This window comes from Amblyomma americanum, chromosome 3 (genome assembly GCF_052857255.1).
Source record: "Amblyomma americanum isolate KBUSLIRL-KWMA chromosome 3, ASM5285725v1, whole genome shotgun sequence".
Classification (NCBI taxonomy): domain Eukaryota; kingdom Metazoa; phylum Arthropoda; class Arachnida; order Ixodida; family Ixodidae; genus Amblyomma; species Amblyomma americanum.
In genome coordinates this window covers 18,901,329-19,045,507 of record NC_135499.1, presented here as the reverse complement: position 1 = coordinate 19,045,507, position 144,179 = coordinate 18,901,329, and the positions used below count along the sequence as shown (strand labels likewise).

The window sequence follows — 144,179 nt, the reverse complement described above, 5'->3', positions numbered from 1 at the left end:
GTTTTCAGCCGGAATCCAAGTCTTCGCGCAGTTCTGAGAGAAAAAGTTTACACTTTCCTCTTGTCTACTCTTCGACGACTTGTAAAATCGATGTTCGTGAATCTCGCTAGTTTCGATCTAAAACGATGTATCCCGTTGTTTTGAGCCGGAATACAAGTTTTAGCGCAGTTATGAGAGAAAAAGTTTACACCTTTCTCTCGTCTACTCTTCGACGACTTGTAAAATCGATGTTCGTGAATCTCGCTAGTTTCGATCAAAAACGATGTATCCCGTTGTTTTGAGCCGGAATACAAGTTTTCGCGCAGTTTTGAGAGAAAAAGGTTACAGCTCTCTCTCGTCTACTCTTCGACGACTTGTAAAATCAAATTGCGTAAATCTCGCTAGTTTCGATCTAAAACGATGTACCCCGTTGTTTTTAGCCGGAATCCAAGTTTTCGCGCAGTTCTGAAAGAAAAAGTTTACACCTTTCTCTTGTCTACTCTTCGACGACTTGTAAAATCGATGTTCGTGAATCTCGATAGTTTCGATCTAAAACGATGTATCCCGTTGGTTTGAGCCAGAATACAATTTTCCGCGCAGTTCTGAGTGAAAAAATTTACAGCTCTCTCTCGTCTACTCTTCGACGAGTGCGTAAATCTCGCTAGTTTCGAGCTAAAACAATGTATCCCGTTGTTTGGAGCCAGAATCCAAGTTTTCGCGCAGTTCTGAGAGAAAAAGTACACCTTTCGCTCGTCTACTCTTCGACGAATTGTAAAATCGGTGTTCGTAACTTTTGCTAGTTTCGATCTAAAACGATGTATCCCGTTGTTTTGAGCCGGAATACAAGTTTTCGCGCTGTTCTGAGAGAAAACGTTTACACCTTTCGCTCGTCTACTCTTAGAAGACTTGTAAAATCGGTGTTCGTGAATTTTTCTAGTTTCGATCTAAAACGATGTATCCCGTTGTTTTGACCCGGAATACAAGTTTATGCGCAGTTCTTAGAGAAAAAGTGTACACCTTTCTCGTCCACTCTTCGACGACTTGTAAAATCGATGTTCGTGAATCTCCCTAGTTTCGATCTAAAACGATGTATCCCGTTGTTTCGAGCCGGAATACAATCTTTCGCGCAGTTCTGAGAGGAAAATTTTAGAGCTCTCTCTCGTCTACTCTTCGACGACTTGTAAAATCAAAGTGCGTAAATCTCGCTAGTTTCGAGCTAAAACAATGTATCCCGTTGTTTTCAGCCGGAATCCAAGTTTTCGCGCAGTTCTGAGAGAAAAAGTACACCTTTCTCTCGTCTTCTCTACGACGACTTGTAAAATCGGTGTTCGTGACTTTTGCTAGTTTCGATCTAAAACGATGTATCCCGTTGTTTTGAGCCGGAATACAAGTTTTCACGCAGTTCTGAGAGAAAAAGTTTAGACTTTTCTCTCGACTACTCTTCGACGACTTGAAAAATCAAAGTGCGTAAATCTCGCTAGTTTCGAGCTAAAACAATGTATCCCGTTGTTTTGAGCCGGAATCCAAGTTTTCGCGCAGTTCTGAGAGAAAAAGTACACCTTTCTCTCGTCTACTCTACGACGACTTGTAAAACCAAGGTGCGTAAATCTCGCTAGTTTCGATCTAAAACGATGTACCCCGTTGTTTTTAGCCGGAATACAAGTTTTCGCGCAGTTCTGAGGGAAAAAGTTTACACCTTTCTCCCGTCTACTCTTCGACGACTTGTAAAATCGATGTTCTTGAATCTCGCTAGTTTCGATCAAAAACGATGTATAACGTTGTTTTGAGCCGGTATACAAAATTTCGCGCACTTTTGAGAGAAAACGTTTACGGCTCTCTCTCGTCTACTCTTCGACTTATAAAATCTAAGTGCGTAAATCTCGCTAGTTTCGATCTAAAACGATGTATCCCGTTGTTTTGAGCCGGATTGCAAGTTTTCGCGCAGTTCTGAGAAAACGTTTACACCTTTCTCTCGTCTACTCTTCGACGACTTGTAAAATCAATGTTCGTGAATCTCGCTAGTTTCGATCTAAAACGATGTATCCCGTTGTTTTGAGACGGAATACAATTTTGCGCGCAGTTCTGAGAGAAAAAATTTACAGCTCTCTCTCGTCTACTCTTCGACGAGTGCGTAAATCTCGCTAGTTTCGAGCTAAAACAATGTATCCCGTTGTTTTGAGCCGGAATCTAAGTTTTCGCACAGTTCTGAGAGAAAAAGTACACCTTTCTCTCGTCTACTCTTCGACGACTTGTAAAATCGGTGTTCGTGACTTTTGCTAGTTTCGATCTAAAACGATGTATCCCGTTGTTTTGAGCCGGAATAAAAGTTTTCTCGCAGTTCTGAGAGAAAAAGTTTACACATTTCTCTCGTCTACTCTTCAACGACTTGTAAAATCAAAGTGCGTAAATCTCGCTAGTTTCGATCTAAAACGATGTATCCCGTTGTTTTGAGCCAGAATACAAGTTTTAGCGCAGTTATGGGAGAAAAAGTTTACACCTTTCTCTCGTCTACTCTTCGACGACTTGTAAAATCAAAGTGCGTAAATCTCACTAGTTTCGATCTAAAACGATGTACCCCGTTGTTTTTAGCCGGAATACAAGTTTTCGCGCAGTTCTGAGGGAAAAAGTTTACACCTTTCTCCCGTCTACTCTTCGACGACTTGTAAAATCGATGTTCTTGAATCTCGCTAGTTTCAATCTAAAACGATGTATCTCGTTGTTTTGAGCCGGAATACAAGTTTTCGCGCAGTTTTGGGAGAAAAAGGTTACAGCTCTCTCTCGTCTACTCTTCGACGACTGGTGAAATCAAATTGCGTAAATCTCGCTAATTCAATCTAAAACGATGTACCCCGTTGTTTTTAGCCGGAATACATGTTTTCGCGCAGTTCTGAGGGTAAACGTTTACACCTTTCTCTCGTCTACTCTTCGAAGACTTGTAAAATCGGTGTTCGTGAATCTCGCTAGTTTCGATCTAAAACGATGTATCCCGTTGTTTTGAGCCGGGATACAATTTTTCGCGCAGTTCTGAGAGAAAAAGTTTAGAGCTCTCGCTCGTCTACTCTTGACGACTTGTAATGAAAATGCGTAAATCTCGCTAGTTTCGAGCTAAAACAATGTATCCCGTTTTTTTGAGCGGGAATCCAAGTTTTCGCGCAGTTCTGAGAGATAAAGTTTACACCTTTCTCTTGTCTACTCTTCGACGACTTGTAAAATCGATGTTCGTGAATCTCGCTAGTTTCTATCTAAAACGATGTATCCCGTTGGTTTGAGCCGGAATACAATTTTCCGCGCAGTTCTGAGAGAAAACATTTACAGCTCTCTCTCGTCTACTCTTCTACGAGTGCGTAAATCTCGCTAGTTTCGATCTAAACCGATGTATCCCGTTGTTTTGAGCCGGAATACAAGTTTTCGCGTAGTTCTGAGAGAAAACGTTTACATTTCGCTCGTCTACTCTTAGAAGACTTGTAAAATCGGTGTTCGTGAATCTCCCTAGTTTCGATCTAAAACGATGTATCCCGTTGTTTCGAGCCGGAATACAATTTTTCGCGCATTTCTGAGTGGAAAATTTTAGAGCTCTCTCTCGTCTACTCTTCGACGACTTGTAAAATCAAAGTGCGTAAATCTCGCTAGTTTCGAGCTAAAACAATGTATCCCCTTGTTTTGAGCCGGAATCCAAGTCTTCGCGTAGTTCTGAGAGAAAAAGTTTACACCTTCCTCTTGTCTACTCTTCGACGACTTGTAAAATCGATGTTCGTGAATCTCGCTAGTTTCGATCTAAAACGATGTATCCCGTTGTTTTGAGCCGGAATACAAGTTTTCGCGCAGTTTTGAGAGAAAAAGGTTACAGCTCTCTCTCGTCTACTCTCCGACGACTTGTAAAATCAAAGTGCGTAAATCTCGCTAGTTTCGATCTAAAACGATGTACCCCGTTGTTTTTAGCCGGAATACAAGTTTTCGCGCAGTTCTGAGGGAAAACGTTTACACCTTTCGTTCGTCTACTCTTAGAAGACTTGTAAAAGCGGTGTTCGTGAATTTTGCTAGTTTCGATCTAAAACGATGTATCCGGTTGTTTTGACCCGGAATACAAGTTTTCGCGCAGTTCTTAGAGAAAAAGTTTACACCTTTCTCGTCCACTCTTCGACGACTTGTAAAATCGATGTTCGTGAATCTCCCTAGTTTCGATCTAAAACGATTTATCCCGTTGTTTCGAGCCGGAATACAATTTTTCGCGTAGTTCTGAGAGGAAAATTTTAGAGCTCTCTCTCGTCTACTCTTCGACGACTTGTAAAATCAAAGTGCGTAAATCTCGCTAGTTTCGAGCTAAAACAATGTATCCCGTTGTTTTGAGCCGGAATCCAAGTCTTCGCGCAGTTCTGAGAGAAAAAGTTTACACCTATCTCTTGTTCACTCTTCGACGACTTGTAAAATCGATGTTCGTGAATCTCGCTAGTTTCGATCTAAAACGGTGTATCCCGTTGTTTAGAGCCGGAATACAATTTTGCGCGCACTTCTGAGAGAAAAAGTTTACAGCTCTCTCTCGTCTACTCTTCGACGACTTGTACAATCAAAGCGCGTAAATCTCGCTAGTTTCGAGCTAAAACAATGTATCCCGTTGTTTTGAGCCGGAATCCAAGTTTTCGCGCGGTTCTGAGAGAAAAAGTACACCTTTCTTTCGTCTACTCTACGACGACTTGTAAAATCGGTGTTCGTGACTTTTGCTAGTTTCGATTTAAAACGATGTATCCCGTTCTTTTGAGCCGGAATACAAGTTTTCGCGCAGTTCTGAGAGAAAAAGTTTACGCTTTTCTCTCGTCTACTCTTCAACGACTTGAAAAATCAAAGTGCGTAAATCTCGCTAGTTTCGAGCTAAAACAATGTATCCCGTTGTTTTGAGCCGGAATCCAAAGTTTTCGCGCAGTTCTGAGAGAAAAAGCACACCTTTATCTCGTCTACTCTACGACGACTTGTAAAATCGGTGTTCGTGACTTTTGCTAGTTTCGATCTAAAACGATGTATCCCGTTGTTTTGAGCCGGAATACAAGTTTTCGCGCAGTTCTGAGAGAAAACGTTTACACCTTTCTCTCGTCTTCTCTTCGACGACTAGTGAAATTGATGTTCGTGAATCTCTCTAGTTTCGATCTAAAACGATGTATCCCGTTGTTTTGACCCGGAATACAAGTTTTCGCGCAGTTCTGAGAGAAAAGCTTTACAGCTTTCTCTCGTTTACTCTCTACGACTTGTAAAACCAAGGTGTGTAAATCTCGCTAGTTTCGATCAAAAACGATGTATAACGTTGTTTTGAGCCGGAATACAAGTTTTCGCGCAGTTCTGAGAGAAAACCTTTACAGCTTTCTCTCGTCTACTCTCGACGACTTGTAAAACCGAAGTGCGAAAATCTCGCTAGTTTTTATCTTAAACGATGTATCCCGTTGTTTTGAGCCGGTATACAAGTTTTCGCGCACTTTTGAGAGAAAAAGTTTACGGCTCTCTCTCGTCTACTCTTCGACTTATAAAATCGAAGTGCGTAAATCTCGCTAGTTTCGATCTAAAACGATGTATCCCGTTGTTTTGAGCCGGATTGCAAGTTTTCGCGCAGTTCTGAGAAAACGTTTACGGCTCTCTCTCGTCTACTCTTCGACTTATAAAATCGAAGTGCGTAAATCTCGCTAGTTTCGATCTAAAACGATGTATCCCGTTGTTTTGAGCCGGATTGCAAGTTTTCGCGCAGTTCTGAGAAAACGTTTCCACCTTTCTCTCGTGTACTCTTCGACGACTTGTAAAATCAATGTTCGTGAATCTCGCTAGTTTCGATCTAAAACGATGTATCCCGTTGTTTTGAGCCGGAATACAATTTTGCGCGCAGTTCTGAGAGAAAACGTTTACAGCTCTCTCTCGTCTACTCTTCGACGACTTGTAAAATCAAAGTCGTAAATCTCGCTAGTTTCGAGCTAAAACAATGTATCCCGTTGTTTTGAGCCGGAATCCAAGTTTTCGCGCAGTTCTGAGAGAAAAAGTACACCTTTCTCTCGTCTACTCTACGAGGACTTGTAAAATCGGTGTTCGTGACATTTGCTAGTTTCGATCTAAAACGATGTATCCCGTTGTTTTGAGCCGGAATACAAGTTTTCGCGCAGTTCTGAGAGAAAAAGTTTACTTTTCTGGCGTCTACTCTTCGACGACATGTAAAATCAAAGTGCGTAAATCTCGCTAGTTTCGATCTAAAACGATGTATCCCGTTGTTTTTAGCCGGAATACAAGTTTTCGCGCAGTACTGAGAGAAAAAGTACACGTTTCTCTCGTCTACTCTACGACGACTTGTAAAATCGGTGTTCGTGACTTTTGCTAGTTTCGATCTAAAACGATGTATCCCGTTGTTTTGAGCCGGAATACAAGTTTTCGCGCAGTTCTGAGAGAAAAAGTTTACACTTTTCTCTCGACTACTCTTCGACGACTTGTAAAATCAAAGTGCGTAAATCTCGCTAATTCGATCTAAAACGATGTACCCCGTTGTTTTTAGCCGGAATACATGTTTTCGCGCAGTTCTGAGGGTAAACGTTTACACCTTTCTCTCGTCTACTCTTCGAAGACTTGTAAAATCGGTGTTCGTGAATCTCTCTAGTTTCGATCTAAAACGATGTGTCCCGTTGTTTTGAGCCGGAATACAATTTTTCGCGCAGTTCTGAGAGAAAAAGTTTAGAGCTCTCGCTCGTCTACTCTTGACGACTTGTAATCAAAATGCGTAAATCTCGCTAGTTTCGAGCTAAAACAATGTATCCCGTTTTTTTGAGCCGGAATCCAAGTTCTCGCGCAGTTCTGAGAGAAAAAGTTTACACCTTTCTCTTGTCTACTCTTCGACGACTTGTAAAATCGAAGTTCGTGAATCTCGCTAGTTTCGATCTAAAACGATGTATCCCGTTGGTTTGAGCCGGAATACAATTTTCCGCGCAGTTCTGAGAGAAAACATTGACAGCTCTCTCTCGTCTACTCTTCTACGAGTGCGTAAATCTCGCTAGTTTCGAGCTAAAACAATGTATCCCGTTGTTTGGAGCCGGAATCCAAGTTTTCGCGAAGTTCTGAGAGAAAAAGTACACCTTTCTCTCGTCTACTCTTCGACGACTTGTAAAATCGGTGTTCATGACTTTTGCTAGTTTCGATCTAAACCGATGTATCCCGTTCTTTTGAGCCGGAATACAAGTTTTCGCGCAGTTCTGAGAGAAAACGTTTACATTTCGCTCGTCTACTCTTAGAAGACTTGTAAAATCGGTGTTCGTGAATTTTGCTAGTTTCGATCTAAAACGATGTATCCCGTTGTTTTGACCCGGAATACAAGTTTTCGTGCAGTTCTGAGAGAAAAAGTTTACACCTTTCTCGTCCACTCTTCGACGACTTGTAAAATCGATGTTCGTGAATCTCCCTAGTTTCAATCTAAAACGATGTATCCCGTTGTTTCGAGCCGGAATACAATTTTTCGCGCAGTTCTGAGAGGAAAATTTTAGAGCTCTCTCTCGTCTACTCTTCGACGACTTGTAAAATCAAAGTGCGTAAATCTCGCTAGTTTCGAGCTAAAACAATGTATCCCGTTGTTTTGAGCCGGAATCCCAGTCTTCGCGCAGTTCTGAGAGAAAAAGTTTACACCTTCCTCTTGTCTACTCTTCGACGACTTGTAAAATCGATGTTCGTGAATCTCGCTAGTTTCGATCTAAAACGATGTATCCCGTTGTTTTGAGCCGGAATACAAGTTTTCGCGCAGTTTTGAGAGAAAAAGGTTACAGCTCTCTCTCGTCTACTCTCCGACGACTTGTAAAATCAAAGTGCGTAAATCTCGCTAGTTTCGAGCTAAAACAATGTATCCCGTTGTTTTGAGCCGGAATCCAAGTCTTCGCGCAGTTCTGAGAGAAAAAGTTTACACCTATCTCTTGTTCACTCTTCGACGACTTGTAAAATCGATGTTCGTGAATCTCGCTAGTTTTGATCTAAAACGATGTATCCCGTTGTTTTGAGCCGGAATACAATTTTGCGCGCAGTTCTGAGAGAAAAAGTTTACAGCTCTCTCTCGTCTACTCTTCGACGACTTGTAAAATCAAAGTGCGTAAATCTCGCTAGTTTCGAGCTAAAACAATGTATACCGTTGTTTTGAGCCGGAATCCAAGTTTTCGCGCATTTCTGAGAGAAAAAGTACACCTTTCTCTCGTCTACTCTACGACGACTTGTAAAATCGGTGTTCGTGACTTTTGCTAGTTTCGATCTAAAACGATGTATCGCGTTGTTTTGAGCCGGAATACAAGTTTTCGCGCAGTTCTGAGAGAAAACTTTTACACCTTTCTCTCGTCTTCTCTTCGACGACTATTGAAATTGATGTTCGTGAATCTCTCTAGTTTCGATCTAAAACGATGTATCCCGTTGTTTTGACCCGGAATACAAGTTTTCGCGCAGTTCTGAGAGAAAAGCTTTACAGCTTTTTCTCGTTTACTCTCTACGGCTTGTAAACCCAAGGTGCGTAAATCTCTCTAGTTTCGATCAAAAACGATGTATAACGTTGTTTTGAGCCGGATTGCAAGTTTTCGCGCAGTTCTGAGAAAACGTTTACACCTTTCTCTCGTCTACTCTTCGACGACTTGTAAAATCAATGTTCGTGAATCTCGCTAGTTTCGATCTAAAACGATGTATCCTGTTGTTTTGAGACGGAATACAATTTTGCGCGCAGTTCTGAGAGAAAACATTTACAGCTCTCTCTCGTCTACTCTTCGACGAGTGCGTAAATCTCGCTAGTTTCGAGCTAAAACAATGTATCCCGTTGTTTTGAGCCAGAATCTAAGTTTTCGCACAGTTCTGAGAGAAAAAGTACACCTTTCTCTCGTCTACTCTTCGACGACTTGTAAAATCGGTGTTCGTGACTTTTGCTAGTTTCGATCTAAAACAATGTATCCCGTTGTTTTGAGCCGTAATAAAAGTTTTCTCGCAGTTCTGAGAGAAAAAGTTTACACATTTCTCTCGTCTACTCTTCGACGACTTGAAAAATCAAAGTGCGTAAATCTCACTAGTTTCGATCTAAAACGATGTACCCCGTTGTTTTTAGCCGGAATACAAGTTTTCGCGCAGTTCTGAGGGAAAAAGTTTACACCTTTCTCCCGTCTACTCTTCGACGACTTGTAAAATCGATGTTCGTGAATCTCGCTAGTTTCGATCTAAAACGATGTATCTCGTTGTTTTGAGCCGGAATACAAGTTTTCGCGCAGTTTTGAGAGAAAAAGGTTACAGCTCTCTCTCGTCTACTCTTCGACGACTTGTAAAATCAAATTGCGTAAATCTCGCTAATTCGATCTAAAACGATGTACCCCGTTGTTTTTAGCCGGAATACATGTTTTCGCGCAGTTCTGAGGGTAAACGTTTACACCTTTCTCTCGTCTACTCTTCGAAGACTTGTAAAATCGGTGTTCGTGAATCTCTCTAGTTTCGATCTAAAACGATGTGTCCCGTTGTTTTGAGCCGGAATACAATTTTTCGCGCAGTTCTGAGAGAAAAAGTTTAGAGCTCTCGCTCGTCTACTCTTGACGACTTGTAATCAAAATGCGTAAATCTCGCTAGTTTCGAGCTAAAACAATGTATCCCGTTTTTTTGAGCCGGAATCCAAGTTTTCGCGCAGTTCTGAGAGAAAAAGTTTACACCTTTCTCTTGTCTACTCTTCGACGACTTGTAAAATCGAAGTTCGTGAATCTCGCTAGTTTCGATCTAAAACGATGTATCCCGTTGGTTTGAGCCGGAATACAATTTTCCGCGCAGTTCTGAGAGAAAACATTTACAGCTCTCTCTCGTCTACTCTTCTACGAGTGCGTAAATCTCGCTAGTTTCGAGCTAAAACAATGTATCCCGTTGTTTGGAGCCGGAATCCAAGTTTTCGCGCAGTTCTGAGAGAAAAAGTACACCTTTCTCTCGTCTACTCTTCGACGACTTGTAAAATCGGTGCTCATGACTTTTGCTAGTTTCGATCTAAACCGATGTATCCCGTTGTTTTGAGCCGGAATACAAGTTTTCGCGCAGTTCTGAGAGAAAACGTTTACATTTCGCTCGTCTACTCTTAGAAGACTTGTAAAATCGGTGTTCGTGAATTATGCTAGTTTCGATCTAAAACGATGTATCCCGTTGTTTTGACCCGGAATACAAGTTTTCGTGCAGTTCTGAGAGAAAAAGTTTACACCTTTCTCGTCCACTCTTCGACGACTTGTAAAATCGATGTTCGTGAATCTCCCTAGTTTCAATCTAAAACGATGTATCCCGTTGTTTCGAGCCGGAATACAATTTTTCGCGCAGTTCTGAGAGGAAAATTTTAGAGCTCTCTCTCGTCTACTCTTCGACGACTTGTAAAATCAAAGTGCGTAAATCTCGCTAGTTTCGAGCTAAAACAATGTATCCCGTTGTTTTGAGCCGGAATCCAAGTCTTCGCGCAGTTCTGAGAGAAAAAGTTTACACCTTCCTCTTGTCTACTCTTCGACGACTTGTAAAATCGATGTTCGTGAATCTCGCTAGTTTTGATCTAAAACGATGTATCCCGTTGTTTTGAGCCGGAATACAATTTTGCGCGCAGTTCTGAGAGAAAAAGTTTACAGCTCTCTCTCGTCTACTCTTCGACGACTTGTAAAATCAAAGCGCGTAAATCTCGCTAGTTTCGAGCTAAAACAATTTATCCCGTTGTTTTGAGCCGGAATCCAAGTTTTCGCGCAGTTCTGAGAGAAAAAGTACACCTTTCTTTCGTCTACTCTACGACGACTTGTAAAATCGGTGTTCGTGACTTTTGCTAGTTTCAATCTAAAACGATGTATCCCGTTGTTTTGAGCCGGAATACAAGTTTTCGCGCAGTTCTGAGAGAAAAAGTTTACGCTTTTCTCTCGTCTACTCTTCGACGACTTGAAAAATCAAAGTGCGTAAATCTCGCTAGTTTCGAGCTAAAACAATGTATCCCGTTGTTTTGAGCCGGAATCCAAAGTTTTCGCGCATTTCTGAGAGAAAAAGCACACCTTTATCTCGTCTACTCTACGACGACTTGTAAAATCGGTGTTCGCGACTTTTGCTAGTTTTGATCTAAAACGATGTATCCCGTTGTTTTGAGCCGGAATACAAGTTTTCGCGCAGTTCTGAGAGAAAACGTTTACACCTTTCTCTCGTCTTCTCTTCGACGACTAGTGAAATTGATGTTCGTGAATCTCTCTAGTTTCGATCTAAAACGATGTATCCCGTTGTTTTGACCCGGAATACAAGTTTTCGCGCAGTTCTGAGAGAAAAGCTTTACCGCTTTCTCTCGTTTACTCTCTACGACTTGTAAAACCAAGGTGCGTAAATCTCGCTAGATTCGATCAAAAACGATGTATAACGTTGTTTTGAGCCGGAATACAAGTTTTCGCGCAGTTCTGAGAGAAAAACTTTACAGCTTTCTCTCGTCTACTCTCGACGACTTGTAAAACCGAAGTGCAAAAATCTCGCTAGTTTTTATCTAAAACGATGTATCCCGTTGTTTTGAGCCGGTATACAAGTTTTCGCGCACTTCTGAGAGAAAACGTTTACACCTTTCTCTTGTCTACTCTTCGACGACTTGTAAAATCGAAGTTCGTGAATCTCGCTAGTTTCGATCTAAAACGATGTATCCCGTTGGTTTGAGCCGGAATACAATTTTCCGCGCAGTTCTGAGAGAAAATATTTACAGCTCTCTCTCGTCTACTCTTCTACGAGTGCGTAAATCTCGCTAGTTTCGAGCTAAAACAATGTATCCCGTTGTTTGGAGCCGGAATCCAAGTTTTCGCGCAGTTCTGAGAGAAAAAGTACACCTTTCTCTCGTCTACTCTTCGACGATTTGTAAAATCGGTGTTCATGACTTTTGCTAGTTTCGATCTAAAACGATGTATCCCGTTGTTTTGACCCGGAATACAAGTTTTCGTGCAGTTCTGAGAGAAAAAGTTTACACCTTTCTCGTCCACTCTTCGACGACTTGTAAAATCGATGTTCGTGAATCTCCCTAGTTTCAATCTAAAACGATGTATCCCGTTGTTTCGAGCCGGAATACAATTTTTCGCGCAGTTCTCAGAGGAAAATTTTAGAGCTCTCTCTCGTCTACTCTTCGACGACTTGTAAAATCAAAGTGCGTAAATCTCGCTAGTTTCGAGCTAAAACAATGTATCCCGTTGTTTTGAGCCGGAATCCAACTCTTCGCGCAGTTCTGAGAGAAAAAGTTTACACCTTCCTCTTGTCTACTCTTCGACGACTTGTAAAATTGATGTTCGTGAATCTCGCTAGTTTCGATCTAAAACGATGTACCCCGTTGTTTTTAGCCGGAATACAAGTTTTCGCGCAGTTCTGAGGGAAAACGTTTACACCTTTCGCTCGTCTACTCTTAGAAGACTTGTAAAAGCGGTGTTCGTGAATTTTGCTAGTTTCGATCTAAAACGATGTATCCCGTTGTTTTGACCCGGAATACAAGTTTTCGCGCAGTTCTTAGAGAAAAAGTTTACACCTTTCTCGTCCACTCTTCGACGACTTGTAAAATCGATGTTCGTGAATCTCCCTAGTTTCGATCTAAAACGATTTATCCCGTTGTTTCGAGCCGGAATACAATTTTTCGCGCAGTTCTGAGAGGAAAATTTTAGAGCTCTCTCTCGTCTACTCTTCGACGACTTGTAAAATCAAAGTGCGTAAATCTCGCTAGTTTCGAGCTAAAACAATGTATCCCGTTGTTTTGAGCCGGAATCCAAGTCTTCGCGCAGTTCTGAGAGAAAAAGTTTACACCTATCTCTTGTTCACTCTTCGACGACTTGTAAAATCGACGTTCGTGAATCTCGGTAGTTTTGATCTAAAACGATGTATCCCGTTGTTTTGAGCCGGAATACAATTTTGCGCGCAGTTCTGAGAGAAAAAGTTTACAGCTCTCTCTCGTCTACTCTTCGACGACTTGTAAAATCAAAGCGCGTAAATCTCGCTAGTTTCGAGCTAAAACAATTTATCCCGTTGTTTTGAGCCGGAATCCAAGTTTTCGCGCAGTTCTGAGAGAAAAAGTACACCTTTCTTTCGTCTACTCTACGACGACTTGTAAAATAGGTGTTCGTGACTTTTGCTAGTTTCGATCTAAAACGATGTATCCCGTTGTTTTGAGCCGGAATACAAGTTTTCGCGCAGTTCTGAGAGAAAAAGTTTACGCTTTTCTCTCGTCTACTCTTCGACGACTTGAAAAATCAAAGTGCGTAAATCTCGCTAGTTTCGAGCTAAAACAATGTATCCCGTTGTTTTGAGCCAGAATCTAAGTTTTCGCACAGTTCTGAGAGAAAAAGTACACCTTTCTCTCGTCTACTCTTCGACGACTTGTAAAATCGGTGTTCGTGACTTTTGCTAGTTTCGATCTAAAACAATGTATCCCGTTGTTTTGAGCCGGAATAAAAGTTTTCTCGCAGTTCTGAGAGAAAAAGTTTACACATTTCTCTCGTCTACTCTTCGACGACTTGAAAAATCAAAGTGCGTAAATCTCACTAGTTTCGATCTAAAACGATGTACCCCGTTGTTTTTAGCCGGAATACAAGTTTTCGCGCAGTTCTGAGGGAAAAAGTTTACACCTTTCTCCCGTCTACTCTTCGACGACTTGTAAAATCGATGTTCGTGAATCTCGCTAGTTTCGATCTAAAACGATGTATCTCGTTGTTTTGAGCCGGAATACAAGTTTTCGCGCAGTTTTGAGAGAAAAAGGTTACAGCTCTCTCTCGTCTACTCTTCGACGACTTGTAAAATCAAATTGCGTAAATCTCGCTAATTCGATCTAAAACGATGTACCCCGTTGTTTTTAGCCGGAATACATGTTTTCGCGCAGTTCTGAGGGTAAACGTTTACACCTTTCTCTCGTCTACTCTTCGAAGACTTGTAAAATCGGTGTTCGTGAATCTCTCTAGTTTCGATCTAAAACGATGTGTCCCGTTGTTTTGAGCCGGAATACAATTTTTCGCGCAGTTCTGAGAGAAAAAGTTTAGAGCTCTCGCTCGTCTACTCTTGACGACTTGTAATCAAAATGCGTAAATCTCGCTAGTTTCGAGCTAAAACAATGTATCCCGTTTTTTTGAGCCGGAATCCAAGTTTTCGCGCAGTTCTGAGAGAAAAAGTTTACACCTTTCTCTTGTCTACTCTTCGACGACTTGTAAAATCGAAGTTCGTGAATCTCGCTAGTTTCGATCTAAAACGATGTATCCCGTTGGTTTGAGCCGGAATACAATTTTCCGCGCAGTTCTGAGAGAAAACATTTACAGCTCTCTCTCGTCTACTCTTCTACGAGTGCGTAAATCTCGCTAGTTTCGAGCTAAAACAATGTATCCCGTTGTTTGGAGCCGGAATCCAAGTTTTCGCGCAGTTCTGAGAGAAAAAGTACACCTTTCTCTCGTCTACTCTTCGACGACTTGTAAAATCGGTGTTCATGACTTTTGCTAGTTTCGATCTAAACCGATGTATCCCGTTGTTTTGAGCCGGAATACAAGTTTTCGCGCAGTTCTGAGAGAAAACGTTTACATTTCGCTCGTCTACTCTTAGAAGACTTGTAAAATCGGTGTTCGTGAATTATGCTAGTTTCGATCTAAAACGATGTATCCCGTTGTTTTGACCCGGAATACAAGTTTTCGTGCAGTTCTGAGAGAAAAAGTTTACACCTTTCTCGTCCACTCTTCGACGACTTGTAAAATCGATGTTCGTGAATCTCCCTAGTTTCAATCTAAAACGATGTATCCCGTTGTTTCGAGCCGGAATACAATTTTTCGCGCAGTTCTGAGAGGAAAATTTTAGAGCTCTCTCTCGTCTACTCTTCGACGACTTGTAAAATCAAAGTGCGTAAATCTCGCTAGTTTCGAGCTAAAACAATGTATCCCGTTGTTTTGAGCCGGAATCCAAAGTTTTCGCGCAGTTCTGAGAAAAAAAGCACACCTTTATCTCGTCTACTCTACGACGACTTGTAAAATCGGTGTTCGTGACTTTTGCTAGTTTTGATCTAAAACGATGTATCCCGTTGTTTTGAGCCGGAATACAATTTTGCGCGCAGTTCTGAGAGAAAACGTTTACAGCTCTCTCTCGTCTACTCTTCGACGACTTGTAAAATCAAAGCGCGTAAATCTCGCTAGTTTCGAGCTAAAACAATTTATCCCGTTGTTTTGAGCCGGAATCCAAGTTTTCGCGCAGTTCTGAGAGAAAAAGTACACCTTTCTTTCGTCTACTCTACGACGACTTGTAAAATCGGTGTTCGTGACTTTTGCTAGTTTCAATCTAAAACGATGTATCCCGTTGTTTTGAGCCGGAATACAAGTTTTCGCGCAGTTCTGAGAGAAAAAGTTTACGCTTTTCTCTCGTCTACTCTTCGACGACTTGAAAAATCAAAGTGCGTAAATCTCGCTAGTTTTGAGCTAAAACAATGTATCCCGTTGTTTTGAGCCGGAATCCAAAGTTTTCGCGCAGTTCTGAGAAAAAAAGCACACCTTTATCTCGTCTACTCTACGACGACTTGTAAAATCGGTGTTCGTGACTTTTGCTAGTTTTGATCTAAAACGATGTATCCCGTTGTTTTGAGCCGGAATACAAGTTTTCGCGCAGTTCTGAGAGAAAACGTTTACACCTTTCTCTCGTCTTCTCTTCGACGACTAGTGAAATTGATGTTCGTGAATCTCTCTAGTTTCGATCTAAAACGATGTATCCCGTTGTTTTGACCCGGAATACAAGTTTTCGCGCAGTTCTGAGAGAAAAGCTTTACCGCTTTCTCTCGTTTACTCTCTACGACTTGTAAAACCAAGGTGCGTAAATCTCGCTAGATTCGATCAAAAACGATGTATAACGTTGTTTTGAGCCGGAATACAAGTTTTCGCGCAGTTCTGAGAGAAAAACTTTACAGCTTTCTCTCGTCTACTCTCGACGACTTGTAAAACCGAAGTGCAAAAATCTCGCTAGTTTTTATCTAAAACGATGTATCCCGTTGTTTTGAGCCGGTATACAAGTTTTCGCGCACTTCTGAGAGAAAACGTTTACACCTTTCTCTTGTCTACTCTTCGACGACTTGTAAAATCGAAGTTCGTGAATCTCGCTAGTTTCGATCTAAAACGATGTATCCCGTTGGTTTGAGCCGGAATACAATTTTCCGCGCAGTTCTGAGAGAAAATATTTACAGCTCTCTCTCGTCTACTCTTCTACGAGTGCGTAAATCTCGCTAGTTTCGAGCTAAAACAATGTATCCCGTTGTTTGGAGCCGGAATCCAAGTTTTCGCGCAGTTCTGAGAGAAAAAGTACACCTTTCTCTCGTCTACTCTTCGACGATTTGTAAAATCGGTGTTCATGACTTTTGCTAGTTTCGATCTAAACCAATGTATCCCGTTGTTTTGAGCCGGAATACAAGTTTTCGCGCAGTTCTGAGAGAAAACGTTTACATTTCGCTCGTCTACTCTTAGAAGACTTGTAAAATCGGTGTTCGTGAATTTTGCTAGTTTCGATCTAAAACGATGTATCCCGTTGTTTTGACCCGGAATACAAGTTTTCGTGCAGTTCTGAGAGAAAAAGTTTACACCTTTCTCGTCCACTCTTCGACGACTTGTAAAATCGATGTTCGTGAATCTCCCTAGTTTCAATCTAAAACGATGTATCCCGTTGTTTCGAGCCGGAATACAATTTTTCGCGCAGTTCTGAGAGGAAAATTTTAGAGCTCTCTCTCGTCTACTCTTCGACGACTTGTAAAATCAAAGTGCGTAAATCTCGCTAGTTTCGAGCTAAAACAATGTATCCCGTTGTTTTGAGCCGGAATCCAAGTCCTCGCGCAGTTCTGAGAGAAAAAGTTTACACCTTCCTCTTGTCTACTCTTCGACGACTTGTAAAATTGATGTTCGTGAATCTCGCTAGTTTCGATCTAAAACGATGTACCCCGTTGTTTTTAGCCGGAATACAAGTTTTCGCGCAGTTCTGAGGGAAAACGTTTACACCTTTCGCTCGTCTACTCTTAGAAGACTTGTAAAAGCGGTGTTCGTGAATTTTGCTAGTTTCGATCTAAAACGATGTATCCCGTTGTTTTGACCCGGAATACAAGTTTTCGCGCAGTTCTTAGAGAAAAAGTTTACACCTTTCTCGTCCACTCTTCGACGACTTGTAAAATCGATGTTCGTGAATCTCCCTAGTTTCGATCTAAAACGATTTATCCCGTTGTTTCGAGCCGGAATACAATTTTTCGCGCAGTTCTGAGAGGAAAATTTTAGAGCTCTCTCTCGTCTACTCTTCGACGACTTGTAAAATCAAAGTGCGTAAATCTCGCTAGTTTCGAGCTAAAACAATGTATCCCGTTGTTTTGAGCCGGAATCCAAGTCTTCGCGCAGTTCTGAGAGAAAAAGTTTACACCTATCTCTTGTTCACTCTTCGACGACTTGTAAAATCGATGTTCGTGAATCTCGGTAGTTTTGATCTAAAACGATGTATCCCGTTGTTTTGAGCCGGAATACAATTTTGCGCGCAGTTCTGAGAGAAAAAGTTTACAGCTCTCTCTCGTCTACTCTTCGACGACTTGTAAAATCAAAGCGCGTAAATCTCGCTAGTTTCGAGCTAAAACAATTTATCCCGTTGTTTTGAGCCGGAATCCAAGTTTTCGCGCAGTTCTGAGAGAAAAAGTACACCTTTCTTTCGTCTACTCTACGACGACTTGTAAAATAGGTGTTCGTGACTTTTGCTAGTTTCGATCTAAAACGATGTATCCCGTTGTTTTGAGCCGGAATACAAGTTTTCGCGCAGTTCTGAGAGAAAAAGTTTACGCTTTTCTCTCGTCTACTCTTCGACGACTTGAAAAATCAAAGTGCGTAAATCTCGCTAGTTTCGAGCTAAAACAATGTATCCCGTTGTTTTGAGCCGGAATCCAAAGTTTTCGCGCAGTTCTGAGAGAAAAAGCACACCTTTATCTCGTCTACTCTACGACGACTTGTAAAATCGGTGTTCGTGACTTTTGCTAGTTTCGATCTAAAACGATGTATCCCGTTGTTTTGACCCGGAATACAAGTTTTCGCGCAGTTCTGAGAGAAAAGCTTTACCGCTTTCTCTCGTTTACTCTCTACGACTTGTAAAACCAAGGTGCGTAAATCTCGCTAGTTTCGATCAAAAACGATGTATAAAGGGGCGCTCACATTAGCGGGAAAACGCGCAACGCCGGGCGTTTCCCGCGTGCCGCTTCCCGCCCAAGCCGGTTTTTCTCCCGCGGACAGCCTGCTCTCCCGTCCCGCGGAGCGATGGGTTCGGTACCTATTTTTCCCGTGCCGGTGATTAAGGACAGCCAATGGGCGCCGACCGTGAACCGTGACGTCGGTCCCAGCTCAGTGACCCCTTCGGCGGCGGCGGAGGCTGCGCGCGTCCGGCCGGCCGGCCCCGGCCGGCCGGGGCACTCGGCGGCTGCTTTGCCAGGGCGACGGGAGGGGAGCTAGCAGGGTGCGCTTTCCAGTCTTCTCTAGTGTCACGTGACTATCCCCTTCTCTTTCTGCTCGTTCGGGTCCTCCCTCAGCGCCTCCTCTCTCCACATTCCAAGACAACCGCAGCGAGAAAACGCGCGTAGTGTGAGCGTCATTCCGAGGAGCTGCGAGGCAGCGTCGACGTTGACGCTGTGCCGGCGCGGGAAGCTTCCCGCCAGTGTGAGCGCGCCTTAACGTTGTTTTGAGCCGGAATACAAGTTTTCGCGCAGTTCTGAGAGAAAAACTTTACAGCTTTCTCTCGTCTACTCTCGACGACTTGTAAAACCGAAGTGCAAAAATCTCGCTAGTTTTTATCTAAAACGATGTATCCCGTTGTTTTGAGCCGGTATACAAGTTTTCGCGCACTTCTGAGAGAAAACGTTTACACCTTTCTCTTGTCTATTCTTCGACTTATAAAATCGAAGTGCGTAAATCTCGCTAGTTTTGATCTAAAGCGATGTATCCCGTTGTTTTGAGCCGGATTGCAAGTTTTCGCGCAGTTCTGAGAAAAAGTTTACACCTTTCTCTCGTCTACTCTTCGACGACTTGTAAAATCAATGTTCGTGAATCTCGCTAGTTTCGATCTAAAACGATGTATCCCGTTGTTTTCAGACGGAATACAATTTTGCGCGCAGTTCTGAGAGCAAAAATTTACAGCTCTCTCTCGTCTACTCTTCGACGAGTGCGTAAATCTCGCTAGTTTCGAGCTAAAACAATGTATCCCGTTGTTTTAAGCCGGAATCTAAGTTTTCGCGCAGTTCTGAGAGAAAAGTACACCTTTCTCTCGTCTACTCTTCGACGACTTGTAAAATCGGTGTTCGTGACTTTTGCTAGTTTCGATCTAAAACGATGTATCCCGTTGTTTTGAGCCGGAATACAAGTTTTCTCGCAGATCTGAGAGAAAAAGTTTACACATTTCTCTCGTCTACTCTTCGACGACTTGTAAAATCAAAGTGCGTAAATCTCGCTAGTTTCGATCTAAAACGATGTATCCCGTTGTTTTGAGCCGGAATACAAGTTTTAGCGCAGTTATGAGAGAAAAAGTTTACACCTTTCTCTCGTCTACTCTTCGACGACTTGTAAAATCGATGTTCGTGAATCTCGCTAGTTTCGACCTAAAACGATGTATCCCGTTGTTTTGAGCCGGAATACAAGTTTTCGCGCAGTTTTGAGAGAAAAAGGTTACAGCTCTCTCTCGTCTACTCTCCGTCGACTTGTAAAATCAAAGTGCGTAAATCTCACTAGTTTCGATCTAAAACGATGTACCCCGTTGTTTTTAGCCGGAATACAAGTTTTCGCGCAGTTCTGAGGGAAAAAGTTTACTTTTCTTTCGTCTTCTCTTCGACGACTAGTGAAATTGATGTTCGTGACTTTTGCTAGTTTCGATCTAAAACGATGTATCCCGTTGTTTTGAGCCGGAATACAAGTTTTCGCGCAGTTCTGAGAGAAAAAGTTTACACTTTTCTCTCGTCTACTCTTCGACGACTTGTAAAATCAAAGTGCGTAAATCTCGCTAGTTTCGATCTAAAACGATGTATCCCGTTGTTTTGAGCCGGAATACAAGTTTTCGCGCAGTTATGAGAGAAAAAGTTTACACCTTTCTCTCGTCTACTCTTCGACGACTTGTAAAATCATGTTCGTGAATCTCGCGAGTTCCGATCTAAAACGACGTATCCCCTTGTTTTGAGCCGGAATATAAGTTTTCGCGCAGTTCTGAGAGAAAAAGACTGCAAGTCACTCCTGTCGGCTGCCATCCTTTGTTAGGGCGACGGTAGTCGTTCGCTCCAACAAAGGTCACTTCTCGATTGCCTAGTTCGCCCCACGTTCGAGCGCCAAGATATGGGGTTACTCTGCGTCAAGCCAGCCGTGAAGGCGAGCTTCCGTGCAAGCTACACGCAGGCGTTATTCGAGTACGCAACACGTTTCCCCAACCCGTGGCGCAGAGTCGCAGCCACGGCAGGTTCGGACGAAATAGGCAACGGCAGGGCACGCTAGGAAATAGTTTATTATCCTAACACGAACTAAAACACACTGCGGAAGAATGTTCTATCAGTAAAATAGATGTTGAGCAGCTCACCAGGTCGTTGACGTCGTCTGCGTTGGTGTTCGGGGGCCGGCGGGCAGCGGAAGGGGTCCGTGGGGCCGTTAGGAAGGTCCGGCAGCGAGAGTCGCTTCCCGCCGCGCGTTCCCCCCTTTTTATCCCTTCGGGCATTGCCTCCCTGGCAGCAAATCGTTACCGTCAAGCTTAGGCGTGCTACCCTCTCCGCAGAAGGCAGCGCGCTGCCGTGACGTCACGTCAGTGCTGGGGCTGAAATGAGCTGACTCGTGGGGGTGCCTGCTCTCCACATTCCTGGCGGCCAGCGCGCCAGTGTAAGTCACGGTCGCCGCTGGCGCGGGGGACGAGGAGGGGATACCAGTGTATCCCACAACTTTGAAAAAAAGTACGGAGCATTTTTCAAGCCGAAGCTCAACATTACAGGGCGAAACGTGCCCGCGGGGGACACGAATGCTGCGTACCTGCTGGCACGCTCAGTGAGCGACACCTGCCAGTAACCACGAACTAAATCCAGTGTGGATATATATTCTGATTTAGCGACTGTTTCAACCCTCTCCTCGACGTTCGGAATGGGGTAGGTCAGGTCCACTGTGATTGAATTCAGTCTCCGGTAGTCCACGCAAGGTCTCGGATCCTTGACTGGAACCTCTACAATAATGATTGGTGACGGATAGTCACTTCCGCAGGGCACTATGACGCCAAGTTCTCACATACGGCGGATCTCAGTCTCAATGATTTCCTTTTGTCTTGGAGAGACACGGTACGGTTTGCTCCTGATCGGCCGTTCGCTGGGCACCTGAATTTCGTGTTAGATGAGGGTTGTTTTTTTTTTGGCTTGTTTGAAAACAGCACCTCAAAGTCGCGGAAGACGTTTTTAATGTCTCCTCGTTGACTTTCCGTCAAACATGGCTCTCTGTCGATTGAATTTACCCGCTCATTCGCTGCTTGCTCGTCCTCATGAGGGGCATAAGGTATGTCTGAGATCTCTTCCTCTGGCATGTTCAGCGCCGTGTTAACCATGGCCTGACGCTGCACATAAGGCTTCATCAAATTACTGTGGATTATCCGATTGTGTTTGTAATTAAATTGTAACTCATAGTTGGTGTCTGAAAGCTTGGACACCACCTTAGCTGGCCCTTCATCACATTTGCTTCCACGAGGTCTCTCGTTTTCGCAAGTCTTTCCGGTAGCTTGAAGACGTAATCCACTACACAGGGATCCTCTCCGTAACCCTCCCATGACACCCTCAGTATGCGCAACGGGGTTCTCAAGTCACGCCCGTAGACTAGTTCAGCGTGGCTAAATCCTGTGCTTTCGTGGGGAGAGGATCTCATTGCAAAGAGCGCTGCTGGAAGGCAGCCTTCCCAATCTACCTTATGCTCAAAACACCGAGACCTATGTATCCGCTTTTGCACTTAGTGCATGCGCTCGACTGGATTTGACTGAGGGTGGTGAATGGAACTGCGGAATATTTTAATCCCACACCGTTCAAAGATCGTTGTTGTCAAGCAGCTTGTGAACACGCTCCCGTTATCGCTTTGTATCTCTGCAGGGAACCCTACGCGAGAGAAAATTGGCAAAAGGGCGTCTACAACACATGCGGAACTTAGCTCCTTCAAAGGAATGGCCTCGGGAAATTCGGTTGCCACGCACAGTGAGGTCAGAATGTAGCAACAACCATAGTTGGACGCTGGCAGCGGGCCGACAGTATCTATTACATGACGCCGAAAGGCCTCTGTAATGATGGGAATTAGTGTCATAGGCGCTTTCAATTTATCCGTCGACTTGCTGACCCGCTGGCAGGTGTCGCAAGATCTAACAAGCTGTTCCACATCTTTCCAGCAGCCAGGCCAGTAATATTCGAGGGCTAATCTAGCTTTTGTTTTCTTTATGCCCAGGTTGCCTGCCCATGCATTTCCGTGTGCGTGCTCTAGAAGCTGCCGCCGGTACTTCTCAGGCACCAGGAGTTGATCATATGCGCGTCCCTTTGAGTCGCAGTATCTCCGGTACTGAAGGCGATTTTTCATGAAAGCTGATGTTCTTTCTAGCGACTCCCTGTCTCACATTATTGCTTTGAGCTCTTAACGATGGGTCGCTTTTCTGCTCTGCAATGAGTGCTTTCCTATCAACCTTAGTGAACTCCTCCCAACAAGTCGAAGCAGGTGTTAATGTAAAACCCTTCGCGTTGGTTCTTGTTGCCCCATTCTCTACGGAATCGGCAGTTCCTTGGATTTCATGAGCTACCGCTGGTTCGGGAACACCTTCATGGTCATGCTCATGCGGATTAGACGGATCAGTTTTCCTGCAATGATCCCCCGGCTGGTCGGGAGAATGGTTCAGAGCCTGCTCATTTATCGTAGCGCAGTCGAGTTTCTTTGCGAGCTCTCGCGCTCGAGAACGTGTTAGCGCCATGCAAGCCAAGCCCGAGGTGAAAGAGAGACCTTTCTCTTTCAGCAGCTGCTTGGATTTGTTGTGCGATGTCAGTGCACGTTAAAGAACCCCAGGTGGTCGAAATTTCCGGAGCCCTTCTCTACGGCATCCCTCATAGCCTGAGTTGCTTTGGGACGTTAAACCACAATAAACGTAAACCTAAGCAAGGCATGGAAAAAAGGCTGCCACCATCTGGAAGACGTTGAAGTAACGAGCTTTAGCGGAGTGATCGAAACCTAGCGCCATCTATCAGAGAAATTACGATGCGCGTATACCCGTTGTCGAGTTACACCCCTTGAAGATACTTCCCAAACGGAATTCGCTTCGTTTGGGGGTCATGATGGGCCTAGAATTCGGCTTGCTGTGCGATATGAAACGCTTGAATTAGTAATTGCAGTGTACAATGTTTATCTATTAATAAATTGTGGTTTTCTCTCTATACCACAACCCATAGGGTTTATTTGCCTGCCAAAATCGGTATACAACTGGCCCCGTATATATTGCGGAATGAATGCGGAGTATATATTGCGGAATGAATGTACAGATATGCAGAGGTCCCGTAACGTGACGGCTTTCTTCCCCGTTATAGGATATGTTTTTTTTTTTTTGGGGGGGGGGGGGTGAGTGGGGAAAGAATGAGAGGGCACAACCAATATTTATGGCCGCCATCTTGAAATGGAGCAACTGAAACTATGCCGCCATGTCATCCAATGACGTCATACTCACACAGTTCCACCTCCATCCACCATATTGCACCAGGACGTAATCATTTGCACGCGGCAGGTTGTTGTTTCTATAATGCAGAAGTATTTGCTCTTGGACTAGTTGGTTCATCATAAAGTTGAATGACGCAAGGGAACGAACACAAGAAGTGAAGACACAGAGACAGAAAGAGCGCCTACTACCAACTGAGTTTATGCGGAAAACACCACGTTTATACGCCAGTACATTATCACTATCAGTGCGTTATCATAGCCAGGACAAGCTAACAAAAAAATATATGTTCAGATAAAGATTACATTTATCCATAAAAGCCAGAGAATTGCTACTCACAGAACAAGGCATGAAGAAATTTACGAACATGATAGCAAGATTAAATGACAAGATCTAAACATGACGATCTAAAAAATCCTGTTCCTGCCCGCTAAGTTTGACCGACGAAGTGCTTATGCACGTGGGCCCACCTTTCTGTATGTGACATGCTTCTATAACTTCTCTTTCAACTCGCTCTCTGCCTCTGTCGATAAACTTTGCCTCTTCCAGCACCGGTCCGCCATCTTGACAACTTCTGCAGTGATCAGGGAGGTTTCCTCTTTCATTGTTTTTTGTTGTCCGTTAGTGCTCAATCGCTCCCTCATTAAAACAACGGCCGGTCTGCCCAATGTAGACCCGCCCACACTTGAGCGGTATCTCATAGATGACTTTAGACCTGCCAACCGTATAACGCTGTCTATGCTTGATAGCGCACCTCGGGGGTCGTTTGTCCATCATGGAGCATATCTCGCCAAGCTTACATGGTGCTGAAAACACCACATCCTGGTGTTTTCACCACGTAATGGGCACTTTGCTGCTGGGCCCAAAGTACAGCTTTCAGCCAGCAGCCTCCAGCCCTCAATTCTTTGGGATGGCACGGTATGTCGCCACACGAGCCAGTGTACAACACCGGGAGAGAGCATTAGAAGGAGTGGACGCCGTAATCCGCTGGGTGAGTGAGTCCTTGTAGTATTCCGTCGTTGAAGCGCGTTGTAAAGACTTTAGGAGAAGCCGATCTTTCTGTAGATGAAGTTGATAAAGAAAGAGGCTTTTTTGTTATCCTGCGATCGAAATCAGAACAAGGTATTGAAAAGAATTTTAAACCCATCAAATTTCGTCCTAAAAAGCAGAAGCAGGCTGCTTTAAAATTACTAGTGGATGTCAATTTAGAATCTGTGCGGAAGCTGGTAAACTCGGCCAAAAAAAAGGAGTTTTAAACGTTTTCTTCACTTGCAAAACCCATAGACCTTAGTTTCTCTTACGGGTTATCGTATCGGAAAATGGACATGGCAATCCCATGTGTCTAAATGTCTGCAACATTCCTTGAAACACCTTTCCGTGGATGACCTCTTTCTAATTAAGAACTCTGATTCAGTTTTAACTGAAATGAGGTCTAGATTAGAAAAAGCATCATGTGTGTTCTCTATAGATGTCGAAAACATTTACTACTCTGTTCCTCACGATGGCCTCTTTACAGCCATTCGTGAAAGCATAAATGATTTTGATGAACTAAGGTTCCAGAATGCTATTGGAATTACCAGTGATCATTTTATTTCCTTGCTTGAATTTTATCTGCAATCCACTGTCATTGATTTTAATCAGAAGTTTTATTTTCAAAAGAACTGGAGTTAGCATTGGCTCATCTATAGCCCCCATTTTAACTGACATCTTTTTAGCTTTTATTGACCAGCGGATTTGTGCGCAGTTAAACCGGACACCTGTAAGACGGGTGTTCCGCTTTGTTTACAATTATTTTATGATATTTACCCGCCTGCCTTTTTAAACTTTGACAAAGCTGTTGCCGATGTTCTTAACATTTTTAGAGACAATTCCCAAGGCCCCACACACTTATCACGAATGGCACGAGATCCGAGGTTTATCGGTGTTCGTCCGCTTCAAAACTACGCATCGCCAGACGAGAACACCGGTAAAACTGAGCACATGATACCATAAACACCAAACCAACACCAGCTAGAACTAACGGCGTGTTAACGAGGTCCGCAATCCTTCATCAGCCGTCTCTCACGGAGTGGTTGTCGCCATTCCAAACCTTCCGATCGGTGTAGAAAAAAAAACAAAAAAACGCCGTACGGCAACTGAGACGGAGCAAGGTCGAACTGCTGCTGCTGTTCAAAAGAACGAGCCAGTGGAGCTGTGTACCTTTATCTGTTTCGCTTAGTTCCCGAACGATGCAGCAAGTTTTGGTTTCGGTGTAGATGCAATCGACAGCAGGCGGCGCCAAGAATCAGAAGACGGCGAGAGAGTCGTCAGTGTGAACACTGTGACCGAAGCGGCGTAGGCGCTAGGCCTAGCAGCGCCAGCGGGGCCATCTCGAGTTGCGTCGCAGAATTCAGCACGGCGGGTTGTCTGGAGCCTCTCTTGGAACTGATATCGTGAGCGGCAACTTCGCGCTTGACACTGCTGCTTTTCGTTGTGCGACGTACAAAGGAAAGATGGATGCTTAACCAAGTTCACTGAAGTGGATTTCTTAAAAAGACAGCTGAGCTTGCCCCTCGCTCTGGTTTGCGAATCGCGGTATGGCGCCGTTGTGAGAGAATTGAGACAAGCGCTGGTTTTGCCGCGCCCTTGGCCAGCGGGAGAGAAATTTCTACCTCGACACTGCTGCCCGGAAGGATATTTTTGAATACCTGCCGTCTCACATCTGTCTCGCCGTCATTGTAAGTGATTTTGCGTCTTAAATATCGTTGTACGATAAAGACGCGAGCAGGCTTGTGTGCAGCGCTGTAGCACTGTGCTGCGGAATGGAGCAAAACATTAGCGCAGTTTTCTTAACGACGCGCTGCCAGTGTATGGGTTGTTTTATATGACTATGCGCCAGCGCTTGAGCGCCTGCATTGCCAGTCAATCCCACTGCCTGCGTGATAAGTTCGCCTTCATTCCGCAAAGCACCACACGAGCGCTCTGTACAAGTCTGCTTGCGTCTGCACTGAAGTACACCTTGCAAGCGGCTGTAGGTTTTCGGCACTTTTATTTTAGTGCTCTCCGAAGCATTTGTGGCATTTTAGTTTGGATATGTGCAGCATTTTTGACCGCTCTTAATTTCATGCATGTTCGAAGAACGAGGTGCGCGGCATCGCTATTAACATAAAAAAAAACATTATTTTTCCCATGGTTCTCCACAAAAAAAACAACATAAAATTGCTTATCGTGAGCGTCGCAGCAAATGAATGTGCTCAAAGCTTCTGAAGTGCATACTTGTATTGTGCCGTCATAGATTCGGCCGCCACATTTAGAATTCCAATCTGATAATTTGATGCTTTCAGTCAGTGGCGCAATCTCTTTGTCACTGGAACACGAGTGAAAGCGAGAAAGCAACGGCTGTCAGTTCTTGCCTTATGTTCTGCGGTTCGTTGCGGCATAACTTCGATGGGTGCAGTATAAACGTGCTGTGACTATTTGTGAAAATATAACAGCGGCTTTTAATTTCAAAGCATCACATTCTTCATTGCCTTGCTCACCTATCATTATTGGAGTCAGTAATTCGAACGACATACATTTTATTCATAATGATTTGTTTGGTATCAAACATGACTGGACATTGTTCTATACACGTTCTAATCTAGGAAGAACTCCAAGGTTGCATCAGTTTAATCTACAAGCAGTGACAAACAGTTCAGAGTTAAGTCGCAAATTAAGATGCCCCCTGCAACACTTGTAGGCATTTTTGTGCAAATGATATATTGGAGGACATGAGCAGGAACTGAAGTTTTTGTACGAAAATAGCAGCTCAGTATTTGTCTGAGCATCTGATGACTACCTTTTAGGCGCAGAATTTACTCAAATTTAGGCATTGATGTCACGAGCTTTAGCAAAGCTAGGGTTTTGTGATTATTTAGTTTAGAATGGGGCTGGCGCAAAGCCCTGGTGTTTCGTTACCTTGCAAAGAGGCGGAATGCAAACAGTGACAGTAAGGAGCTGCTGACCCCCAAGAGATTTTCTTTAAAATTCAGGCGTAGTTACTTGTGCAATTAAAAAAAAACAATACTAGAAATAAGGAGCCAGTGCAACTGCTACAACTATGATCAGTTCTGAAAATAGAGTAGTTTCATGACTAAACCAGATACAGCGTACTTGCACGTGGCAATTTTGGGATTTGCATTGCTAGTCTCATTTTCACGCGTGTTCACTACCACGCGTGTTCACTACCACCCAGCTGAAGCAACGCACTACGCAGCAACGCCATCGGTGCTGTCCGGAGATCCCCGTGGATGACGTCATGTCGGTCCCGACCAATCGCGGGCAACCGCGGCGTTGGCTCGGCGCCCTAAGGCGATGGGGCACGTTTTCTTGTAAAAAACAACTTTTTGCGTTTATTTCCGCTGTTTTTGAAGGAGATATTCTTTTTCAGCGGACTAAAAGCAACAAAATGACGTAGAGAACTCATTTTTTTCGAAAAGTGCTTCAGCTTCCCTTTAAGTACACTTGGACAGCATTCTGGCGACTCTTCTTTGGACCAATAAAAAAAGCCGTTACCGGAGCCATCCAGGGGTGTTCTGACAGCATTCTGGGGACCCTTTCTGAGACCAATTAGACCAATCAGGAAAGCCGTTACCGGAACCAATTAGAACCCATCCTTTCAAGACATGGCGACAGCAAACAAGTGCACTTTCTCAAACTAAAATACTCGAAAACAGCAAGCGGCGCCAGCTCGCACCCTTGTACGAGTAGGGAATGAATGCGCGCGCGTTCATTCCCTACTCGTACAAGGATGCGAGCTGGCACCGCTTGCTGTTTTTGAGTATTTTGGTTTGAGAAAGTGCACTTGTGTTGTGCAACGAAGAACCCCGAGTAACCAAAAGCATACCGCGGAACGCGGGCTGGAGAGCCCCTGCACGACAAGACCGGGGAAACGGCGCCAGAACAGGATCCACAGCGAAACAGTGACTCCGCAACATGATCCGACCGCGGCCACCGAACTGAAGTGGGGGAAGCACGCGAGGCGCTCAACAGGGGAGCTGTGTCTTCTCTGCAACTATAGAGCGACCCAACTAAACAGTTGTGTTCCTTTTACCCCTTTCTCTTTTTTGATGTCAGCCCGAAAGGGGAAAGGTAGAAGTTGTTGGATGCCGACGTCTTGAGGTTCTAAACTTGCTCAGTCACATTACTCGAGGAATTTCAGGAAGTAAACTGTTTAATCACATATAAAATAGTTAAGACAGAACGGAAGGTACAACAAGGAGAACAACTATGTACATAGTGATTGATCCGCAGAGTGACCAAACGAAATCAACCCCCGGTCCCACCAAACGTCTTCTTTTAATCTCTAAGTCCCCGCCCTCAGTGGGGACACCAACCAATTAGGTCAAAACACACGCACGCATCCAATCAAGGACCGGGGAAAGGAAAACACATCCAATAAAACACATGGGAAAGGAAAACATATTGAAAAGGAGACAGAGGAGAGTAAAACACGCCCAATCAAAGATTGGGGAGAGGGGACAGGTCATAGTCACGAATACTAACAATTCCCCTCTCGGATCACTCCATCCTCCTCCGCGGGGCGGCATGTTTATTCGCTTAAAGAGCATGCGAGGACCGCACAGATTGTTGAAAGCCGTCCCCGAGGGGCCACTTAAGGCGCCACCGCTCCCCAATTCTTCTTGATGCCCCCACGTGCACAGGAAGTGCCTGGCAGTCATATGGAGCTGATAAGCGCTCACAGTGAGCATGAGGAACGCGCCTCCAAAATTGCCTCCTAGCCACACACTGAACGACCGCCGCCCGGTTCATGGCCTTGGGCAGCGTCGCCGCGGTAGGGATGAAAGGCGTCGCGCGTCTTCGTTGCTGCTTCTCGGAGCGGGACTGTGAACAATGGGGCCCGGCCAAGCTGGGTCGCCTGCGCACCCCGAACTCCCCTCCGTCGCCGTCCGCTTGACTCATTAGTTCCATGTGGAGTCGAAAGGAGGAAATGGATCACAGCGTACGCACTCTTGTACACACACAGGCGGCGTTCCGTACGTGATTACTTGGGTCTCCGGATGTACCCAAGCCAGCCGCGCACGACATAAACCAAAACAGATGGCACCAAGGACGCACTCTGGCGCGCAAAACTCTAAAACCCGCTATGGGACACTACGCTCGCGTGTGTCCCTTGCTCGGTCCTGTTTTTCAGCGCAGTTTTAAAGATGAACTGTTCTTGATAATTCCGTCTTTTTCTTCTGGTACAGCAACTCGTAACTTACCCCCATATTCTTAAACAGACCTCCACTTGAAATTTCACTCGAGTTGCTCCTCGAAGCCCGTTTCGTGCTTCTTAAACCCTCCTCCACTCCTACCGGCCCTCGAACGGAGGAACTCCTCCACGCTTTCCTCCGAAATCTCGAGGTGGCGCTGCTGCTACCTTGAACGCCTCCTCGACCGAAGCGTCCCCCCTCAACCGTGTTGAGATGGCTGCCGGCTCGCTCGCCGAGTTCGCCGAACGTGTGCTACGTGTGGACGAACTGTTCCACGACGGCGCCGACGATAGCGAAGCTGCAGTTGTGCCACGACGGGCGTCGCGGGACAGAATAAACCCGCTCGAGCATTTCAGCGATCGGGAGTTCCTATCCCGGTACCGGTTTTCGAAGGACACCGTGCGAGAGGTCCTGAAGTGCTTGCCCATGGAAGAAAGCGTCAGCAATCGCGGTCACCCGCTACCACCGATGCTTCAGCTGGCCATTGCACTTCGATTTTATGGAAGTGGAACGTTCCAAGTCGTCACCGGTGACTTGGTAAATGTTTCGCAACCGACGGTGTGCCGTGCAGTGGAACGAGTATCCACGCTGATCGCGGCACATATGTTCCCTCGAACTGTTAAGTTCCCCGCTACTGCGGCCGAGTTTCAAGCGGACACGAGAGACTTCTACCGCCTTCGCCGTTTCCCTGGGGTGACTGGGTGCATAGACTGCACCCACATTAGAATCAAGTCTCCTGGCGGGCAGCTCGGAGAGGTATACCGCAACCGGAAAGGCTACTTTTCGATCAATGTGCAGGTGAGCCCATTTTTCTTTTTGCAATACTTTATCGCGTTCGAGGTGGCATTAAATTGTACTAACGCGCGTTGATATAGAACAAACTTGAGGGCCACTTTTCTTCACATTGCCCATCTTAGCTGTCGTCTTCTTCAAATAATGTTCATGTAAATATTGACCAAAAAAAAAGGATCGATCTCTTGGCGTGCTGAACCTGCACTGCATCACTTTTCAAGATTGGAGGGTCCGGTTTAATTATTGCGTGTACGTATACGCAAACCCCTTTTACGTCCAAAGCGACTACTATCAATTCATCAGTGATGAAGGTATTTTTTGTACAATATTTTTGTTATGCCTCAATATTTGCCTTGCGTTGTATAAACACCAGCACATCTAATGAATTTACACTCTATTTCTTAGCTAACATTGTATATATAGGAGCAATAATTTGTTTTTCGCATTGCTTGTTTTGCATTTCATTCTTCCTGCACCCTTTTCAAATGCCTGTATGACCCCGAGAGTAAAAATAAATAAATACCATGAATGTTACCTAGCGTTCCTGTTACATGATGCACCAAATTTTCACTCGCATTGAAAGTAAACAACTTGCACCATTTCAATGAAAGTGCTAATTTTTCTGGCTCTTGTTTCCTGTAAAACATAGAACCTAGGCTTTATGAATATTTATTAATTGCTGAAGTGTAGAGTGATCTGACATGTAGGCACAAAAATTTATTTTCATTTCCTGAGAATATTTTCACTAAAGAGACATAATATTTTATCCTCAGGCAATCACAGGGCCAAGGCTTGAATTTTATGACTTGGTCGTCGGCTGGCCTGGATCAGTTCATGACAGCAGGATTTTTGACAACAGCCGTGCACGGGTCCTCTACGAGACAAAACGAGTTCCCGGGTTGCTGCTGGGTGACGCAGGTTATCCCTGCATGTCATTTTTAATGACACCTCTGGCAGATGCCAACCCGCCAAATACCCCAGAGGGCAGGTAAGTACAAGAGGGAACGTAGCAACATAATTTCTTTGATTGAAGGCAGCACAAATGTACGAATGTCATCTCCTTTTGTTGCTGTACTGCTCCGTAAACACTTTACATCAAAGAGTGGAATCTTCATTTTTATTTGTTACTGAAACACATAATTTTTCCATGCTTTTCCCATTTTTTCATTCAAATTCAACAAGAAATAAAAATTCAGATTTAGTATACATTTGCCACCAGTTGACGGACAACGCCCCTGAAGCGGTCTTGCTACTTTCCGAGGCGTGCAAATGTAATTACAGCTTTATTATTAGCTGCAGAGGGGCCACTGAGAAAGTAATGCGCAGACTGCTGTGCTCTTCAATTTAGCACATCTATACAAATTTTTACTTCGAACTGCTCGTCTTTCACGCAGGTATCAGGCGGCCCACATCAAAACGAGAAATAGTCTGGAGAGGGCTTTTGGAGTTTGGAAGAGCCGCTTCCCATGCCTAGACATGGGCCTCCAGAACCGCCCTGAGCGCTCAGCAGTTATAATAACTGCTTGCGGCGCCCTTCACAATCTCGCCGTTCTACGGAAGGACCCGGAGCCACCTGCTGTGGCCCTCCCCGTTATCCAGCAGCCACAGCCTAGCGTACAACCACAGCAGCTTCATGTGCCACCGCAGCTTTCTGCCGACACAGTGAATGGCTCTCGTGTTCTGGTGGGGCTTATAGCCAGATCGTTCCGTTAAATGTCCCAATTACCTTCTCCGAAAATGTACACGATACTTTCCTAGTGTTAGAGAACCGCTATTTTTATGGCATTTGCAGTGTTTTTGTCTATTTCTTTGAACTGGGTTCTCTTATAGCATATAATGTCATCAATAGCTGAACCTCGTCCATGGGAGGACGCAGGCCTCTCCTGTATCTTTCCAATTAACCCTGTGCTGTGCCAGCTGCGGCCACCTTGTTCTTGCAGGATTCCTAATCTCATCAGCCCACCGTACTTTCTGCCGCCTTCTGCTATGCTTACCTTCTTTTGGGATTCATTTCGTTACCAATAGCCCAACATTTATCTTGAATTCACATTACATTCCCTGCCCATGCCCATTTCTTCTTGATTCCAGCTTGGACATTACCAACTCACGTTTATTCCCTCATTCATTCTGCACTTTAACCGCTACTTCTATCATTTTCCTTTCCATAGTTCGCTGCACTATATCTGCCCCATAGGTTATAGGCTTTGCCCCACAAGATATGGCTGTTGAGGAATACTAGTAAACTGCCATTCATGGCTGGAGAGTGCCTGGCAAATGTGCTGCACCATCATTCTTATTCTCCTAGTTAGTTTACACATGTGGTGCAGATCTGTGGTCACTATGCTCTAAATAGGTGCGTTTACCTTACAACTTTAATGCTTTACTGCCTCTTGTCGGCTGTTTCGTTCTGAGTGTTAACATAACTGAAGATCTCAATATGCATTTTTACTCCCACCGTTCTGCTTCCTTTGCTTTGCTTGTCTTCGACCATGTTTGGAAGTTTGTTCTCAGCTACTTAGCAGTGAAATATTTTTAGAAAATCTGAGATTATTAAGGCATTCGCATTCAATTTCATCCTCAGTTGTTTCCTCTCGAGTTCTCTGAAAATATCCTGGAAGCACGTGACGAATAGTACTGGAGAGAACGCGTCTCCCTGCGTGACACCCTTCACAACTGGTATTTTGTCACTTTCCTCGTGAACTATTATGGCACCTTCCAATTTCTGCCAACGAAAGATTTCTTTTGGCTGCTTTTAGGCTACTTCCTTATTTTACTGCTTGATCCTTTCCATATTATATTTCCTTATGCTGTTTATACATGTGCAAGTGTGTTAAATAAAGAACATTGTTTTTAAGAAACTGAAGGAACATGCAAATACTGTACGACTGCATCAAAATGACGACAGTGTTGGTAATTGTACACAGAAGTGTTCCGAGACAAATATGTACAAGTTAATTTTATTTCTCTATTTAGCGCTTCAGTGCTTCTAACTGCCGCTTTTTGATTTCAAAATCCAGAGAAAGCAGCTTGCGCTGCATTTTGTTTTTGAGCCGCTGCTCGGCCAGCTGGCTCCTGCGGAGTTGTAGGTCGAGTTGGCGTAACTCTTCCTTGCGCCGGTCCTCAGCTTCAATAGCCTTAATTCTGGCTGCTACTTCAGGAGCCAGTGTCCGCTCCACCGCAGCAACACGGGGGCCACCTGCCCTCGTGCGAGCAATTTGTGCTGGTGTGATGTCCTCAGACACACTCTGGCACGACGGCACGACAGGCACGAGCACTGTTGGTCTGCCTGCACTGAGGCACTCTTCCTGAACAGGAAGTGCCTCGTCAGTTAGTGGTCGGCTGTTCAGCCATGGTGACGGTGCTGCCTGCATTGATGTGGGTGCAGGAACCTCGCCTGCAAAAACATGCACACACATACAATACCTTCATGAGAACTCTGCAATGCTGTAACAAAATTGGTGGGCTCTTATGCTTACATACATACTACTGTGATATGACATGCAAAGAACAAATAAGACCATAAACAGAGGCTATTCAGACCATAACAGGGAACCAAAAACAAATGCTTTACATGGTCGCGACTAGTGTAGACATCTAAAAACAAACTTCTCAACATATATGTGACATGTCGAAAAATGGACCCAGTACGAGCCCGCCAAGAAGTCCTGATAAATATGTGGCCCGCCTGCTTGAGCACGTGCACATACCACGAGCAGAAAATAACTAGTGTTTGCTGCAGTGCCGCTCGATAGCCGAGCACCAGTTGCGAATTGAATCTGGGATGCTGCGCCCACATATCGACAGGTGCGAGGAGCTGTGTAAACGCCCGTGTAATGCGGCATGTAAGCGGGCGTTAAAGAATCCCTTGCAGTTGAAATTAATCCATAGCCCTCCCCAACAACGTCTTTCTCAGCCCAGGCTTTGGACTTCATGCACGAGGAAAACTAACCGTGACAGTTGTAACTAGTATTTAAAGAGGGCAGCCTTACTTACTGGAAAAGTCGTCTTGGCTTGGTTCGTTGTCATTTACCATCGCCTCCAATAATGCAACAGGTGGCAGGGACAGCACTGCCTCGCTGACATGGGCCCCGTCGCTGTCAAAGGGATTTGGCAGTCTGGTCGCCATATGGTCGGCGACTGCACCAACCAGTTCTGTTGCCGGACTCATTGGCCGGCATTCAAGGGTACCGCCACCTGCACCAAAATTCTTAATTGTGCATATCCTACAGCACAATCTGCGCAGTGAAACACACTGAGGTGAAGTGCATTCTGTGCGCAGCACGCAAAGCTTGAAAAGGAAAAACAAACAAAATCGCTAACCAGTAGAGTACCACCAGTAATGTTTTGCTCAAAAGTAGTACGCAGATTTTTAACAATTTTTCACAAAAATTCACAATAAGAAAAAAGATTGCATTTATGCTTAAGGACGGAAATGCGAAAGCCTTCCCTTTTTCTCTTGCTCCCTCTGTTCCTTTTTTTAGTTGGAAACTTCTTATTTCATTTATTTATTTTGTAGTTGCTTGTTTTTCATTTTTTAAATTTGTTTTTTATACTAAGTAAGCCTTGTCGTGCATTTACATCGTTTTTCATCGAATCGGTCACACAAAACCTGCTTCAAACACAGCAATTTTTATTTCATTATTTCAATTTAATTAACTAATTACAATTCATCAACCAAACTTTTCCCACTTCAAGATCTACTCGCGCACTGCCTAACTCAAACTTTTGCATATTTATCTCCACAGAACGACATAACCGTGCACACAGAATTCGCGGACACGTTTTGCTGATGCGAAGTAACCATATAATTTTTTCGCATTAATAATGCCAAATTGTTAGGATTAAAATGATGTCAGAAGATGAAACGTGCGAACATGCAGGAAAATGTATGGGACAGTTTTTGAATGTAAAACTGTTTCGCTCACCTGTCCGAAAGATTTCCCTCGTTTCTTCAGACTTCTTCTTTTTCCACCGGGACTTCATATTATCCCACAGTTTTCGTAGCTGTGCTACACACACAGTGCGTGTGCCGGCCAAGCTATTGTAATCTTCGCAAAGCTGAGACCAGGCTTCATCCTTTGCCTTTTTAGTGGTATTGTCCGTTCGTTTGTTCTCTATCACGTCGCGATACTTCGCCATAATGTTCCTAAACACGTGGCGTTCATCTACGGTGAAGATGAATCGCGGACAGGCGGGTCGTTTCTTGGCGCGCTGGGTTGCGTCAGAAGCGGATGCCGATGGTGTCGTGCTGAAGTCCGAAATGTCGAGATCGGACATTGTGCAACCAAAAAGAAAAAGAAGGGCAGACACAAAAACACGTGTACACACGAACAGTCGAACACGCGCAAGCACAGACACTGCAACAAAGCTGCAAGAAGCGAGTCAGGAGCACAGCAAACGGACGAGAACACGCGGCGAGCAAGCGGAGAAACGAAAGAGGGACCGTAACAAAAATGCCGCGCCGGACAGCAGCGACTGCTGTGGTTGCCAGACAGGTAAAGAAAACTGGTTATTTCTTCTGAAAGTACACGTTTTTTAATGGAAAAACAAAAAGTATGCATTTTTATTGTTTTTACCTTGCAGTTTACCACTAAAATAGACAAATTACTTCTATATTACCAAATAGGTGGTGTTTTATTTGCATAAATTTACAATACTCTCGTCATCGGCAGTTTCTTTCTTCTCCTCGAAAGCACTGGAGTGGAGGAGGGCTACTCGGCCAGCTCCTCGATGGAGGAATGTCCGAGGTGTGTTCAAGAGGCGCGACTGCTCCTCGGGCCGAGGATGAGCGCTCTCCTCCACTCCCAGGAGTGGAGGCGCAGCGTCGAGTGGAGGGTTGTTTGTGAATGCGCTGACAGAAACCAAGATGAAGGTATGCAAAATACGCCTGCCTGTGCGACGGCATGTGCGCCCTATGTAAACAGTATCATCAGCTTTAGAACGTGACTTGCTCACACCTTCCTTCAACAGTCACTCGATGTCCGTATACACAAGCTGCGGCGCAGTGGTTCGCCTTCCAAATCAATGCTTTGAACGGCGACTGTGAAGGCCACAAATGACGGCTTTTCTAGTGGCGCCACCTGTTGTGGCACAGCGCAGATTGCTACCTGTAGGAGGTGCGTAGTCAGTCCATGCCTCTTTAGATAGCATGAATGTTGACCATGCCCCGTTTTTACTCGTTTTTTTCTTAGCTCTGGTGTTTGATTAATTACACGCTATACCTGACGCCATTTCATCGCCCTCTGCTGGTGCACGGCACCACGTCTGCAAATTAAGTGTATGACCCCCGATATCAAAAAATGCCGAGCGCAATTATGAACGTAAAAATCGTTTAGTAGTGGGAATCTTGGTGATCTTGGCACGTTTAAAATGGCGACTTAGAAGAAGCAAATAGGCTAGTCCCCATGTGCATAGTACGTGGAAGTCACCATGTGAATAGTACGCGCAGCGCAAACTTTGAGCAATCTAGACTCCCAGGACAGGGTATAGTAAGATGCGGTATTGAAATGCACGTCTGTCTCAAAATCTCTTCTATACCAGAGATTTTAAGCCTTTTGTATGCAGTTCGTTGTATTGCTCAGCTGCAAACAAAAGCCAAACAATAACGTGTAATGTCCTTCGGATGCAGCGTTCCTGTGGAGCAAGAGTGGCAGATCGGGCTAGTTGGTAATTTTCCATAATGCGATACAGCGCGAATAAAGACGGGGACGAAGCGGGGAAGGAGCCCTGCATTTCTTCTCGCCCTTCGGAAGGCGTTACCAAGGCAACCTGAACAGCACCCCCTGCAAATGCCCTCAGGCCCACTCCTGACCAAACCGGAGCCTCCATTGGTGGAGAGCGCGGGTGGGCTGGCGACCCCGCCCTGGCCCGCTGGAGGGCAACGCTCCGCCCTCTGCGGCTGCTCCGCCCAGCGTTGCCGGAGTGCGCGTCGTTGCACCGCGCCGTGTCACCCGGAGCGTGAAGAGCATCGGAGCGGCGGCTGCAAGATATTGGGGAGCGGCGTCAGCGTTACCCTCGCCGCGGTCCGGGGGCCGCCGTGTGAAAGTAGCCGTGCGCAAATTGGAGGCCTCCCCCTCCCAGCGTTTTGTCTTCGCTCTGTTTCGCTGCGGCCGGAGAGGCCCGCCAAGGTAGGGCCTTAATGGCGTCCGCTCGACTTCATCCCGGCGCGGCGCCGTTCGCCGCACCTGACGGAGGCGGCGGAGCGGCAACGGCGGCTGCGGCGGCTGCCGCATTCCTCGACCTGTCGAGTCACGTGGAATTCGCCTCGTACCACGACCTGCGGCTGTCCGAGTTGCGCGCCACCGGGGCGCACGGCTTCGGGGGTCCCTTGGCGTACCCTTTCGAGGCCGGTGGCGCAGGGCCGCCGCCAGACGCCTTCTCGCCGCTCGCTTGGGAAGGCCTGGCACCCGGTGCCTACCAGTCACCCTTCTTCGGGATCCACTCGGGCGGCGGAGCACCGCCTGCGTCTCGGTTCCCGGCAATGACGGTGCAGGGAAAGCGGTCGCTCAGCGGCGCTCAGCCGGCCGGCAAGAGCAAGCCCCGGCGCCGCGTGGCCACCGTGGCACAGCGCAGGGCGGCCAACATCCGCGAGCGGCGTCGCATGTTCAACCTCAACAGCGCGTTCGACAAGCTGCGGAAGAAGGTGCGTACTACCTGGCTTCGCTACTTGGCAAGAGCAAACAGACAACGCCATATCCTTAGGGAGAAATCTTACGTCATTGGCTTTTCTTGCCAGCTGCGCGGCCGTACCTGCAAGCACGCGCGAGCATATAACGAGACTGCACGATGGATCATACCGTCACTGTAAATTTAAGCCGTCTTTTTTTATTTATCTCATAGCGCGTGCTTCCTAGAGGTGCTTCTGCTGAAACCTTATAGCTTGCACGGCTGGCACCAAACTGCCTTTTTTCTCCATGGTTCGCGTCGCTCGCTGCAGAGATCACAACTGCCGATAGATGCTTCCATGAAGATATTGCACTTGAGCGCTTTTAAGCATTTCCGCCGCTCAGATGAAAGCGCGCTCGCAGTGGCGACCGTGAGTGCACTGCTGACTGGAGCACGTCCGGAAACTTCTATGGTCGTTTCAGGAAAGGAGATAAAGAGCGACGTTAAACGCGTACACCGAGAGGCTATAGCAAAGCTCTGCAGACTCATTCAGAAGTCAAATGCCTTGCTCTTCGTTTAAGAGTGAGGCCACGGTCCAAATATTCTACTCCAGAGAAGGGGCTCGGGCTTGTTTTCGCAATGAGCTATATCTATTAAATTCAGTCCAATTCAATATATTTCGCATTTTTTACAAGAGTACAAAAATGCGAGGGCAAGCAACAAAAAGCTGCTGATTAGAAGCTTGACGAAGGTTGCTGCCCCTATATTTGACAGGTTGAACGGCGCTAACATACAGCCTCTCATTAAACAATTATAGGTGTCTGGATTAAAAGCAGAGATCACTTATATATATGTTGTAGACATTCTCATTGGACACAAACAAGCTCACATATTACAAGAAATAAGACAGCAAATAACACTATTGGACATACACTGGTGCATATGTTACACACTGCAATGCTACTCAAGCACTTGGCATCACATGTTACCATAATACCCATAGTAGAAAACGCATCTTGTTCATTTTGCTGTAATCTCACAGCAGAAATAAAATTAACAAAAGTACATAAGACTTGATGCAATGAATTTAAGAAAAACCATATAAAGCCACCACTAAACGAACGACACAGAAATTACCGACAAAATCGCCACAAATTGTCATTGAGGACCGGAAGCTAATTAAATTGCTAGGCTAAGTTGCAAGATCTGTTCTAGAAATAAGATATTTTTTCCAGTCTTTTCTCGAGATATTCTCTATATCTAGATTTACATGCTCTAAATTGTTGAACAGTTTTGGTAAACAATTTGCTATCTTCTTGCACCCTTGGTTAGTGCTCGAAAATGGCAGCGTCCAACGCTTTCTGTTTATTAAGTCGTAGGAAAGTTGCGATGTTTTTGTCAGGTCGCACAGTGTGAGAAAGTGCATGAGAGAATTTGTCAAGCTGCGTTTGTATTTTAGCAAAAGGTTGAGTTCGTAGATATGCTTGACAGGAAGAATATCAAGGAGTGGAAATAATTCGCTTGTGTGGGCTTCGTACGAAACGATTGCGATGTGACGGATAGCTCTATATTTCATAAGAAATAGTTTGTGAAAGTTCTTTTGGGAAGTTGTGCCCCATACAAAGCAGCAATAATTTAGATGAGGAAAGAATAGGCCGTTATGCAATAAAACATTAATCCTTGGAAGAATAGTGTAGCGGAGTCGATATAGAATACCGCAAGTCTTCGCGATGCTTGTACTTATCCAGTCTACATGAGCATCCCAGCTTAAGTGTTCATTAAAGATTACTTGGGACCCAAGGTTTTTATCTCTTTGACAAGGTCTAGCCTATCATTTCCAAGGTATATGTCAAAGTTTACAGGCTTTTGTGATGGTGCAAATAAAACGGCCTTTTTTGGGGGGTGTTAAGTTTTAGCGAGTTAGTCGCACTTCAAGCAGACAACAAAGCGAGCGTATTATTGGCTCAACGCCCAAGTTGTACGCAGATGGCACAAGTATATTTCTACATTCAGATAATGTCGTATACGACATTATCGAATGTAGAAATATACTTGTGTCATCTGCGTAAACTATGAAATGTGCGCTGCCACTGATGTTAATTATGTCGTTTACATATAAGTTAAACAATGCCGGCCCTAAAATACTACCTTGCGGGACCCCCGCTGTTAAGTCTTGCAGAGATGGAAGCTCTTCACCAATGGCAACGCCCTGTTTCCGATGCTGTAAGTATGATTTTAAAACTGTCAGAGGAACGCCGCGAAATCCATTGTGCTGCAGTTTAGTGATCAATATTGGAGTGGTCGATACTATCGAAAGTGGAGTGGTCGATACTATCGAAAGCTTTCGAAAAGTATACAAGCAAGCCTAGGGTTAATTTCTTCTCCTCGAAACCATTGAATATTAATTCCTTTTGAGTAAGCAGAGCCAACTCAGTTGACATTCCTTTACGGAATCCGAACTGCTGTGATGATATAATGGAATATTTTTCACTGAACGCAGTGACACGTTTACAAATAATTTTTTCTAGTCCTTTTGATATGATAGGCAGAACCGAAAGGGGGCGATAGTTCGAGAGCTCATTTTTGTTCCCTGATTTAAAAAGAACTGTTGCTTTGGCGCGCATAGTTTCGGGAAAGAGTCCCGTAGAGAGGAAAACATTAATTATATGCGTAAGTGCTCGGACCAAGAGATCTAGAACAAATTTTATCGGCCCAATCTGGAGGCCGTCTATATCACAAGCCTTGCTATTCCTAAGCGACATGAAAACCGAATGTAACTCTCCTGAAGTGGTAGGGAGAAAAACAGCGCTATTCACACTCGAATCACCCAAATGTTGCGTTGAAGGATTAGAACAAACGCTCTTGGCCAGATGTACAAAGTAGTCATTGAATATGTCTGCCAACTCCTTGCCTTTAACTCGCTTGCTATTTAGTATTATTTCTAACTCTTCCGTTTGGTGAATACCACGGTTAAGAATTTGGTTAAGTTTACGCCATATTACAACGCTGCGAGATTTGTTTGCACACTATACATTCTGAAAATAATTATTTTTAACATTACGTAAAATTTTGTTAAAAGTTGCAGTATTTTTCGAAAGTAGAGAAATGTGCTGGGGGGGGAGGGATTTCTCGTTCGCGAAAATTCAGAAAACAAAAAATTTTCTTCTCGACCATTCCCAGGCGCTCATTGGTGAGCCGTGGCTTACGTATCCTACGATTCTTCGTAACCTTATTGAACTTAAAACAGTCCTTGCATATACTTATCAGCATTGCCATGAACATGTTTTAAATACTATCAGGATCGCTATTCTCAAAAGTTCGGCTCCAGTCTTCGTATTGAGTTAGAGATCGAAAAGCGCTTAGCGTTTTAAGGCTTATTTCTTTTGCAACGTATGACTTAGAGTCATTCGATGTTTTCAATATTTCAGTGTGCTTGGTAAACATAAAAATTGGTAAGTGATCGCTGATATGTGTCTCAATAACACCCGATTGCACACAGTCATCCGTACTGTTTGTTATGAAAAGATCAAGTAAAATTTCGGTCATAGAAGTTATTCGTGTGGGTTCTGTTATGACATTTTTGTACCCAAATGAATCAGGAAGACGTTCTAATTGACGACCAATGGATGTATGGTGCAATAGGTTAATGCGAAAGTCACCCCCTATAGAGTGACACACAACTTATTAGTGCGAGCGAAATTTAGAAGTCTGTCTAAAAAAAGATGGGAGGTTTATCGGTGTTCGTACGCTTTAAAACTACGCATCGCCAGACGCGACCACCGGTAAAACGGAGCACCTGATATTGGCACGTGTACTTATCTTTATCGGGCGACCACGTTTCGCCGCCTAACAAGTGTTATCGCACAGCGCGGGACGCGCCTGCATCTATCCGAAGTTTCTGGCAAGTCATCGATGCTTCTATTTGCTGTCTGTTGTAGCCGAACCTTATGTTATCTGATTTCATCGCCTGACGCGAATGGTGTAGAACTTTGTGAAAGGCACGCGGGTCCCAACGATTAGTCTGGAACATTCGACGACTGCTATATAACAGCCGACGCGCTTGACCCGTGGATCACATAAATGTCCGGACCCAGTAGAGTATCTGTTACGGGTCCAATTGGACTTATATTTGAAAATGTGGCGAAGAGTTTGAAGGATGCTTCACTGCCGCCGTCGGTTGGCCCGGTATTGCACTACCTCCGGGATCGGCCTTGTCTTTAGCGCGACTTTACTATCCTGTCTTTCTATCCGATCTTTCAACTCTCCTGCTATCTGCACGTGGTAGCGATTGTGGCTCGTCTTGAGCCAGTGAGCAGGCCTGTGCACTTTCCTTTTCTTTCTTCCTGGCATCTATCTATCTATCTATCTATCTATCTATCTGTCTGTCTGTCTGTCTGTCTGTCTGTCTGTCTGTCTGTCTGTCTGTCTGTCTGTCTGTCTGTCTGTCTGTCTGTCTGTCTGTCTGTCTGTCTGTCTGTCTGTCTGTCTGTCTGTCTGTCTGTCTGTCTATCTATCTATCTATCTATCTATCTATCTATCTATCTATCTATCTATCTATCTATCTATCTATCTATCTATCTATCTATCTATCTATCTATCTATCTATCTATCTATCTATCTATCTATCTATCTATCTATCTATCTATCTATCTATCTATCTATCTATCTATCTATCTATCTATCTATCTATCTATCTATCTATCTATCTATCTATCTATCTATCTATCTATCTATCTATCTATCTATCTATCTATCTATCTATCTATCTATCTATCTATCTATCTATCTATCTATCTATCTATCTATCTATCTATCTATCTATCTATCTATCTATCTATCTATCTATCTATCTATCTATCTATCTATCTATCTATCTATCTATCTATCTATCTATCTATCTATCTATCTATCTATCTATCTATCTATCTATCTATCTATCTATCTATCTATCTATCTATCTATCTATCTATCTATCTATCTATCTATCTATCTATCTATCTATCTATCTATCTATCTATCTATCTATCTATCTATCTATCTATCTATCTATCTATCTATCTATCTATCTATCTATCTATCTATCTATCTATCTATCTATCTATCTATCTATCTATCTATCTATCTATCTATCTATCTATCTATCTATCTATCTATCTATCTATCTATCTATCTATCTATCTATCTATCTATCTATCTATCTATCTATCTATCTATCTATCTATCTATCTATCTATCTATCTATCTATCTATCTATCTATCTATCTATCTATCTATCTATCTATCTATCTATCTATCTATCTATCTATCTATCTATCTATCTATCTATCTATCTATCTATCTATCTATCTATCTATCTATCTATCTATCTATCTATCTATCTATCTATCTATCTATCTATCTATCTATCTATCTATCTATCTATCTATCTATCTATCTATCTATCTATCTATCTATCTATCTATCTATCTATCTATCTATCTATCTATCTATCTATCTATCTATCTATCTATCTATCTATCTATCTATCTATCTATCTATCTATCTATCTATCTATCTATCTATCTATCTATCTATCTATCTATCTATCTATCTATCTATCTATCTATCTATCTATCTATCTATCTATCTATCTATCTATCTATCTATCTATCTATCTATCTATCTATCTATCTATCTATCTATCTATCTATCTATCTATCTATCTATCTATCTATCTATCTATCTATCTATCTATCTATCTATCTATCTATCTATCTATCTATCTATCTATCTATCTATCTATCTATCTATCTATCTATCTATCTATCTATCTATCTATCTATCTATCTATCTATCTATCTATCTATCTATCTATCTATCTATCTATCTATCTATCTATCTATCTATCTATCTATCTATCTATCTATCTATCTATCTATCTATCTATCTATCTATCTATCTATCTATCTATCTATCTATCTATCTATCTATCTATCTATCTATCTATCTATCTATCTATCTATCTATCTATCTATCTATCTATCAGCGGATCATATTTTCGACGATCGCCGACCGTGTTCGCCGCTACCGTTGTGCTGTAAGTGTAGCCTCTTTTTGTGGGCACAGGTTCGCCCCAATAATAGTTAGTTTTGTCTTTCACAGTATTGCTACTGTGTTCTTCAAAGTCACCACCACGTTACAATATCATAAACACCGAAGCAACACCAGCTAGAACTGACGGCGTGCTAACGAGGTCCGCAATCGTTCATCAGCCGTCTCTAACGGAGTGGTTGTCGCCCTTCCGAACCTTCCGAACGGTGTAGAAACAAAAAAAAAAGAAAAACACCGCACGGCAACAGACGGAGCGAGGTCGATTTGCTGCGGCTGTTCAAAAGAACGCGCCAGTGGAGCTGTGTACTCATATCTGTTTCCCTTAGTTCCCGAACGATGCAACAAGTTTTGGTTTCGGTGTAGATGCAATCGACAGCAGGCGACACCAAGAATCAGAAGACGGCGAGAGAGTCGCGAGTCGTGAGTGCGGACGCCGTGACCGAAGCGGGATAGGCCGGCATGGCCTAGCTGCGCCAGCGGGGCCATCTCGAGTTGCGTCGCAGAGTGGAGCACGGCGGGTTGTTTGGAGCCTCTCTTGGAACGGATATCGTGAGCGGCGACTTCGCGCTTGACACTGCTGCTTTTCGATTTGCGACAGAGAAGGGAAAGGCGGATGCTTAACCGAGTTCACTGAAGTGGATATCGCAAACGACGGCTGAGCTTGCGCCGCTTGCGCCTCGCTTGGTTTGCGCATGGCGGTTTGCCGCAGTTGTGAGCGGATCCGGACCTGCGCTGGCTTTGCCGCGCCCGTGACCAGCGAGAGAAAAGTTTCTACCTCGATACGGCTGCTCTGAAGGATATCCTTGAAGCCCTGCCGTTTCACATCCGTCTCGGTGTCAAGGTAAGTAATTTTTTGCGTTAAACAGCGTCGTAAGATGACTGCTCGTGAGCAGGCTTGTCTAGAGCGCTGGAGCATTGTTCTGCGCAATAGATCAAATTATTATTAAGGTCCTGCTGCTAGAATATGGGTCGTTTTATATGATTATGCGCCAGTGCTTGAGCACCGGCGTCTGGTCCTATATAATGTTTAATCATTTTTGTCCGGATTCGCAAGGTGAGTGCCTGTTTTTCTCTGTGAGTAATTAAGCACTAAATTTTAAGCATTATAGTTCATGCAGATTATAGCTGTTCGTATTTTCTTTTATTACAGCTGATGTGTACATCATTGCTAGGCAGGTGGCTAGAGTTTAGCTACCTGTTTGCATCTAAATTCAGCGTTTAACTGCATAAAAATTGTCAGCTTGCTTGAAGGTATTGCTCTGAACCTTCATATGAGCAAAAAGCAATGGGTATTTGAGGGAGTGTTGAAATTGTATATTATATCTTTTTGGGCCTCTGATTTGCTTTCACTCTATACCTTGTCAAACTGGCTTTACTGTGTCTTACTTTTCTTGTTACTTTAAGCCATTTAATTTACACGGTATAAGGGCCCCTTTACCAGTTTTGGGGACATTTGCACTTAAAAACGTATTGTTGGGACATGTTTTTACCTAACAGCAAGTATGGCTTTGAAATCTTTTGTCGAGGCCATTTATTTTCTTTACCTTTTGAATAGTTGTGGCGGCCCACTAAATGTGATCGTGGCTCTGATGGGTAAATTATATGTGCGGTCGTGCCTCTTTAATGTGGACACTTTGGTTCCGGAGAATAATTGTCGTAAAATGATTCATCTACAATAACGAAACATGAATGAAAAAAAATTGATAGAAAGCTTGTAGCTAAAGTCTGCTTCTGCACATAGTGGTGGGCAGAGAAGTGTAACCTAGGCAAAGTGTTGGTAGCTAAAAGTCGATTAGCCTGATCGCCGTTATCATTAAAAATAAGTTATTTATCGACGTGTTTGAACCTTAATTTCTTTGACTTTATTCATTAAAAAATTCGGTTGAACATGGTTCTTTTATGTAAAATTTCTAGCTTGGGGAGGGGAGACCACCCACAAAAGAATTCACCTCTAGGATATTGTAGTGACAATGTGCCTGACACTGAAATGTGGCAGTATTTTTGCTCTTCCAGAAGTGTTAGTAGTGTCAGTGACATTTAATTTTTAATTTCGCAGGACCACTTACTTACAGTACGCCTCCTCACCTATCAAGGTGCAGTTCTCCTTCATTGGCCAGCACCTCGGAGTGAATACCTCATCACTTGTGTGGGGTCTCTGCTGTTTGCAGCTTGCTGTGTGTTCCTTGCGGAAAATCTAAAGAAGGCACACTGTATGCTGAGTTTTCTTGAGGGTGATATGTAATCTTGGCTCAAAATAAGTCATTCTTCGGTGCTCTTGACCTCGTCAGTTCTAAAAAACCAGTTCATCTTTCCTTCACAGCTGCCTCTTCTATATGTGTTGTTGTGTTTGTTCCTGTTCTCCTGTCGTTTCTAATTCGCGCAGTACTAACCTTTATTCTCTTCTATCCGCCAGTAGGTGTTGTACATATCTAGTTGTTTAGTATTGTTTGGAACACTGCTAGTGGAGCGCACTGCTATATCCTACCAATGTTTTTTTTATTCACTTACACTAAAGGCTCTTTTCAAGTATTACATAGTTACAAATAAACAGTGTACAGTTACAAATAAACAATTCTCCACACATAGTTCTACAAGCAAAACAAATCCTAAACAGGCAAAATGAAAAAAAGTACAGAAAATTCGAAGTTGAGCTTAAGCAGGAACCGAGCATTCCTAATCAGAATTTGTTTATAAAAAACACTAGTTTTTGCACAAAGGCGTCATGATTTAAGGTGAAGGCAATATCACCTGGTAACTTGTTCCAATGATGAACGGCAAGAAACAATGGTGAATGACTAAAGAGATGGTTACGTGCAAATATGGGTTCGATTTTGAGAGCATGATCTAATCGCGGAGAGATACTGTGGGCGGGTTTAATATAGTATGAAGCGTATGAAGAGTGACTATGATACAATCTGTGAAAGTGTGATAATTGTGCTAGTATTCTCTTTTCGAGTGATAGTAGCTTTAGCGATGCTTTGATTGCCGTTATGCTGGACTGACGTGAACATTTCTCAGTTATAAATCTCGCTGCTTTCTTTTGTATTGACTCCAGTTTGTTAATTAAGTACAATTGATGCGGGTTCCAAATTAAGGATGCGTATTCAATTTTTCGGAAGAGGGTATTGTAAGCTAAATGTTTGGTGGCAGGATCAGCTTGGTGCAAGTGATGTCAGATGAAACGAAGTGCTTTAGATGATCTGCTGACAATTGCATCGATATGGTTATTCCACGTTAGATCAGACGAAAAATGAACACCTAGGTATTTGACTGTAGAGACATTCTCAATGGGAATACTATTCATGGAATAACAGTGATTTTGAAGCTGATTATTGGTGGTGAATGTTATACTCTTTGTTTTAGAGACGTTAATTTGCATTTGCCACTGTTCACACCAAGTGGTGATTCTGTCCAGGTCTGTCTGCAAAGAGTGTGTGTCGTCAGGGTTGGTGATCTGCCTACATATAACACGGTCATCAGCAAATAATCTACTACTAGAAGTAATAAATTCACTTATATCATTAATGTACATCAAGAATAAAATTGGTCCAAGCACCGAGCCTTGCGGCACGCCAGATTTTACCTCTGTTTGGGAAGAACAACACCCATTTACACAGACATATTGGTAACGATTGGTAAGAAAGTTAGTAATCCAGGTATTAATATGCTGGTTAATGGTGAGAGAATTTAGCTTCAGTAATAAACAATAATGGGGGACCTTATCAAACGCTTTCGCGAAATCAATGAATATAGCGTAAATCCTTAATTTAGCGTGCACGGCATGATGAAGGACAGTTATTAATTCAAACAACTGCGTTTCACACGAACGACCGTGTAGGACACCATGCTGATTACGGGAAGAGAAGTTGTGCTCGGTATAGTATTTCATTTTGGCAGATGATAAGATATGCTCCAACAGTTTGCAGGGTATACTGGTTAACGAGATAGGTTTGTAACTTGTTAGCATGGATTGGTCACCTGACTTAAATATAGGAGTAACACGAGCAAGTTTTCATGAGCCAGGCACGCACCCGGTGTCAAGAGATTGCTGGAACAAGGCAGTCAAAATGTGAGATACAATAAGTTTTGTCAATTTTAGCAGTTTAGGGCACATACCGTCTGTACCAGGCGACGAGTTAATTTGTAGTCTGTCAATAGCTTTCTCTGTCCCTTCACGAGTGATGATAAGATTTTTCATGGTGGCATTAATAGAAGTAAACCTAAGATGTTGACATGTTATATGATGCAGATAGCCTGAGTGCCGCAAAAGGAAAAGAATAAAAGAAGAGCCTAATGGTTCAGCTTCTACGCCATATAATAGGACCTGTGTAGCATTCATTGACGTCCAACATTCGCGGTGGCCAGGGCAAGAGTTTCTTTATCTTCAAAAGATCTGGATTGCTAGCGATGCAGAACAAGCCGCAGAAGAGACTTCCTCGGGCTATAAACTTTTGACAAATGCAGTACTTGCATTATGTGGCAGCGTGGAGAGAAAAATGACAAGCAGGAACAGCAACACGGAATTGGCCCTAGGAGTCATCACCCCACCGTTTTTCTCTTCCTCACCTGGGGTAGTCATAGCCTTTTTCTTTTTGCATCTTGATTGGACAGCTTCCCGCCAACATTGCCAGCACTGTGCCATTTATGTTTTGTAATAGATTTCCAGTTCTGCCACATGATGCAGTTGCTAGCATTTATACATATCCTGCAGTAAGAAAAAAAATTTCACAGTGACTACAGATTTGATGAACATTTCAGTTTTCGAACAAAAATGCGCTTAGACACAGGTCTTCAGAAATTCAATTATTTATTGATTCACCAAATTACTGGTCCTTTAGTCTCATCAGTTGCCACGGGAATTTTCCTGGAATTTTAATTCACTTCGTCATAAAGTGAAGGTGATGAATGCTTTTCTCTCGATCAAACAGAGTGCCTGTACCGTTACTGCTTTGTCCTTTGTCCATGTCTTTTTCTTGGCTTGTGGTGCCGCCATTCAAGATAATACCAGGCTGACTCATTCCTTGTGTCTGAGCATTATCCATTATTTGTTCGTTAGATTGAGACGCAAGTGTGCATGTTTGCATGTGTTTTCAGTGTATTTTTTTATTCTTGCTTCTGTACTCTTTTTTGCATATAAGTTATGCTTGCTGCACTTTATATTACTGACAGGCTCCTTGAAATGGGTGGCTATATGTGTTTTGGCGCTCAGAAACTTCCTCTAGAGCATAGGCCTCCATATAATGAGACCAAAGTTTTATTTTATGGTGTTTTTATGTGAATGTGTATTCAAGTGAATGTATTTTATACTTTTTATAAGGTTATGTGTGTCCTATGTGTTTCTAAGAAGAAACATCAAAGGTAGAGGTTGGATACCTTTGATAATTTACTGTAGATTTAGTGTGCTGCTTTAAAATGTCTGTTTGGCATTTTTTTACTGTTGTTTGTAGATCTACATCTTGAAGTTAGCGACAGGGAATTAGTCGCTGAGTTTAAGAAAACTGTATTGCCTCGTACCTAACATTTTTTACCTAACCTTATCTGAGTACACCAGCTAGCCTGAAGTGTAGGGAACAAGTGCTCAAGTGATCTCTGTACGATTTTTCACGATGTGCTGTTATATCGTTTGGATTAATTTTAGGTGCTCATTTCAAGTTCGTCCCTATCTCTAATATCTGTCTAAAATTGTGGTCAAAATGTTGTTTATTGTCCACTGTTTTAGAGAAATGTAAAATGCAATCTACACATCTTAGTCACAATTTGTTTATTACTTTATGCGGACAATTCAATTTCTTTTCAATTGAATAAGCTTGATATGTCATACTTAAGCAGCCTTTTAAATGCTGCTGGTGTTAATATTTCATTTACATGTGTAGCTCAGTAACCGACATTTATGATAATGCAGTGTTATTTGTAACAGTGGTCTGTGTAATTCAGTGTTGTCAAACATAAAATGGAATCAGAATACTTCGCATGCACAAGTGAAATTATGTTTTGAGGACACAGTGTTTTGAGGACGTGCTGGTAGAAAAGTTTTTGTAAAGTGCCTAAAAAAGCTGTCTCGGAGAAAAATGGCTAATATACACAACTACCTAGCACTATGTAGGTAAAATCCAAGAACTCTGTTTTGTTCGAAAATAAAAGAACTGAGCACAAAATATATATTGTGTTTTTGTGTGTTCCTTACTGTGAATCCCTTTGCTCTTATTTGAGGACTCATAGACTGGATGAAAATGGTGCTCGAAAAATATTTTAAATGCCTGAGAGGAGCACGCCATTCAAACTTTTCTTTAAAAACTAACATTATGGACTGCAAAAATAACTGACAGTAGTCGCCGGATTTTAAGCATACTATATTTAAGAGTATTATTGTTAAAAACTCCTTAGGGCAGAGAGATAGCAAACATTATTCGTCCAATGTGGAGCTGCCCGCAGGTGGCTTCTTTGTAAACTGTTCAGGATCTTTATCTTCAGGAATTCGGCCTTCGGACCACAGTGGAGAGACAGTAAAATTTTGTGAGAATAAAAAATGATGTGTTGAAAAAATGTGGTAAGTAGATCCATTACGACGGTCTTGTTTTCGCTTTCTTTGCCCGCCATCTCCCAAACTCCTCTTTTCTTGCCCATTGCGGACCACCCCAACAGGATTCGTTCGGCTAGTGCAAGAGCCACGGTTCGTGTATTTTTTACAGAAGTGCCGTATACACGGCGGAGTCAGACCAAAGATGTTTCCTTGCCGCCGCCGCCGCCGTGGCTGTGAAGTAGTTTGTATGTATGGCACCACGATCTTGCCATGCAGGCATCCAAGAGGAAGAGGTGAAGACAGCGGCCCGGTGCACTTTTTTATCCAGCGTTTTTTTGCCCTGTTCCTTACAGCACTACTGCGTAACGATATGGACGGAACGGTGGTAGTTCGTATATCTCGCCTTTGAGGCTCGGTTGGGCTTTATTCTTGATTACAAAGCGCATTGGAACCTAATTGCTGTGGTATAACGAAATAGCCCAGTTCCGCCTATATTTAAAGGAGGTCAAGTAGCGTTGTAAGAAAGAGCGAAAGTGCCGTATAGAACAACGGACCGCTGTCATCACCTCCTCCTCCTGGATGCAAGCGTTGCGTAATCTTGGCCCGAGCATGCACACGACGCCGCAGCCACCGCTCAGCGTATCGCCGCGGTTGAAACCTCCCATTGCTGACCGCAAGAGCTCCGTATTTTTACTGTGAAAATCTTCACCAAATCTGCTCCCATTGTCAACCGCAAGTGCTCCGTATTTTTTGGCGTTGAAATCTACACCAAATCTGCACCCGTTGCCAACCGCAAGCGCTCCGTATATTTTGGTGTGAAAATCTACTCGAAATCTAACGGTGTATTTCGAGCCTCGATTAGGGAGGTCGCTAAAGGACAAGCCGAAAACACCAATCTGGGTTGATTTGTGTTTAGTGTGTAGAGCCCACTTGCAACCAACCTGATAGGCACGCGGACTTGGTTCGTTGTATCTTATGGTACAGAAAGTGGACTCCCAGTATACCAGCCACAAATACTCAATAGGACAAAAGTGACGTTTATTTCTAAAAACTATGCCGCATCTATTCCGTCAAACCAGACTCCGTGGCACTCTCGAGGGTATCCTGGCCGAACTTTTTGCTGCGAACAGTCTGCATGCTTTAGAGACGGGATAATCGGGGAGGAAGTTTCTACGGCAGCTGGTGGCAGGTAGATTCCTTGCGGTAAGCGAGCAATCTTTTGCCTATAGCGGCCTTCTCAGAGCACGGCTCTGCCATGTTGCCTGCAAGAAAGTAGCCATCCTAGGCAACATCCGGTCAGCTATGCAACAACGACGCGTTGCCACAAATCTACCTGGGTGTGACCACGTGTGCTTCGGACAGCGTCATCTATCTTTCCTGGACCCACGCAGTGAAGAAAGTAGCGCAGCGTACGTGCGTATAGAATGTATCAGTTGCATAAAAGAACGTCTTGCGGGGCAAGTTCGTATGACTACATCTTTTTGGTTACAGGCGCGAAAACAGACACAACACAAGGCAGAAAAACGGGCCAGCGCGCCACTCACAACTGATTTATTCCAAGGCAACACGGACAAATATACACCATCTTTCACGCAAGGAACACTATCATCTTCAAAGTTCATATGATAGCGAACGAGTGAAAAATTGTTCTCTGCCTTATTCAAAGATATGGACGTGTCGCTGATGCACATGCTTCCTTCCTTTGCAATAAAAAAAGCTTCGATTAATTTTCTGGCTTTTGTATCTTTGCTTTTTGATAGAATTCGCGCACCGGAAAACCATGGCTCACAAGAGCGTGACGGGCAGGACCACCTTTTATGCTGAGGCATATTTGGGCCTTCTTTATCTTGGTCTGCGTTTCTTTCGTGTTCTCGGATTCGCTTGTTAGCGCAGCGCCCAGTTTGTCCTATATAGGAGCGGCCGCACGAGAGGGGAATTTCATAGACAACACCGTCGGCGCATTTCATGAACGATCGCCCATGTTTGGTGCCACACCCTCTCTCTTCGTTTACGAGAGCAAATACGAGAGCAAAAGCTTCCGAGCTTATCTGGGGCTGAAAAAAACAAGCGGCACACCATGCCTGCTTGCGACCTAGTTCAAGTTGTGGGCTAACTTGTGCACGTAGAGCATCAACACAAAAAATATGGTAGGGCAGCCTAAAAAGAATGTAAACAATTAAGCCCCTGCCTGTGCCACTGCGTATAACAGGCTTATTGCCACAGATCGCACCACATTTTCTCGAGGGACATCTTCCCCCATACTCTCACAGCCTTTCTCTTCAATTTCAGTAGCAGGCTTTCAGCGACCGCCGTTGCGAGCGAACCAGGCAACCCAGCTGAAGACAGAATGGACAATTGGTTTTGAAAACTTGTTTGCATCTTGTTAGAGCATGATTTTATGAGGGCGGATTCGAGGCAAAGTGAAGCAGTCACCCTTTTAATTAGCTCGGAATGAGCAGAGTCTTATGACAGAAGCCCTTTTTTTGGTAAGGTATCGGTGCGGGCTAGTTGGTAATGCATTGTATAAGACGAAAAGCGCGAAAAAAACAGGGACGCTTGTCCGTCTTTCTTGCTTCCGTGTGTTTTTCCCCTTTTTTCCACGCGGAGCAAACGCCCAACAAACCTGTTCCTGACAAGACTCAATACTAAGATCTAAAAACTGTAAAACATTACCTTCAGGTACTTCACAACCATACCTAAGCCGTGTTGTATAAATAAGGATTAAACATCGCGCACGCTTTCTTCGAAGTTCGAACTTCCGTCCTTAGTAAAAATAATTAAAAAGTCGTCCACATATCTGAACAATTTAAAAACGTTGCTAGCTGTTAAAACCTGGTGCAATACTTGATCCATTTGTGAAAGAAAAATATAACACAAACAGGTGCAACACAGGAGCCTATACATATGCCAGCTTTGCGCAGAAAACAGTGACCGTCAAATGTTACGAAGGTAGATTGTAAGTAAAACAGCAAAAAGGGTTATAAAACCCTCGATAGATACACCCGCAGTATTTTGAAAAGAAATAGGTTCTTTACTTTCAATGCACACTGAGTGCAGTGAACAAGACTTCGTGGGGAAAAAAATAAAATAAATCCACAACATCTATCGAAAAGGCGCGTCAAACATCACCATGAGCTTCAAAGAATTCATAAACTTCATCGGATTTTTTGGTAAGAAAGCCACCATCTATACGTCAAGCTTACCCAAATTTTCCAACAATAACCGGCTAAGTGGCCTCTGCCATGACCCCTTTTTTAGTAACAATACTTCTAAAGGGCATTCCTTCCAGTTGCCAAGACTTGATTTTCGATAAGCTCTGAACCCCCGGATTAGTGCTCTCGCATATAACAAATGACAGAGGATGTTTACTGCAGTCGAATCAGTGCGAAAGCATTTATTTGTGCTACGTTGAAGACGTCAATAAGCGGTCAGTTCTCTCGGACGCTGTGCTCGCGTTTCACGCCCTTACAGTTGCCAAGAGTTAATTTCGCGTTAGGCTCGGAACCCCCGGATTAGTGCACTCGCATTAACAAATGAAAGAGGATGTTTACTGCAGTCGAATCAGTGCGAAAGCATTTATTTGTGCTACGTTGAAGACGACGATAAGCGGTCAGTGCTCTCGGACGCTGTGCTCGCCTTTCTCGCCCTTACAGTTGCCAAGACTTGATTTTCCGATAAGCTCTAAACCCCCGGATTAGTGCTCTCGCATTAACAAATGACAGAGGATGTTTACTGCAATCGAATCAGTGCGAAAGCATTTATTTGTGCTACGTTGATGATGACGATAAGCGGTCAGTGCTCTTGGACGCTGTGCTCGCGTTTCTCGTCCATACAGTTGCCAAGAGTTGATTTCGCGATAGGCTCTGAACCCCCGGCTAAGTGCTCTCGCATTAACAAATGACAGAAGATGTTTACTTAAGTCAAATCATGCGAGAGTATTTATTTGTGCTACGTTCAAGACGACGTTAATCGGTCATTTTTCTGGGACGCTGTGCTCGCGTTTCTCGTCCGTACAGTTGCAAAGAGTTAATTTCGCGATAGGATTTGAACCCCCGGATTAGTGCTCTCGCATTAACAAATGACAGAGGATGTTTACTGCAGTCGAATCAGTGCGAAAGCATTTATTTGTGCTACGTTGAAGACGACGATAAGCGGTCAGTGCTCTCGGACGCTGTCCTCGCGTTTCTCGTCCGTACAGTTGCCAAGAGTAGATTTCGCGATAGGCTCTGAACCCCCGGATTAGTGCTCTCGTATTAACAATTGACAGAGGATGTTTACCTAAGTCGAATCAGTGCGAAAGCGTTTATTTGTGCTACGTTCATGACGACGTTAATCGGTCATTTCTCTGAAACGCTGTGCTCGCGTTTCTCGTCCGTACAGTTGCCAAGAGTTGATTTCACGATAGGCACTGAACCTCCGGATTAGTGCTCTCGCATTAACGATTGACAGATGATGTTTACTGCAGTCGAATCAGTGCGAAAGCATTTATTTGTGCTACGTTGAAAACGACGATAAGCGGTCAGTGCTCTGGGACGCTGTACTCGCGTTTCTCGTCCGTACAGTTGCCCAGAGTTGATTTTACGATAGGCTCTGAACCCCCGGATTAGTGCTCTCGCATTAAGAAATGACAGAGGATGTTTACTGCATTCGAATCAGTGCGAAAGCATTTATTAGTGCTACGTTGAAAACGTCAATAAGCGGTCAGTTCTCTCGGACGCTCTGCTCGCGTTTCTCGTCCTTAAAGTTGCCAAGAGTTGATTTAGCGATAGGCTCTGAACCCCCGGATAAGTGCTCTCGCATTAACACATGACAGAGGATGTTTACCTAAGTCGAATGAGTGCGAATGCATTTATTTTTGCTCCGTTTAAGACGACGATAAGCGGTCAGTGCTCTCGGACGCTGTGCTCGCGTTTCTCGTCCGTACAGTTGCCAGGAGTTGATTTCGCGATAGGCTCTGAACCTCCGGATTAGTGCTCTCGCATTAACAAATGACAGAGGATGTTTACCTAAGTCGAATGAGTGCGAAAGCATTTATTTGTGCTACGTTGAAGACGACGATAAGCGGTCCGTGCTCTCGGACGCTGTGCTCGCGTTTCTCGTCCGTGCAGTTGCCAAGAGTTGATTTCGCGATAGGCTCTGAACCCCTTGATTAGTGATCTCGCATTAACAAGTGACAGAGGATGTTTACTGCAGCCGAATCAGTGCGAAAGCATTTATTTGTGCCACGTTGAAGACGACGATAAGCGGTCAGTGATCTCGAATGCTGTGCCCACGTTTCTCGTCATTACAGTTGCCTAGAGTTGATTTCGCGATAGCCTCTGAACCCCCGGATAAGTGATCTCGCATTAACAAATGACAGAGGATGTTTATCTAAGTCGAATGAGTGCGAAAGCATTTATTTGTGCTACGTTGAAGACGACGATAAGCGGTCAGTGCTCTCGGACGCTGTGCTCGCGTTTCTCGTCCGTACAGTTGTCACGAGTTGATTTCGCGATAATCTCTGAACCCCCGGATTAGTGTTCTCGCATTAACAAATTACAGATGATGTTTACTGCAGCCGAATCGGTGCGAAAGCATTTATTTGTGCTACGTTGAAGACAACGTTAAGCGGTCAATTCTTTGGGACGCTGTGCTCGCGTTCCTCGTCCGTACAGTTGGCAAGAGTTGATTTCGCGATAGGCCCTGAACTCCAGGTTTAGTGCTCTCGCATTAACAAATGACAGAGGATGTTTACCTAAGTCGAATCAGTGCGAAAGCATTTATTTGTGCTACGTTCAAGACGACGTTAAGCGGTCATTTCTCTGGGACGCTGTGCTCGCGTTTCTCGTCATTCAGTTGCCAAGATTTGATTTCGCGATAGGCTCTAAACTCCCGGATTAGTGCTCTCGCATTAACAAATGACAGAGGATGTTTACTGCAATAGAATCAGTGCGAAAGCAATTATTTGTGCTACGTTGATGACGACGATAAGCGGTCAGTGCTCTCGGACGCTGTGCTCGCGTTTATCCTCCTTACAGTTGCCAAGAGTTGATTTCGCGATAGGCTTTGAACCCACGGATTAGTGCTCTCGCATTAACAATTGACAGAGGATGTTTACTGCAGTCGAATCAGTGCGAAAGCATTTATTTGTGCTACGTTGAAGACGACGATAAGCGGTCAGTGCTCTCGGACGCTGTGCTCGCGTTTCTCGTCCATACAGTTGCCAAGAGTTGATTTCGCGATAGGCTCTGAACCCCCAGATAAGTGCTCTCGCATTAACAAATGACAGAAGATGTTTACTTAAGTCAAATCAGTGCGAAAGTATTTATTTGTGCTACGTTCAAGACGACGTTAATCGGTCATTTCTCTGGGACGCTGTGCTCGCGTTTCTCGTCCGTACAGTTGCAAAGAGTTGATTTCGGGATAGGCTCTGAACCCCCAGATAAGGGCTCTCGCATTAACAAATGACAGAGGATGTTTACCTAAGTCGAATCAGTGCGAAAGCATTTATTTGTGCTACGTTCAAGACGACGTTAAGCGTTCATTTCTCTGGGACGCTGTGCTCGCGTTTCTCGTCATTCAGTTGCCAAGATTTGATTTCGCGATAGGCTCTAAACTCCCGGATTAGTGCTCTCGCATTAACAAATGACAGAGGATGTTTACTGCAATAGAATCAGTGCGAAAGCAATTATTTGTGCTACGTTGATGACGACGATAAGCGGTCAGTGCTCTCGGACGCTGTGCTCGCGTTTCTCCTCCTTACAGTTGCCAAGAGTTGATTTCGCGATAGGCTTTGAACCCCCGGATTAGTGCTCTCGCATTAACAATTGACAGAGGATGTTTACTGCAGTCGAATCAGTGCGAAAGCATTTATTTGTGCTACGTTGAAGACGACGATAAGCGGTCAGTGCTCTCGGACGCTGTGCTCGCGTTTCTCGTCCGTGCAGTTGCCAAGAGTTGATTTCGCGATAGGCTCTGAACCTCCGGATTAGTGCTCTCGCATTAACACATGACAGATGATGTTTATCTGAGTCGAATCAGTGCCAAAGCATTTATTTGTGCTACGGTCAAGACGACGTTAATCGGTCATTACTCTGGGACGCTGTGCTCGCGTTTCTTCTGTACAGTTGCCAAGAGTTGATTTCGCGATAGGCTCTGAACCCCTTGATTAGTGATCTCGCATTAACAAGTGACAGAGGATGTTTACTGCAGCCGAATCAGTGCGAAAGCATTTATTTGTGCTACGTTGAAGTCGACGATAAGCGGTCAGTGATCTCGAATGCTGTGCCCACGTTTCTCGTCATTACAGTTGCCTAGAGTTGATTTCGCGATACGCTTTGAACCCCCGGATTAGTGCTCTCGCATTAACAAATGACAGAGGATGTTTACTTAAGTCAAATCAGTGCGAAAGTATTTATTTGTGCTACGTTCAAGACGACATTAATCGGTCATTTCTCTGGGACGCTGTGCTCGCGTTTCTCGTCCGTACAGTTGCAAAGAGTTTATTTCGCGATACGCTTTGAACCCCCGGATTAGTGCTCTCGCATTAAAAATTGACAGAGGATGTTTACTGCAGTCGAATCAGTGCGAAAGCATTTATTTGTGCTACATTGAAGACGACGATAAGCGGTCAGTGCTCTCGGACGCTGTGCTCGCGTTTCTCGCCCGTACACTTGCCAAGAGTAGATTTCGCGATAGGCTCTGAACCCCCGGATTAGTGCTCTCGTATTAACAATTGACAGAGGATATTTACCTAAGTCGAAACAGTGCGAAAGCATTTATTTGTGCTACGTTGAAGACGACGATAAGCGGTCAGTGCTCTCGGACGCTGTGCTCGCGTTTCTCGTCCGTGCAGTTGCCAAGAGTTGATTTCGCGATAGGCTCTGAACCTCCGGATTAGTGCTCTCGCATTAACACATGACAGATGATGTTTATCTGAGTCGAATCAGTGCCAAAGCATTTATTTTTGCTACGTTGAAGACGACGATAAACGGCCAGTGCTCTGGGACGCTGTGCTCGGGTTTCTCGTCCGTACAGTTGCCAAGAGTAGATTTCGCGATAGGCGTTGAACCCCCGGATTAGGGCTCTCGTATTAACAATGGACAGAGGATATTTACCTATGTCGAAACAGTTCGAAAGCATTTATTTGTGCTACGTTGAAGACGACGATAAGCGGTCAGTGCTCTGGGACGCTGTGCTCGGGATTCTCGTCCGTGCAGTTGCCAAGAGTTGATTTCGCGATAGGCTCTGAACCCCTTGATTAGTGCTCTCGCATTAACAAATGACAGAAGATGTTTACTGCAGCCGAATCAGTGCGAAAGCATTTATTTGCGTTACGTTGAAAACAACGTTAAGCGGTCAATTCTCTGGGACGCTGAGCTCCCGTTTCTAGTCCGTACAGTTGCCAAGAGTTGATTTCGCGATAAGCTCTGAATCCCCAGATTAGTGCTCTCGTATTAACAATTGACAGGATGTTTACTGCAGTCGAATCAGTGCGAAGGCATTTATTTGTGTTACGTTGAAGTCGACGATAAGCGGTCAGTGCTCTGGGACGCTGTGCTCGCGTTTCTCGTCCGTACCGTTGCCCATAGTTGATTGCACGATAGACTCTGAACCCCCGGAATAGTGCTCTCGCATTAAGAAATGACAGAGGATGTTTACTGCAATCGAATCAGTGCGAAAGCATTTATTTGTGCTACGTTCAAGACGTCAATAAGCAGACAGTGCTCTTGGACGCTGTGCTCGCAGTTCTCGCCCTTACAGTTGCCAAGACTTGATTTGGCGTTTAGCTCTGAGCCCCCGGATTAGTGCTCTCGCATTAACAAACGACAGAAGATGTTTACTGCAGTCGAATCATTGCGAAAGCAGTTATTTGGGCTGCGTTGAAGACGACGATAAGCGGTCAGTGCTCTGGGACGCTGTGCTCGGGTTGCTCGTCCGTACAGTTGCCAAGAGTTGATTTCGCGATAGGCCCTGAACCCCCGGTTTAGTGCTCTCGCATTAACAACTGACAGAGGACGTTTATCTAAGTCGAATCAGTGCGAAAGCATTTATTTGTGCTACTTTCAAGACGACGTTAATCGGTCATTTCTCTGGGACGCTGTGCTCGCGTTTCTCCTCCGTACAGTTGCCAAGAGTTGATTTCGCGATAGGCTCTGAACCCCTTGATTAGTGCTCTCGCATTAACAAATGACAGAGGATGTTTACCTAAGTCGAATCAGTGCGAAAGCATTTATTTGTGCTACGTTGAAGACGACGATAAGCGGTCAGTGCTCTGGGACGCTGTGCTCGCGTTTCTCGCCCTTACAGTTGCCAAGAGTTGATTTCGCGACAGGCTCAGAACCCCCGGATTAGTGCTCTCGCATTAACAAATGACAGATGATATTTACTGCAGTCGAATCAGTGCGAAAGCATTTATTTTTGCTACATTGAAGACGACGATAAGCCGTCTGTGCTCTCGGGCGCTGTGCTCGCGTTTCTCGCCCTTACAGTTGCCAGCAGTTGATTTCGCGATAGGCTTTGAACCCCCGGATTAGTGCTCTCGCATTAACAATTGACAGAGGATGTTTACTGCAGTCGAATCAGTGCGAAAGCATTTATTTGTGCTACGTTGAAGACGACGATAAGCGGTCAGTGCTCTCGGACGCTGTGCTCGCGTTTCTCGTCCATACAGTTGCCAAGAGTTGATTTCGCGATAGGCTCTGAACCCCCAGATAAGTGCTCTCGCATTAACAAATGACAGAAGATGTTTACTTAAGTCAAATCAGTGCGAAAGTATTTATTTGTGTTACGTTCAAGACGACGTTAATCGGTCATTTCTCTGGGACGCTGTGCTCGCGTTTCTCGTCCGTACAGTTGCAAAGAGTTGATTTCGCGATAGGCTTTGAACCCCTGGATTAGTGCTCTCGCATTAACAATTGACAGAGGATGTTTACTGCAGTCGAATCAGTGCGAAAGCATTTATTTGCGCTACGCTGAAGACGACGATAAGCGGTCAGTGCTCTCGGACGCTGTGCTCGCGTATCTCGTCCATACAGTTGCCAAGAGTTGATTTCGCGATAGGTTCTGAACCCCCGGATAAGTGCTCTCGCATTAACAAATGACACAGGATGTTTACTTAAGTCAAATCAGTGCGAAAGTATTTATTTGTGCTACGTTCAAGACGACATTAATCGGTCATTTCTCTGGGACGCTGTGCTCGCGTTTCTCGTCCGTACAGTTGCAAAGAGTTTATTTCGCGATACGCTTTGAACCCCCGGATTAGTGCTCTCGCATTAAAAATTGACAGAGGATGTTTACTGCAGTCGAATCAGTGCGAAAGCATTTATTTGTGCTACATTGAAGACGACGATAAGCGGTCAGTGCTCTCGGACGCTGTGCTCGCGTTTCTCGTCCGTACACTTGCCAAGAGTAGATTTCGCGATAGGCTCTGAACCCCCGGATTAGTGCTCTCGTATTAACAATTGACAGAGGATATTTACCTAAGTCGAAACAGTGCGAAAGCATTTATTTGTGCTACATTGAAGACGACGATAAGCGGTCAGTGCTCTCGGACGCTGTGCTCGCGTTTCTCGTCCGTACACTTGCCAAGAGTAGATTTCGCGATAGGCTCTGAACCCCCGGATTAGTGCTCTCGTATTAACAATTGACAGAGGATATTTACCTAAGTCGAATCAGTGCGAAAGCATTTATTTGTGCTACATTGAAGACGACGATAAGCGGTCAGTGCTCTCGGACGCTGTGCTCGCGTTTCTCGTCCGTACACTTGCCAAGAGTAGATTTCGCGATAGGCTCTGAACCCCCGGATTAGTGCTCTCGTATTAACAATTGACAGAGGATATTTACCTAAGTCGAAACAGTGCGAAAGCATTTATTTGTGCTACGTTGAAGACGACGATAAGCGGTCAGTGCTCTCGGACGCTGTGCTCGCGTTTCTCGTCCGTACAGTTGCCAGGAGTTGATTTCGCGATAGGCTCTGAACCTCCGGATTAGTGCTCTCGCATTAACAAATGACAGAGGATGTTTACCTAAGTGGAATGAGTGCGAAAGCATTTATTTGTGCTACGTTGAAGACGACGATAAGCGGTCCGTGCTCTCGGACGCTGTGCTCGCGTTTTTCGTCCGTGCAGTTGCCAAGAGTTGATTTCGCGATAGGCTCTGAACCTCCGGATTAGTGCTCTCGCATTAACACATGACAGATGATGTTTATCTGAGTCGAATCAGTGCCAAAGCATTTATTTTTGCTACGTTGAAGACGACGATAAACGGCCAGTGCTCTGGGACGCTGTGCTCGGGTTTCTCGTCCGTACAGTTGCCAAGAGTAGATTTCGCGATAGGCGTTGAACCCCCGGATTAGGGCTCTCGTATTAACAATGGACAGAGGATATTTACCTATGTCGAAACAGTTCGAAAGCATTTATTTGTGCTACGTTGAAGACGACGATAAGCGGTCAGTGCTCTGGGACGCTGTGCTCGGGATTCTCGTCCGTACAGTTGCCAAGAGTTGATTTCGCGATAGGCTCTGAACCCCTTGATTAGTGCTCTCGCATTAACAAATGACAGAAGATGTTTACTGCAGCCGAATCAGTGCGAAAGCATTTATTTGTGTTACGTTGAAAACAACGTTAAGCGGTCAATTCTCTGGGACGCTGAGCTCCCGTTTCTAGTCCGTACAGTTGCCAAGAGTTGATTTCGCGATAGGCTCTGAATCCCCAGATTAGTGCTCTCGTATTAACAATTGACAGGATGTTTACTGCAGTCGAATCAGTGCGAAGGCATTTATTTGTGTTACGTTGAAGTCGACGATAAGCGGTCAGTGCTCTGGGACGCTGTGCTCGCGTTTCTCGTCCGTACCGTTGCCCATAGTTGATTGCACGATAGACTCTGAACCCCCGGATTAGTGCTCTCGCATTAAGAAATGACAGAGGATGTTTACTGCAATCGAATCAGTGCGAAAGCATTTATTTGTGCTACGTTCAAGACGACGATAAGCGGTCAGTGCTCTGGGACGCTGTGCTCGGGTTGCTCGTCCGTACAGTTGCCAAGAGTTGATTTCGCGATAGGCCCTGAACCCCCGGTTTAGTGCTCTCGCATTAACAACTGACAGAGGACGTTTATCTAAGTCTAATCAGTGCGAAAGCATTTATTTGTGCTACGTTCAAGACGACGTTAATCGGTCATTTCTCTGGGACGCTGTGCTCGCGTTTCTCCTCCGAACAGTTGCCAAGAGTTGATTTCGCGATAGGCTTTGAACCCCCGGATTAGTGCTCTCGCATTAACAATTGACAGAGGATGTTTACTGCAGTCGAATCAGTGCGAAAGCATTTATTTGTGCTACGTTGAAGACGACGATAAGCGGTCAGTGCTCTCGGACGCTGTGCTCGCGTTTCTCGTCCGTGCAGTTGCCAAGAGTTGATTTCGCGATAGTCTCTGAACCTCCGGATTAGTGCTCTCGCATTAACACATGACAGATGATGTTTATCTGAGTCGAATCAGTGCCAAAGCATTTATTTGTGCTACGGTCAAGACGACGTTAATCGGTCATTACTCTGGGACGCTGTGCTCGCGTTTCTTCTGTACAGTTGCCAAGAGTTGATTTCGCGATAGGCTCTGAACCCCTTGATTAGTGATCTCGCATTAACAAGTGACAGAGGATGTTTACTGCAGCCGAATCAGTGCGAAAGCATTTATTTGTGCTACGTTGAAGTCGACGATAAGCGGTCAGTGATCTCGAATGCTGTGCCCACGTTTCTCGTCATTACAGTTGCCTAGAGTTGATTTCGCGATACGCTTTGAACCCCCGGATTAGTGCTCTCGCATTAACAAATGACAGAGGATGTTTACTTAAGTCAAATCAGTGCGAAAGTATTTATTTGTGCTACGTTCAAGACGACATTAATCGGTCATTTCTCTGGGACGCTGTGCTCGCGTTTCTCGTCCGTAGAGTTGCAAAGAGTTTATTTCGCGATACGCTTTGAACCCCCGGATTAGTGCTCTCGCATTAAAAATTGACAGAGGATGTTTACTGCAGTCGAATCAGTGCGAAAGCATTTATTTGTGCTACATTGAAGACGACGATAAGCGGTCAGTGCTCTCGGACGCTGTGCTCGCGTTTCTCGCCCGTACACTTGCCAAGAGTAGATTTCGCGATAGGCTCTGAACCCCCGGATTAGTGCTCTCGTATTAACAATTGACAGAGGATATTTACCTAAGTCGAAACAGTGCGAAAGCATTTATTTGTGCTACGTTGAAGACGACGATAAGCGGTCAGTGCTCTCGGACGCTGTGCTCGCGTTTCTCGTCCGTGCAGTTGCCAAGAGTTGATTTCGCGATAGGCTCTGAACCTCCGGATTAGTGCTCTCGCATTAACACATGACAGATGATGTTTATCTGAGTCGAATCAGTGCCAAAGCATTTATTTTTGCTACGTTGAAGACGACGATAAACGGCCAGTGCTCTGGGACGCTGTGCTCGGGTTTCTCGTCCGTACAGTTGCCAAGAGTAGATTTCGCGATAGGCGTTGAACCCCCGGATTAGGGCTCTCGTATTAACAATGGACAGAGGATATTTACCTATGTCGAAACAGTTCGAAAGCATTTATTTGTGCTACGTTGAAGACGACGATAAGCGGTCAGTGCTCTGGGACGCTGTGCTCGGGATTCTCGTCCGTGCAGTTGCCAAGAGTTGATTTCGCGATAGGCTCTGAACCCCTTGATTAGTGCTCTCGCATTAACAAATGACAGAAGATGTTTACTGCAGCCGAATCAGTGCGAAAGCATTTATTTGCGTTACGTTGAAAACAACGTTAAGCGGTCAATTCTCTGGGACGCTGAGCTCCCGTTTCTAGTCCGTACAGTTGCCAAGAGTTGATTTCGCGATAAGCTCTGAATCCCCAGATTAGTGCTCTCGTATTAACAATTGACAGGATGTTTACTGCAGTCGAATCAGTGCGAAGGCATTTATTTGTGTTACGTTGAAGTCGACGATAAGCGGTCAGTTCTCTGGGACGCTGTGCTCGCGTTTCTCGTCCGTACCGTTGCCCATAGTTGATTGCACGATAGACTCTGAACCCCCGGAATAGTGCTCTCGCATTAAGAAATGACAGAGGATGTTTACTGCAATCGAATCAGTGCGAAAGCATTTATTTGTGCTACGTTCAAGACGTCAATAAGCAGACAGTGCTCTTGGACGCTGTGCTCGCAGTTCTCGCCCTTACAGTTGCCAAGACTTGATTTGGCGTTTAGCTCTGAGCCCCCGGATTAGTGCTCTCGCATTAACAAACGACAGAGGATGTTTACTGCAGTCGAATCATTGCGAAAGCAGTTATTTGGGCTGCGTTGAAGACGACGATAAGCGGTCAGTGCTCTGGGACGCTGTGCTCGGGTTGCTCGTCCGTACAGTTGCCAAGAGTTGATTTCGCGATAGGCCCTGAACCCCCGGTTTAGTGCTCTCGCATTAACAACTGACAGAGGACGTTTATCTAAGTCGAATCAGTGCGAAAGCATTTATTTGTGCTACTTTCAAGACGACGTTAATCGGTCATTTCTCTGGGACGCTGTGCTCGCGTTTCTCCTCCGTACAGTTGCCAAGAGTTGATTTCGCGATAGGCTCTGAACCCCTTGATTAGTGCTCTCGCATTAACAAATGACAGAGGATGTTTACCTAAGTCGAATCAGTGCGAAAGCATTTATTTGTGCTACGTTGAAGACGACGATAAGCGGTCAGTGCTCTGGGACGCTGTGCTCGCGTTTCTCGCCCTTACAGTTGCCAAGAGTTGATTTCGCGACAGGCTCAGAACCCCCGGATTAGTGCTCTCGCATTAACAAATGACAGATGATATTTACTGCAGTCGAATCAGTGCGAAAGCATTTATTTTTGCTACATTGAAGACGACGATAAGCCGTCTGTGCTCTCGGGCGCTGTGCTCGCGTTTCTCGCCCTTACAGTTGCCAGCAGTTGATTTCGCGATAGGCTTTGAACCCCCGGATTAGTGCTCTCGCATTAACAATTGACAGAGGATGTTTACTGCAGTCGAATCAGTGCGAAAGCATTTATTTGTGCTACGTTGAAGACGACGATAAGCGGTCAGTGCTCTCGGACGCTGTGCTCGCGTTTCTCGTCCATACAGTTGCCAAGAGTTGATTTCGCGATAGGCTCTGAACCCCCAGATAAGTGCTCTCGCATTAACAAATGACAGAAGATGTTTACTTAAGTCAAATCAGTGCGAAAGTATTTATTTGTGTTACGTTCAAGACGACGTTAATCGGTCATTTCTCTGGGACGCTGTGCTCGCGTTTCTCGTCCGTACAGTTGCAAAGAGTTGATTTCGCGATAGGCTTTGAACCCCTGGATTAGTGCTCTCGCATTAACAATTGACAGAGGATGTTTACTGCAGTCGAATCAGTGCGAAAGCATTTATTTGCGCTACGATGAAGACGACGATAAGCGGTCAGTGCTCTCGGACGCTGTGCTCGCGTATCTCGTCCATACAGTTGCCAAGAGTTGATTTCGCGATAGGTTCTGAACCCCCGGATAAGTGCTCTCGCATTAACAAATGACACAGGATGTTTACTTAAGTCAAATCAGTGCGAAAGTATTTATTTGTGCTACGTTCAAGACGACATTAATCGGTCATTTCTCTGGGACGCTGTGCTCGCGTTTCTCGTCCGTACAGTTGCAAAGAGTTTATTTCGCGATACGCTTTGAACCCCCGGATTAGTGCTCTCGCATTAAAAATTGACAGAGGATGTTTACTGCAGTCGAATCAGTGCGAAAGCATTTATTTGTGCTACATTGAAGACGACGATAAGCGGTCAGTGCTCTCGGACGCTGTGCTCGCGTTTCTCGTCCGTACACTTGCCAAGAGTAGATTTCGCGATAGGCTCTGAACCCCCGGATTAGTGCTCTCGTATTAACAATTGACAGAGGATATTTACCTAAGTCGAAACAGTGCGAAAGCATTTATTTGTGCTACATTGAAGACGACGATAAGCGGTCAGTGCTCTCGGACGCTGTGCTCGCGTTTCTCGTCCGTACACTTGCCAAGAGTAGATTTCGCGATAGGCTCTGAACCCCCGGATTAGTGCTCTCGTATTAACAATTGACAGAGGATATTTACCTAAGTCGAAACAGTGCGAAAGCATTTATTTGTGCTACATTGAAGACGACGATAAGCGGTCAGTGCTCTCGGACGCTGTGCTCGCGTTTCTCGTCCGTACACTTGCCAAGAGTAGATTTCGCGATAGGCTCTGAACCCCCGGATTAGTGCTCTCGCATTAAAAATTGACAGAGGATGTTTACTGCAGTCGAATCAGTGCGAAAGCATTTATTTGTGCTACATTGAAGACGACGATAAGCGGTCAGTGCTCTCGGACGCTGTGCTCGCGTTTCTCGCCCGTACACTTGCCAAGAGTAGATTTCGCGATAGGCTCTGAACCCCCGGATTAGTGCTCTCGTATTAACAATTGACAGAGGATATTTACCTAAGTCGAAACAGTGCGAAAGCATTTATTTGTGCTACGTTGAAGACGACGATAAGCGGTCAGTGCTCTCGGACGCTGTGCTCGCGTTTCTCGTCCGTGCAGTTGCCAAGAGTTGATTTCGCGATAGGCTCTGAACCTCCGGATTAGTGCTCTCGCATTAACACATGACAGATGATGTTTATCTGAGTCGAATCAGTGCCAAAGCATTTATTTTTGCTACGTTGAAGACGACGATAAACGGCCAGTGCTCTGGGACGCTGTGCTCGGGTTTCTCGTCCGTACAGTTGCCAAGAGTAGATTTCGCGATAGGCGTTGAACCCCCGGATTAGGGCTCTCGTATTAACAATGGACAGAGGATATTTACCTATGTCGAAACAGTTCGAAAGCATTTATTTGTGCTACGTTGAAGACGACGATAAGCGGTCAGTGCTCTGGGACGCTGTGCTCGGGATTCTCGTCCGTGCAGTTGCCAAGAGTTGATTTCGCGATAGGCTCTGAACCCCTTGATTAGTGCTCTCGCATTAACAAATGACAGAAGATGTTTACTGCAGCCGAATCAGTGCGAAAGCATTTATTTGCGTTACGTTGAAAACAACGTTAAGCGGTCAATTCTCTGGGACGCTGAGCTCCCGTTTCTAGTCCGTACAGTTGCCAAGAGTTGATTTCGCGATAAGCTCTGAATCCCCAGATTAGTGCTCTCGTATTAACAATTGACAGGATGTTTACTGCAGTCGAATCAGTGCGAAGGCATTTATTTGTGTTACGTTGAAGTCGACGATAAGCGGTCAGTGCTCTGGGACGCTGTGCTCGCGTTTCTCGTCCGTACCGTTGCCCATAGTTGATTGCACGATAGACTCTGAACCCCCGGAATAGTGCTCTCGCATTAAGAAATGACAGAGGATGTTTACTGCAATCGAATCAGTGCGAAAGCATTTATTTGTGCTACGTTCAAGACGTCAATAAGCAGACAGTGCTCTTGGACGCTGTGCTCGCAGTTCTCGCCCTTACAGTTGCCAAGACTTGATTTGGCGTTTAGCTCTGAGCCCCCGGATTAGTGCTCTCGCATTAACAAACGACAGAAGATGTTTACTGCAGTCGAATCATTGCGAAAGCAGTTATTTGGGCTGCGTTGAAGACGACGATAAGCGGTCAGTGCTCTGGGACGCTGTGCTCGGGTTGCTCGTCCGTACAGTTGCCAAGAGTTGATTTCGCGATAGGCCCTGAACCCCCGGTTTAGTGCTCTCGCATTAACAACTGACAGAGGACGTTTATCTAAGTCGAATCAGTGCGAAAGCATTTATTTGTGCTACTTTCAAGACGACGTTAATCGGTCATTTCTCTGGGACGCTGTGCTCGCGTTTCTCCTCCGTACAGTTGCCAAGAGTTGATTTCGCGATAGGCTCTGAACCCCTTGATTAGTGCTCTCGCATTAACAAATGACAGAGGATGTTTACCTAAGTCGAATCAGTGCGAAAGCATTTATTTGTGCTACGTTGAAGACGACGATAAGCGGTCAGTGCTCTGGGACGCTGTGCTCGCGTTTCTCGCCCTTACAGTTGCCAAGAGTTGATTTCGCGACAGGCTCAGAACCCCCGGATTAGTGCTCTCGCATTAACAAATGACAGATGATATTTACTGCAGTCGAATCAGTGCGAAAGCATTTATTTTTGCTACATTGAAGACGACGATAAGCCGTCTGTGCTCTCGGGCGCTGTGCTCGCGTTTCTCGCCCTTACAGTTGCCAGCAGTTGATTTCGCGATAGGCTTTGAACCCCCGGATTAGTGCTCTCGCATTAACAATTGACAGAGGATGTTTACTGCAGTCGAATCAGTGCGAAAGCATTTATTTGTGCTACGTTGAAGACGACGATAAGCGGTCAGTGCTCTCGGACGCTGTGCTCGCGTTTCTCGTCCATACAGTTGCCAAGAGTTGATTTCGCGATAGGCTCTGAACCCCCAGATAAGTGCTCTCGCATTAACAAATGACAGAAGATGTTTACTTAAGTCAAATCAGTGCGAAAGTATTTATTTGTGTTACGTTCAAGACGACGTTAATCGGTCATTTCTCTGGGACGCTGTGCTCGCGTTTCTCGTCCGTACAGTTGCAAAGAGTTGATTTCGCGATAGGCTTTGAACCCCTGGATTAGTGCTCTCGCATTAACAATTGACAGAGGATGTTTACTGCAGTCGAATCAGTGCGAAAGCATTTATTTGCGCTACGCTGAAGACGACGATAAGCGGTCAGTGCTCTCGGACGCTGTGCTCGCGTATCTCGTCCATACAGTTGCCAAGAGTTGATTTCGCGATAGGTTCTGAACCCCCGGATAAGTGCTCTCGCATTAACAAATGACACAGGATGTTTACTTAAGTCAAATCAGTGCGAAAGTATTTATTTGTGCTACGTTCAAGACGACATTAATCGGTCATTTCTCTGGGACGCTGTGCTCGCGTTTCTCGTCCGTACAGTTGCAAAGAGTTTATTTCGCGATACGCTTTGAACCCCCGGATTAGTGCTCTCGCATTAAAAATTGACAGAGGATGTTTACTGCAGTCGAATCAGTGCGAAAGCATTTATTTGTGCTACATTGAAGACGACGATAAGCGGTCAGTGCTCTCGGACGCTGTGCTCGCGTTTCTCGTCCGTACACTTGCCAAGAGTAGATTTCGCGATAGGCTCTGAACCCCCGGATTAGTGCTCTCGTATTAACAATTGACAGAGGATATTTACCTAAGTCGAAACAGTGCGAAAGCATTTATTTGTGCTACATTGAAGACGACGATAAGCGGTCAGTGCTCTCGGACGCTGTGCTCGCGTTTCTCGTCCGTACACTTGCCAAGAGTAGATTTCGCGATAGGCTCTGAACCCCCGGATTAGTGCTCTCGTATTAACAATTGACAGAGGATATTTACCTAAGTCGAATCAGTGCGAAAGCATTTATTTGTGCTACATTGAAGACGACGATAAGCGGTCAGTGCTCTCGGACGCTGTGCTCGCGTTTCTCGTCCGTACACTTGCCAAGAGTAGATTTCGCGATAGGCTCTGAACCCCCGGATTAGTGCTCTCGTATTAACAATTGACAGAGGATATTTACCTAAGTCGAAACAGTGCGAAAGCATTTATTTGTGCTACGTTGAAGACGACGATAAGCGGTCAGTGCTCTCGGACGCTGTGCTCGCGTTTCTCGTCCGTACAGTTGCCAGGAGTTGATTTCGCGATAGGCTCTGAACCTCCGGATTAGTGCTCTCGCATTAACAAATGACAGAGGATGTTTACCTAAGTGGAATGAGTGCGAAAGCATTTATTTGTGCTACGTTGAAGACGACGATAAGCGGTCCGTGCTCTCGGACGCTGTGCTCGCGTTTTTCGTCCGTGCAGTTGCCAAGAGTTGATTTCGCGATAGGCTCTGAACCTCCGGATTAGTGCTCTCGCATTAACACATGACAGATGATGTTTATCTGAGTCGAATCAGTGCCAAAGCATTTATTTTTGCTACGTTGAAGACGACGATAAACGGCCAGTGCTCTGGGACGCTGTGCTCGGGTTTCTCGTCCGTACAGTTGCCAAGAGTAGATTTCGCGATAGGCGTTGAACCCCCGGATTAGGGCTCTCGTATTAACAATGGACAGAGGATATTTACCTATGTCGAAACAGTTCGAAAGCATTTATTTGTGCTACGTTGAAGACGACGATAAGCGGTCAGTGCTCTGGGACGCTGTGCTCGGGATTCTCGTCCGTACAGTTGCCAAGAGTTGATTTCGCGATAGGCTCTGAACCCCTTGATTAGTGCTCTCGCATTAACAAATGACAGAAGATGTTTACTGCAGCCGAATCAGTGCGAAAGCATTTATTTGTGTTACGTTGAAAACAACGTTAAGCGGTCAATTCTCTGGGACGCTGAGCTCCCGTTTCTAGTCCGTACAGTTGCCAAGAGTTGATTTCGCGATAGGCTCTGAATCCCCAGATTAGTGCTCTCGTATTAACAATTGACAGGATGTTTACTGCAGTCGAATCAGTGCGAAGGCATTTATTTGTGTTACGTTGAAGTCGACGATAAGCGGTCAGTGCTCTGGGACGCTGTGCTCGCGTTTCTCGTCCGTACCGTTGCCCATAGTTGATTGCACGATAGACTCTGAACCCCCGGATTAGTGCTCTCGCATTAAGAAATGACAGAGGATGTTTACTGCAATCGAATCAGTGCGAAAGCATTTATTTGTGCTACGTTCAAGACGACGATAAGCGGTCAGTGCTCTGGGACGCTGTGCTCGGGTTGCTCGTCCGTACAGTTGCCAAGAGTTGATTTCGCGATAGGCCCTGAACCCCCGGTTTAGTGCTCTCGCATTAACAACTGACAGAGGACGTTTATCTAAGTCTAATCAGTGCGAAAGCATTTATTTGTGCTACGTTCAAGACGACGTTAATCGGTCATTTCTCTGGGACGCTGTGCTCGCGTTTCTCCTCCGAACAGTTGCCAAGAGTTGATTTCGCGATAGGCTTTGAACCCCCGGATTAGTGCTCTCGCATTAACAATTGACAGAGGATGTTTACTGCAGTCGAATCAGTGCGAAAGCATTTATTTGTGCTACGTTGAAGACGACGATAAGCGGTCAGTGCTCTCGGACGCTGTGCTCGCGTTTCTCGTCCGTGCAGTTGCCAAGAGTTGATTTCGCGATAGTCTCTGAACCTCCGGATTAGTGCTCTCGCATTAACACATGACAGATGATGTTTATCTGAGTCGAATCAGTGCCAAAGCATTTATTTGTGCTACGGTCAAGACGACGTTAATCGGTCATTACTCTGGGACGCTGTGCTCGCGTTTCTTCTGTACAGTTGCCAAGAGTTGATTTCGCGATAGGCTCTGAACCCCTTGATTAGTGATCTCGCATTAACAAGTGACAGAGGATGTTTACTGCAGCCGAATCAGTGCGAAAGCATTTATTTGTGCTACGTTGAAGTCGACGATAAGCGGTCAGTGATCTCGAATGCTGTGCCCACGTTTCTCGTCATTACAGTTGCCTAGAGTTGATTTCGCGATACGCTTTGAACCCCCGGATTAGTGCTCTCGCATTAACAAATGACAGAGGATGTTTACTTAAGTCAAATCAGTGCGAAAGTATTTATTTGTGCTACGTTCAAGACGACATTAATCGGTCATTTCTCTGGGACGCTGTGCTCGCGTTTCTCGTCCGTAGAGTTGCAAAGAGTTTATTTCGCGATACGCTTTGAACCCCCGGATTAGTGCTCTCGCATTAAAAATTGACAGAGGATGTTTACTGCAGTCGAATCAGTGCGAAAGCATTTATTTGTGCTACATTGAAGACGACGATAAGCGGTCAGTGCTCTCGGACGCTGTGCTCGCGTTTCTCGCCCGTACACTTGCCAAGAGTAGATTTCGCGATAGGCTCTGAACCCCCGGATTAGTGCTCTCGTATTAACAATTGACAGAGGATATTTACCTAAGTCGAAACAGTGCGAAAGCATTTATTTGTGCTACGTTGAAGACGACGATAAGCGGTCAGTGCTCTCGGACGCTGTGCTCGCGTTTCTCGTCCGTGCAGTTGCCAAGAGTTGATTTCGCGATAGGCTCTGAACCTCCGGATTAGTGCTCTCGCATTAACACATGACAGATGATGTTTATCTGAGTCGAATCAGTGCCAAAGCATTTATTTTTGCTACGTTGAAGACGACGATAAACGGCCAGTGCTCTGGGACGCTGTGCTCGGGTTTCTCGTCCGTACAGTTGCCAAGAGTAGATTTCGCGATAGGCGTTGAACCCCCGGATTAGGGCTCTCGTATTAACAATGGACAGAGGATATTTACCTATGTCGAAACAGTTCGAAAGCATTTATTTGTGCTACGTTGAAGACGACGATAAGCGGTCAGTGCTCTGGGACGCTGTGCTCGGGATTCTCGTCCGTGCAGTTGCCAAGAGTTGATTTCGCGATAGGCTCTGAACCCCTTGATTAGTGCTCTCGCATTAACAAATGACAGAAGATGTTTACTGCAGCCGAATCAGTGCGAAAGCATTTATTTGCGTTACGTTGAAAACAACGTTAAGCGGTCAATTCTCTGGGACGCTGAGCTCCCGTTTCTAGTCCGTACAGTTGCCAAGAGTTGATTTCGCGATAAGCTCTGAATCCCCAGATTAGTGCTCTCGTATTAACAATTGACAGGATGTTTACTGCAGTCGAATCAGTGCGAAGGCATTTATTTGTGTTACGTTGAAGTCGACGATAAGCGGTCAGTTCTCTGGGACGCTGTGCTCGCGTTTCTCGTCCGTACCGTTGCCCATAGTTGATTGCACGATAGACTCTGAACCCCCGGAATAGTGCTCTCGCATTAAGAAATGACAGAGGATGTTTACTGCAATCGAATCAGTGCGAAAGCATTTATTTGTGCTACGTTCAAGACGTCAATAAGCAGACAGTGCTCTTGGACGCTGTGCTCGCAGTTCTCGCCCTTACAGTTGCCAAGACTTGATTTGGCGTTTAGCTCTGAGCCCCCGGATTAGTGCTCTCGCATTAACAAACGACAGAGGATGTTTACTGCAGTCGAATCATTGCGAAAGCAGTTATTTGGGCTGCGTTGAAGACGACGATAAGCGGTCAGTGCTCTGGGACGCTGTGCTCGGGTTGCTCGTCCGTACAGTTGCCAAGAGTTGATTTCGCGATAGGCCCTGAACCCCCGGTTTAGTGCTCTCGCATTAACAACTGACAGAGGACGTTTATCTAAGTCGAATCAGTGCGAAAGCATTTATTTGTGCTACTTTCAAGACGACGTTAATCGGTCATTTCTCTGGGACGCTGTGCTCGCGTTTCTCCTCCGTACAGTTGCCAAGAGTTGATTTCGCGATAGGCTCTGAACCCCTTGATTAGTGCTCTCGCATTAACAAATGACAGAGGATGTTTACCTAAGTCGAATCAGTGCGAAAGCATTTATTTGTGCTACGTTGAAGACGACGATAAGCGGTCAGTGCTCTGGGACGCTGTGCTCGCGTTTCTCGCCCTTACAGTTGCCAAGAGTTGATTTCGCGACAGGCTCAGAACCCCCGGATTAGTGCTCTCGCATTAACAAATGACAGATGATATTTACTGCAGTCGAATCAGTGCGAAAGCATTTATTTTTGCTACATTGAAGACGACGATAAGCCGTCTGTGCTCTCGGGCGCTGTGCTCGCGTTTCTCGCCCTTACAGTTGCCAGCAGTTGATTTCGCGATAGGCTTTGAACCCCCGGATTAGTGCTCTCGCATTAACAATTGACAGAGGATGTTTACTGCAGTCGAATCAGTGCGAAAGCATTTATTTGTGCTACGTTGAAGACGACGATAAGCGGTCAGTGCTCTCGGACGCTGTGCTCGCGTTTCTCGTCCATACAGTTGCCAAGAGTTGATTTCGCGATAGGCTCTGAACCCCCAGATAAGTGCTCTCGCATTAACAAATGACAGAAGATGTTTACTTAAGTCAAATCAGTGCGAAAGTATTTATTTGTGTTACGTTCAAGACGACGTTAATCGGTCATTTCTCTGGGACGCTGTGCTCGCGTTTCTCGTCCGTACAGTTGCAAAGAGTTGATTTCGCGATAGGCTTTGAACCCCTGGATTAGTGCTCTCGCATTAACAATTGACAGAGGATGTTTACTGCAGTCGAATCAGTGCGAAAGCATTTATTTGCGCTACGATGAAGACGACGATAAGCGGTCAGTGCTCTCGGACGCTGTGCTCGCGTATCTCGTCCATACAGTTGCCAAGAGTTGATTTCGCGATAGGTTCTGAACCCCCGGATAAGTGCTCTCGCATTAACAAATGACACAGGATGTTTACTTAAGTCAAATCAGTGCGAAAGTATTTATTTGTGCTACGTTCAAGACGACATTAATCGGTCATTTCTCTGGGACGCTGTGCTCGCGTTTCTCGTCCGTACAGTTGCAAAGAGTTTATTTCGCGATACGCTTTGAACCCCCGGATTAGTGCTCTCGCATTAAAAATTGACAGAGGATGTTTACTGCAGTCGAATCAGTGCGAAAGCATTTATTTGTGCTACATTGAAGACGACGATAAGCGGTCAGTGCTCTCGGACGCTGTGCTCGCGTTTCTCGTCCGTACACTTGCCAAGAGTAGATTTCGCGATAGGCTCTGAACCCCCGGATTAGTGCTCTCGTATTAACAATTGACAGAGGATATTTACCTAAGTCGAAACAGTGCGAAAGCATTTATTTGTGCTACATTGAAGACGACGATAAGCGGTCAGTGCTCTCGGACGCTGTGCTCGCGTTTCTCGTCCGTACACTTGCCAAGAGTAGATTTCGCGATAGGCTCTGAACCCCCGGATTAGTGCTCTCGTATTAACAATTGACAGAGGATATTTACCTAAGTCGAATCAGTGCGAAAGCATTTATTTGTGCTACATTGAAGACGACGATAAGCGGTCAGTGCTCTCGGACGCTGTGCTCGCGTTTCTCGTCCGTACACTTGCCAAGAGTAGATTTCGCGATAGGCTCTGAACCCCCGGATTAGTGCTCTCGTATTAACAATTGACAGAGGATATTTACCTAAGTCGAAACAGTGCGAAAGCATTTATTTGTGCTACGTTGAAGACGACGATAAGCGGTCAGTGCTCTCGGACGCTGTGCTCGCGTTTCTCGTCCGTACAGTTGCCAGGAGTTGATTTCGCGATAGGCTCTGAACCTCCGGATTAGTGCTCTCGCATTAACACATGACAGATGATGTTTATCTGAGTCGAATCAGTGCCAAAGCATTTATTTTTGCTACGTTGAAGACGACGATAAACGGCCAGTGCTCTGGGACGCTGTGCTCGGGTTTCTCGTCCGTACAGTTGCCAAGAGTAGATTTCGCGATAGGCGTTGAACCCCCGGATTAGGGCTCTCGTATTAACAATGGACAGAGGATATTTACCTATGTCGAAACAGTTCGAAAGCATTTATTTGTGCTACGTTGAAGACGACGATAAGCGGTCAGTGCTCTGGGACGCTGTGCTCGGGATTCTCGTCCGTACAGTTGCCAAGAGTTGATTTCGCGATAGGCTCTGAACCCCTTGATTAGTGCTCTCGCATTAACAAATGACAGAAGATGTTTACTGCAGCCGAATCAGTGCGAAAGCATTTATTTGTGTTACGTTGAAAACAACGTTAAGCGGTCAATTCTCTGGGACGCTGAGCTCCCGTTTCTAGTCCGTACAGTTGCCAAGAGTTGATTTCGCGATAGGCTCTGAATCCCCAGATTAGTGCTCTCGTATTAACAATTGACAGGATGTTTACTGCAGTCGAATCAGTGCGAAGGCATTTATTTGTGTTACGTTGAAGTCGACGATAAGCGGTCAGTGCTCTGGGACGCTGTGCTCGCGTTTCTCGTCCGTACCGTTGCCCATAGTTGATTGCACGATAGACTCTGAACCCCCGGATTAGTGCTCTCGCATTAAGAAATGACAGAGGATGTTTACTGCAATCGAATCAGTGCGAAAGCATTTATTTGTGCTACGTTCAAGACGACGATAAGCGGTCAGTGCTCTGGGACGCTGTGCTCGGGTTGCTCGTCCGTACAGTTGCCAAGAGTTGATTTCGCGATAGGCCCTGAACCCCCGGTTTAGTGCTCTCGCATTAACAACTGACAGAGGACGTTTATCTAAGTCTAATCAGTGCGAAAGCATTTATTTGTGCTACGTTCAAGACGACGTTAATCGGTCATTTCTCTGGGACGCTGTGCTCGCGTTTCTCCTCCGTACAGTTGCCAAGAGTTGATTTCGCGATAGGCTCTGAACCCCTTGATTAGTGCTCTCGCATTAACAAATGACAGAGGATGTTTACCTAAGTCGAATCAGTGCGAAAGCATTTATTTGTGCTACGTTGAAGACGACGATAAGCGGTCAGTGCTCTGGGACGCTGTGCTCGCGTTTCTCGCCCTTACAGTTGCCAAGAGTTGATTTCGCGATAGGCTCAGAACCCCCGGATTAGTGCTCTCGCATTAACAAATGACAGAGGATATTTACTGCAGTCGAATCAGTGCGAAAGCATTTATTCTTGCTACATTGAAGACGACGATAAGCGGTCTGTGCTCTCGGGCGCTGTGCTCGCGTTTCTCGCCCTTACAGTTGCCAGCAGTTGATTTCGCGAAAAGCTCTGAACCCCCGGATAAGTGCTCTCGCATTAACAAATGACACAGGATGTTTACCTAAGTGGAATCAGGTCGAAAGCATTTATTAGTGACACGTTGAAGACTGCGATAAGCGGTAAGTGCTCTGGGACGCTGTGCTCGGGTTTCTCGTCCGTACAGTGGCAAAGAGTTTATTTCGCGATAGGCCCTGAACTACCGGTTCAGTGCTCTCGCATTAACAAATGACAGAGGATGTTTACTGCAATCGAATCAGTGAGAAAGCATTTATTTGTGCTACGTTGAAGACGACGATAAGCGGTCAGTGCTCTCGGACGCTGTGCCCGCGTTTCTCGTCCTTACAGTTAAAAAGAGTTGATTTCGCGATAGGCTCTGAACCCCCGGATAAGTGGTCTCGCATTGAAAAATGACAGAGGATGTTTACCTAAGTCGAATGAGTGCGAAAGCTTTTATTTGTGCTACGTTGAAGACGACGATAAGCGGTCAGTGCTCTCGGACGCTGTGCTCGAGTTTCTCGCCCTTACAGTTGTCAAGAGTTGATTTCGCGATGGGCTCTGAACCCCCGGATAAGTGCTCTCGCATTAACAAATGACAGAGGATGTTTACTTAAGTCGAATGAGAGCGAAAGCATTTATTTGTGCTACGCTGAAGACGACGATAAGCGGCCAGTGCTCTGAGACGCTGTGTTCGGGTTTCTCGTCCGTACAGTTAATAATAATAATAATAATAATAATAATAATAATAATAATAATAATAATAATAATAATAATAATAATAATAATAATAATAATAATTGATTTTTGTGGAAAGGAAATGGCGCAGTATCTGTCTCATATAAATAAATAAATAAATACTTTATTCACTCCAAAGAAACAATACAAGACGCGGACGCGCCAAAGCTTCAATTGGGCTTGTAGGGCGCCGTCCGGCAGCAGCAACAACCTGTTACCAAATCAATTCTTTGTTTTGTGTACATTAAAACATATGCACTAGAGCTGTTCAAGCTCGGCAATAGCATCTCGTAACTGTCTGCGAGTGTTCAAGTTGAAAACATTATCAGGCATCTCATTGAATATACATGGGATATAATATGACCTCATAGACATACCAAAATGAGTTCGCACTGCAGGGACAATATATCGAGAAACTTTTCTTAATGGGATTGGTTTAACGTTGTGGAACCGAAAGTCAGAGTTCCAGAAATATCTGAGTACAGTGATTTGTTTGAACACAATGTCAAAGGAAGGCAGACCTGAAGCAAGGTATACACTTTGCTGTTTATGGGGTATTGAATAGATGACACTCTTAGCCATATTCTTGAGAATACGGTTTATCCTATTTTTCCATGTTGCACAACAGTTGAGGAAACAGCACATGCCATATCTCACCAGAGAATACCCCAAAGACTGTGCAATTAAACGTCTTATGGCAAATGGCAGGTAGGCCCTTAGAGCATAGAGCAAGCATGCGACGCCTCTAAGCTTCTTACTGAGGTGTGCCATGTGCGTGTTCCAGGATAAATCACTGTCAAAGTAAATGCCAAGGTATTTCACGGACGGAACACATGTAATGGGGTAGCAAGAACATGCAGTGCAACTGGAGCTGTGCAAAAAATCCGCAGCGTTTTTCGGGACTGGCTTGTGTGCATTTCTAAAGCACACTAGATGAGTTTTTTGGGGGTTTATATCAATCAGGTTACATAGAAACTAATCATATAGATTAGTAGCGTCCTGTTGAAGTTGACGGAGTGCGCAAGAAAAATCTGTATTAGATGAGATGAGGAGGGTGTCATCTGCATATTGGTAAATATGTGATGAAGTTATAATGCCGGGGAGGTCATTAACATAGAGATTAAATAAGAGGGGTGATAGGATGGATCCCTGGGGAACACCACTATATAAGTCTATAATTCTGCTTTGCACAGTTCCAAGTTCCACCATTTGAGATCGCTGAGACACATAATTTCTTAGTAACATTTGAAAAGGACCACGAAAACCATAGCAAAACAACTTTTCACAGAGAATATCATGGTGAACAGTATTAAATGCCTTCCTGACATCAAGAAAGAGACCAAATGCCACTTCATTTTTATCAAAACTAGAATGAACGGAATCCGACATCTTTTCTAATAACGTTTGGGTACCAGAACCAGCAACAAATCCGTATTGATGTGGGCTAAGCACGTTATGCCTCAGCAAAAATGCTGACATTGTACATAAGACGTGTTTTTCTAGAATTTGTGATATACACGACACGATAGATATTGGGCGATAATTCAAGATATCATTTCTTTTGCCACCCTTGTAAAGTGGTATACACGTGCTTGTTTAAGAGAGCATGGTAAGAAGCCACTTTCAATCATATTATTTAGCATAAAAAGAAGGACACACTTCAAGCTTTGGAAGTTTCTGGAAAGGTCGCTGATAAATATTCCATCAATTCCAGCTGATTTGTTATGCCGTAGACTGGAGATTATGCTGAAAAGATCTGGCTCTGTTATGTGTGGAAGAAATGCTGAGTCAATCACAGAAGGAGGAAGTAACGGCGAACGTGATGTGGCACGGGCAATGCGCTGTTCTTTAGAAAAAAAGTTATTAAAATCATTTGCCAAAGAGGATGTGAAGTGACCAAAACTATGCTCGATTGCGTCCTTGACCGGTCTACGCTGACGCCCTCGTAGTTCATTCACGATAGCCCAAGTTTTGGCCACGTCATGGTGGCAACTGCGAAACTGGCTAGCATAGTAACGCCTTTTAGAGGACCGAAGAAGAGCGGTTACTTTGTTCCTAGCAGCCCGAAATTCATTTCGTAAGTGCATTTTTTGGTGAAGCGCGACATTTTGACCACAGCGCTTCTTTGCATCTAATGGCTGCGAGAATGTCAGCTGTAAGCCAGAAGCATTTATTATTTCGTTTTTTGACAATGATACTTTTTTTGCAAGATTCTTTTAAATTTTTAAGAACCAAAACAAAGTTATCGTAGGCGGTATCTGTGTTATTTCGTGATATAAATGAGTTCCAGTCGAAGGATGACACCTTACTGTGAAATAGTTTTCGATCTAGTAAAGTCATAACACACCTGCTACCATTAGGTTTCTGTGCAGAATCGACCTTAGCAAGGTGGCATAGTGTAAAATAATGATCCGCTAATTTCTTTCGAATGACAGCTGCCATAACATAAGACAAGTCCGACGCGCGTACGTTAACGTGGTCTATGCAAGTTTTACACAAACTGTTATTTACGATCTCTTCTCTAGTAGGATCTGAAAGTAGTGTTTCTATACCATGATCCTCAAGGGCATTTAGGTAGTTTTGCGCAGATGCTTTCTCAGGTATTAACAGATCAATATTCAAGTCACCCATTAAGTCACCCATTATAACGTTGGACTCCTGAACCGTGCCGTAAGGGAAGGGATAAGGGAGGGAGTGAAAGAAGAAAGGAAGAAGAGGTGTCGTAGTGAAGGGCTCCGGAATAATTTCGACCACCTGGGGATCTTTAACGTGCACTGACATCGCACAGCACAGGGGCGCCTAAGCGTTTTTCCTCCGTAAAAACGCAGCCGCCGCGGTAACCGTACAGTTGCCCAGAGTTGATTTCCGGAGGTTCAGAGCCTATCGCAAAATCAAATCTGGGCAACCGTTCAGTTGCCCAGAGTTGATTTCGCGATAGGCTCTGAACCCACGGATTTGTGCTCTCGCATTAGCAAATGACAGAAAATGTTTACTGCAGTCGAATCAGTGTGAAAGCATTTATTTGTGCTACGTAGAAGACGACGTTGAGCGGTCAGTGCTCTGGGACGCAGTGCTCGCGTTTCTCTATCATCTGTACAGTTGCCAAGAGGTGATTTCGCGAAATGCTCTGAACCCCCGGATTAGTGCTCTCGCATTAACAAATGACAGAGGATGTTTACTGCAGTCGAATCAGCGCAAAAACATGTATTTGTGCTAGGTAAAAGAGGATGATAAACGTTCAGTGCTGTGCGACGGAGTGCTCGGGTTTCTCGTCCTTACAGTTGCCAAGAGTTGATTTCGCGATAGGCTCTGAACCCACGGATTTGTGCTCTCGCATTAGCAAATGACAGATAATGTTTTCTGCAGTTGAATCAGTGCGAAGACATTTGCTTGCTCTATGTAGAAGACGACGATAAGCGGTCAGTGCTGTGGGACGTTGTGCTCGGGTTTCTCGTCCTTACAGTTGCCAAGAGTTGATTTCGGGATAGCCTCTGATTCCACGGATTTGTGCTCTCGCATCAGCAAATGACAGAGAATGTGCACTGCAGTCGAATCAGTGCGAAGCATTTATTTGTACTACGTAGAAGACGACGATAAGCGGTCAGTTTTATGGGACGGTTTGCTCGGGTGTCTCGTCTTTACAGTTGCCAAGAGTTGATCTTGCGATAGGCTGTCAACCCCCGGATAAGTGCTCTCGCATCAGCAAATGACAGATGTTTACTGCAGTCGAATGAATGCGAAACATTTGTTCGCGCTACGTAGAAGACGACGATAGGCGGTAAGTGCTGTGGGACACTGTGCTCGGGTTTCTCGTCCATACATTTGCCAAGAGTTGATCTCGCGATAGCGTCTGAACCCCCGGATTAGTGCTCTCGCATTAGAAAATGTCAGCGAATGTTTACTGCAGTCGAATCAGCTCGAAAGCATTTATTTGTGCTACGTGAAAGACGACGACAAGTGGTCAGTGCTGTGGGACGAAGTGCTCGCGTTTATCGTCCTAACAGTTGCCAAGAGTTGGTCTCGCGATAGGCTATGAACCCCCACATTAGTGCTCTCGCATTAGCAAATGAAAGAATGTGTACTGCAGTCGAATCGGTGCTAAGATTTTATTTGTGCTGCCTAGAAGACGACGATGAGCGGTCAATGCTGTGGGACGGTGTGCTCGGGTTTCTCGTCCTTACAGTTGCCAAGAGTTGATCTTGCGATAGGCTGTCAACCCCCGGATAACTGCTCTCGCATCAGCAAATCACAGGAGATATTTACTGCAGTCGAATGAATGCAAACATTTGTTCGCGCTACGTAGAAGACGACGATAAGCGGTAAGTGCTGTGGGACACTGTGCTCGGGTTTCTCGTCCTTACAGTTGCCAAGAGTTGATCTCGCGATAGCGTCTGAACCCCCGGATTAGTGCTCTCGCATTAACAAATGACAGAGAATGTGCACTGCAGTCGAATGAGTGGAAAGCTTTGATTTGTGCTGCGTAGAAAAGACGGTGAGCGGTCAGTGCTGTGGGACGGAGTGCTCGGGTTTCTCGTACTTGCAGTTGCCAAGAGGGTATCTCGCGATAGTGTCTGAACCCCCGGATTTGTGCTCCCACATTAACAAATGACAGAGAATGTGCACTGCAGTCGAATGAATGGAAAGCTTTGATTTGTGCTGCGTAGAAGAGACGATGAGCGCTCACTGCGGTGGGACGGAGTGCTCGGGTATCTCGTCCTTACAGTTGCCAAGAGTTCATCTCGCGATAGCGTCTGAACCCCCGGATTTTTGCTCTCGCATTAACAAATGTCAGAGAATCTGCACTGCAGTCGAATGAGTGGAAAGCTTTGATTTGTGCTGCGTAGAAGAGACGATGAGCGGTCAGTGCTGTGGGACGGAGTGCCTGGGTTTCTCGTCCTTACAGTTGCCAAGAGTTCATCTCGCGATAGCGTCTGAACCCCCGGATTAGTGCTCTCGCATTAACAAATGACAGAGAATGTGCACTGCAGTCGAATGAGTGGAAAACTTTGATTTGCGCTGCATAGAAGAGACGATGAGCGGTCAGTGCTGTGGGACGGAGTGCTCGGGTTTCTCGTCTTTACAGTTGCCAAGAGTTGCTCTCGCGATAGCGTCTGAACCCCCGGATTTGTGCTCTCGCATTAACAAATGCAAGAGAATGTGCACTGCAGTCGAATGAGTGGAAAGCTTTGATTTGTGCTGCGTAGAATAGACGATGAGCGGTCAGTGCTGTGGGACGGAGTGCTCGGGTTTCTCGTCCTTACAGTTGGCAAGAGTTGATGTCGCGGTAGCGTCTGAACCCCCGGATTTGTGCTCTCGCATTAACAAATGACAGATAATGTGCACTGCAGTCGAATGAGTGCAAAGCTTTGATTTGTGCTGCGTAGAAGAGACGATGAGCGGTGTGTGCTTTGGGACGGAGTGCTCGGGTTTCTCGTCCTTACAGTTGCCAAGAGTTGATCTCGCGATAGGCTCTGAACCCACGGATTTGTGCTCTCGCATTAGCAAATGACAGAAAATGTTTACAGCAGTCGAATCAGTGCGAAAGTATTTGTTTGCGCTACGTAGAAGACGACGATAAGCGGTCAGTGCTGTGGGACGTTGTGCTGGGGTTTCTCGTCCTTACAGTTGCCAAGAGTTGATTTCGCGATAGGCTCTGAACCCACGGATTTGTGCTCTCGCATTAGCAAATGAGAGAAAATGTTTACTGCAGTCGAATCAGTGCGAAAGTATTTGTTTGCGCTACGTAGAAGACGACGATAAGCGGTCAGTGCTGTGGGACGGAGTGCTCGGGTTTCTCGATCGTCTGTACAGTTGCCAAGAGTTGCTTTCGCTATAGGCTCTGAAACCCCGGATTAGTACTCTCGCATTAACAAAAGACAGAGGACGTTTACTGCAGTCGAATCAGTGCGAAAGCATTTGTTTGCGCTACGTTGAAGACGGCGATGAGCGGTTAGTGCTGTGGGACGGTGTGCTCGGGTTTCTCGTCCTTACAGTTGCCAAGGGTGTATCTTGCGATAGGCTGTCAACCCCCGGATAACTGCTCTCGCATCAGCAATTGACAGGAGATATTTACTGCAGTCGAATGAATGCAAACATTTGTTTGCGCTACGTAGAAGACGACGATAAGCGGTAAGTGCTGTGGGACGGTGTGCTCGGGTTTCTCGTCCTTACAGTTGCCAAGGGTTGATCTCGCGATAGCGTCTGAACCCCCGGATTAGTGCTCTCGCATTAACAAATGTCAGAGAATCTGCACTGCAGTCGAATGAGTGGAAAGCTTTGATTTGTGCTGCGTAGAAGAGACGATGAGCGCTCACTGCGGTGGGACGGAGTGCTCGGGTATCTCGTCCTTACAGTTGCCAAGAGTTGATCTCGCGATAGCGTCTGAACCCCCGGATTTTTGCTCTCGCATTAACAAATGTCAGAGAATCTGCACTGCAGTCGAATGAGTGGAAAGCTTTGATTTGTGCTGCGTAGAAGAGACGATGCGTGGTCAGTGCTGTGGGACGGAGTGCCTGGGTTTCTCGTCCTTACAGTTGCCAAGAGTTCATCTCGCGATAGCATCTGAACCCCCGGATTAGTGCTCTCGCATTAACAAATGACAGAGAATGTGCACTGCAGTCGAATGAGTCGAAAACTTTGATTTGCGCTGCGTAGAAGAGACGATGAGCGGTCAGTGCTATGGGACGCAGTGCTCGGGTTTCTCGTCCTTACAGTTGCCAAGAGTTCATCTCGCGATAGCGTCTGAACCCCCGGATTTGTGCTCTCGCATTAACAAATGACAGAGAGTGTGCACTGCAGTCGAATGAGTGGAAAGCTTTGATTTGTGCTGCGTAGAATAGACGATGAGCGGTCAGTGCTGTGGGACGGAGTGCTCGGGTTTCTCGTCCTTGCAGTTGGCAAGAGTTGATGTCGCGGTAGCGTCTGAACCCCCGGATTTGTGCTCTCGCATTAACAAATGACAGAGAGTGTGCACTGCAGTCGAATGAGTGGAAAGCTTTGATTTGTGCTGCGTAGAATAGACGATGAGCGGTCAGTGCTGTGGGACGGAGTGCTCGGGTTTCTCGTCCTTGCAGTTGGCAAGAGTTGATGTCGCGGTAGCGTCTGAACCCCCGGATTTGTGCTCTCGCATTAACAAATGACAGATAATGGGCACTGCAGTCGAATGAGTGCAAAGCTTTGATTTGTGCTGCGTAGAAGACGACGATGAGCGGTCAGTGCTGTGGGACGGAGTGCTCTGGTTTCTCGATCGTCTGTACAGTTGCCAAGAGTTGCTTTCGCTATAGGCTCTGAAACCCCGGATTAGTACTCGTGCATTAACAAATGACAGAGGACGTTTACTGCAGTCGAATGAATGCAAACATTTGTTCGCGCTACGTAGAAGACGACGATGAGCGGTCAGTGCTGTGGGAGGGTGTGCTCGGGTTTCTTGTCCTTACTGTTGCAAAGGGTTGATTTCGCGATAGGCTCTGAACCCACGGATTTGTGCTCTCGCATTAGCAAATGACAGAAAATATTTACTGCAGTCGAATCAGTGCGAAAGCATTTGTTGGCGCTACGTAGAAGACGACGATAAGCGGTCAGTGCTGTGGGACGTTGTCCTGGGGTTTCTCGTCCTTACAGTTGCCAAGAGTTGATTTCGCGATAGGCTCCGAACCCACGGATTTGTGATCTCGCATTAGCAAATGACAGAGAATGTTCGCTGCAGTTGAATCAGTGCGAAAGCATTTGTTTGCGCTACGTAGAAGACGGCGATCAGCGGTCAGTGCTGTGGGACGGTGTGCTCGGGTTTCTAGTCCTTACAGTTGCCAAAAGTTTGATTTCGCGATAGGCTCTGAACCCACGGATTTGTGCTCTCTCATTAGCAAGTGACAGAAAATGTTTACTGCAGTCGAATCACCGCTAAAGAATTTATTTGTGCTACGTAGAAGACGACGATAAGCGGTCAGAGTAATGGGACGGTGTGCTCGCGTTTCTCGTCCTTACAGTTGCCAAGAGCTGTTTTCGCGATAGTCTCTGAACACACGGATTTATGCTCTCGCATCAGCAAATGACAGAGAATGTGTACTGCAGTCGAATCAGTGCGAAGCATTTGTTTGCACTTCGTAGAAGACGACGATAAGCGGTCAGTTCTATGGGACGGTTTGCTCGGGTGTCTCGTCTTTACAGTTGCCAAGAGTTCATTTCGCGATAGGCTCTGAACCCCCGGATTAGTGCTCTCGCATTAACAAATGACATACGATGTTTACAGTAGTCGAATGAGTGCGAAATGATTTATTTGTGCTACGTAGAAGACGACGATAAGCGCTAAGTGCTTTGGGACACTGTGCTCGGGTTTCTCGTACATACAGTTGCCAAGAGTTGATCTCACGATAGCGTCTGAACCCCCGGATTAGTGTTCTCGCTTTAACAAATGACAGAGTATGTGCACTGCAGTCGAATGAGTGGAAAGCTTTGATTTGTGCTGCGTAGAAGAGACGATGAGCGGTCAGTGTTGTGGGACGGAGTGCTCGGGTTTCTCATCCATACAGTTGCCAAGAGTTGATCTCACGATAGCGTCTGAACCCCCGGATTAGTGTTCTCGCATTAACAAATGACAGAGAATGTGCACTGCAGTCGAATGAGTGGAAAGCTTTGATTTCTGCTACGTAGAAGAGACGATGAGCGCTCACTGCGGTGGGACGGAGTGCTCGGGTATCTCGTCCATACAGTTGCCAAGAGTTCATCTCGCGATAGCGTCTGAACCCCCGGATTTGTGCTCTCGCATTAACAAATGACAGAGAATGTGCACTGCAGTCCAATGAGTGGAAAACTTTGATTTGCGCTGCATAGAAGAGACGATGAGCGGTCTGTGCTGTGGGACGGAGTGCTCGGGTTTCTCGTCTTTACAGTTGCCAAGAGTTGCTCTCGCGATAGCGTCTGAACCCCCGGATTTGTGCTCTCGCATTAACAAATGACAGAGAATGTGCACTGCAGTCGAATGAGTGGAAAGCTTTGATTTGTGCTGCGTAGAATAGACGATGAGCGGTCAGTGCTGTGGGACGGAGTGCTCGGGTTTCTCGTCCTTACAGTTGTCAAGAGTTGATGTCGCGGTAGCGTCTGAACCCCCGGATTTGTGCTCTCGCATTAACAAATGACAGATAATGTGCACTGCAGTCGAATGAGTGCAAAGCTTTGATTTGTGCTGCGTAGAGGAGACGATGAGCGGTCTGTGCTGTGGGACGGAGTGCTCGGGTTTCTCGTCCTTACAGTTGCCAAGAGTTGATCTCGCGATAGGCTCTGAACCCACGGATTTGTGCTCTCGCATTAGCAAATGACAGAAAATGTTTACAGCAGTCGAATCAGTGCGAAAGTATTTGTTTGCGCTACGTAGAAGACGACGATAAGCGGTCAGTGCTGTGGGACGTTGTGCTGGGGTTTCTCGTCCTTACAGTTGCCAAGAGTTGATTTCGCGATAGGCTCTGAACCCACGGATTTGTGCTCTCGCATTAGCAAATGAGAGAAAATGTTTACTGCAGTCGAATCAGTGCGAAAGTATTTGTTTGCGCTACGTAGAAGACGACGATAAGCGGTCAGTGCTGTGGGACGGAGTGCTCGGGTTTCTCGATCGTCTGTACAGTTGCCAAGAGTTGCTTTCGCTATAGGCTCTGAAACCCCGGATTAGTACTCTCGCATTAACAAAAGACAGAGGACGTTTACTGCAGTCGAATCAGTGCGAAAGCATTTGTTTGCGCTACGTTGAAGACGGCGATGAGCGGTTAGTGCTGTGGGACGGTGTGCTCGGGTTTCTCGTCCTTACAGTTGCCAAGGGTGTATCTTGCGATAGGCTGTCAACCCCCGGATAACTGCTCTCGCATCAGCAATTGACAGGAGATATTTACTGCAGTCGAATGAATGCAAACATTTGTTTGCGCTACGTAGAAGACGACGATAAGCGGTAAGTGCTGTGGGACGGTGTGCTCGGGTTTCTCGTCCTTACAGTTGCCAAGGGTTGATCTCGCGATAGCGTCTGAACCCCCGGATTAGTGCTCTCGCATTAACAAATGACAGAGAATGTGCACTGCAGTCGAATGAGTGGAAAGCTTTGATTTGTGCTGCGTAGAAGAGACGATGAGCGCTCACTGCGGTGGGACGGAGTGCTCTGGTATCTCGTCCTTACAGTTGCCAAGAGTTGATCTCGCGATAGCGTCTGAACCCCCGGATTTTTGCTCTCGCATTAACAAATGTCAGAGAATCTGCACTGCAGTCGAATGAGTGGAAAGCTTTGATTTGTGCTGCGTAGAAGAGACGATGCGTGGTCAGTGCTGTGGGACGGAGTGCCTGGGTTTCTCGTCCTTACAGTTGCCAAGAGTTCATCTCGCGATAGCATCTGAACCCCCGGATTAGTGCTCTCGCATTAACAAATGACAGAGAATGTGCACTGCAGTCGAATGAGTCGAAAACTTTGATTTGCGCTGCGTAGAAGAGACGATGAGCGGTCAGTGCTATGGGACGCAGTGCTCGGGTTTCTCGTCTTTACAGTTGCCAAGAGTTGATCTCGCGATAGCGTCTGAACCCCCGGATTTGTGCTCTCGCATTAACAAATGACAGAGAGTGTGCACTGCAGTCGAATGAGTGGAAAGCTTTGATTTGTGCTGCGTAGAATAGACGATGAGCGGTCAGTGCTGTGGGACGGAGTGCTCGGGTTTCTCGTCCTTGCAGTTGGCAAGAGTTGATGTCGCGGTAGCGTCTGAACCCCCGGATTTGTGCTCTCGCATTAACAAATGACAGATAATGGGCACTGCAGTCGAATGAGTGCAAAGCTTTGATTTGTGCTGCGTAGAAGAGACGATGAGCGGTCAGTGCTGTGGGACGGAGTGCTCTGGTTTCTCGATCGTCTGTACAGTTGCCAAGAGTTGCTTTCGCTATAGGCTCTGAAACCCCGGATTAGTACTCGTGCATTAACAAATGACAGAGGACGTTTACTGCAGTCGAATCAGTGTGAAAGCATTTGTTTGCGCTACGTAGAAGACGACGATAAGCGGTCAGTGCTGTGGGAGGGTGTGCTCGGGTTTCACGTCCTTACTGTTGCAAAGGGTTGATTTCGCGATAGGCTCTGAACCCACGGATTTGTGCTCTCGCATTAGCAAATGACAGAAAATATTTACTGCAGTCGAATCAGTGCGAAAGCATTTGTTGGCGCTACGTAGAAGACGACGATAAGCGGTCAGTGCTGTGGGACGTTGTCCTGGGGTTTCTCGTCCTTACAGTTGCCAAGAGTTGATTTCGCGATAGGCTCCGAACCCACGGATTTGTGATCTCGCATTAGCAAATGACAGAGAATGTTCGCTGCAGTTGAATCAGTGCGAAAGCATTTGTTTGCGCTACGTAGAAGACGGCGATCAGCGGTCAGTGCTGTGGGACGGTGTGCTCGGGTTTCTAGTCCTTACAGTTGCCAAAAGTTTGATTTCGCGATAGGCTCTGAACCCACGGATTTGTGCTCTCTCATTAGCAAGTGACAGAAAATGTTTACTGCAGTCGAATCACCGCTAAAGAATTTATTTGTGCTACGTAGAAGACGACGATAAGCGGTCAGAGTAATGGGACGGTGTGCTCGCGTTTCTCGTCCTTACAGTTGCCAAGAGCTGTTTTCGCGATAGTCTCTGAACACACGGATTTATGCTCTCGCATCAGCAAATGACAGAGAATGTGTACTGCAGTCGAATCAGTGCGAAGCATTTGTTTGCACTTCGTAGAAGACGACGATAAGCGGTCAGTTCTATGGGACGGTTTGCTCGGGTGTCTCGTCTTTACAGTTGCCAAGAGTTCATTTCGCGATAGGCTCTGAACCCCCGGATTAGTGCTCTCGCATTAACAAATGACATACGATGTTTACAGTAGTCGAATGAGTGCGAAATGATTTATTTGTGCTACGTAGAAGACGACGATAAGCGCTAAGTGCTTTGGGACACTGTGCTCGGGTTTCTCGTACATACAGTTGCCAAGAGTTGATCTCACAATAGCGTCTGAACCCCCGGATTAGTGTTCTCGCTTTAACAAATGACAGAGTATGTGCACTGCAGTCGAATGAGTGGAAAGCTTTGATTTGTGCTGCGTAGAAGAGACGATGAGCGGTCAGTGTTGTGGGACGGAGTGCTCGGGTTTCTCATCCATACAGTTGCCAAGAGTTGATCTCACGATAGCGTCTGAACCCCCGGATTAGTGTTCTCGCATTAACAAATGACAGAGAATGTGCACTGCAGTCGAATGAGTGGAAAGCTTTGATTTCTGCTACGTAGAAGACGACGATGAGCGCTCACTGCGGTGGGACGGAGTGCTCGGGTATCTCGTCCTTACAGTTGCCAAGAGTTGATCTCGCGATAGCGTCTGAACCCCCGGATTTTTGCTCTCGCATTAACAAATGTCAGAGAATCTGCACTGCAGTCGAATGAGTGGAAAGCTTTGATTTGTGCTGCGTAGAAGAGACGATGAGCGGTCAGTGCTGTGGGACGGAGTGCCTGGGTTTCTCGTCCTTACAGTTGCCAAGAGTTCATCTCGCGATAGCGTCTGAACCCCCGGATTTGTGCTCTCGCATTAACAAATGACAGAGAATGTGCACTGCAGTCCAATGAGTGGAAAACTTTGATTTGCGCTGCATAGAAGAGACGATGAGCGGTCTGTGCTGTGGGACGGAGTGCTCGGGTTTCTCGTCTTTACAGTTGCCAAGAGTTGCTCTCGCGATAGCGTCTGAACCCCCGGATTTGTGCTCTCGCATTAACAAATGACAGAGAATGTGCACTGCAGTCGAATGAGTGGAAAGCTTTGATTTGTGCTGCGTAGAATAGACGATGAGCGGTCAGTGCTGTGGGACGGAGTGCTCGGGTTTCTCGTCCTTACAGTTGGCAAGAGTTGATGTCGCGGTAGCGTCTGAACCCCCGGATTTGTGCTCTCGCATTAACAAATGAGAGAAAATGTTTACAGCAGTCGAATCAGTGCGAAAGTATTTGTTTGCGCTACGTAGAAGACGACGATAAGCGGTCAGTGCTGTGGGACGTTGTGCTGGGGTTTCTCGTCCTTACAGTTGCCAAGAGTTGATTTCGCGATAGGCTCTGAACCCACGGATTTGTGCTCTCGCATTAGCAAATGAGAGAAAATGTTTACTGCAGTCGAATCAGTGCGAAAGTATTTGTTTGCGCTACGTAGAAGACGACGATAAGCGGTCAGTGCTGTGGGACGGAGTGCTCGGGTTTCTCGATCGTCTGTACAGTTGCCAAGAGTTGCTTTCGCTATAGGCTCTGAAACCCCGGATTAGTACTCTCGTATTAACAAAAGACAGAGGACGTTTACTGCAGTCGAATCAGTGCGAAAGCATTTGTTTGCGCTACGTTGAAGACGGCGATGAGCGGTTAGTGCTGTGGGACGGTGTGCTCGGGTTTCTCGTCCTTACAGTTGCCAAGGGTTGATCTTGCGATAGGCTGTCAACCCCCGGATAACTGCTCTCGCATCAGCAAATGGCAGGAGATATTTACTGCAGTCGAATGAATGCAAACATTTGTTTGCGCTACGTAGAAGACGACGATAACACTCAGGTATGTGTTGCCATCTTTCCTTAAACGAAATGCTTTCACTAATCAATCCATTCTTTCCGTTTCATATAACGCTGTCAGAAATATGTTCTTACAAAACAATGAATCATATCCAACGGTAAAATAAACTAAGTATCCATGTGCTGTGATTAAACTATCATTTGCGTGTGTGTAACAGTACCGAGACTATTCTGGTGATCTGTTATGAAGATATTGTACGTATTTGTTATTTCATGCATTCCCTTGTTATTGTTTTACTGCTGCCTGTCATCGCCGTGCCAAGCCGCTACGGGAGATGGGAGCTTTGTCAAGCCGCGTACGCAGCTTTTTTTCCTTTCTCCTCAGCCATTGTACATGACTGAAATAAATGCAAAATGAATGAAATGAATGAAAGTGCTGTGGGACGGTGTGCTCGGGTTTCTCGTCCTTACAGTTGCCAAGAGTTGATCTCGCGATAGCGTCTGAACCCCCGGATTAGTGCTCTCGCATTAACAAATGACAGAGAATGTGCACTGCAGTCGAATGAGTGGAAAGCTTTGATTTGTGCTGCGTAGAAAAGACGGTGAGCGGTCAGTGCTGTGGGACGGAGTGCTCGGGTTTCTCGTACTTACAGTTGCCAAGAGGGTATCTCGCGATAGTGTCTGAACCCCCGGATTAGTGCTCTCGCATTAACAAATGACAGAGAATGAGCACTGCAGTCGAATGAGTCGAAAACTTTGATTTGCGCTGCGTAGAAGAGACGATGAGCGGTCAGTGCTGTGGGACGGAGTGCTCGGGTTTCTCGTCTTTACAGTTGCCAACAGTTGATCTCGCGATAGCGTCTGAACCCCCGGATTTGTGCTCTCGCATTAACAAATGACAGAGAGTTTGCACTGCAGTCGAATGAGTGGAAAGCTTTGATTTGTGCTGCGTAGAATAGACGATGAGCGGTCAGTGCTGTGGGACGGAGCGCTCGGGTTTCTCGTCCTTGCAGTTGGCAAGAGTTGATGTCGCGGTTGCGTCTGAACCCCCGGATTTGTGCTCTCGCATTAACAAATGACAGATAATGTGCACTGCAGTCGAATGAGTGCAAAGCTTTGATTTGTGCTGCGTAGAAGAGACGATGAGCGGTCAGTGCTGTGGGACGGAGTGCTCTGGTTTCTCGATCGTCTGTACAGTTGCCAAGAGTTGCTTTCGCTATAGGCTCTGAAACCCCGGATTAGTACTCGCGCATTAAGAAATGACAGAGGACGTTTACTGCAGTCGAATCAGTGTGAAAGCATTTGTTTGCGCTACGTAGAAGACGACGATAAGCGGTCAGTGCTTTGGGACACTGTGCTCGGGTTTCTCGTACATACAGTTGCCAAGAGTTGATCTCACGATAGCGTCTGAACCCCCGGATTAGTGTTCTCGCATTAACAAATGACAGAGAATGTGCACTGCAGTCGAATGAGTGGAAAGCTTTTATTTGTGCTGCGTAGAAGAGACGATGAGCGGTCAGTGTTGTGGGACGGAGTGCTCGGGTTTCTCATCCATACAGTTGCCAAGAGTTGATCTCACGATAGCGTCTGAACCCCCGGATTAGTGTTCTCGCATTAACAAATGACAGAGAATGTGCACTGCAGTCGAATGAGTGGAAAGCTTTTATTTGTGCTGCGTAGAAGAGACGATGAGCGGTCAGTGCTGTGGGATGGTGTGCTCGGGTTTCTCGTTCTTACAGTTGGCAAGAGTTGATTTCGCGATAGCGTCTGAACCCCCGGATTTTCGCTCTCGCATTAACAAATGACAGAGAATGAGCACTGCAGTCGAATGAGTCGAAAACTTTGATTTGCGCTGCGTAGAAGAGACGATGAGCGGTCAGTGCTGTGGGACGGAGTGCTCGGGTTTCTCGTCTTTACAGTTGCCAAGAGTTGATCTCGCGATAGCGTCTGAACCCCCGGATTTGTGCTCTCGCATTAACAAATGACAGAGAGTGTGCACTGCAGTCGAATGAGTGGAAAGCTTTGATTTGTGCTGCGTAGAATAGACGATGAGCGGTCAGTGCTGTGGGACGGAGTGCTCGGGTTTCTCGTACACACAGTTGCCAAGAGGGTATCTCGCGATAGTGTCTGAACCCCCGGATTTGTGCTCTCACATTAACAAATGACAGAGAATGTGCACTGCAGTCGAATGAATGGAAAGCTTTGATTTGTGCTGCGTAGAAGAGACGATGAGCGCTCACTGCGGTGGGACGGAGTGCTCGGGTATCTCGTCCTTACAGTTGCCAAGAGTTGATCTCGCGATAGCGTCTGAACCCCCGGATTTTCGCTCTCGCATTAACAAATGACAGAGAATGAGCACTGCAGTCGAATGAGTCGAAAACTTTGATTTGCGCTGCGTAGAAGAGACGATGAGCGGTCAGTGCTGTGGGACGGAGTGCTCGGGTTTCTCGTCTTTACAGTTGCCAAGAGTTGATCTCGCGATAGCGTCTGAACCCCCGGATTTGTGCTCTCGCATTAACAAATGACAGAGAGTGTGCACTGCAGTCGAATGAGTGGAAAGCTTTGATTTGTGCTGCGTAGAATAGACGATGAGCGGTCAGTGCTGTGGGACGGAGTGCTCGGGTTTCTCGTCCTTGCAGTTGGCAAGAGTTGATGTCGCGGTAGCGTCTGAACCCCCGGATTTGTGCTCTCGCATTAACAAATGACAGATAATGTGCACTGCAGTCGAATGAGTGCAAAGCTTTGATTTGTGCTGCGTAGAAGAGACGATGAGCGGTCAGTGCTGTTGGACGGTGTGCTCTGGTTTCTCGATCGTCTGTACAGTTGCCAAGAGTTGCTTTCGCTATAGGCTCTGAAACCCCGGATTAGTACTCGCGCATTAACAAATGACAGAGGACGTTTACTGCAGTCGAATGAATGCGAAACATATGTTCGCGCTACGTAGAAGACGACGATAAGCGGTAAGTGCTTTGGGACACTGTGCTCGGGTTTCTCGTACATACAGTTGCCAAGAGTTGATCTCACGATAGCGTCTGAACCCCCGGATTAGTGTTCTCGCATTAAAAAATGACAGAGAATGTGCACTGCAGTCGAATGAGTGGAAAGCTTTGATTTGTGCTGCGTAGAAGAGACGATGAGCGGTCAGTGTTGTGGGACGGAGTGCTCGGGTTTCTCATCCATACAGTTGCCAAGAGTTGATCTCACGATAGCGTCTGAACCCCCGGATTAGTGTTCTCGCATTAACAAATGACAGAGAATGTGCACTGCAGTCGAATGAGTGGAAAGCTTTTATTTGTGCTGCGTAGAAGAGACGATGAGCGGTCAGTGCTGTGGGATGGTGTGCTCGGGTTTCTCGTTCTTACAGTTGGCAAGAGTTGATTTCGCGATAAGCTCTGAACACACGGATTTGTGCTCTCGCATTAGCAAATGACAGAAAATGTTTACTGCAGTCGAATCAGCGCTAAAGAATATTTGTGCTACGTAGAAGACGACGATAAGCGGTCAGTGCTATGGGACGGTGTGCTCGCGTTTCTCGTCCTTACAGTTGCCAAGAGTTGTTTTCGCGATAGTCTCTTAACACACGGATTTGTGCTCTCGCATCAGCAAATGACAGAGAATGGGTACTGCAGTCGAATCAGTGCGAAGGCTTTGTTTGCACTATGTAGAAGAAGACAATAAGCGGTCAGTTCTATGGAACGGTTTGCTCGGGTGTCTCGTCTTTACAGTTGCCAGGAGTTGATTTCGCGATAGGCTCTGACCCAACGGATTTGTCCTCTCGCATTAGCAAATGACAGAGAATGTTTGCTGCAGTTGAATCAGTGCGAAAACATTTGTTTGCGCTACGTATAAGACGACGATAAGCGGTCAGTGCTGTGGGACGGTGTGCTCGTGTTTCTCGTCCTTACAGTTGCCAAGAGTTGATTTCGCCATAGGCCCTGATCCCCCGGATTAGTGCTCTCGCACCAGTAAATGAGAGGAGATGTTTACTGCAGTCGAATGAATGCGAAACATTTGTTCGCGCTACGTAGAAGACGACAATAAGCGGTAAGTGCTATGGGACACTGTGCTCGGGTTTCTCGTCCTTACAGTTGCCAAGAGTTAATCTCGCGAGAGCGTCTGAACCCCCGGATATGTGCTCTCGCATTATCAAATAACAGAATATGTGCACTGCAGTCAAATGAGTGGAAAGCTTTGATTTGTGCAGCGTAGAAGAGACGATGAGCGGTCAGTGCTGTGGGACGGAGTGCTCGGGTTTCTCGTCCTTACAGTTGGCAAGAGTTGATGTCGCGGTAGCGTCTGAACCCCCGGATTTGTGCACTCGCATTAACAAATGACAGAGAATGTGCACTGCAGTCGAATAAGTGCAAAGATTTTATTTGTGCTGCCTAGAAGAGACGATGAGTGGTGAGTGCTGTGGGACGGAGTGCTCGGGTTTCTCGTCCTTACAGTTGCCAAGAGTTGATCTCGCGATAGGCTCTGAACCCACGTATTTGTGCTCTCGCATTTACAAATGACAGAGAATGTGCACTGCAGTCGAATGAGTGTAAAGCTTTGATTTGTGCTGCGTAGAAGAGACGATGAGCGGTCAGTGCTGTGGAACGGAGTGCTCGGGTTTCTCGTCCTTACAGTTGGCAAGAGTTGATGTCGCGGTAGCGTCTGAACTCCCGGATTTGTGCTCTCGCATTAACAAATGACAGAGAATGTGCACTGTTGTCGAATGAGTGCAAAGCTTTGATTTGTGCTGCGTAGAAGAGACGATGGGCGGTCAGTGCTGTGGGACGGAGTGCTCGGGTTTCTCGTCCTTACAGTTGCCAAGAGTTGATCTCGCGATAGGCTCTGAACCCACGGATTTGTACTCTCGTATTAGCAAATGACAGAATGTTTACTGCAGTCGAATCAGTCCGAAATCACTTGTTTGCGCTACGTAGAAGACGACGATAAGCGGTCAGTGCTGTGGGACGGAGTGCTCGGGTTTCTCGATCGTCTGTACAGTTGGCAAGAGTTGATTTCGCTATAGGCTCTGAACCCCCGGATTAGTACTCTCGCGTTAACAAATGACAGAGGACGTTTACTGAAGTTGAATCGGTGCGAAAGCATTTGTTTGCGCTACGTAGAAGACGACGATGAGCGGTCAGTGGTGTGGGATGGTGTGCTCGGGTTTCTCGTCACGCAACAAGGTGATTCCTACGGCTGCCAACATTGAATCCCTCGTTCAGTCCCCTGCTGACATCGCAAAGGCCTTAGAGGATATTGCGTGTGGCCTAGAGCTTCGCTTTACATCAGCTTTACCTTCTCCTACTATATTCACATGCACCTCAAGTGATTTCACTGAGGTCTCTATGCCTGAGCTGTTGTAAATTGTTCTGCGCTTCTCCCCAGCGGCTCCTGGCCCCGATAAGGTCACTTCATCTATGATCAAAATTTGTTCAATGAATCTCCTGCAGACCTGTTGGCTCTAATTAACCATTCTATTGAAGGTGCTTGGATACCGCATGTGTGGCGCTTGCTGAAATAGTTCCATTGCTTAAAAAGCAAGGGGAGGGCTTAACTTTAGGCAATATACGCCCTATTTCGTTAACATCGAACCTAGTGAAATTGGTGGAAAGGGTCATTCTCAGCCGTGTCGTGTCATTCATTTCAGAAAATGCTGTATTGAATCCATGTAAAATGTGTTTCAGGCCGGGTTGTTTAATTTGGTGTGCTCATACTGACCTTGAGAGTCGTATTAAATTAGCTCGCAATAGAAGAACGTTTGCTGCGCTTGTCACCTTTTATGTCAGTAAACATACGACAGCGTGGAGCACTCGACTCTATTACTAAGATTAAAGGAACTCAACTTACCAAGCTATTTTGTAGCCTGGATTTCTGTTTTTTTTTTGGAAAATTGAGAATATTACTGCTGCCAAAATGGTGTTTCCTCAAGGAGATTTCCACAGACAAGAGGTGTTCCGCAAGGATCAGTTCTCTCACCTGTTCTTTTTAACATTTTTCTAAGCTCAATTCCATGCATTCAAAATGTTGAAACTTATGTGTACGCCGACGATATTGCATTTTTTGCATCAACAGGTGACATTCACACTCTTTATCGAACCCTGCAAAATTACCTCAATGTTCGTGACAACTGGCTAGGAAGAATTCATCTGTCCCTTAATGTGAAGAAATGCGCATTGTTAGTGTTTCCAGTTTCTGTTCCTGTAAATATCTGCCTGGTCTATAGAAATAACATAAAACCTTAAGTTCAGACGGTGAAGTATCTCGGTGTAATATACGACTCTACTCTCTCCTGGCGGCCACACATTGAGCAAGTTTCTGCAAAAGGAGTTCGGGCCATTGGCATCCTGGTCCTTACAGTTGCCAAGAGTTGATTTCGCCTTAGGCTCTGAACCCACGGATTTGTGATCTCGCATTAACAAATTACAGGAGATGTTTACTGCAGTCGAATTAGTGCGAAATCCTTTATTTGTGCTACGTAGAAGACGACGATAAGCGGTCTGTGCTGTTGGTCGGTGTGCTCGCGTTTCTCGTCCCTACAGTTGCAGAGAGTTGATCTCGCGACAGGCTGTGAACCCCGGATTAGTGCTCTCGCATTAGCAAATGACATAGAATTAGAATGTGTACTGCAGTCGAATCGGTGAAAAGCTTTTATTTGGGGTGCCTAGAAGACGACGATGAGTGGTCAGTGCTGTGAGACGGAGTGCTCGCGTTTCTCGTCCTTACATTTGCCAAGAGTTTATCTCGCGATAGCGTCTGCACCCTCGGATTATTTCTCTAGCATTAAGAAATGACAGAGAATGTGTACTGCACTCGAATCGGTGCGAAGCTTTTATTTGTGCTGCGTAGGAGACGACGATGAGCGGTCACTGCTGTGGGACGGAGTGAACGGGTTTCTCGTCCTTACAGTTGCCAAGAGTTCATCTCGCGATAGCGTCTGAACCCCGGATTAGTGCTCTCGCATTAACAAATGACTGAGAATGTTTACTGCAGTCGAATGAGTGCAAAGCTTTGATTTGTGCTGCGTAGAAGACGACTAATAGCGGTCAGTGCTGTGGGACGGAGTGCTCGGATTTCTCGTCCTTACAGTTGCCAAGAGTGCTAGAAAGCACTTATTTGTGCTACGTAGAACACGAGGATTGGCGGTCAGTGCCGTGGGACGGAGTGCTAGCCCTTCGTGTCCATAGAATTCTTGTAATATGGTGTGGCGGCCAACGCTGTCGAATGCTCCTTTCCTGTGCTTTGAGAATAGGAGGTTTTCGCTATATTTGCGGATTATATTTATGGCTTCTTGTCTGATATGGATGAAGGCTTCTTGGGTGCAGATTTTTGCTTAGGATATAAACAATATCAATGGCGGGGAGAAAATCTTCGTCTACAGGAAGGCCTTCCTCTCGGATCGCACAGCCACCATAGGAATTGGAGAGATCTGGTCACCCAGGGTAACCATGCCCATCAAAGGCACGCTGCACGGCTCTTTAGTCTCTCCAGCGCTGTTCAACATAGGAATATTGAATTTCAATTTTTTCAATTCAATTCAATGTTTATTTTTTCAGAAAGTGCCTGGAGGGTCTCCATGGCTAAAAGCTGCTCATGCAGCTTGACTAAGGCCAAGAAGACTGTTACACAGCAGTATCAGTAAAAACACATTATAATTAAAACAAACATTTACCTCTAATTTGTAACAGTAATTACATGTTTTGTACAAAAATTCGGCGCACTGAAATTATACCAGGTAAATAACACAAGTCAGACATCAAACAAAGTACACAAAACACACATTTCAAGAAACGTGGCAAAAAAAAAACATTGTGCAATTGATTTGCATGAAAAAAAAGCACAATAACAGAACAGAAAAAAAACATAAGGTGTAACAAAACACAGTATACCAAAACAAAGTATTAGCAGGGGAGAGCAATTACAAAAAACAAGACCTCAAACCTCTTCTATTCAAACCTAAAGTGTGAGTATTTTTGTTTAGTATAAGTGGGAGGTTACCTGATAACGCTTGATACTTATAAAAAGTTCGGAACCGTGGGATTTCTCACAAATCTTTATTTCTTGTAGGTACGTTAGAGTCGCGGCGCTGCAGTGATGCTAATGACATTAGTTGGTTTATTGTAGTAAGGGAGGAAAAGTAAAATGTTTTCAATAGTCGGAATTCATAAATATCCTCAATACGAAGTATTTAAAATGACCTGAAGGTACTTGTTGTAGTGGCCATTGGTTCCATATTGGCAATATGAAGAATTATTCGCTTTTGTATTACTAGATGCCTGTTTAAATTTCTTTTAGTTGTGCCCCATAAAGTACAATAATTTAGATGAGAGTTAAATAATGGTTGATATATCTGAAGTTTCGCTTTCAAAGGAAGTATACTGCGGCAGTGTGCTAGAACTCCTGTAACTGAAGACAGTTTTTTACATAGATAATTGATATGAGTATCCCAGCCTAAGCTAGAAGAGAAGTATACTCCAAGAATCTTGTGGTGGTCAACAACTTCTATTTCTAGAGTTTCGAACATAATTGTAAGGTTCGTTTTAACTTCTTTATTCCTGGCGCGAAAAATCATTGCTTTTGTTTTGACAGCATTTATCTTGAGTAGGTTTGCTTTGGACCAAACAGACAGTTTTTCAAGTACTTCGTTACATTTCAGTATTATATTATCTATGTTTGTTCCAGAAATAAGTAGAGTGCTGTCGTCAGCATAGATGATAAAATCTGTTGAATGATATATGTCTACAATGTCATTTATATAGGCATTGAACAATAGCGGACCTAGAACGCTGCCTTGCGGGACTCCATATCTAATAGGTAATTTAGGCACTAACTCTTAACCCGCGAAGATATCGGCTGAAGCTTCTATAGTTATAGCAGCTATAGGTATGGTCGAAGAGTGTGCCGAAGAAAGCCGTCTTCAATGCTCCCCGAGAAATCGGAACTTTGCAGGTTACACAGAAAAATTTACAAGTAACTGGGATAGATTGAACCGTACCTAGGCAACCAAAACTTTCAGGTATTTCTTCGGTACGCTGACGACATCACGGTGTGGAGTACTCACGAAGATCTACATACTCAGGAGGCTGGCCTTCAATCTGCCTTGGATGTTACCTGTAATTACGCATCATCCATCGGACTTCAGCTATCCGTGAATAAAACAACATGCACGTCAGTCGCCAACCGCTGGTGACGCCGTAAACTTGCTGCAAGTCCAATCCGTCTTTGTCTATCAGGCACCTCACTACAGGAAAGTCCGAGTGTAAAAATACTTGGCTTAATGATTCACCAATCAGGATCAGCGACTGCATGGCTTTCTCAGGCAAAAAGGCAAGCTAATCAGACTTTGGGTTTGATTAGAAGAATTGCCCCTAAAACTGGTTGCGCAGGCTCATTCGTTGCACTGCAATTGGTGAGGGCAGTTCCGCAGTCACGTATTGTTTATCAAGCCCAGTTTCGACATCTTACAAGAGCCCAATGGGATCGCCTTGAAGCCGTGAACCGAGAGGCTATGAGCATCATTACGTGCCTTCCACGCATTACACCGGTCATAGCTTTACAAGAGAATGCGCAGCTCAATACCATTGATGAGCTGGTGCAGCAGCGCCATGAAGCGCGCAGCCTTAAGGTCAGTCTATCGCACTCCACACATGCACTGAGGACTTATGCAACGTCACACTCCATTCTTCAGCCGCCAACGCCAGTTCTTCCTCTATGGAAGTTTGTACAGCTCAGCGACAACAAGCCAACAGGTAATCGCCAGCCAACATCTGCACATTCCGCATTTGAGGAACAAGATGCTTACCTGCCTGAAGGATCCATTGTCTACGTAGACGAAAGCATACAAGACTGCAAAGCAACAACAGCTATCTACTGTCCGTGCAGACCTGCCCTGAATCAAACCTCTTGGTTTCAGCTTACGGAACCCCTTTCGTCCTTTTGTGCTGAGCTCGTTGCAGCTCGTTGCAGTTGCGCTTAGGGGGATCCGGGTCGGGGTTGCCCTCACACCAGCCATCACTCGGAAGTGGCTTCAGTATCGAGAATTGTTTCCTCGGCCAGGGTGTCCGATATGTAAACACGAGGACATTCAGGCCGACATTCATCACTTACTGTGGGACGGCCCAGCTCTCAAGCCTACAAGGATCCGGTACCTGCTGGTAGCAGCGCTTTCACCAAGCAACCCTGCTTCATACATTGCCTGGACGTAGGGACCGTACCATGTTCTCTACTGGACTTCATCACATCAGCTAACCTTTTTCCATTCATTTAATCTCTGCTACATCATTCATCACACCTTCATCCATCATTGATGCTCTAGGGCAATATATTTCGTTAAAAAAAAGAGATCAGTTTTGGGGCTATGGATACAAAGCAACCTGAGGGCACATTATTCAATCAAAGCTCTCAAGGCCACGGTCAATAAAATATTAAGAACGATTAGAAGAGTAACCTGGCATCGGAAAGGGATGAGGGAGGAAGTCCCTCCGCCTTGTCCAAGCTCTAGTCGTAATCATGATTATCTACGAGCTCCCTTATGAAGTGATTAGAATCGTTGATTGAAGGGACATTGATACTATCATAAGGGGAGCCTATAAAGGTGCCCTAAGCATTTTACCAAGGACATAAACGGCACTCTTTTTGGCACTCGGAGTATACAACACCTTCGAGGAGCTCAGGGAGGCGCTTCTGGAGGGTTAAAAAAAACGCCTAGCCACAACACAAGCAGGTAGAGATATTCTGACAAGGCTATATGGCTATGTAGATAGATAGATAGATAGATAGATAGATAGATAGATAGATAGATAGATAGATAGATAGATAGATAGATAGATAGATAGATAGATAGATAGATAGATAGATAGATAGATAGATAGATAGATAGATAGATAGATAGATAGATAGATAGATAGATAGATAGATAGATAGATAGATAGATAGATAGATAGATAGATAGATAGATAGATAGATAGATAGATAGATAGATAGATAGATAGATAGATAGATAGATAGATAGATAGATAGATAGATAGATAGATAGATAGATAGATAGATAGATAGATAGATAGATAGATAGATAGATAGATAGATAGATAGATAGATAGATAGATAGATAGATAGATAGATAGATAGATAGATAGATAGATAGATAGATAGATAGATAGATAGATAGATAGATAGATAGATAGATAGATAGATAGATAGATAGATAGATAGATAGATAGATAGATAGATAGATAGATAGATAGATAGATAGATAGATAGATAGATAGATAGATAGATAGATAGATAGATAGATAGATAGATAGATAGATAGATAGATAGATAGATAGATAGATAGATAGATAGATAGATAGATAGATAGATAGATAGATAGATAGATAGATAGATAGATAGATAGATAGATAGATAGATAGATAGATAGATAGATAGATAGATAGATAGATAGATAGATAGATAGATAGATAGATAGATAGATAGATAGATAGATAGATAGATAGATAGATAGATAGATAGATAGATAGATAGATAGATAGATAGATAGATAGATAGATAGATAGATAGATAGATAGATAGATAGATAGATAGATAGATAGATAGATAGATAGATAGATAGATAGATAGATAGATAGATAGATAGATAGATAGATAGATAGATAGATAGATAGATAGATAGATAGATAGATAGATAGATAGATAGATAGATAGATAGATAGATAGATAGATAGATAGATAGATAGATAGATAGATAGATAGATAGATAGATAGATAGATAGATAGATAGATAGATAGATAGATAGATAGATAGATAGATAGATAGATAGATAGATAGATAGATAGATAGATAGGTAGGTAGGTAGGTAGGTAGGTAGGTAGGTAGGTAGGTAGGTAGGTGGACGGACGGACGGATGGATGGATGGATGGATAAATGGACGAATGGATGGATGGATGGATGGATAGAAAGGCAGGGATGTCAACCAGAAAGGGGTTCCGGCTGGCTAACCTGCACTGGGGAAGAGGAATTAGGGTACTAAATGGAGGAAAAGAGAAGGGGGAAAAGGCATAACACACACACACGCACAAAGCTGTCACAATTTGTCACTCAATCCAGTCGCTCTCAAGTAGGCAGAGTGCCTTGTGTGCCTTGAGGGCAGTCGACAGCTGTGACCACGGACCGAGGATCTTTTGCTCTGTTAATGGGCGAGGATGTAGGCCGTCCAGGGCACAACACAGTCTATGTCTTGCACTCGCAATTGCAGGGCACTCACTGAGAAGATGAGTGATGGTCTCCTCACAACCGCAGCTTTCACAGGCAGGAGTGTCGGCCATCCCCATCCGGAAAGCATAGTGGTTGGTAAAAGCAACACCGATCCATAAACGCCATAACAATGTTGCGTCACGACGGGCTAAGTTACGTGGAAGACGAAGGCACAGTCCAGGGTCCAGTGCCTTGAGGCGGAGGTTGCAAAACTCTCCCGTGTTCGACGCTGAAAGTGTGAGTTCCAGCGCCAAAGGGCGAAGCCCACACGCAGCGTCAGGTCTTGATATTGGGATCCTCACGGGAAGTCTGTCGTTGTGAGCAGAATGCGCAGCCGCATCGACCTGGTGATTACCGTTAATACCACAGTGTCCTGGCAGCCATTGAAAAATGATGTGATGACCTTTGGATACGTACCGTAGTACATACAGTACACGGATCTCAGCAACAAGTTGTTCCTGCGACCGGCGGCGTAGAGCAACTTGCAGGGCTTGAAAGGCTGCTTTAGATTCGCTGAAAACCGTCCAGTCATGTGGAGGTTCTCGACTGATGAACTCTACCGCAGCCCGTAAGGCTGCGAGTTCCGCACCATTGAAGATGTTGGATAGGTCGTCTTCACTTTCATGAAGATGGATCTGGCCGGTACCACCACAAGAGGGAAAGTCTACGTAAACCCAATACCGAGACACATGCACAATGAGTGGCAGAAGGGCAGAAGGAGAGCCAATTGAAGTCAAAACACTGACAAAAAAAGTATCAAACCACCCGGAAGCAGCATATGTGGACATCGGGCCGTATGCCGAGCCATGCAAGTTCGCGATTGGTCCGGTCGACAACGAGAAGGGGCCAATAATTAGGTCTTCGATCGGTGCCAAAGATTCTGCTGAAGCGGAATAACTGGCCATAGCCATGACCATCAAGACTGAAGCCCTACAGGGCAAATTATTGCACGTAGTGAAGAAGCCTTCAGGGACTAACTTTGGTGGAAAAACTCACGGAAGTGCGAGTACACTATTAAGTACACTCGCACAGAAAAACATGGACAGCTGGTCACGAAGGCCTGGGCGGAAACGAGGTAGCGAATGATCTAGCCCGAGCTCTCAAAAACCGTACCGATCGCCATCCTAACCCAAATCCTCCCAGGATCGGATGGTGACAGGCTAGAACACGTTAGGCTAGAAAAAAGACATTTCTCACCGCCACGCTAACAACTGTCCTCCTCAGATGCCGTTCACTGGAGGAGAATACAAACATATCCAAGTCTTCATATTTTACACAAGATCAGATTCATACAATACCCAACTCACTGTCCTTGGTGCGGAGCAAGCTTCATGATCTGCCATACATCTTGGGAAGGGCAGAAAAAAGCCGACCAAAAGTTCATAGTGCCATACCCGACAAACGAGCAGTAGGAGCAGGCGCTGACCAGCGACAACCTGGACCAGCATGCCTGGATCATCCAGCTCACCCGCAAGTCAGCTGCCGCCAGCGGAGCCCTGTACTAGGGGCCCCGATCACCTTGCTCTTAATCCTAATCTCTACCACCATCCGGCTCCTAATTAATCTCCTAACTAAAAGATTTTTCTCTGTCTCTCTCTCGTCCATACAATCAGCAAGAGACGATTTTGCTATAGACTCTGAAGCACCAGATTAGTGCTTTCGCGTGAATAAATGAGAAGGTTTACTGCAAGGGAATCAGTGCGAAAGCATGCAATTGCTACGTAGAATACCACGATGAGCGGTCAGTGCTGCGGGACGGAGCGCCCCTGCTTCTTCTCGATACTGTCGGCAAGAGACGATTTCGCGATAGGCTCTGAACCCCCGGATTAGTGGTTTCGCACTTAGAAGACAAATAATTGGTTATATTGCAGTTTTTGTACATCTCAGGTGATCTCTAGTCAGTTCTGATGTGTTAACCGTCGTCTGGCAAACAAAACCTGCACTGGAACTTCTGACGAATTTCGCGCCTTCTCAATTACATTCTTAAGAGAGAGCGATACAATTTGTAAGTTGGCCAGCCTCGAACATCCAAACGATTCATCAATTTTGACAGTTGCCTGACTTAAAAAAATTGATTGAGGTGACTTTATTCTTATTTTTTGTTTATCACATACCGCAGACCACATACAGTCCAAGTAGGAGAGGCACAGTACAAAACAATGGGGTACAAAACTTCGACCTTGAAAGAAGAAAAAGCATAGATGACGACGACGCAAGTACTAAAAAAAGGGCGACCAACACTTATACAACGCTAAATAGGCACAGGAGGAAAGAAGCAGCACGCAGTGTCAACATCATAGCGCGCCACAGGCTGCTCCAACCGACGGTTGAAATTATATTTCAAATGTACGCTCCCGGCCAGACGGGATTCCGTCGCATGCTCAACTTCAAATTATTCAGGAGAGGCAAGCAAAAGAGAATCATGAGGCAGTGCGTTCCAATCAATAATCGTATTAGGAAAAAAATAAATACCTTTAGGCATTCCTGCGAGCAAAAATGGGATCAATGTAGTGTTTTGACCAGATTTCTTACAACGAGATTTCTTAGATGACTGTTTAGTTAAGTAATCCTGGGGGTCTATGTCTAGTTATAAAAAATATAAACGACCAAGATATTTAATTCGGGCCGTTTTTCTTCGTTCTCTTAAAAATTCAAGCTTTGCTTCATGCAACATAGCAGAATGAGAGTCACGGCGTTTTTAGCGGTTGCATATAAGACGTGCGGCTAGCCTCTGAAATTTTCCATTTTTTCTATATCTACAGTTGTGTGATTAGTTGATGGATTAAAACGGAGTGGGTCGGGGTCGTATGAACCCATTTGATAATCGAATAGAAGGTATTTGATCATTCAAGTAGTCCCCATGTTTCCACATTTAGTGGTGCTGAAGACGTCGCGACTAATTTGGGACTTATTTTTACAGAGAAAGTGGGTGCCTTTTGGAAGACGACAGCCTAAATGCTACTGCATTAATAAAATTCGATCACAGATCACTTATTTTGGGCTGACGAATTCCACGCGTTGATTTCCGTTTGCTATTGTCGTACGCATCACTCCAAATCAAACACTGAAAATGTTGATGCCTCCAGTACCTGTTGCGTCCGCCGGTGCGAGGGTGTTGCGCTTGAGAGTTGGTTTCGGTAGGTGAAGAAATGGGCTTCTTGCACAGGTGCGCGCGGAAGTTTTGGGAGCATGTGAAGCATTGAGAAAGCTCACCTCTTAGCGCATGAAGTGAATGACGTGCTCGGCACTTCGCGGCGCGACCTGCACAGTGCACTTCTCGGCAGACTCAGCGCCTCCAGACAGAAGAGAAGTAAAAGCCTTCCATTTCTTCTGTGTTTTGAAAACTGCTGCCGGAACCGGCACAACTAGCGCGCCTTGCATGCTGGTTAATTCTCTGGCAAGACGCAGCGCTAGTCGGCAAAGGACACAAAAAGGCGCTTGGTTGCTCGAGTGTCGCTAGAGATAAAAAACAAATTTTGAACCGCAGGCTTCCTAAGACAAAAGTCATGTTTGTAAACTAAGGTGGCGGTGTGGTTGGCCGCGACGCGGGGTGGAGGAAAAAATGTAGCATGCTTTGAGGCATTGCCTTAGAAACTAACTCAAGTATGTGAATATTTCGAAGCGTGGGCGTCGCTTGTGATTGGAAACAATTCTTGTTGACGCCCGTTCTGTACTTTCCCAACCTGCTCGCTAGACGGAATTACTAAGTGCAGCGCTGCATCGCAGTGGCAGCACTAGGATCCGCTGTACCCAGTGCGATGGCCCCCCTTCTCTCCCAGTGCGCAGCGCTATCGCCATTGTCCGCTTCAGCGTTGGGCCGCTCCATACCATACAGCAGATAATTATGTAAACAGTTACAAAACCCCGACTTGGTGCACATATTTGCATGTTCATATTGTCAGGACTAGAAAAACAAAACGGCTGAAATTTTGCGTTTTTCACAAAGGCGCAACAACTAAAAAATAAACACGACAGTATTTTGAAGAACCGCTGCAAATATTTTATGAGAATTTAAAAGTTTTACAGCGATATCAGTAGGAAAAGCTAGGAAGAGTAAAAATGGCAACCGGCCAAGGCCTACTTCAATATATATAGAACACCGGAATTGATATCTGAGAGGTACCTAGAAAGAAACGAGCAATGAACAGATGCAAACACCTTCCCAGCATGAGAAAACTAGTGCACATCACGCAGGAATGATCAACAGCAACTGAAGTGGCGAATGGCTTAAGGCCCCGTCGAACATACAGAAAACAACTGAATTTATGAATAAGCAAGATCAAAAAAGCAACCATTCAGGAGCGTTCAGAGAGATTGCGGAAGGCGGCTAAATTAAACTTCAAGAATGACAGGGCAACATTATTGATTACTGGAAAACAAACTCCTTCAGGACGTCGAGCAAGGCGTTTACTCCAGCATGCTAGAACACATGTGGACATGCACACACTAGCACTTCAGTCCGATTAAAGCGCTGGAAGTGACGGGATGGCAAGCGTGGTTCAGTGTGGGCTAGACAGAAATCAAAGGATTTCGATCGCTTCGTGCAATTAAGGTTTTCAACTCTAAAAAATTTTGTGCGCAAATTTCAGCTGGAAACATTCCGGCAACAACATTTTAGAACACAGGAGGCGTTTTTTTTAGTAAAAATCATGCCACAGAAGGCGATGACAATGACGAAGACATTGCGGGAGAAATCAAAGTTAAATGCCCCGTGAAGTTGACGGAAAATGCGTTAGAGCAAGTCTATACATGACAGTGCTCCACTGTACAACTCCGGCAGACACAAACTGTTTGGGAACGCGGCTTCATGGAGCTTGAACATTAACCCTACTGTTCAGACCTCGGCGCCGATGATCACTTTTTCTTTCGTAAACCAAAAAAATTACGCGGGCAATAGTTTCTTGACGATAACCATATGCTAGCCGTCCCGGTTAGCGCAGTTGGCAAAGCGACTGCTCCGGTGAAGAAGTGGTCACGGATTTGAACTCGGGAAGGGATGAACTCTTCTGTGATTACGAAGTTTCTGTGCAAGCTGTACAGCTTTCGTAGGAGTACGGCTGCGCTTAAAAGGATGCCAATGAGTAATTACTGCTTTTTACTCCTATAGATTGTACATAGAAAAATATATATATATATATATATATATATATATATATATATATATATATATATATATATATATATATATATATATATATATATATATATATTTCGCCGCGAGGGAGGCACAACTGCTGATCTCTTTAAATTCGGTACTTTTTGCGAAATTTCTTTTAACGAAAAATATTGCAATGCATTAAAACCTAAACGTTTCCATTTTAGATGTGGAGTAGTCTTGGTAGGTTGAAAATTACAGCCCCCGACCCTCTCTTGACACTCTAGGCGGAGATATCCTGTGAAATATGTCTTCTCGCCTACCTATTACACATGGCGTCCAGCAAGGAAGCAATTTAGGGCCGCTGTTCTTTAACACGTACATAAAAGACATTGTTAACATAGATACATCTATACAATTCATCATATATGCTGACTCGTCCCTGGGACAAATAGCGACAGACTTATAAAGTGCAATGAAATCCTGGAAAAGCTTTCCACATGGTCCCAACATATTGCCTTTAAGATAGATCCTAACAAGACAAGAGCCATCATATCCCGTGCTCGCAATAAACCTATTACAATAATTAGAGCAGAAAGTTGGGCAAGATTTTTTAGGTGCATGGTGGAAAACGCGCGTTAAGATGAAGATGGAACGAAGAAAGAACAAGGACAAGCGCTTCGTTCCGTCTTCGTCTTTACGCGCGTTTTCCAACATGCTATTTGTCACAAAATTGGCAGCATTTATACATGTATGATTTATTGAGTAAGTAAACATATGTAGGTTTCACGTGTTGTATGATATAGTATGTCCGCATAGCCTGTATGTCGCTGCATGGGATGGGCAATGCGAGAACACGGCACGTGCACGGTGTCTACACCTGTTAGTTTCCATCCAGCTAGGCTAACTCCTTGCTGTTCGCGAGCGGGGGTATACGTGTTGCTTGTTTTGTCTATGTTTTGCGTTGTCCAAACTCAATGTCACCGCTCACAGGCCCGAAGCCTTGAGCTTCTTTTGTATATTAGAAAAAAAGTTTCTCGTCTACAACGTGTTCCTTTGCAGGACACAAGTTCTTGGTGTATGTGCCTCTTCTTTTGGATGTATCTTACTTTTTCTAACTTTAACATGGCGACCATGCTGTGTCGAAACTGCGGAGCGTACGTGATCTTTCCTCTTTGTAGAGACTATTTGGTGCGCTTCTTGGTATTTCCTTTTTTTGGCTCCAGCTCTGTGCGTGAACCAGTGTCCACGAGTGCTTTGGCCGTTGGCGACCGATGGCTTTAAAAGAAGCCGGCTCAGTCCCCCAGCTTCAGTGCGCTCCTCGCCACTGAGCACTCCGGAACCCCGTGCCGCCGCCGCCGCCGCACAGCCCCCCGAGACCGTCCGAGGACTCCGAAAGGACCAACGCCTTCGAGAGCCGCTCTTCCCGCATCGTCTTTGTGAGCTAGTGGACTGCCGCTGCGCTCTCCGTACAACTGTGTGCCCGTTTCCCACTTCATCCCGTACTTGTCGTCTGTAATTGTAATTCCTGTGTGCAGTTCGAAAGTGACCCGATAGAGTGTATATTTGACTTAATAGTTGTAATCGCTAGTATGACATTTAGGCTACCTATGAATGTACGCCTATAGTGTAAATATTTGTAGAGCACTCTGTAGTAACTTTCCATTTTGTTCTCCTTAAATCCGTCTAAAGGCTTGATTTTGATTCGCCTGTGCATATTGCTGAAAATATGTTTGTTGTTTTTGTTGACTGACATCGTGGCTCTATCCTCATTTGCTACGGTGAAGATAACTGGCTAACGCTGGGCGTCAAACTCCACCCCTTTTGCCTCGGTTCGCGAAGGTGTTGCACTCCTTACAGAGCCGTGACGCTGTTACGTGATGGCGGAACAGCGCAAGGGACGAAACATAGGAACAAACAATGAAAGGAACACACGGGCGCTGTGTTTTCGTTCCTTACGCGGTTCCACCATAATGCAAAAGTACCAACTAACCCGGCAACTCGCCCTTCTACACATTTACAATAAGCCGCCCTATTATTTTTGAATTCTAGATTATAGACGTCGTTAGTGACCATAGAATCCTTGGTGTATAGTTTTCCTTGAATTTAAGTTACGATATCCACACTAACTACATTAGGAAAAATCTTTCATCCGTAGCAGGCATCGCATCGTGGCGCTGTAGGCTGCTCCCAGTAAAAGCTAGACATTGCAAATATCGAACCATTGTCCACTACAAAGTATGCATTCTATTCCTTAAATATCATAATAGTAGATAACTTATACACAAATAGATTATTGCAAGCAGCCTACTTTTCTTCTACCGAGATCAAAGAATTGTTATCTCTAGCCGCTCTAGCACATCGTACTTCTAATATGCATACAAGATGTCTAGATGTTTGGGATATCCCACATTTTCGTGCAAATTACAAACACCAATTACTAGCACATAACCTGCCATTAACGCTTAATATGTACAAAGACACAAACAACCATAACCGCAAAGCAATTCCGTCTGTACTTTGTGAAATTATGAACCATGCTGTTTATTTTTTTTACAAGTATTGAAAGTGTGGTACTATATTCCTCTGTCTGTTGAATATTCGTTTCTTGTATTACTGTGGTGCATGTTGTTGTTGTTCTTGTTGTGGTTACCCTCACACAATAGCACATGCCCACATATGGGGATTGGCCAAGAAGTGGGAGGCACAGAGGGTTTTTCAGATAAATATTTCCTGGATGAAAAGGAAATGAATGCTGAGGAAGAAGTAAACAACAAGGAACAGCGAAATGAAACGGGAAATGCATAACGCACGCAGGAGATAGAGACTGATGTTTATAGCCGAGTGGTTAAATAATGAAGATAATTGTAAAATAAAAATATTATTGAAAGAAAAAACGAAAATTACCGAAGCAGCCGATTTGATTCCTTTAAAAAAATTTTAACGGCGGTAAAAACAGACTTGTGGCCGTTTCCAAGTATGGTGGCTCCAAACGACAATATGACTGGGCTTCTCAAAGAAAGGCCAAGCTGTTGTATTGGGTTCTCTAAAAACCGTCTTTTCATCATGGTGTACCGGCGACAAAACAACAAGAAATGGTCTATGGTTTAGTGCTCACCACAGAATATGCAGACGGGATTAAGCGCCAACCCAGACCTGTGCAAATAAAAATTTAAGGGTATGATCCCGCAGCGGAGCTGGGCAGAGATACCTCAAGCTGTCGTGAATGGCATGATTGCCTGCTGCACGAGTGCCTCAGGTGCAGGTAATCATTAGATCTTAAAAGAGATCCGGTTGTCATTATTAACAAATTCTGTCTTCGAAACCTCGCCGCAGTGATGTACGCTGTAGCCGGAACACTAGGTAGCACGGGGCCATTGAGGGACGCCTTTGCCAGGCAGTCCGCAACTTCATTGGCTGTCACACCTTTATGACCTGTACCCATATCATGTGAACAGTGCTGAAATGCGGAGGGAGTAATGAATTGAAGGTGTTTAAGATTGGCGAATCCACAGCCGAAGCAAGGGACGAACACAAAGAGAGTCTGTAATGACAGCCACTGAAATGCAAGCACCACCGCCAGGAACTGCGCTTGGGAAATTGGGGTGTAGTCGGGAAGCCGCACAGAAAAAGTGCAATCTAGAAGCGGGCAATATATTCCCGCCCCTGCCTTTTCATCACATTGGGAGGCGTCAGTATATGTCGTTAAGCTATTAGGTATGCTTTCTAAATGGTCTTCTAATAATCCATTTAAAATGCGGGGTGGTAAATGCTTAGCCTTTTTCGGGAAAATTTCATCATAGACAATTTCTATAGAGGACGCACTGTTTTTTGTCGGAAAGATATTACGCAAAAGAGCATTTAAAAGATGAAGGAAATTTTGACCATAACTACATGCGAGTTATGAAATCTAGGCCAGTGGACTCCACAAAAGGAAGTCGGCTGACAACAAAATCTGATTCATATATCCTCAGGTACGTCTGAACAGTTCGGAATTGCAATCTAGATAATAAAGAAGGAATGCGGGCTTCAAGATCAAGAGCGTTATTGGCCACAAATTTGGGGAGGCCAATGCACAACCGAACCGCTTCCCGCTCCAAAAGAACGAGCGGGCGAATTTTGTACGCAGCCGTACGAGAAAAGAGCAGAGATCCAAACTCTAAAATTGGTCGGACATCAAAACATCAATCAGCAAAGGTGCATCTCTCGGCATTCCAGACCGGGGATTACTTAATATACGCAACATGCCCACAGCAGGAGCCCCTTTCGCGGCAACAGGGTCAATGTGAGAGCGCCATGTGAGGCTGTCATCATAAATGACACCAAGATATTTTAAAGACTTAACTTGAGGAATATTTTGTCGGCAGTAAGTGAGAGACAGCTGAACAGGATTTTTTATTTGAAAAATAAGTACAGCGCACTTGTTTACATTTAAGGTGAGATGTAAATCACACAACCAACTTTCAAATCAAATTCAGGTAGGACTGCAGGCGCACATAGAGAGTTTTAATGTCAGCTGCAGCTGTGAAAAATGCAATGTCGTCCGCATAGACGTACGTGCAAATGTGTTGATGGCTTGGAATAGAGCTCATTAGAATATTAAAGAGCACAGGTGACAGGACTGCCCCTTGTGAAACACCACTGGATTGTTTATATCCTTCAGAATTGACACCATTTAGTATAAAAAAACTGTTTTCGAGGAACGCAGATATCCACGCAAGTAATTAGGAAACTGCAGAGTATGCAATCTTTCCAATAATATGTAGTGTTCTATGCTGTCATAAGTTTTGGCTACATCTAATGTCACCAACGCAGCATGCATTTTTTGGTGCCGCGCCAGAAGAATACGACTCTCAAGATCGGTGTGTGCATTCCATATAGAACATTTTTGACGGAAACCAATTGGACAGGAACTAAGAATATTATTGCGGTCCACAAACTCCGAAACACGTAGGATTATGACCCTTTCATTAACTTACACACGTTTGATGTCAATGAAATGGGTCTAATATTATCCAGAGAATAGCCACCACCATTGTTTTTAGGTAAAGGGATCACTGGCGATTTTCCCCTGAAGAGGAATGCATGCATGTTTGATTGAAACCTTAACCAGCTGCAATAAGGAGGTAGCGGACTCCTCATAGCGGATCCTTAACATTTTTGATGTTACCATATCAGGGCCAGGAGCAGCAGTTCGTAACATACACACTATCGGGAAAGCTCGGGAATGGTAACGGGGGACATGCTGATTCTGGTCCACTGACGCCACAAACGGAGAGCGCAAAGTAAGTACAGATGAGAAACGCTGCTCTAATCCTTTGGCAATTGTCTAACTCTTTCTATTGCTTCTTACGGGTTCAAAACACATGAGGGTGATTTTTCTTAAACCGGAATCTTTTTCCGCGATCTTAAGAATCCTAAAAGTGCGCGACGATTTCCTGATTTTGATAGGAAATCGAAATGCTCGGATTCATATTTTCTTTCGCTTGTGAGGTTGTGCGTTTAAAAGCAGCCGCAATGAACTTATAATCATGTCACTTTGTCGTGCATTGATTATGTAGGAGCTGCCTCCATGCAGCCTTTCTGCGTATGTAATCCCGCGAACAATCTGCATTCCACAATGATGTGCGTACCAAAAATTCGGACTCCTTTGGGCATTCCTCAATAGCCAAACATACGCCTTTTGCTCTATGTTGTTCAGCAGAATTAACCGCTGAAGCAAGAGTGTAGCGCAGAGTGGACTGAAACTCGTCATGGTTTATATAACCTCAACTTAGAGCACGCTGGAGTTAAGCGGCAATTAACATAAAAAACAATTGCTATGTGATCGCTAGATTTTCCACAATCCACAGTCCACCAATTAAGTACAGGAACACAAGGGCTGATGAAAGTTAAATATAACACAGATCGAATTTGTGCGTGGAGAAATATGGCTAAACTCGAATTCATACACGAAACGTTATCAGTAACCCAATCCCAATGGCGCTTACCACAGAAATCCGTCTTAAAGCCCCACGACATATGATGAGGATTAAAGTCGCCGGCCGAGAGAACTGACTTCTGACAATAAAGAAGCAAATCTAGCAGCTGGTATCCTGCCCACCGCAAGGAAAATAAACATTTACTAATCAAATGGGATAGTGCCCTGGAGTTTCAAAATCTAAAGCCAATAACTAACAGTCTATAGTAGAGGACTGAAAATTTAGAAGAATCTAGTATGAGTAAGCTTCCTCCTCTTGACTGTCGACCTTATCGAAAGGAAGAATAATTTTGCAAATGGAAGTGTTTTTCAGATGTAAGCTAAGTTTCTTGTTAAATAATTATGTCTGGATTATGTTGAGATATAAGGCACAGTAAGTCTGTTGAAGCCGAAATAAGTGACCGACAGTTCCACTGAAGCACTCTTAACACCGCTATGGTTGAGAAATCTGGGCAGCAGCAACTGCATGCCCTAAAATAGTTTCTTTTTTCTTAGAGCCAATATGCTGCTTCTTTGATTTCGGCAGATGATGTGGAGAAGAAGGGTTAGGCATGGGGGATCCACTGCGTTTGAGGATTCGCGTGTCCGAATCCACCATCTCTGCATCATGAATAATTTGAGCATGATCTTAATTAGTAGACCGAGGAAGTGGAGAAACAGCAGTAACTTGTTCCTGGGCAGAGACTGCTCAGGCAAGGATTGTTCGGTCATTGCCGAAGGCATGGCTGACATGGCAGAAGTCATTCCAATTTGCATAGCCTCGGTAATATGCGTTGCCAGAGGATTAGATATGCACTCTGTGACAGTGAACACTATCCTGTCAACCATCTTAGCCCTAGAGGCTTCCACAGCCGCCACTATTACCTGACAGGCAGACGAATCTAGTGTCTCCTGAACGGGCTGATACAGCTGCATAGCTGTGAGCTCTCTCTTTAATTTCTTACATTGCCTGGCGCCGCTAACAGCGTATGGTGTCGGCTATGTCTAGAATTTGCAATTCATGACCCCGAGAAGGACAATCCATGGACTTTGCATTGGGAGATCCACCACAAAGGGAACACTTCTCGTTTTGATCAGAGCATAAATTTTATGGATGGTCATTGCCGCATTTGTAACAGCGCAAGGTGGACTTGCAGCCACGAGCACGATGGCCATATCGCCAGCAGTTGCTAGACTGCAGTGGCTTAGACGGAAGGGGGTCTACACGGAAGATTAGAGGCCATGCTTTCATTTCTGAGGGGCAGGCAGTACCTGCAAAAGTGGCAATAACCGTTTCCGTTGCCACCCGCTGTTAACCCCCCGACTACAGCGATACACCGAAACACCCGCTGCAGAGAGAAGGTCGAGGGTCTCAACTGGAGACAAGCAAGGGTCCACACTGCGAACCAAATCTTTTTTGCAGGCCAGATGAGACGAAATGAAGCTGTTTACCGAAAGAGATTCAAAAGAAGAGCAGTTTAGAAGATCCTCTACGCACGACAGGTCTGGGGAACGGCACAGAATCCCACCACGTCCAAACTGCCTTACCTCAGTGATTGCCTCATAAAAGAAAGTGGCCGCCTGAAGAGCAGCTCGAACAGGCCCTGGATTGTTAATATTGATAGCACCACCATCCTTTCGCCCAGCGCCACAAGAAATGCTGCGGACGCCGGAGCGCTGAAAACCTTCCAGAGGCATCTCATGAGGCGGTAGGAAAGCCGACCAGGGGGAGCTCCCCTGGTCAGGAGACTGCGTAGACATTACCTCAGATTTACAAACTCACCGCGTGCGTTATGCTCACAAGAAAAAAAAATGGTCAAAGCCACAGGGGGCAATGGAAAACAGGACCAGCCGCCCAATACTTAGCCAATCCCTCGTCTTCTTCACGTCCAACTGTGAAGTATGATGAATTTTATTTTCTTTATCTACCAAAGGGCATTGCCTTTTATTGTGTTTCTTGATATTAATTTATTGACTATATGGTATGTAGTGCTGAAAATCCCTGTATGTATTTTTGCCCTTGGCAGCACTGCCTTGTAACAGCCTTCTGGTACCCGTCAAGCTGCTTGCTTTGCTTTTAGCCCTGGAGGCGGCCCAGTTTTTCTGGAAAATAAAGTATGAATGATTGAATAAATGTTTCAGTTTCTAGTGAAACGGTCGTGCAAGATGAAAAAATCCAACTGAGGGATGAATGTGAAGAAGTGCCAGGGTGGTCAATGCTTCGCCTCATGCTGGTCGATGCGTGCCGCTTTGAGGTGTCTCCTTAGACAAGGTATTTCGGCTTAAATTGCGCTCGCAGATAACTAGTCAGAGAATGCTGCGAGTTTCGGAATTGAAACACTGTGCTCATTCACAATTAAGAAAGCTACTGTTTGCCCTTCGTCCCCCTTCTCTTGTGCAGCTGCACTCTCTTGAGCTCTGCACCCACCGCTCACCCCTCCGTGACGCCACTGCTGCATCGGCTTCCTTCTCCGCTCCGAGCTGCTGGCATCGCTGTTACAGCTGGCGACAACGTAGGCTAATTAAACGAAACCGAGAAAGTACGAGATTAGAGAGGTACTCATCGCCTACAGTTTTCAACTCCTTGGCCGACGCATCATGTCCGATATTTAGTGCAACAAGTTCAGAACGATGCGATCACGGCGCGAAGCGGCTTTTTCACGTGACAAACCTTGCTAAGCGCTCCCTGTTTTCTCCACAGCACTTTACTCTGGAGAACGCGGAACATTACTGGATATACTTCAGCAAGAAGGTTTTTGAAAAGTCAGATGAGATCTCCCTCCTTTCGAACTTCGTCGAACCCAACTTAAATGCTGTGTATTCTGTTTAATGGAACAGGCGTCTATAGCAGGAGTCGAGTTCTCGCTCCACCGGTAATGTCCGCAAGAATACTTTTTTCGCTTGCTTGGCCTTGAAATAGCTTGACAAGCGCACACATACACCTTATTCTCGAGCTTGAAACGGAGTTTAGTTCTCTGCGGCGTTAAATACTTCGTCATTCTGTTTGTTATTTTAAAATTAGCAAGTCATTTAAAAAGCTATCCTTAAGAGCTTTAAGTTCAGATTTTAGTGCACTGCCAAGAGCACTAATCGACTGCAATACTGCAGGTCACCGATTTTTTTTGTATGATTCTAGAAGGCGATGTTTTTTCCTCATAAGCCGTCTGGTCTGCCGCGTGATCTATACTTTCAGACGGTATATACTGATCAATTAGGCACTCCAGCTTTTTCTTAAAAACTCCCCAAAGGGAACTACAATCTAAATACAATCTAAATTCTGGCTAAGAATAATAAATTCAGGAAGGAAATAGGCAAGTTCGTTCTTCATTGATGTATAGTCGCCCTTATTAAAAAAAGAAACCCTTTCATGTCGACCTCAAGGAATTAAATATGGAAAAGGCCGAACATTAGCGGCAACACAACTGTGGTCGCTTATTCCTGGTATGATCACAGTGTCATGCACTACTGAAGGCCGGTTGCAGAACAGTAAATCTAACACGGAAGATGAGTACTCAGTTTCCCTTGTAGGCTCAGTGACGTACTGATATAGGTCATTAGTAGTAGTTAATTCAGAAAAGGATGAAGACAATGAAGAATGGTTCGTACGAAAAGGTTTGTAGTCTACCCACTTGAAATCAGGCATGTTGAGGTCCCTACCAAAAAGAAAGTAATTTTTTAAGCTGTGTAGAAATTCAGACAGCGATCTGAAATCGTCAGGGTTGGTAGTGGAGGGAGGACGGCAGACTGAGCAAAGAGCCAAATTCTTTCCATTGTTTTGGCGAAGGTTGCACCATACTGGCTCGCTACCAACTATGGGTGCTGTTATTAATGAAGAGCTGAAACACTGGTCAACAAGTAAAAAGACCCTTCAACATGAAAGTGCAGATCGCTACGGCACGCGTCATAATCGCTGGGAAATACTTCAAAGCTGAGAACGGAATTATCCAGCTACGATTCAGTGCCAATTATAACATGAAGTTTTACAGAGGAAACAAGAGTAGCAAATTCGTCAGTTTTATTTTTGATACTCCTGCAGGTCACGACGAGAGTTATCAATTCAAAATTTGATGACGCCAAGGGCATGGAATGAAAGCGGGCACGAGCAGCGGATCGGGCAGTTGCCTCCCTTTTTGTCATTCTCGAAGCTAGATGACTCGGCCGTGTTCAAAATCATAGACAAAACACTTTTTGTTGCAAAGGAGCTTATCAAATCGCAACTTGGAAGGAAAAGCCAGGTCACGTGCATATTTTGAGCCTGAAGCGTGCCTTTCTGACTGCGGGCGTGAAGTCTTCGCGTATGGCAAAATAAGTCTTCTTGCTTAGGGCCGCACGATAATATATTGTCTTTGATTTTGTAACTACAAAATATAACGACAGTCGGTCGGTGTTTCCCTTCAACAAAGCGACCTATTCGATAAGCCTTTTAGAAGCTTTCAGGTCTAACATTTTGGTAAGATGAGACGAGAAGAATTCGGGCACATTTTTTTCAGATTCACACCAACTCTCTTTTGCGCAGTCACTTAGACCTAGAATAAGCAAATTATTCCTTCGGCGCCTATTGGAAACATCTTCAAAACAGGCCTTAAGATGGGCAACGTACCTGGTCAAGGTGTCAACTCAGGATGATGCGTTTGAATCACCAGCCTTTGCGGCCAGCCGTGAGGAATGCATGTCGTTCTCTAGTGTAGCGATCCTGCCCAGTAAACATTTTAAGGACGTACTTGTAGCGTCCTGCTGCTGTTCGGCATATGCAGTTCCTGAAGCAACTGCGAGTGGCGAAGTTCTATTCGTTCTATTGCAGCGTAAATGCCATCAATGGCTTCAGTATCCAAATTCATCTTGTGTGTATCAATACCGGGACCGGGGTTGCTCTCAACACCACCGCATATTAAGAGTAAAACTTGACATAACAGACCATGACCCTACTTCAACTTAGCAACACACTTTTTCATAACACAATGCAAGTCGTCGGGGCACGACACCGCAATAATGCATCGATTGGAACCACAATACCATTCAGCGGGAAACCGGTCACTAACCTGGGCGAAAAACAGTAGTAAGCGCATGGCCGATGCGTATTCTCGGCTGATGCTCCATCCTTCCTCGCAGAGCGGAAGCACAAGTCCGGTGCCTCTTGTGGGAACCCCCGTTCATCGTGTCAGCCGCAAGCCCCACGGCCTTTCTCCGGAATTAGGACTCCGCCGTCAAGAGAGCGAGGGTGGTTTCCTTCCGTTTGAAGAAGAGGATAGTTCCGCTCGAGATTCAGGCCCTCTTCGGCACCCTGGAGCCGTCCTGGGGCCACGCCCGTCGTGTGGGAAAGATCTTGAAGTCCAAATACTGGCGACAAGTACGACTTTCTCACGACTGCCTCAGATGCGTCATCCATCAAGAAGCACCTGGGTGCATAGAGCACAAAAGTTTCCAGGACTTCATGAAGTTGGCTACCCAAACCACCGAGTTTTTGTGGCAACGCGCCCGCCTGCGCCTCCAGGCAAGAACTACAGTGAAGAAAGCTTGGCAAAACCCTGTCACGATGCTCTAAGGTGCTTCTGTGCCAAGTGACGTCCAGGCCATCCTGCAAAAAGGACCGAGGTTTGCCTACGAACCTACCAACAGCCGACCTCAGATGCTGGCAATGGTTAGAGACGTTGCTGACCGTTCCCGTGACAGAGACAAGGAACGGCTCATCGGGGATGATGTGGATTGCCTCATCCGCAATGTGAGTCAAGAGCAGAAGGCAGCCCCTCGGTTAGCTAAAGTATTGAGCTGCCTAGAACGCAAGAATTTCACCGTTTTGCAGTCGAACAAGGAAGGGGGCTTTGTTAGAATGCCGCGAGATACTTTCAATGAAAAGGCAATGGCTGCCATCAACAAGAATTTTAAGCCTGTACAGTTTCGTGCTTCTAGGAAGAGATCGGCCGCACTCGCGCTTTTGAAGCAGTGCAAAAACCGGGTGTCTGGAAATATTTTTCACAGGAAAGACGCACAAACCGGAATCCCCGCTTAGATCAATAGTCTCAGAAAAAGGTGCGTGGCAGGAGCATGTGGCACATTACCTAAGGGCCAATTTGAAGAGCTTGTCGGGAGAAGTCATTGACACAGCTGCCATTGACCATTTGCCGGAGGCAGCTAATGGTATCTCCGAATGGTTCAATGCCTTGTCTATGGTCTTAATTTCACCATTGAATTGCCTGCGAATAAGAGCATCCAGTTTTTAGACGTCTTGCTTCTTTTTAAGGACGACCATGTTTGCTGGTATTAAAACGTAACGTCTAGAAAGAGTTTGCTACCATTTGACAGCGCGCGCTCTAAGCTAGTAAAAATAATGATAGTAACAAGCACACTTCAGGCAGCGTTATCCAAGAGCTGTGTGCATATGGCAAAATCAAGCTTTGAGAACCAGGCACAGCGCCTCTACTCTGCCGGGTACACACCTTCATTAGTAGCTAATATATGCAAGGCTATGCTTAAAAACTTAAAGGATGGGAGGCAAGTTAGGAAGGAGCGAGAGAAGACACGTGTTGCAATCATACCGTACCTTCACAAGATGTCCCACAACGTTAGAAAGATAGCAGGACGATACAACGTCCAGGTCGTCTTTTCCGAACCGTGCAAGCTTTCGAAGATATGTGTCTTGAACAACAAGGCAAGACAGGCGACCTGCACTACGAGACACGGGCAACGGTACACACAATGCCGGACTAGGGCTGCCTATCAGATACCCCTAACGTGCGGTAGTCTGTACATAGGCCAGACGGAAAGATGCATTAATGTCAGGGCCAGGGAGCACTTCCTCAACGTAGATAGAGGGTCTGGAGGTAATCTAGCAGAGCACTGCAACCAGCCTCGCCACAAGTGTAAACCTATATTAGAGGATACAAGGTTCTTAGCAACATCAAAAAACAAAACATTAAGGGAGGTCATTGACGCCTACTTTATTGCTAAGGCAGGGGACAGGTGCGTAAGGACGCCCTCAATTTCACTGCACGAGAAAAAAATGCGTTTCCTTGGCCATGCCTAAAGATTCCTGATTTTGCATGTTCGCCTTTCACTTCCCGTTTGTTCATGAAGTTTTCTCATGTTAGCCGGTGCGCATTCTTCTCAGGTTTTTGGTGCGGCTCATAAATGGTAATCGTCCAAATTGTGTTTTACATGTAGACTGTTTTTACCTCTTACCTTCTTGGCGTTGACATGTTTTTTTTTTGCTCCATTTTAGGTTGTATTCGTTTGTTTTTAGATGTTTGTGGCATCCGTAGGGTTGTATGACGTTTTATCTGATTTTAGATTTCTCACTCTGTTTTTGCTTCGCTTGCTTTGGCCCTTTTAGGCTCGCTCGTTGTTGCTGTTAAAGTGTTCTTGACACCGCCCTTTGGCCGCGATGTTGTTTGGCACGTGTGTTTTCCTTGGTTTTTTGCTGGTTAAAGTGCTTCTTGATATGTTCAATTCATAAAGTTTCACCCCCTTTTTCATTTTTTTGGTGGTGTTTCCTTCTGGTTCATACATATGTTGGCCGCCCCTTGATGACTGTAGATTATGTTGTAATCTTTGGCCCCCTGATGGTAACGTCGTTTTTTGGCATATATTGTGCTGGGTTTTCCTCGAAAATAAAGAGTTGTTAGTCAGCGCCTGTCCTGTCATCACTGTTTTTCTTCTCGTGTCCCTGTCTGTTTCCGCGCTGGTCATTTCGAATCATGTCCAACCAACTCGCCCAAAGGGCAATTTTGATTCAAGAGTGCGCACCCATGGCTGTGCACCCGGCAGCAAGGTCAGACAGCGCCCATGCATTCTTGCCTGTTTTGTGAGCCTGGGGAATCTCCGGATCCCCAACGCCTTTCTCGGCTGGTGCTCGGAGGACGCCCAAGACTGGTTTGGTCAGTTCGAGCGCGTCGCGCGTTTCCATGACCGGGACGACAGTGCCAAGATATGGAACGTCTACTTCAGCATAGAAGATGCCGCTCGGATCCGGTACGAGAACCGCGAGATGAATCTTCCGACGTGGTAGAACTTTCGTCGCCGGCTGTTGGAGACCTACACTGGCAGCGACCGCCGTGGACGGGCCGATCGTGCATTGACCACTCGCATTCAGCTACCTAATGAGAACGTAGCGATGTACGTGGAAGATGTGACTCGCTTCTGCAACCGAGCTCAGGAAAACAAGCTGAGGCAGCTGATCAGAGGCGCGAAAGAACAGTGGTTCTGCGGTCTCGTGCGAAGCCCGCCCAAAAGAGTTGCCGAGTTTCTCTCCGAGGTTGTTGCCAATGAGAGGGCACTTCAGCAGCGGTACAATTACTAAGACCGGCAGCTAAACTCTGTCTCGACTCTGTACCCCTGGATGCTGAGTCGGGGCCCACTGCAAGCTCCTTTCGGGACCTCGTGTCTTCTGTGGTCCGTGAGCAGCAGCAGTAACTCCAGGGGGGACATTTCCTGTGGACTCTCTGGCTAACGCCATTCTGGAAGAAGTTCAACAGGCGCTCAGACCACGCGTCGCTCAACTATAGACCACAGACACTCCTTGGCCGTCAGCGACGTATGCGGACGTGCTGCGCCGTCCTGTGCCTCTGCCCTGTGGGCTGCCGTATATCGCTTCGGTAGTCGCAGTGCGCGCCGAAAGGCCGGTTTTCTACTGGCAGGCTCAACGTCAGGTGCCGAGGAAGACCGATCTTTGCCATGCGCCAGTCCGAAGTTTCCTGTGTTACCACTGCGGCGAGGCCGGTCACATCTGCCGGCAGTGCCCATATCGGCCTGTGGGGTTGCGAGCCTTTCCTGCAGAGGATTGGCGAACAGCCGCCGGAGATTGAGGAATACGTAACCCGCCGGTGTAGTTCACCACCTGCTCCGCGTCGACAGTAACGATCGCCTTCACCCTGCCATTCCTCGCCTCATCAGTCCGGTTAAGCACCTGGTGCACAGCGTGGGTCCTCGAGCCCGCCCAGGGAAAACTAAAACAGGCGACCTTTGGAGGCGAGGCCACCGAACGCCGTATTGCCGCAGAGCTTCCACCGATGCGCCGATTGACCCTTCCCTGATCGACCACCACGATACCGATGACGCCGACGACTGCGTCTGGTAAGAGTAAGGCCAGGATCTCCCTCGACATACCAGTGCTGATTGACTCGAAGTTAGCGCACTAGTGGATAAGGGTGAGTACTACTCGATACTTAGCGGTAGGATTGCTAAGATGCTGAAGAATGCTGTGATACCATGGGCAGGGGCACTGATACGTACGGCTGGTGGCCACGTGGTTACGCCGCTCGGTACGTTTACTACCAGAGTTACGGTGCGCGGATGCACATTCGTGGCAACGTTCCTCATTCTGCCTGAATGCTCACGAGACATCATTCTCGGTCTGGACTTTCTCGAGAAAATGGTGCAATTATAGACCTTCTGAATCGGCTTGTTACACTTTCAACAAAATTCGCTACCTCCAATCCCGTCTCCGAGAATTACAGAACCGCACTGCGTATTTCCGAGGATACTTTAACAGTGCCTCCACGGGCGATCAGCATCGCGGACAACGTGTTGTCTCTTTTCCTCACACTCGGTGTTTGCCTAGCAAGAGGGCTCGCCTTTCTTTGTGACGGTTGCACTGAGGTACTCGTGACCAATTTTAGTAGCCATCATCGCCATTTATTTCGTGGCACAGCGATAGCCCACGTTGACCATGTCCAAGAGGTGGCTGAGTGTTCCGCATCTGTAGAAAACACGCATGATGGTGCACGCCAAGTGCACCAGCAGCCTTATCGCGTCTCTCACAGAGAGCGGGAGAGCATCCAAGCACTAGTGAAGCAGATGCTGAATGACGGCATAATCCAGCCATCGAATACTGCGTGGTCGTCACATGTGGTTCTCGTAAAAAAGAAAAATGGCACGCCTGGCTTCTGGGTAGACCACAGGAAACTTAACAGCGTCACACACACAAAAAAAGATGTTTGTCCGCTCTCCTCCTTGTGAAGTTTGCTGACCTTTCCGCGAACTAGTCGCTCTCGTGTTCGCGAGGAAGCCCGCACCAGTGGGGTCGGTCAGAACTGATTGTATTGTGTTAATGCGTCGACAACATAGGGACCCGTCCGATCCCTGCCTCCCCTGCTTGCAGCGGATGTCCTTGTTTTCTCCGCGCCGTCACAGGCATAACCCGCCTTGAAGAACCCTAACCAGATAAAGCTGTCGACATGTGTGCGGCGTCAAGGGGTTGCCGAGGCTTCGGGAATGAAGGAGATACGGCAGGATAGGAGCCGAGTGACCATGAAGTGCATTCTTTCCTTAACGACTTTCTTCTCCTTTTTTTGTCTTCAAACAACTTGAGTGATCGTTTCTTCGGCATATATTTTTCGCGTGTGCGAAAGAGAAAACAGATGACAATGTTAGGAAAGCAGTAACGGCTGTGCGAAAATGGTGGTCGCGTTTGTGCTGTTTGTGTATTTGATTGCAACCTCTCCTTTCCCAAATGTTTAATCAGTACTCTTTCCCCAATGTGTGATTTTTTGGCGGAAACCTTATTTTCCTTTCCCTAAACACTGACTGGTGAGGTGAGTCTCTTGTAATCTTATTGGTTGCTGCCCCGCTAAGGGAGGGGACAGAGGGTTTAAAAGTAAACGCTCTGGACTGAACGAGGGCTGAATTCGTCTGATAACGATTTAGCCATGTAAATAGTTCTCTAATTGCTTGTTACTCCTTTCTTTATTTATGTCGTAAATAAATAGTTAACATTCTCCTTTCCCCAAGTAACGTGAATATTTGCGAGTCAGAATCACAGGGTCATCAAGAAACATCGATTTCATCATCAAGAAGGTGTTTCCTCTCATCGCCACCGGAAAGGGATTGCAACTGGCACAGTCTGAAGAGGGGAAACTCAACTCTCCTATAGATGACTCTCTCGACAGAATGCGCCAAGCAAATTGCTTTTATTCGGTAGATATGCGCAGTGGATATTAGCAAACAGAAGTTGACGAGAGAGACAGAGAAAACTGCCCTTTTCAATCCGGACGGCCTCTATGAATGTCGTGTGCCCCCCTTCGGGCTCTTCTGGGCTCCGGCAACGTTCCAGAGAATGATGGATCCCACGCTCACCGGCCTTAAATGGCAAACAAGTCTGGTTACCTGAAATATGTGATCATTTTCTCAACAACCTTTTGAGAACATCTACAACGGCTCAGAGTAGTGTTAGAAGGCGTCCGATCAGCTTATCTTTCTCTGGAGCCTCAAAAGTGCCATTTCGGTTTTATTTAACTGAAATTTCTCAGGCACGTCGTCAGCGCCGAGGGAATCCGGCCAGAGGCAGAGAAAATTTCTGCCGTTGCGGACTTTCCGGTCGCCACTAATAAAAAAGCCGCCCGATGGTTTCTTGGCCTTTGTTCGTACTACCGGTGTTTCATCATAAACATTGCTAAGCTGGCCAGTCCTCTGACGCGTTTGACGCGATGAGCCAGTTTTGTGGGGCAATGAGCAGCAAACTGCTTTTGACGACCTACGACGTCGGCTACAGCCACCGCCAGTGCTGACTCATTTCCACTATGATGCCGCCACCGAAATTCACACGGACGCCATCAATGTCGGCCTTGGAGCGGTTGCCGCTCAGCGCCCGAACGGTGTCGAAAACGTGATCGCTTATGCTAGCCGCGCACTTTCACGCGCTGAATTCAACTTTTCTACAACCGAAAAAAAATGTTTGGATGTAGTATGGGCCACCAGAAAGTTCCGCCCCTATCTAAACAGCAGGCAGTTCCATGTTATTACTGACCGCCGCTCGTTGTGCTGGTTGACAAAACTTGAAGGGCCCATATATGGAAGGCTAGCGCGTTGGGCCTTACGTCTACAGGAATTTGACTTCACCATCGTTCACAAGTCTTGCCGCAGGCACACCGACGCTGACAGCCTGTCACGTGCGCCCGTGCAACCTTACCATGATAACTCAGAAGACGGCGCGTTTCTTGGCGCAGTCACATCGTTCGACATCATCGCAGAACAACTTGCGGACGAAGAGTTGAAGCTGCCCATAGAGCATCTGGAAGGTCAGCATCCATCAATACCCTCACACGTGGCTCGTGAGCTGCCACCCCTCGTTCTTCGAGGTGGCGGGTTTTATAAGAAAAACTCCGCCTCTAGAGGTAAGAGTTACCTCCTGGCAATGCCAGCCACCCTCCGAAACGAGATCGTCCTCACCTGCCACGACGAGCCTGCCTCCGGGCACCTTGAATTCACGCGCACATTTGCTAGAGTGTGGCATAATTACTACTAGCCCAAGTTTGCCTCGTGTGTGAAGCGATACGTTCGGACCTGCCGCGAGTGCCAGCGTGGGAAGACGCCGCCACTGAAACCGCGTGGCATGTTACAGTCTATCAAGCCTCCTAACACACCATTTGAACAAGTCGGCATGGACCTCATCGGATCATTTCCTATGTCGTTGGGAGGAAGCAGATGGATAGCTGCTGCGACAGATTATCTGACGCGTTACGGCGAGACACAGGCTCTCTCTCAAGGCGTTTGAAGTTGCGCTCTTATTTATGCGGGCAATTGTGCTACGACACGGCGCTCCGTCCGTCGTTATTGCAGATAGAGGCAAGGAATACACAGCTCAGCTTGTTCATGACATCTTAGAGCTGAGTCACACCAGCCATCGTACTACGACAGCATACCACACGATAGAAATTGCCTCACACAACGTCTGAATAAAACACTGGCCGACATGATTTTGATGCTTTTGGTTGTGGAGCAAAAACGTGGGACCACATACTTACTTACGTTACATTCGCGTACAATACAGTGATTCATGAAACAACCCATATTACACCCTTCCGTCTAGTCTACGGAACAGAATTGCGGATGATGGTGGACGCCATGCTCCCAGGCGTGGATGATGACCTGACACCAGACGCGAGTTCCTTCGTCGAACAAGCCGAGCAAGCTCGCCACCTTACTCGCTTGCACATCAGATCTCAACAAGACACGGCCTCCCGACGTTACAACTTAAGCTGCTTGGCTACTGATTCGGAGTTGCCGGGTTCGAACCGGACCGCGGCGGCTGCGTTTTTATAGAGGGAAAACGCTAATGGCGCGTTCACACTTCGACATTCGGCGGCGAGAGGGAGCGGAATCCGCGGCCGCCGAAATGCTGTCTCGTTCACACTTCCCGGCCACCGCGTCACCGCTCATCGTCTGTGTGTCGTCTGCTCACGGCGTACACAGATGCGGCAAGAGGTTAATCGATGCTGTCTACGTACCAAAACCGTATGCATGCTTGCTTACGCTAAATGCAGCTATTTTGTCGGACGTTACGCCATTTCTAACATTCTCACTTTTTATATGTCTAGTGGCGCCATCTGGTGGTTAGGAGAGGAACCATTGTCAACAAACCGACGGCCCTCTTGCAACTGTTTATTGAAACACATCTTCCTTCCATCACCAACCCTACGCATGCGCAACAAGCAAACTCTATCTTATCGAGTTCAAGAACTTCAGCTCCTTCTTGTACAGATAGACCGAAGCCTCGCTTACACACTTCTCGGGCCCATATCTATCAATCTGCCAGGCTTCGATGACCTCACGCGTTTTCTGGTCTTTGGCCCTTCCGATTATCTTTGTACGCTCAAAGAGTGGCGTGCATTTATTGTCACAAGAAAGACAGTGTTTGGGCAAATGCATGCCGCTGTGAGAGCCCAACGAATTTTTGTGTTCTTGTAGGCGCTTATTAATGCAGCGTCCCGTTTGTCCCACGTAAACTGAGCCGCAACTAAGCGGGATTTCATACACTACTCCCATTCGACAGGACACAAACTTGATTTTGTGGTTTACACCACAGCCTGCTTTTGTTCTCGTTTCATTGTTAGTTAGCGCGCACAAACGGGACAGCTTACAAGGCGCCGAAAAGAAGATTTCCACACCGAATTTTCCTGCTACCCTCTTCAGGCCATGCGAGGTCTTATGTATATAGGGCAGTACTTCAAATTTCCGCCTCTCACGAATGCCAGATTCTCGAGCACTAGAAATTGGGATGACGGTTCTCAACAGAGACCCGGCAGCGGCCTGCAGAAGCGACGAGGGAAACCCAGCACAACTTAGGCGTGCGACTTGAGCGGAAAAGCTGAGTGAAACCTTGTGAAAACAGGACTTCAGTAATGATGACCTCAAGCAGGATGAAGCAATTCCTCTCTTAATAAGCTTAGAGTGACAGGAGTCATAGGGTAAAAGGGCCTTTCAATAAACAGTTGCAAGTCCGCGCTCGTCCTGTCTACTTCTTCCCTGTGTATCGTCCTTTGCGTGGTTTTCGTTCTTAGTTCATGGATTACCAACTAGCCCCCCATCGTACACTCCTTCGGCCCTCTTAAGCCTAAACGGGAAAGAATTGTAACCCGAAATAAAAATTAAAGCAAATTTATTGCTCAAACGTTTTCTTATGGGCGAGATAGGACAAGCGATAGACCGCTGGCTCTTTTATGGACAGTGAAAGCGCTGAAAATGGCAGTAACAGCGACTAATTCAGTCCGAAGCGAGGCGTCCTGCATCGAAGGGCGCCGCCATGTTTGTCGCCGCGGGTACTAGCCTTCCTATTGGCTGACGAGATTCGGCGGATTTTTTTCCGGCGGCAGAATTCGGTCCTGGGCCGATCGGCATTTCCGCTGGGTATATCGGCGGAATCTTTGCCGCGGCAGCGGATTCCGCTCGCTCTCGCCGCCGAATGTCCAAGCGTGAGCGCGCCATAAGGCGCCCGTGTGCTGTGCGATGTCAGCGCACGTTAAAGATCTCCAGGTAGTCGAAATTATTCCGAAGCCCTCCACTAAACCACCTCTTTCTTCCTTTCTTCTTTCACTACCTCCTTTATCCCTTTTCCTTGCGGCGCGCTCGGGTGTCCAACGATATATGAGACAAATACTGCGCCATTTCCTTTCCCTCAAAACGAATTAATATTATTATTATTATTACCTACAACCCAGATGACCGCGTGTGGATGTGGACCCCTGTCTGCCAAAAAGGTTTGTCAGAAAATTTTCTACATCGTTGTTTCTGACCCTACAAAGTGCTCCGCCGTGATGGCAACGTGGATTATGCAGTTCCTCGAGGAACTGGACGCTTTCGGACGTCGGCAACCACAGACGGACATTGTGCATGTAATGCGACTTAAGCCGTAGTTTTCGCGTGGGAGCAATGACGTTCCACTTTAAACTGCGTTCTTATTCTCCGTTTTAATTTTTTTTGCCATTTTCTACGTGCTTTTCCTCTTTATGCACTCTATGCCGCGGTATCCCCTTTAATTTTCTACGTATTGTTTATATTTTCGTCTATCTCTGCTTTGTCCATACCTTTTCAACGGGTCTATGCTTTTCTTTTTCCGAGGGAGGGGGGGGGGTGCTATTTCCACTGATGTCACGGACCTGGCTCGAGCTACCTGCGCGCTAAGCCGTGACGAAGACGAAGCGGTAGCGGTCGCGAGAGGAGGGCTCGAGCTGGCTCTGGGCTAAGCGATTAAAACCGGGGCCTCTCTACGATCCCCTTTGCGTCTACAACTGCTCTTCGTGTGGTCTGTGGCACTATATTCCATCCATCCATCCAATCTGAAAGTGGCTGCTGCTGTTAGTAATTTTTTGAAGCTGAGTTTTCTGACTCTGCTCCTACATTCTCGGGCGACATCAGGGCCTCACATACCCTCATCTCCACTATCTCCAGCGCCGTCATCCAACACTTTACGTAGACGCAGGTCTTTGGTGGGACCAGACTTAGCAGATCATTGCAAAAACTTTCGGACTGGTGTCATGACGGGCAATTCTCAATTAACAATGTGAAATCTGTAGCGATTGCAGTAGCTAGAAAAACAACCAATAAATTTTGTGTATAAAATCGATGGTGCTCCACTGGTCTTCCGCAGCGGACACAAATACTTAGGCGTTGCATTAACTAGTGATCTTAGATGGGGTAAACACATCGACAACATCGCTTCAGCTGCATTACGGAGGCTGTTTTTTCTTAAACGGTGCGCTTGCCTTGCGCCAGCAGCAACGAAACGTTTAGCTTATAAAACGTTAGTTTGACCTGTACTAGAATATGCTAACGCTGTTTGGTTCCCTCGGTCTGTAACTAATATTTCAAGACGACTTGAAGGAATACAACGTAAAACACCGAGTTTTATTCACAACAGATACAGACTCACTAACAGAACTAGCTGTGATTCCAGGCTCGAAACACTGTCAACAAGGGCAAAGCGCGCGAATAAAATTTCTCTATCAGCTTTTTAATAACACATTAAAGGCCGATTCAGGGACTAACATCGGGACTAACGGCGGCTTTTGAGGACTAAAGTAGTTTTTTTCTCTCCATTCCACTAGGTCGTTTGTTTTTCGTATAGTGCGTAGTTTGAGAAAACGCCGAGGAAAACGAATTCTCGTTTGATCGACGGTTAAAGTTTTGTCAGGTGTCCACGCCTTTTGCTTCGTTGAACATGGCAGCAGTCTCTTAATAGTTGTGACTGCTATTCTTGCTTTGTAAACACCAGTTCCTTCAAAACACAAACAAAAGTTGTGCCAATGCCTTAGAAGAAAACGGAAAATAGCTTCTGGGGCCGAGTCCGCTTCGCAGTCTAATTAGCAAGCCCGCCTCTAGCGGTCCGCTCATAGCTTTGAGCGCGGCCTATTAAGGAACCTTGGGCGGGGACACATTTTTCTCATTTCTTTTATTAGTCTCAATGTAATCTATGTCAAGGAGCCTTACGGTTTGGAAATCGCTAACAATGCACAGGATCGAACATACGCACGCACGCAAACGACGAAGCGCTACTTAAAACTTCATTCTTCGGAAGAGATATGAATATGAAAACATGCCAAGGCATCAGGCGCAACAAAGGGGCAGCAGCTCTAGACCGGAACCTGCTTGTAAAGACAGAAAGAATAGAAACAGCAAAAAAATAAAAAAGAACCGAAGAAAGCATGAAAGCATGTCTCAGCCACCACCTGCGCGTTAAAAAAAGCTTAAAATTACGGCCCTTCAGATAGTACACATCGATTCTCCCTACAATGACCGAACCGAACGCGTTCCTGTGCATTGTTCTCGCTTTCCGAACCGTAAGGATGGCATACCAACTAGAACTTTAAGAAGCAACGGTCATTCAAATCAGCATTGCGACATCGGTCGCCTAATTAACTTCAGTTCACTTTACTTTCCTTAGAGACCTTCTTCGAAATTCCGGGAGTCTTGCTGAATCCGCCTCTTGTGGCCGCAGGTCCCAACGTTCGCGTACGAGAAGCGGCTGTCTCGTATCGAGACGCTCCGGCTGGCCATCATGTACATCGCATTCATGACCGAGGTGGTGGGCTGCTCCAAAGAGGACGCCGAGCCTTGTGCCGAGGCTCCGGCGAGCGGGGCCTTCCCCCCGCACCACCACCAGCTGGGCGGGGACGTGCCGCTGGACGAGGCGGCGCTGTGGAGCCCCGGTCGGCCGCTGGCCAGCGCCGCGGGCGCTGACGCCCTGGGCCACCTGTGCCCGTCGTCACGGCAGGTGTGACCCCTGACGCTGCTGGAGCCGACGGCGGCCTACGTGCTCCCCAGGTGATGGAGAGCGCCGGCAACGCCTCCAGCAGCAGCGGTGGTCGCTCCGAAGCTGCTTGCGGTCAAGCGCAGCAGAAGCGGAGTTCACGCGCGCACTAAAATGGAATGCGGATTGCTGGACAGTAGCGCTCATTGTGCTAGCCCGTGTCAGCTTCGGACTGTGGTTTTAAGCACAACTCCCGTTTTCGCCTTGCCACGCTTGCCTCGGAGGTTATGAAAATACTTCCGCCTGACGGTCGGGGTCTGCTTGCGCAAGCCTTGCTTCAGAGTGGTTTTCTGGTGACTCTGTGCGGATCATGGAGCCCGGTGAAAGTGGCTGCGTCCACGCGAATGCACTCTCAAGATAGCTTGGTGCAATATGTCAATGATGTTTAGTGTGCTGTATCTATGTTGCATGAAGTTCGTGTGGTAGAATTATGGTGCCGTTATCTTTAGTTGGACGTTTTCTGAGTTTGTGCACGGGGGCCTCCTATCAATTTCAGTGAGTAGACACTGGCGCTTATGCACCCGCGGCAACCTCTTGCCGCCTTCCAGATCGCCAGACAGTTGGGGCTCAAGGGTGCAACCGGCAACAAAACAAGGCGATGTACGTGATAGCCAGCAAAAACTGGTAAAACTGCACCGTCGCGCCATCTGATGCCTCTGTTCTCGAGTTGAGACCTTCGTGTGAGCATGAGTGTTTATTCGTGTACGCAGCCATATATCTTTGTCCTCTCTCCAGACTATGCTGGTGATAAGCGGTGCTCGTCGAGAGGTCATCGCTTTCCGATCACCATGTCTCGCGCATAATTCGGCGATGCTGTTCGCTTTGCCTGATTAGGCAGATAACATATTTTCATGGCCCTGGCTTTGGAGCTCCTCACGGAGGTGTGATGTAGTAACAACAGGACGGTCAGGTGTACAGTTAGTCGATATGAAGAGGGAACGGAAGAAACTAGTGGTGCAGTAGACGAGTTATCGTAAGAGGGAAAGTAGAAAGATTCAGGATTTCGTTGCAATACAGATATTACGGCAAAGACGAAGACTAATGTTGAAGCAATGAATGATAAGCCCACAGCTGTCATTACGGAGGGCGCAGGAGAAGTATACGCTGTGAATGGTTTGACAGGATACCGGCAAGCTCTCAGGAGACGAAAGATATGATTAAGAAAACCAAAGCATGAAAGCGTATAACAACCCTACAGACTGGATAGAACTGACACAGCTATCAGAGTTAGTCAATAAGCGCTAGGTAACTTACGTAAAGCAGTTTAATGTGGATAAGATTACGCATACTCTAAAGAATAGATGTAGCCTAAAAGCGGTGAAGAGGAAGCTAGGCATATGCAAAAATCACATGTATGACACTATGGCCAAACGGGCGAGTTGGTGAAACATTTCATAAACACGATGGCGAGGCGGGCGAGTTGGTGATACATACTTCTGGGAAAATAGCGCAAAAGACGAGGACAGCTTGGTCTTTTGTTTTCTTTCCTTGCTGTCCTCGTCTTTTGTGCTATTTTCTCAGAAGCATTTCATAAAATTAGACAGCGTGAAATACAAAGAAGGGAACACCAGGACAAGCGCTGACTCTCAACTGCAGTTTTAATCACAGGAACAAACACAATATAAGGATAGCATGGTCAATCAACCAATCAAACAACCAAACACACGTGTTGGTACGTGGTCTCAAGATATAGAGACTCCATGCCATGCAGGAATACAGACGACTTGCTGACACACAACCTTGTTTTTTTTTTTCATGTGAAATGCTTCCATAATCTCTCACAGTAATGCAACGATCGAACGCAAGAACTGAAGTGTCTGCATTAGTCAAATAGATTAGTGGATTTATTTGCATCCATGTGCATTTGCCTGTTCTGTTAGAAGCGTGTTAATGCAGCGCCACATCTTTCCCATCTGTCGCAGCAGAGGGGAATTTTATATACAACCCCCTGAGAGCTTTATGGGAACAATGAATAACTGCGCAAAAAGGACGCGACACGAGAGAAGAACCACACGAGACAAGCGCAGACTAATAGCTATTTTATTGCACCAACGCCTCCTTCCTTCATCTACAAAGCGCATGCGCACCAACCACAAAGACAAAAGCCGTAATCCGTAATGTTTTGCGCAGTTATTCGTTGTTCCCATAATGTCGTACCAACTAGCCCCTCACCGCACTCTTCTAGATTGTACAAACTTTGCTACAAGCTCGATACCGCATGTCACCTGGGATTAATCGTTTTTCGCCCTTTTTCCACTATTGGACAAACGTTTCTTAAGTTAATTTTCATTTGTCCTGAAACGACCACTCCTATGTTATACCTATTCGTCACATTTTTCAATTGCGCGAAAGGCGGTGTATGCAGGGGAGAACAATAAACGTGTTTCTTTGCTGCCTTTTGTCTGAACCCGGCACTGGAGCCGAAGTCTTGAGCTTTTGGGCTATATTCTTTCAGCCCACTACGATGACATCTTCCGGGTATCCTCCTTCGATTCAATGCACATGGTAACTAGCGCTAAAGACGAGGACACAAGAAAGACGGACACCACGAACGCTTGACATCGACTAGTCTTATTCCAGACAGACACATTCAATACATAGGCAAGACATGTACAAAAGATCACACCCTCATCGCACACAGTTACTGGCAGCCTACAGTTCCTGGACGTTCGGCCTTTTCTGAGTGATGCACGCGTTTGCTATATGTACCAGCCAAGGTCTAAATATGAAATTTTGAATTTTTATTCGGCCGATTCTAAATAAGTGACACTAGGTATTGCCAAGACATGACTTCGTTCTGCCCTAGACAAGTCCTGCTCGTACAAGGTGATTTAAAGTGTGCACCTGCAGGTAAATCGCATGACGAAGGCAGGTTTCCCTAGGTAGCTCGTGCCATCCGTTGCTGAAGGCCTGTTAAAAACGATAAATGAAAAACGATAAATGATCCAAGATCTGACACACCGCCTAAGGAAGGTGGAGCAGAAAGGTAAGTTCCGAGTTGTGCTTACGGCACCAGATAAACTCGGCAAGGTGTGCAAGGCTTTTAATGTTGCCTCAAAATAGAAAAAAAAACTCATTTCCTGATAAAACGTCAAATGCCGTATGTGGCTTGCAAGACCAATGTGGTGAACCGAATTCCCTTTCATGTGGGAACACATACATCGGCCAAACTGGCCATTGCGTCAATTTTCGGCTAATGGAGCATAGGCTGGCTGTCGGGGCACTATAATGTTCAGGACACATGGCGCCACATTGCAACGTTGTGAGGATAAGTGTGCTCCGATATAGGATAGGACACGGGTCAATTTCTTAAGTTCAGAGCAGAGGAACGTGAACTACTTGAAGCCTTTCTCATTTACCTTGGAAGGTAGTCGTGCGTAAGCAACCCGTTCTTATGTTTGTAATCGAAAGAATTACAGTTCTTGAACCGGAAGATGCCGTGGTGTCATGTGCTTTAGGGTGTAATCTTTTGTCCTTGTTTTGCCTATTTATTGTGTTGCATCGCCACGGTTGCCCTGAGGCGCGCCAAGTGCAGGAGCTACGCTGGTTAGCAAGGAGAGCAGAACCACGATTTATTGCAAAAGCTAGGTGCCTTGTACAGGCATGCTTGACGTGAGGGGAAGAGAGAGCGGCGATAGGGGCTGCCGCAAAGAAACAAAAGGGTGCGCGCCGGTGACGCGCGCGCAACTCAATTTACTGAATAGCATATGCCACACCTCTTCCTTAAAATTCGAAACGCTGCACCGGTCTGCGTTGCGTTGCTCAGGACTTGTTCGGGGCTCCTTGCGGCTTCCTTTCTTTGCGCTGGTCCGACCGTAGGTTGAGCTGGAGAAGCGGCGCCGGAAAACCGTTTCGGAGAGTTTGCGCCTTTAGGCGGGTCGGTTGTAGAAACAAGCCGGTCTGCCGTCGTTTGCGGGCTAGCTGCCGGGCATCGCTCGCTCGCACCACTTTCGGGCTGTTGATGCTTCATTGCACTGCCGCGTTGCACGCGAACTTATCTGCGTGTCGCATGCAGATGACGCAACACTCTTGTACGAGCTTCCTTTGGTACCACCACGTGATTTCCCCAGTACACTAGCTCATGCGACACTGAACACTCCAGCTTGAGGTCAAAGAATGGCAGTACGAAATGCTGTAACAAGTTTGTGGATTTGGGCAATCCGTTCATAACGTAACGTTTAACCTCGACCAAAACTGCGTCTGCGGCTGTCAATGCCTGTAGCTCACGTGTTGTCACACCACCTTCGTCCAGCCTTTCCATGGCTAGGACGTATTCTGGCGGTTCATCATCCGGGACAGGTTCCGAAGCTCGTTGTGGTAGGCAGTTCAGGGCGTCAGAGTTGAGCATCTGCCTTCCCGGAGTGTACTGCAGCTTGTTGTGGTGGCTCCGAGGCAGAGTGCCCAGCGTTGAATGCGGGCGGCGGCCATTGTAGGTACCTGGCGATCCGGTCTCAGCAGGCCCAGAAGCGGCTGGTGGTCCGTTACCAGTGTGAACTCTCGGCCTAGAAGGTAGTCACGAAATTTTGTTACCCCAAATATGAGCGCCAGTACCTCTCGTTCTAGTTGAGAATAGTTCCGTTCAGCTGGTGTCAATGTTCTAGAACGGAATCCAATTGGCTTATGAACGTTGCCGACTGTGTGGAACAGAACCGCTCCCACGCCGTGAGGGGACGCGTCACATTCCAATTTCAATTCCTTTTTTGGATAGAAGGACACGAGAACTAGGGCAGCTTTAAATCTTTGTTTAGACGCATTAAACGCGGCTTCCTGCGGCTGTTTCCGTGCCAGCGTGCATTCTTTTCTTAGACCTGATATAACGGAAAAAGAATGGTAGACATGTTAGGCAGGAACTTAGAGTATAAAGTCAGCATTCCGAGAAACGTGCGCAGTTCAGTGACATTACATGGGTTTGGCGCTTTAACAGTGGCCTCGACATTCTTTTCCGTCGAGTGACGACCATCTAGGTCAATTCGGTGCACCAAATCGGTCTGCACAGTTCGCACTTGTCAGATCTAAGTCTCACTCTTCGCTCACCGAAGCGTTCTAGGACGTTTCTTAACCGCTCGCCGTTATCATTCTTTCTTTCGAAAACCAACACGTCGTCCAAATAAGCTTGCACGCCCGGCAGCCCTTCCAGCACCTCATCCATCTTTCTCTGGAAAATTGCCGGTGCAGATGCTATTCCGAAGGGTAGCCTATTAAAACAGAAAAGGCCTTTATGCGTGTTAATCACGCAGACTTTCTTGGCAGCTTCGTCGAGTGGTATCTGACTGTATGCATCTCGCAGGTCCAGCGGACAGATACAGTCACCATCGCTTAAGCGGGCAAACATGTCCTCAATCCTGGGCAATGGATATTGCTCAGTGGCATAGGCTGGGTTCAATGTGCTTTTAAAATCGCAGCAGATTCGAACTGTGCCGTCCTCTTTTAACACAACTACAACTGGTGTTGCCCAGTCGGAATGCTGCACTGGCGACAATACGCCTATAGAAACTATCCTGTCCAACTCCTGCGTCACTTTATCGCGTAGAGCGTAGGGGAGGGGCCGCGCCTTACAGAATTTTGGGGTGGCACCCTCCTTTAGGTGCCGACTAGCGGGTGTCCCCTCGATGAGGCCCAGGCCGGCAGAAAAGACATCCTGGTAGTCCTCCAAAATGCTGTTGATGTGGTAGCTGGTTTTGCGGCCTTCGGTAGTTACGTCCTGAGCTGCTACCTGTACCTGTATGATTAAAGCACCTGCGATGTTGAGTAAACTAAGCAAGTCACGCCCACAGAGGCTTGGTTCCGCACAATCTAGCACAGTCAGGGGACAGACCACGGATACGCTTTGGTAGCGGACGGGTAACTGAAGCTCTCTCAGGACAGGGAGGTGGCTTACGTAGCAGGACAACTTAAGGTTGAATGTTTTCCGACTTGGCCACTGCTTGCGGTACTTGCCATAGAGTTCCCGAGGGATTACGCAAATTGGTGACCCGGTATCTACCTCCATTGCCAATTCCACGCCCTCCCCCCCCTCCCCCCCAAATGAATACACTCTGCGGATAGGTGGCTCCAGAAAGTTTTTTCTATGAGACACTAGTGTCCAGATATGCGCCGCTTCCGTTTCATCGCTCGACGAATCTTCTATGACAGCCAAAGTGTTGGTTCGCGCCCCCCGAGTTCTCTCGATCGTCTGCGTTCGGTGCACGGCTTCGGCACTTCCTCGCAAGCTTACCTTTCCGCCCACAGCGGTAGCACCGAGACTTGGTCCACGAACACCCGTTATCATCGTGTTTTCCGCTACCGCATCTACCGCACCTTTCGCTTTCATAACGCTTGTGGTCATCTTGCACCGATCTTTTCCCGCGTGCCTCAACATTTAGTAGCTGCGTGTCGTCTAAGGCCTCGGCTGCCATTACTATTGCCTCCGCTTCTTCCAACGTTAAATCCTTTTTTTACAAGAGCTGTTTCTGCAGTGCGCTCGACCGTACACCGCAAACAATGCGGTCCCGTGTCATCCGGTCCACAGTGCTTCCGAAGTTGCAGTTATCCGCTATCCGGCGAATCTCCACCAAAAAGGCATGAATTGGTTCCCCTTGTGCCTGGCACCGATTGAAAAAATTGTAGCGTTCGAGGATATCGTTCCTTTTTGGGTCATAATACTCGTTTAGGGTTGCTACTTGCTGTCCCATAAGTTAATGAATTTGGCTTGCGCGGGGCCAATTTTCCTGCCAATATCTCGACCGTGTGCGTGCTTAATGCTTCCACAAGCAATGCTCTCTTTTTTGCTGAGTCCTCAACGGCGTTTGCATCGAAATAAGCTTCGACCTTGACAAGGTATGGTTTCCACTTATCTGTACTTTCGTCGAAGTCCGGTAGCTTTAGATAGGTTATAGCGTCCAAAGGCGTAATGCAGTCCTTGGGGTCTTCTTTCACGACTGGAGCGTCAGTACTCGTCGCCACTGTTGCATCGCCACGGTCGCCTTGAGGCGCGCCAAGTGCAGACAGCACGCTGGTCCAGCAACGAGAGCAGAACCTCGATTGATTGCAAAAGCAAGGTGGCTTTTATAGGCATGCTTAACGTGCAGGGAATGGGGAAGAGAGGAAGAGAGAGCGGCGATAGCGGCTGCCGCAAAGAACGAAAGTGTGCGCGCCGGTGACGCGCGCGCAACTGAATTTCTGAATAGCACATGCCGCATATTGAATGTGTCGGAACAAAATCAGTTGATTTCTTTGCGTTCGTGGTGTCCGTCTCTCTTCATTCCTCGTCTTTAGCGCTAGTTACCATGTGCCCTAAATCTAAAGAAAACCAAGTAGCCCAAGCCTTCCACTTTAGATATCCTCCTTCCCTGAGTCTCTTAGGTTGTTCACTGAAGTTGTTGTTAGTCGTATGGTCACGTGATTTTGACAACTCTGAGAACAAAAAAGAAGCAACAATTCCGGTTTTTGCTATTTTAGAATGGTGCGACTTACAGTTCAGCAAAGGTTTTTCAGTCCTAGGCAGATATTACCAGCAGATATGTCACGACTCAACATTTAAATTGAAATCTAAGAAAAATGTAACCTGTTATCGATCGTGACCACAGTGTTAAGCTGCAGACCTGGAGCATTTTCTTTAAACACTTCTAGTACACAAGTCATGTGTCTAGAGAAGCTAGTTTTCTTCACAAAGATTTGAAGTCACAGACGTAACGAAAAATACGTGATGCCGTCCCAGACAAAGTTGCTTGGATGCCAGAATCAACAAAGGACAAAAAGATCAAGAAGGAAAAAAAAAGGCGGAAAACCGAATGAATCCCAAATGACATGCTGGATCAAGCAAGTAACAGTTTGTACCATGCTTTAAGAGGGTTGCGTACAAACTTCTCCTTTCCTGCGGACAAGCATACATTGGACAGACAGGGCGTTGCATTAACACGCGTCTAAAAGCACATGCAAATCAATTGGATTCAAATTGATCCACTGCTCAAGTTGACCACTGCGGAGACTGCAATTCTTGCTTCCCACCGTTGCATGATAGTTATGTATTGTTCAGACACCCAACCCGGTTAACACAAGAGATTATGCAAGCATTCCACATAAAGAAAAAAACAGGGCTGTATATCAGCAGGAGGTCTGTATTCCTCCTTGACAGGGAGGTTTTATATCTTGACACCACTTAGCAACACGTGCGTTTGGGTGTTTGCTTGGTTGACTGATTGGCCGCGCTATCCTTATATTTTTTTTTATATTATTGTCTTGGTTCATGTGATTAAACCTTCAGTTGTGAGTCAGCCGCGTCCAATGTTTCTTATACTTTCTGTCCTCGTAGCGTTTGTTGCTGGGCTAGTTGCATATGCATATTACACTTCAAGAAATAAGGGCCTACAAAAGACACGAGCTGAGCCAAGACGGCGGCACAGTCGTCGTCCTGTCTCGTCTCGTGTATTTTGTAGGGCCTTATTTCTTGATCTCCTTCCTGAATTTTCGATCTTGATTTTTTGAAAGTCGTTAGCAGCATGGAGAAGATAGTCAACGAAGGGTTCTACATAAATCTGTAGAGTCGCCACTGTAATTACGAAGTAACTGACAGAGGCACTAATGCGCAGCTTTGGGACATCCTGCCAATAATGAAAGAGCAACTAAAGAAAGTCTTAGCAGGAACACAAAATGAGTAAAGCAGTTGGCCAGGATCAAGTAAGAGCAGATTTGTTGAAGTGCGGAGGAGAGATTGTTTCTAGAAAAACTAGTCAATCTGCGGACTGAAACCATTAGGACCTCGAGCGTAGTAGAATCTTGGAAAAACGTTAATGCATGGATGGAAAACGTTATTATGCCAGCGAGCTTGGGCTCTTCAAGGCGTCAGGGCCACCGCGCAGCCCTGACATTGCGCGCATAGGTCCAGGCCATGTAGGGCCATGGGACTGGCACCCTGGTTCCCACAGCGATGTTGGGTGTCCGGGCCTAGCGACGCAAGGAGAGCCCCTCATTCCTCCCATGTTCCGATGGAGGCTGTCTGCTGGGGGATCGACAAGACAGCCAGAGAGGAAGGATGTGCTAGGGTGGCGTGCAATTTTCCGCAGTGAGTGCACTCTGGGGAAACGGGACGAATATATGATTGATGCTGAAGAACACGTCAAGGACTTGAAAACTATAGACCAATGAGCTTACTATCCGCCTCCTATAAGACATTTACAAAGGTAATCGCGAATAGAGTCAGGACAACCCTAGACATTCATCAACCAAATCATAAGGCAATCTTTCGTAAATGGTACTCGACAACAGATCGCATTCACAGTAACAGTCAGGTGATAGCGAAATTTTCTGACTATAACCTCCACTTCTCCCCCATTCCTTTCATTAAATCGCTTTTTCTGTCTCTTTCTCCCTCTCTTGGAAACAGCGTGCAGAAGAGCCGTATGTAAAAGTACTGGAAGATATCTATAACGGCTGCACAAATAAGATATAAGGAAGAATCTCAGGCAGGTTGCCAGCGCTTTGCATCGCCTGTTTACAGGAGGTATTCACAGGTCAGGATTAGGCACACTTGGTAATAAGATATAATGGAGAAAATGTCACATATCTGCGACTCCCTGGCCACTTTGGCTTGCTAAATTATCCAGAAGATCAACCGCAAAGCATAACCGCAAGTTAGACAAGCAGAGCAGAACGTTGTGCCTAAAGTTAATATGCAGAAAATCAAAGTGGTAAGGGAATACGTCTACTTAGGTATAGTGACTGCAGATCCTAATCACGAAAGCGAAATTACCAGAAGGATGAGAATGGGGTGGAGTGCATTTGGCAGGTTCCCTCAGATCATGAATGACAGTTTACCATTATCCCTCAAAAGAAAAGCGTATAACAGCTGTATTTCACCGGTACTCACTTGTGGGGCATGAACATGGCGGATAATGAAAACGGTTCAACTTAAGCCCTGCGCAGCAAGGTAAGGAAAGGAAAGGGAAAGAGGGAGGGGAGTACCTTAGAAAATGGGATGTGTGTGCGTTTTCAATGATTTCCGTAACTATATTCGATTTCATACACAGAAGTCAACGCTGCGGAGGCTGTGAAAATAGTGCGTTCGCCAAACCATATTACTCCGCCACGTGTGAATCGGATGTCCTGGAAGCCTCAGAGTGTTAGGACGATAACAAAGAGCAGTATAAAACGAACTGGTAGCACTGGGAACCACAGTTGAAGCTGTGAGGCGCTGAATGTTCGGTTGTTCTGGCTGTAATTTTCACTGAGTGTGAGCTACGTTTTATGCGCGGACTTGGCCCATGCAAGAAATGGCTTGCTTTGGCAGCGTTGACTGCTATGTATGAAACGGAGTATAATTATATCGATCTCGTGACTGAGAATTCTTGAAACCAGGTGATGATTATGCGGAAGCGTGCGGGGGTTGGGGGATAGCCCATGCCAGAGAGAGAGAGAGAGAGGGAAAAAGCATTATTTGAACGCAATATTGAGCGCCGAGGATGTCCTCGACCAGGGTGACCAAAGCCAACTGGTCCGTCAGCTGGTCCGAGGATAGCCAAGCCCACCACTTTGTGGGGAAAGGTATAGAAATTGAGGGGAGTGAATGGCGACAAGGGAAGGAGAAAAGTAAATGTTGTATATTAGCAAACCCTTTTGGACATATGTTGCATGTGGGGGAGTGTCGGATAGGGTAGGGAACATAACGGGAAAGAGTAAGGACTATGTTTAGGTGTCTGCTTCGAAGAATGCATAAATGCGTGGTGGTGAGAGATTTGTCCAGAACATGAAGTATAGAAATAGTTTCTCTAATGTTGTCATAGTGAAGATTTATTTATTGTTTGTAATGAAGACTAGTGCTTCACATGAGCGGATAAGGCCAGGGAATTCCAGGCGCCAGGGGTTGAAGTGTCGCAATGAAAAACTCTCAGCCGATCATGATTTATCATAATTGAATGCGTCAACACAAGACACTAAGGACTGCTCTGTGCTGCTGATTAAATTCGCTGGAATATTTGTTCATTTTTGTTTATTTGTTCACTCTGGTTCGCTAAAGAGCTGACACATGGTGGTCTCTCAAGTGCTTCGATACCTTCCCGAGGCTTAGCTTCGGCACCTTTCTCTGAACGAACGCGTCATTCCACCTCTTCCCTTTCCGCTGCACGATGTTCACAACGGGCTTCTGCTGCCGCTGCCAAGCGCTGAGCTCGCTCGTCATCAGCTTCAGCTGCGCGGCAAGAGTGGAACACTGCTCCAGTTCTTGCTCAGTTTCTGCTGCAGCGGTCGGTGCAGTAGCTAGCTTCTTTCTACTTGTTCCTACACATCCCTTTGGCGCAGCGCTAATCATTCTGCGCAGCTGCGAGCTTGTGTTGTTTAGCTGCGTGTGTCTGCTCTTGCTTTGCCGTTCCTCCTTGTGGTTGTCGCGGCTTCGCCCACACGGCAGAAGGCGATCATTTTTGCCTCCACAAGCACTTCTAATGACGACTCATTAATATGCTATCTGCATAGTCACCGCAATGCTAACAGCGCACGCTTCGTCGCCGGTCGTGTGCCGGCCAACTGCGCACGCGACAATGTGATTTAAAACCGACTATTCGCGTCTAGCTGCATATCACCAGCATGGTCACCGGAGACGAGGAAAAAGTCACGGCGACGAGCATGGAAGGATGGTCATACCCGGAAGACCAGCTCTGGCTGGTGACTCACGCAAGAGC

The 144,179-nt window shown here is 45.7% G+C and overlaps 2 protein-coding genes across 2 annotated transcripts; one reads left to right on the top strand and one right to left on the bottom strand.

Annotated features, from left to right (window-relative positions):
* Positions 1-33,567: 33,567 nt before the first annotated feature.
* LOC144122876 (uncharacterized) lies at positions 33,568-35,911 on the bottom strand. The gene is made up of 3 exons (XM_077655851.1): positions 35,594-35,911; positions 34,662-34,862; positions 33,568-34,062 (listed from the first exon to the last, which is right to left on the bottom strand). Exons 1-3 carry the CDS (start codon positions 35,805-35,807, stop codon positions 33,638-33,640), a joined length of 840 nt encoding a protein of 279 aa, XP_077511977.1. The 5' UTR covers positions 35,808-35,911; the 3' UTR covers positions 33,568-33,637.
* A 1,764-nt stretch (positions 35,912-37,675) lies between these two features.
* Positions 37,676-133,941, top strand: LOC144122875 (uncharacterized). Its single transcript, XM_077655849.1, has 2 exons — positions 37,676-38,310; positions 132,220-133,941. Exons 1-2 carry the CDS (start codon positions 37,807-37,809, stop codon positions 132,499-132,501), a joined length of 786 nt encoding a protein of 261 aa, XP_077511975.1. The 5' UTR covers positions 37,676-37,806; the 3' UTR covers positions 132,502-133,941.
* Positions 133,942-144,179: the final 10,238 nt, after the last annotated feature.

Excerpts from the sequence above, each read along its gene's own strand:
- LOC144122875 (XM_077655849.1), top strand. The coding sequence starts at position 37,807 with ATGGCGTCCGCTCGACTTCATCCCGGCGCGGCGCCGTTCGCCGCACCT. Across the intron at positions 38,311-132,219 it reads TCGACAAGCTGCGGAAGAAG|GTCCCAACGTTCGCGTACGA; the intron begins GTGCGTACTACC and ends TTGTGGCCGCAG.
- LOC144122876 (XM_077655851.1), bottom strand. The coding sequence starts at position 35,807 with ATGGCGAAGTATCGCGACGTGATAGAGAACAAACGAACGGACAATACC. Across the intron at positions 34,863-35,593 it reads GAGGGAAATCTTTCGGACAG|GTGGCGGTACCCTTGAATGC; the intron begins GTGAGCGAAACA and ends ATTTTGGTGCAG. Across the intron at positions 34,063-34,661 it reads AAGCCAAGACGACTTTTCCA|GCGAGGTTCCTGCACCCACA; the intron begins GTAAGTAAGGCT and ends ATGTTTTTGCAG.